We start from the raw sequence: 144179 nt of genomic DNA on the forward strand, positions 1-144179 counted from the left end.
AAATATGAAATGAAAAACAGCAAAACCTCTGAAGGTTAACCACTCAAAATAGTTTCCAACCCTATTTGTTAAAATGGGTGAAACTGAGCATGTATACACTGTCCAGTAGGTGAGAGTAGTCAAATGGGCCTTTTCCACTACCCTTTTTCAGCTCACTTCAGCCGAACACGGCTCGCGTTTCGACTACCTCAGAGCAGCACAACTGAGCTCACTTCAGCCTTACTCAGCACCCAAAACTCGCATGGTTTTGGAGTGGGGCTGAAGTGAGCCCAACCGAGCCGAGTGGGGCTAGGGCAGGGCTCGAAATTAACTTTTTTTCTTTGTGTCCCCCAGTGGTCCCGAATTCTGTGTTGTATTGTCCCGAATGGAAGCAATAGTGTCCCCATTTTTTTCCTCTCTGAAATAACCAGTGGTTAATATTATCATATGAAGTTACTATTATATTTGTAACTATGCAATTTTGAACCCTTTATATCATTTTTACAATAAGTCACAAGACACAAGCGACACATGTCCAATACATCATCTACTTCAAAATTACAGTTATTGCATTTTCAGTTTATTAAACTTTGGCGATCTCACTGTATGAATAGATACCCGTTTATTTAAAGGGGCCAACTAGCTCATTCAGAAAATGTTTCAACTCCCTACATCTGCAGTACACTTTAGTTGAAAATAAGACCCCTTTTATGTTCATTTCATCTACTTATACCTTGAATATCTGTTGGCACTTATAAGGCCAACTTATAATTTTCACCATTACCGTTATCCATTTTTATGAACTTTCCGTTATCCATTACCGTTATCCATTTTTATGAACTTTCCGTTACCCATTTTTATGAACTTTCCGTTATCCATTTTATGAACTTTCGCTGCCGGGTGCAAACGTTAGCAACATCAGCATAGTGCCAGGGTCCGTGTATCATCCGATCATTCAAGTATTCCATTCAATCTGGAAAACGATGATACACGGACCTGCCAGGTCCGAGCCTAGTTGTGCTGCTGACTGACTAAACTTTCTGAACTAGAAAGACACCAAGAAAACTCACTTATTCTGTTGAACGGTATCTTCCGTCAATATCATCCACATCATTCCTGTTGTATTCTATAACGTGTCTAACAGTGTTCATTAAGTTCATTCAGTTGCTAGCGTTGCCTGCAGACCAGGCGAGGACACTTTGGATCCTGAAGGTCCTGGAGACGTTATGTCTGGGCTTTCAGTTTCTTCCCCGCGGTCGGTCCGCTTCAACCACTTCAGCATTTTTGTTCTGGCAAGAGTCGGCGCAGCGTGTGCGGTAGCAATTCCATTCCATGCGGACTCCGGCCGAAGATTCTAGAACAGAATGCGCTGCTCTGTAGCCTACGGATGCAGGTGCATCGAAAGTGTAGCTACTATGTATTTTTCGCTGTTAACGTTTTAAAATTAAAATTGACAAATTAGGTGAATGTCTACGTATGTGTTACGGCTTTGTAAATAATATTAATGTAGAACTTTTTTTCTAGATCTATTTTTTTCCATTGTCCCGGGATTGTCCCAGATATGATAATTTTGTGTCCCGATGACATTTTTTATGGTCCCCGGGACATCGGGACACCGTTAGTTTCGAGCGCTGGGCTAGGGGCGTGAGGAGACACTCCCCTGTGCACTGATTGGTGAGGAGGAATGTCCTCACATGCCCACACACGCCCCGCGAGCACGCTGGGATCTGTAAACACCGTAAACCCGGAAGAAGAAGAATTACGAAGCCTTATGCGCCTCGCCTCATCTATACGCTCTTGCCAGTATCTGTTGGCGTTGTCGGTGACAACAAGCCACAGCACCAAGACCAGCAACACTAACGACTCCATGTCCTCCATGTTTATTGTTTACTATCCAGGTCGTGAGACTACCGCTTAAAAGGTCACTGATGTCACTGTTTGCGCCGCCTAACGACATCACGTGACGTCCACCCACTTTCACTAACTCCACCCAATGTGTCCACCCACTTCCAGCCAGCACGGTTCAGCGCGGTTGTAGTCGAAATGCAACCCCAACAGCCCCACTCAGCTCGACTCAGCCCAACTCAGCACGGCACGGCTCAGCCCAACTCAGCCGCGTTGGTAGTGGAAAAGCCCCAAAAGTGTGAAATATAGAAGAAAATTTTAAAATGATTGGAGAATGTTTTGCTTCCTCGGGTGCGCACAGTGCGCAGACCACATCTGCTGAAGTATACTTGAGCCTTTTAGTATAGTCATAGGAGTGCCATGCAAAGAATAAGAAAATTAATAAAAATAACATGAAAATAAATGAAAAAAAGAACCAGAAAATAAATAAAATGGAAAAAATGATAGTGTTAATGAACACTGAGGTAAAGACAATTTCCCATTCAAGCCAAAGGTTTACATTCAGATGGTTTTTATTTTGTTTCTATCTACTACAGAGGCTGAGAAATAAAGGTTTCAGAGAACATTGACAATTCTATCAAGTTTTTCAGAAAACCCTCAGGTTTTAGGAGGTTGTTTCAAACAATGCCTCACATCATAGAATTTTTTTTTTTTAGGAAGGTGCCTCAGATTGTCATCATCCATTTTCTTTTCTTCACTGATTGATCTCACACCGAATTTGGTACTCAGGAAGTGATCACATATCACATGCCATGTGCTTAGTACCAGTTTGTACACGATATCATGAAACTCATGTCGTCTACCTTCTTGCTACCCATTTTGCACTGGGGAAGTTCAGGTGCTACTCCCAGTGAATCAGTCTTGTGTTCTGTTTTAAGATCCTGTGTGACTGGTGCTTCATTTCCTTGGGATGATGGACAGCTTTGATTCCTCTTACTTTGATTCCTCTGGCAGTGATCTGAGGAATTGGAACTTGAACTTGCATCCATGACTGCAGAAGAAAAGATTTGAGCATTAGATTGTTTCATGGGGAGATCTGAATTTGAATGACCTGACATGCAATGTAGGATGGCAATATTCTAAGTTCAGAGGAAGTGTTAAAAAAAAAAAAAGGTTTGGGCCTCAGTTCTCCACAGAAGATTGTTCTCCAGAGATTTGAAATCTTTTCTGTAGATTGCACTACAATGTTCATTAATACGCACCCAAAGTTGTCTACAGGTGCTGCCCATATATTGTAATCTGCATGGACAGTATAATAAACAATGTTAACTGAGCTACAGTGCCTTGCAAAAGTATTCATCCCCCTTGGTGTTTGTCCTGTTTTGTTGCATTACAAGCTAGAATTAAAATGGATTTTTGGAGGGTTTGCACCATTCGATTTACACAACATGCCTACAATTTTAAAGGTGCACATTTTTTATTTTTTATTGTGACAAACAATTATTAAGGTAAAAAAACAGAAATCTGGAGTGTGCACAAGTATTCACCCCCTTTCGTATGAAACCTCTAAATAAGAGCTGGTCCAACCAATTCACTTAATAAGTCTCATAATTAGTTGATTAAGATCCACCTGTGTACAATCAAAATGTCACATGATGTCTGTATAAACCAACCTGTTCTGGAAGGATCCTGACTCTACAACACTACTAAGCAAGTAACATGAAAACCATGGAGCCTCCAAACAGGTCAGAGACAAAGTTTTGGATAAGTATAGATCAGGGTTGGGTCATAAAAAATATCCCAGGGAGTACCATTAAATCCATTATAGCAAAATGGAAAGAATATGGCACCACTACAAACCTGACAAAAGAAGGCCTTGCCCACCAAAACTCTCAGACCGGGCAAGGAGGGCATTAATCAGAGATGCAACAAAGACACCAACAATAATGCTAAGGGAGCTGCAAAGATCTTTATGGAAGATTCCATAAACCTGCAGGGCTTTATGGAAGAGTGGCCAGAAAAAAGCCATTGCTGAAGAAAACATGTTTGCAGCTTGCCCAACAGCGTGTGGCAGACTCCCCAAACACATGGAAGAAGAATCTCTGGTCAAATTAGACTAAAATTGAACTTTTTGGCCATCATGGGAAATGCCATGTGTGGCACAAACCCAACACCCTGAGAACACCATCCCTACAATGAAGCATGGTGTTGGCAGCATCATGCTATGGGGATGTTTCTCATCTGCAGGGACAGGAAAGCTGGTCAGGACTGAAAGAAAGATGGATGGCACTAAATACAGGGCAATTCTGGAGGAAAACCTGTTTGAGTCAGCCAGAGGTTTGAGACTGGGACGAAGGTTCATGTTCCAGCAGGACAATGACCCTAAACATACTGCTAAAGCTACACTGGAGTGGTTTAAAAGGGAAACATTTAAATGTCTTGGAATGGCCTAATCAAAGCCCAGACCTCAATCCAATTGAGAATCTGTGGCATAACTTGAAGATTGCTGTACACCAACGCAACCCATCTAACTTGGAGTTGGAGCAGTTTTGCCTTGAGGAATGGAAAAAATCCCAGTGGCTAGATGTGTTAAGCTAATAGAGACATACCCCAAGAGACTTGCAGCTGTAATTTCAGCAAAAGGTGGCTCTACAAAGTATTGACTTTTTTTTTTTTTTGGGGGGGGATACTTATGCACACTCCAGATTTGTTTTTTCATCTTACTGTGTCACAATAAAAACAAACAAACAAAAAAAACATGCACCTTTAAAGTGGTAGGGATGTTGTGTAAATCAAATGGTGCTAACACCCCCCCCCCAAAAAAAAATCCATCTCAATTCCAGCTTGTAATGCAACAAAACAGGACAAACACTAAGGGGGATGAATACTTTTGCAAGGCACTGTACATGGTATGAATTTCTTGATCTTATAATTTTTTCAGGTAATAAAACTAGCAAAATTGTCAGTCTTGTGGATGTCATTACAAGATGCACTATTACAACAAAAAATCTTGGAGCAACATTCCCTAGGGTATTTAGAATGATGAATGATCAAAAGTATCTGCGTATACCAAAATATTTTTCAAATTATGAGACCAAGCATACACAGATAAAGGTGGATTAAAAAAAAAGTTTTTTGTACATCTAGTGTCAATTTGAAGAACATGCCAACATTGTTTGATGATTCTTTTAATACAACGACTAAAATGAGTACAAGTACTGCAACAAACCAGAGGGGATCCATTATCAAGAGTGTTTCACATTATTAATCGTGGCTTATCTTACAGCCTCATCCAAGCAATTTTTAAAAATATCCCATCATATAATTTTTTGGATTCTAATAGAAAATCCTTGTCTCAATGACATATACGTCCTACACATAAGAATTGGCTATATGGTAACCCCTTTTTTGCTTGATTTTGAATGAAAACTAGATGCATGTTAAAAAAAATCAGTGCTTTTCCTATAAAGAGTAGTATAGAACATATTAGCATCACATACTACCCATGTGTCAAGAAAATATGAGACCTGTCATACTCAAGGCTAAATTTGTTAGAGTACACTTAATTATTCATGTACTGACAAGTTTTGTAGTTGTAATTCCGTCACGTTCCAAATCAAGAATAATCAATCAAATAAACATTTGAATAATATGTTACTCGAAAAAGGATTATTGGAATACATGTTTATCTTCAATAAATCCCATACAGAAATTTACATAAATCAGGTGTGAAATGTTGCACCCATGGCCAAACCATGAATCTGAAGGAAATAATGATTTATCAAAAGAAAATTTCTGGTTAACACTAGAGCTTGGCAATTTTTATTTAAAAATAAATAAATAAAATAAAAATAAATCAGTAGGTGGAAAATTATCATTGCAGGAGCCTTAAAAGAAATGTAAAGCTGTCAGCCTAACCTCGTTAAGTTATATTGGTGTAAAGACTAATGACATCCATTGTAACCAACAATATATTCTCATTGTCCAAATGAGAGTTGAGATATTTGGTCAATAAAAGTCACTGGTATCTCTCAGATAGGAAGGTAAACGTCCAATGAGAGGTGTAATATGCTCATTGACAAATTTAGATAAAAGGGTCAAAGAACCAATACAAGCCACAATAGGATCACCTGGAGTTTATTTATCAAAAGGCTTGTGTTTTTTAGGTAACATGTACCCGACAAGAATAGTCGAGGTTTCAGTAACAAAAAACCTCATCTCATCCCATTCTCATTATCTCTAGCTGCTTTATCCTGTTCGACAGGGTTGCAGGCAAGCTGGAGCCTATCCCAGCTGACTATGGGTGAAAGGCGGGGTACACCCTGGAAAAGTCGTCAGGTCATCACAGGGCTGACACATAGACACAGACAACCATTCACACTCACATTCACACCTACGGTCAATTTAGAGTCACCAGTTAACCTAACCTGCATGTCTTTGGACTGTGGGGGAAACTGGAGCACCCGGAGGAAACCCACACGGACATGGGAAGAACATGCAAACTCTGCACAGAAAGGCCCTTGCCGGCCACGGGGCTCGAACCCGGACCTTCTTGCTGTGAGGCGACAGCGCTAACCACTACACCACCGTGCCGCCCCCAAAAAACAACCTCTCAAAGATATTGCAATTCAAAACATATTCACAAAGGCATCAATTTCCCTTTGAAATGAGATAGTTGGTTTAATATTTAAATATTGGCTGCTGAAATTTGATTGGCCATTTAGTGGCCATTTTGGTGAGCCAGCCAACTGGCACTTTAGGAGATTTGGGTAAACATGGACAAGTCCAAGTACACCAAATTTCAGATTTTTAGCTTAAGTGGTTCTCAAGATAGGGACATGTCAGTTATTGTGCCCCCTATGGATCAAATTTCACAAATTTTGGTGTGCCTCCAAAAAAATGTATTGAGAGTGAGGATCATTACATCACAAGATATTGGCCGTACAGTCATTATGGGCCATACCTTCAAATTTGATTGAAAACTTTGAAACGGACACTTGGATGAAAATTCAACAAATTGACAAAACTTTGGCAGTATGGTCTGTAGATGATATATACCAAATTATGTGAGAATCTGATGAATGGCCTCTGAGGAGTTCATTTTACTTTAACTTTTTTTTTTAAATGATGGGAAAATTTGTGAGACGGAAACTGCTGCTATTATGGGTGCATTAGATTCTGGAGTGTCCAAGAAATCAGTGGAAAATTTCTTCTGTTTCTTTTTCTATGAGCAAAAAATAAAAAATAAAAAATACTTCTTATAGTGCCCCCCTACAGCCAGATAGAGGTAATTACACTTTTGTGAGATCTCTCCTAGCTCAGGAACATGTACACCAAGTTTGGTGTCTTTACAACTTATATTTATTCTGCCCACATGCTTTCATGAAAGAAAAATGGCAATATGATGGAAAAATAAAATCTTACAAAAGCAATAGGGTTCCAGCAGTTTCTCTGCTTGGACCAATAATCACAACAACAACAACAACAACAACAACGAGACCATCAATGATAGCATAGAGCACTCTGGCCCCGTCTAGTCCCAAGGGAACGATCTAAAGCGGGCCACCTTGCGCAATCAATGTTGCAAGCTATATACACCCTAGGAATACCTACCTATTTGGCAGAAAGAATCCAAAACAGTGAGGGATTGACTGGGAAGAAGCGATTTTTGTTAAACTACTCATTAAGGCTTAATTAGTCCATAACTTCATTAATAATTGTAATTAAGGAAATTTGGGTAGAAATTATATGCATCCTAGGTACACCTACCGTCATGTCAGAAAGAATTAAAAATCAGTGAAGAATTTAGGGAGAAGCAGCGATGTGTGTGGAAACTACTTGTTAGGGCTTAATTACTCCATATCTTCATTATTAATTGCAATTATGCAAATTTGGGTAGAAGTTAAATGCACCCCAGGCACCTTCCTGCCAAAAAGAAAAGGGGGGGAGAAAAAAAATCGGTGCAGAATTGACAGAGAAGAAGCAATTTTCATGAAAGGAGGACGCCGCCGGACGGACGACACATGATGGCATAAGCTTACTGCCTGTCAGCCAGATGAGCTAATAATCCTTACAAATGCTGTAGGGTTCCAGCTGCTTACTGCTTGGACCCCTAATGAGGCTCTGTACTTACAGTACATATCCATTTTTAATTTCTCAAAAGATACTAATCACAATGCAGTTGACAGTTTTAATTAAAGAAAAGCTCCAAACTTTGGTGGCTTGACTTTTTTACCCATAACTACACATGTAAACATACAAGAATTCCATATAAATGTACACGTAGCCTGTGTGCAAGGCTGTTAGGGTGCTAATGGTAGCTGAGGTGTGAAATATACCCCCCCACACACACACTTTTTTTTCACCGTCTCTAACTCACGGTGTTTCCAAGCAGAAAATGTGCCACTGCTGCAGTAACATACTTTGTGGTGTGGTGCTTATGCACAGGGTGTGTGCGTGTGCTGTAGTGTTGTAGCTGTGTGCTTGTCATTCAGCTTCCAGCTGCAGTCACCATCAGCTTCACGAGCGAAAAGAGGGGCCGAATGTGTAAGCCCTCTCCTGATTTTTTTTTTATGGCTGCCACACCAAGACTCTCACAGTCCCTCCTCGTGACGCACCACGGGTAACGCAGAACTGTGAGGGATCTCGGAGCAGGTCTGAACCCCAGAGGTACAGTGTGCAGGCCCACCGGCGTGTGTACACACCCTGGCACTGTCCAATCAGCCCCCTGCTGCCTTGTAGGGTATGCCATTAGAGGCAAAGGCTAGGAGAAGGAGACTCCTAAATCAAACCCACCTGCTGCCTTGTAGGTTGTGCGTCCTTATGCAAAGGCTAGAGGAGTAAACCCCGAATGACAAATCAGGATACGATGGACTCTTCAGCTCAGTCTAGCAACCATCCTAGGAGGAGGAAGCTCCAAAGCCAAGTCCCAGTAACTGCAAGCTACTGTGAGGGCAGTCCTCAGAAGGAGGATCCTGGCCAGCTGCTGCGCCACCACCCAGTGGATGCACGTTTCAGCTCCCGTACCTGTATCCACTACTGAGTGTCTGGAAGAGAGGGTGACGCTGGGATTGCACACCCCACCGCCACTTTAATTCATCACTGTGCCAGCAATTCTCCCTGCCATTTCATCTTCATCCTTCATTTTCAAGTCCTACAGCAAGGGACAAGTGGCGACAGAGGCAGGGAGAGGATGCTCCTGGGAGCCTCTAGTCACGAATCCACATGTATCGCGGTCATGGTGTGATGGTCATCCAGGGAACGACCCGGAACAACGTCCCTAATCGTATCCTGCCAGGACGACAAGGTAGCCCTATTCAGGGATAGCACTGCCTTCTCCCACCAGAGAGGGGGGTATAAAAGAGCCCCCAAACAAAGCTTGTTCCACCTCGACTTGGCCGTTGACCGTGACGGTCTGGTCATCCATTCCTGCGGTAGAAACAGAAGCATGACAAAATCAATCAATCAATCAATCAATCAATCAATCAATCTGGCAGCATGGAATGTCCGCACGCTGCAAGACAATGCAAACAACCTGGGACGAAGAACAACCATCGTGGCACAAGAACTTCTGCGCTACAATATAGCCATTGCTGCTTTGAGTGAAACTCATCTACCAGGAAGCTCACAACTCACTGAACACGGAGCTGGATACACCTTCTTTTGCTCTGGAAGATCTGAAAATGAACCAAGGCAAGCTGGTGTTGGCTTCGCCATCAAGAATTGCTATCTCAAGCTCTTGGACTCAGTACCACATGGAAGAGTGAACGAGTGGCTGATGATGCTTCGCCTAAACCTTGATAGTGGTTATGTTACCATAATCAGCGTCTATGCACTCACCATGGCTCACACCGATGAGACGAAAGAGCAGTTCTACAAGGACCTAGACAATCTCATCCAAGCCACCCCTCACTCTGACAAAGCTTGTCCTACTTGGAGATTTCAACACCCATGTTGACAGAGACCACATAGCCTGAGACAAAGTCATCGGTCACCATGGCACCGGTAAAGAAAACTCCAACGGCACACTCCTCCTAACCATTTACTCACAATGCCAATTGACTATCACCAACACACTTCCAAAAGTGCACTGCGAAAAAGACTACCTGGATGCACCCTCGCTCAGGGCATTGGCACCAAATAGACTTCGCCATAGTCCGCCAGAGGGATGTCAGAAGTTCACCTCACCACAGCCATGATGGGCTTGACCTACCTCTCTGACCATCGCCTCCTCCACACCCGTGTAGCCTTCTCCTTCAAGCCACCATGACGCAGGGTCTGCTCAGCACCAACCGAGAAGCTGGACGTTCGCAAACTCTCCTCCCATTCAGTGCCCCTCCAACTTCATGAGAAGACAAACACATTCAACATCAGCACTGAAGGACCATCAGTGGAGGAACATTGGAGGACACCAAGAGACACTATTCATCAGTCTGCAGAGGAAGTACTGGGTTTTGCGAAACGCTCACACCATGACTGGTTTGATGAAAATGACACCACCATCCGCAACCTCCTGGATCGTCTTCACCAAGCTCACATCAGCTACATCACAGAGAAGACATCACAAAGAAAGAAAGACACGTACCTCAGACTGAAAAGAGAAGCACAAACTGTACTGAGAAAGATCGTTGGTGGCAAAACCAAACTGCTGATCTAGAAGCAGCCTCTGACAAGAAAGACACCAAGGCCTTTTACGACAGACTGAAAGCAGTGTATGGACCTACCTCCTGAGGTAGCACACCACTATACACAGCTGATGGACAAACCCTCATCAAAGACCAAGCTCGCATACTTTCTCGATGGGCTGAACACTTCAACGGAGTCTTGAATTGTGTCAGCCATCTCAGACGATGCTGTCTCACAACTTCCCCAGAGACCCATGCATCAAGAACTCAACAACCCTCCCACAGTAGCTGAAACATCAAACATCAAGGCCATCAAACAGCTCTCTAAAGGAAAAGCGGCCAGCGCTGATGGGATACCAGTAGAAATCTACAAGAGTGGAGGAGACCGCTTAGCAACTAAGCTGTGTGACCTGTTCAGTTCAATCTGGGAGGAAGAGTCTGTCCCACAAGACTTCAAGGATGCACTTATTGTGCACCTCTACAAGAATAAGGGAAACAGACACAGCTGTGATAACCACAGAGGCATATCACTCCTCTCCATAGCTGGTAAGATACTTCCGAAAATCATCATCAAATCGCCTCACCAACCCCATTGCCAGTGAAGTCATCCCAGAGAGCCAATGTGAGTTTCGTGCCTCGTGAAGCACAACAGACATGCTCTTCTCAGCCAGCCGAGTGCAATAAAAGTGTGTAGAACAAAACAGAGAACTGTTCATGGTTTTTGTAGACCTGACAAAAGCCTTCAACTCCATCAGCCGAGAAGGCCTCTGGAAAGTTCTCACCAAATCTGGATGTCCAGCACGAGTCACCAATATCATTCAATCCTTCCACGAAGGCATGGTTGGTCATGTAATCGATGACGGCTTGGTCTCAGCTCCCTTTGAAGTCAGCAATGGCACCAAACAAGGATGCGTCATGGCTCCTTTGCTATTCAGCATTGTCTTCTCTGCCATGCTGCACGTTGCTTTCAGCGAGTGTGACACAGGAGTGATGATTTGCTTCAGGAGCGATGGAAGCATCTTCAACTTAAGGAGACTCAAGGCAAAAACTAGAACCTCTTCCATGTTACTCCGTGAATTACTGTATGCAAACGATTGTGCTCTGATTGCCAATTCCTTCGAAGATGCTCAGTACATCATTGACACCTTCTCAAGAGCATGCACCCAATTTGGACTCACAGTCAGCATCAACAAGACCAAAGTGCTGCACCAACTAGGACCTGGATCACCTCCTTCTACTCAAACCATCACTGTGAATGGAGAACCACTGAAGTCCGTGGAGAAATTTTGCTACCTTGGAGGAATCCTAGCACAGAATGCAAAGACAGATGACGAGATCACCGCACGCATCAGCAAAGCTAGCTCTTCTTATGGTCATCTCCAGCACCGCCTTTGGTCAGATAGCAGCATTATGACTGAGCACAAAAATTCAAGTGTACAGGACAGTGGTTCTATGCACATTACTATACGGCTGTGAAACGTGGACACAATACCGATGCCACATAAAGAGGCTGGAGCAATTTCACCAGTGCTACCTTCGCAAGATCTGCAACTTGACATGGAAGGACAAGGTCCCGAACACCACCGTTTTAGAGCATTGTAACATCACAAGTGTGGAGGCCTTCATCACCTGAGCCCAACTGCGATGGTCAGGACACGTCACGCGCATGGGAGAGGAGCGAATTCCAAAGGCCCTTATGTTTGGGGAACTGGCATTAGGCAGCCGATCCCAAGGAGGACAACGCAAGCACTATAAAGATGTCCTGAAAGCCACCCTGAAGGCCTACAACATCGATCCTTCATCTTGGGAGAGGAAGGCCCAAGACCGTGCCCAGAGGTACAAGATCTGCCAAGATGGCTGCAAAACCTTTGAAGAAAAGAAGACTACCAGGCTGATACAGAAACGCCTGCGAAAGCATCATGCTGCTGCTGCCCCCGCCCTTCAACCCATCACCCCCACACCATCATTTCATCTGCGATGACTGCCAACGCGTGTCCGCTTCGCGCATTGGACTCCTCAGCCATCGCAGGCATAGTCACTAAATGACTGGGAGAATGAGATTCGTCGTCTGCAACAACTCGGTCCACCAATGTACTTTGAACAGATGTTGAGCTAATGCATCAAACCTACCTACCCAATTCATACATTCGGTAGCGTCGGCTTTCAACACATCCCTGCCCCTTCTTGGGGGAAAATAATTGCCATAGTGTAAAACAGCTATACAAATCCAATAAAAACCACAAGTATTTTTCAAATCTACTTCCATTAGTTTGGAAAGCTGAAAACCCATATTCTGTTTGTGATGGGTTTTCCATGCCGGTCTTGAGAATAATTATAGCAGTTGACAATACAGCAAGTATTCACCACTCTGTTGTGTTTTTAAGTGGAATAATATATGTACCAGCACAACGCTACCACCACTACGATTACTACTTGGACTCTACTATAGCTTCAGTGTTCAAAAATCCCACAATGCCTTGTTTTACTCACTTTGGCTGACATCACAGTCCCATTCTCTACCCTACACAGTGGCCAGAGGTGTTCTATCTGGACATCTATTTGTACTTTAGTGAGCAAATTACCACTGAAGTATTTTCAGTCCTGTTGTAGAAATAGTATAGTAGCTAACAACAGCATTGTGCTCTGATAACTGATCTAGCTACATTATAGCCTATACGGGTGATAAGTGGCTGAAAAGCACAATTTGACACTTCAGTCTCTAGGCAGCAGGGCATTTATAAGTCCCACTGCTATCTAACTGCTTCCTTCAGGCCAAGCCAACGTCACCTCCCAGTGGTGCAACCTGGGGTTCTCAGCCTTATGGCTAGGTAGCTAGCAAAGCTCTGGCTAAGGGTGAGGTTCCTGACAGAAACCTCCAGGCATATGGGGCTCATCTGGCCTGCCCTGCATCAAGTCTGCTTCGGTCACTTTGGGCGTCGCCGACAGGGTGCTATGAAGTACCTCCCTAAAGGGTGTTCCCTCAGACGCAGTAGCAGGGTCCAGCCATCCACTGCAACCAAGTCTGTTTGTTTGATTGTCTCAACTTGTCTTGCCATTGGATTAAAATTTTGCTTGGCCAAGTATGTGAAGCAGTCACTGTGCACCGGTTGCCTCCCCCTGATCTTCTCATGCAGTTTTTTTTTTCCCTACCCAGCATCACACTACGCCCACCATTACAGCAATGCATCACACTCCACATCATCCTCAAAGTCCTGTGACAATAGGAAAGTGGTGAAACAGCAGGTGAAGATGACACTGAGAGCTGACAGTCATGAGTCCACACACAGGTGACCTAAGCATGATGGTTACCTTGTGGTGAATTGGGACAACACCACAGTCTGGCAGCTACTCTGACAATTGACCAGCCCAATTTATGCACCCCAATTCGGGAAGAAGACTAGAAAAGGTCTCAAACAATTCCTGTCCTAAACATTCCACCCAGCCTGCCACAACTGGTGGATTGTCTCCCCATGTGGCTGAAACAGATACAAATCACAACAACATAAACTCCAAAGTAACACTTAAAGTGGCAATGTGGAACATCCGAACATTGCTTGATAACCCCAGTAGCTCAGGCCCTGAATGATGCACTGCCCTGTTTGCTAACGAATTAAGCAAGTATGATATTGATACAGCTGAACGGAGTGAAATATGCTTTTCTGATGAAGAACAACCCACAGAAGTGGGGAAGGGCTCCACCTTCTTCTGGAAGGGTAAACCAGCTGAGACAGACTACATGGAGTTAGTTGTGCTATCAAGACTCAAATCACCATCAGGTCAAGTCAAGTTTATTTGTATAGTGCTTTTAACAATAAACATTGTCGCAAAGCAGCTTTACAGAATTTGAACGACTTAAAATATGAGCTAATTTTATCCCTAATCTATCCCCAATGAGCACGCCTGTAGCAACGGTGGCAAGGAAAAACTCCCTCAGATGACATGAGGAAGAAACCTCGAGAGGAACCAGACTCAAAAGGGAACCCATCCCCATCCAGGCAACAACAGACAACATGACTATAACATTAACAGTCCTAACAAAATCAGCTTCGTTGATGCTATAAACCCCCCACCGATGGAAACCCAAGCGCAAAACCGTTCACGACAACCGTAGTCCCAAAGTCAGCAAGCCAATTGCAGTCCTAAATTCAGCAAGTCATCTGCAGTCCCCAGCCACAAAAGCATCACTGCAAGAGTCCAGAGCGTCCTCCAGGTGCGACACCCAACTGTCCACATGGGGCTGCCCTCCACAGGAGCGATGCGATGAGACTCCAACCAGACACAGGGCACCAGGATGGATCAGGCAGGTCCAAGGAGCAGAAGAGGTCAGCATCTCAATCCCAGGACCAACATGTAACTCAGAGGGACAGATTGGGGTGAGGGAGGGAGAAAAAACAGGTTGTTAGGTATGCCCAATGTCACCTGAATAAGTAGGAACAGTATACATATTGCACTGAGTACAAGCAGGGACTCCGGCAACTAACTATGACAGCATAACTAAAAGGGGAGAGCCAGAAGGTAACACAGGCATGAGGGAGCCCCGGGACAGAAAGCAGCCAGCCACTACACCATCAACAAACTTGAGTGAGCAAGCGAGTGGGGACTGACAGCATCCATACATCCCAGTTTACCAAAACACTCTATGTCTGAGGACCCTCCAGATCTACACCTTTACCTCATAAACAACATTAACAAAAGGCTTGACTAAACAGATATGTTTTCAGCCTAGGCTTACAGTAAATGCTGAGATGGTGTCTTATTTCCGAACACTACTTGGAAGGCTGTTCCATAACTGTGGGGCTTTGTAAGAAAAGGCTCTGCCCCCTGATGTAGCCTTCACTATACGAGGTACCAGCAGATAGCCTGCACCTTTTGATTCAAGTAGGCGTGGCGGGTCATAGAGGAGCAAAAGTTCACTCAGGTACTGTGATGCGAGACCATTCAGTGCTTTAAAGGTCAATAGTAGTATTTTATAATCGATGCTGTAGTATGCTCTGGCCCCATCCCAATGCGGCGTGGCGATGTAGCTTACAGCAGGTTATGGTCGCTGAACTGCTGGCTGTCCAGGTGGTGCTCTGAAAACAGTGTGGGCTTTATAGATAATTGGGCTAATTTTGAGGGCACTGCTGGCCTGTTAGGGCGGGACGGTATCCATCCCACTCGGGAAGGTGCTGCTCTCATTTCCTGCAGCATAGGTCATAGTCTCAGAACAGGCCTAGTTAATTTCTGACAATCCAGAGCCAAGGCCAGGGAGCAGACGAACAGGCTAAACCGACTGTCTGCTAGCTGCACAGAGTCGTCACTCAGGGCCCACTACATCGAGACTGTGTCTGTTCCCCGAGCTCAACAAAAAGGTAGAAATTTTCAGAGAGTTTGTTCCAGTAACCTAATCAATATAAAATTAGATCAGACTGACTGTACAGCTGCTGCCAGCACCTTTGATCTAAAGGTGGGGCTATTAAATATTAGATCTCTTACATCTAAAGCGCTAATGGTTAATGAACTCATTACTGATCAGGAGTTTAATGTACTGTGTTTAACAGAAACATGGATTAAGCCAAATGAATATATAGCATTAAATGAAGCGAGTCCTCCTGGATACAGTTATATACACCAGCCTCGTCTAACTGGCAGAGGAGGAGGCGTCGCGGTTATTTATAACGATTATCTAGGTGTAACACACAAACCTGGTTATAAATTTAATACATTTGAAGTTCTTCATACTCATATAATGTATGTAGCCTCAAAAAATAAGTCTACCCAGTTAATTCCATTGCTTATTATTTACAGGCCCCCGGGGCCATATTCTGAGTTTCTTTCTGAATTTGCAGATTTTATCTCAGATTTGGTTATTTCCTTAGACAAAGCTTTAGTTGTCGGAGATTTTAATATTCACTTTGATAACCCAGAAGACCCTTTAAAAACAGCGTTTGTGTCCATCTTAGATTCAGTCGGGATTAAGCAGAATGTCATAGGACCGACCCATAATGGTGGTCACACCCTTGATCTAATACTAACATTCAGATTAAACGTAGACAATATAGTCATACTTCCACAGTCTGAAGTTATCTCAGATCATTATCTCATCTCATTCAAAATATGTCTGAGTAATAATATATGCACCTCACCACGCTACTGTATTAAACGTACTTTCACGTCAACTACTGCACAGAGCTTTATAAATGATCTCCCAGAGCTGTCAACTTTGACTGGGTCACTGTCAGCCCCTGCAGAACTCGATCAGGCAACTGAATGCTTAGAGTCAACATTCCGCCATACTTTAGATAATGTAGCTCCTCTAAAAAGGAAAATGGTCAGAGACAAAAAATTAGCACCCTGGTATAATGATGACACTCGCACATTAAAACAGACCACTCGAAAATTGGAACGTAAATGGCGTCAAACAAAATTGGTAGTGTTCAAATTGGCGTGGAAGGAGAGCTTCCTGAAGTATAAAAAAGCTCTTAGTGCTGCGAGATCAACATATCTCTCCTCCCTAATAGAAGATAACAAAAATAATCCTAGATTCCTATTTAATACTGTAGCAAAATTAACCAGGAATAAGTCCACTATCAACACATGCACACCTGCAGTATGTAGTAGCAACGACTTCATGAATTTTTTTAATGACAAAATTGAGAATATCCGACAAAAAATTCAAACTACTAATTTAAGGTTAGACAATGAAAGTGACCTTGTAGTTAACAATATAACTGTACCAGATCATCAGTTAGAATGTTTTACTCCCCTAAAAGAAACTGAATTACTCTCATTAATCTCTACATCAAAAGCCTCAACTTGCGTACTAGATCCCTTACCGACACATCTATTCAAACAGATAATGCCTGGAGTAATTGAACCGCTTCTAAAAATAATAAATTATTCTCTTATGATTGGCTATGTACCCAAATCCTTTAAACTAGCAGTTATCAAACCCCTGATTAAAAAACCTGACCTTGATCCCTGTCAGCTGTCCAATTATCGGCCAATATCAAACCTCCCCTTTATCTCCAAGATCCTTGAAAAAGCTGTGGCACAGCAGTTATGCTCATATTTACATAGGAATAACATCCATGAAATGTATCAGTCAGGATTTAGACCTCATCATAGCACAGAGACAGCACTGGTTAAAGTAGTAAACGACCTACTGTTGGCGTCTGATCAGGGCTGTGTCTCGCTACTTGTGTTGCTTGACCTTAGTGCAGCATTTGATACCATTGATCATTCCATTCTTCTGGATAGACTAGAAAATGTTGTGGGAGTTAAGGGAATGGCCCTCTCCTGGCTCAGGTCTTATCTAACTGATCGTTATCAGTATGTCGATATAAATGGTGATATTTCTAGACGTACCGAGGTAAAGTTTGGTGTTCCACAAGGTTCTGTCTTGGGTCCACTGCTTTTTTCTCTATATATGTTACCTCTGGGCGATATTATTCGTAAACATTGTATTAGTTTCCACTGTTATGCTGATGACACACAGTTGTATGTCTCTGCAAAACCTGATGAGAGACACCAGCTTAATAAAATTGAGGAATGTGTTAAGGACATTAGACACTGGATGCTTATAAATTTCCTTCTGCTTAACTCTGACAAGACTGAAGTACTTGTGCTAGGACCACATACAGCTAGAAGTAAGTTTTCTGATTACACAGTAACTCTGGATGGCCTTTCTGTTTCTTCACGTGCAGCAGTAAAAGACCTCGGAGTGATTATTGACCCCAGTCTTTCATTCGAAACTCACATTGATAACATCACCCGGAGAGCTTTCTTTCATCTCAGAAATATTGCAAAGATAAGAAATTTAATGTCATTGCATGATGCAGAAAAACTAGTCCATGCTTTCGTTACCTCCAGGTTGGATTATTGTAATGCCTTACTGTCTGGATGTTCCAATAAGTGCATAAACAAGCTCCAGTTAGTTCAAAATGCCGCAGCAAGAGTCCTTACTAGAACTAAAAAATATGACCACATCACGCCTGTCTTATCCACACTGCATTGGCTCCCAATCAAATTTCGTATTGATTATAAAATACTACTATTGACCTTTAAAGCACTAAATGGTCTCGCACCACAGTACCTGAGTGAACTTCTGCTCCTCTATGACCCGCCACGCCTACTTAGATCAAAAGGTGCAGGCTATCTGCTGGTACCTCGTATAGTGAAGGCTACATCAGGGGGCAGAGCCTTTTCTTACAAAGCCCCACAGTTATGGAACAGCCTTCCAAGTAATGTTCGGGAATCAGACACAGTCTCAGCATTTAAGTCTAGGCTGAAAACATATCTGTTTAGTCAAGCCTTTTGTTAATGGTGTTTATGAGGTAAAGGAGTAGATCTGGAGGGTCCTCAGACATAGAGTGTTTTGGTAAACTGGGATGTATGGATGCTGTCAGTCCCCACTCGCTTGCTCACTCGAGTTTGTTAACGGTGCAGTGGCTGGCTGCTTTATGTCCCGGGGCTCCCTCATGCCTGTGTTACCTTCTGGCTCTCTCCTTTTAGTTATGCTGTCATAGTTAGTTGCCGGAGTCCCTGCTTGTACTCGGTGCAATATGTATACTGTTCCTACTTATTCAGGTGACATTGGGCATACCTAACCACCTGTGTTTTCTTTCTCCCCCCCCCCAAATCTGTCCCTCTGAGTTACATGGAGTCAACAGGAAATCTTTTGGTGGAGACGGTGGGGACCTCGACTGGCTATCGTAGCCTGCAGGGAATCGGCCGTCAGACATTCTGTCGCATGTCCCAGACCCGGTGAAATGTAACTGAATTGTCTTGGCCAGGCCTAAGGGTCCCATCTGCATCTCATCATTGCTGAGGAGTGTGCTCCCATCACCCAATCAAGCATCCAGCCAGAGCAGGTCATGATATATTTTTTACCATATTAACATGCCATTGTGTGTTATGCCTGATGTAAAGACTCTCGTCTCTGCGAGCCTACCACACAGATTTAATACTTGTCATTTTTAGGGCATACCTAACAACATGTTTTCTCCCCCCCCCCCCCCCCCCATCTGTCCCTCTGAGTTACATGTTGATCCTGGGATTGAGATGCTGGCCTCTTCTGCCCCTCGGACCTGCTTGATCCATCCTGGTGCCCTGTGTCTGGTCTGAGTTTTATCGCCCCACTCCTGTGAAGGACGGCCCCATGAGGACAGTTGAGGGTTATACCTGTTAAAACTGTTAATATTATAGTCAGGCTGTCTGTTGTTGCCCAAATGAGGATGGGTTCCCTTTTGAGTCTGGTTCCTCTCGAGGTTTCTTCCTCATGTCGTCTGAGGGAGTTTTTCCTTGCCACCGTCGCCACAGGCTTGCTCATTGGGGATAGGTTAGGGATAAAATTAGCTCATGTTTTAAGTCGTTCAAATTCTGTAAAGCTGCTTTGCGACAATGTTTATTGTTAAAAGCGCTGTACAAATAAACTTGATTTGATTTGATTATCAATACGAAATTTGATTGGGAGCCAATGCAGTGTGGATAAGACAGGGGTGATGTGGTCATATTTTCTAGTTCTAGTAAGGACTCTTGCTGCTGCATTTTGAACTAACTAGAGCTTGTTTATGCACTTATTGGAACATCCAGACAGTAAGACATTACAATAATCCAACCTGGAGGTAACGAAAGCATGAACTAGTTTTTCCACATCATGTAGTAACATTAAATTTCTTATCTTAGCAATATTTCTGAGATGAAAGAAAGCTATCCGGGTAATGTTATCAATGTGAGTTTCGAATGAAAGACTGGGGTCAATAATCACTCCGAGGTCTTTTACTGCTGCACGTGAAGAAACAGAAAGGCCATCCAGAGTTACTGTGTAATCAGAAAACTTACTTCTAGCTGCATGTGGTCCTAATACAAGTACTTCAGTCTTGTCAGAGTTAAGCAGAAGGAAATTAATAAGCATCCAGTGTCTAATGTCCTTTACACATTCCTCAATTCTATTAAGCTGGTGTCTCTCATCAGGTTTTGCAGAAACATACAACTGTGTCTCATCAGCATAACAGTGGAAACTAATACAATGTTTACGAATAATATCACCCAGAGGTAACATATATAAAGAAAAAAAGCAGTGGACCCAAGACAAAACCTTGTGTAACACCAAACTTTACCTCAGTACGTCTAGAAATATCACCATTTATATCAACATACTGATAGCGATCAGTTAAATCAGACCTGAGCCAGGAGAGGGCCGTTCCCTTAACTCCCACAACATTTTCTAGTCTATCCAGAAGAATGGAATGATCAGTGGTATCAAATGCTGCACTAAGGTCAAGCAACACAAGCAGCGAGACAAAGCCCTGATCAGACGCCAACAGTAGGTCATTTACTACTTTAACCAAAGCTGTCTCTGTGCTATGATAAGGTCTAAATCCTGACTGATACATTTCATGGATGTTATTCCTATATAAATATGAGCGCAACTGCTGTGCCACAGCTTTTTCAAGGATCTTGGAGATAAAGGGGAGGTTTGATATTGGCCGATAATTGGACAGCTGACAGGGATCAAGGTCAGGTTTTTTAATCAGGGGTTTGATAACTGCTAGTTTAAAGGATTTGGGTACATAGCCAATCGTAAGAGAAGAATTTATTATTTTTAGAAGCGGTTCAATTACTTCAGGTATTATCTGTTTGAATAGACGTGTAGGTAAGGGATCTAGTACACAAGTTGAGGCTTTTGATGCCGAGATTAATGAAAATAATTCAGTTTCTTTTAGGGGAGTAAAACATTCTAATTGATGATCTGATACAGTTATATTGTTAACTACAGGGTCACTTACATTGTCTGACCTTAAATTAGTAGTTTGAATTTGTCGTCGGATATTCTCAATTTTGTCATTAAAAAAATTCATGAAACTGTTGCTACTACATACTGCAGGTGTGCATGTGTCTATAGAGATCTTGCAGTCACGTGACCGGAAAGTACACAACCGCCATCTTGTCAGTCAAAAACACCGCTGAATACTGCTGCACTCGTGTGCAGAATGGATCAATTTCAACCGACGGACTACACGGCTCAGTTTTCTAATGAACAGATAACTAGATATATGTCTAAAATAAACGATCTACAGATTTGTGACCCTTATGGCTTACCGGACGGAGTTTTCATGACCGGATTTTGAACTGCCAGCGGAATACCCGGACGTGTATAATTACCTCATTAACTTTCCCTCGCTGCTCAGTGGTGAAGCACTGCGTGCTTATAAATCTCTGGACAGTTATCTTTACAGAAATTCAGGATTTGTCAGCGACTCAAGATGTGGCATCTTGTAAACAAGAATCCTCATTGGACGGGTAAGTCACTTAAGTATAGCACTGACCAGCCGATTATAGAATAGAATAAGGTAATTCCAGCTGTAATTCCAAATCGTCCATCTTGTTTACATGGATCTGGCGTTGGAGAGGTAGAGGCTTGGCAGTGGAGATTTGAGTAGCTGTTTTCTGAGCTTAGTCAACAGGCCGGCTCTGCAGCCTCGCTTTTGCTTCCGCTCCCGGCGCCACCGCCTTCGCTTTGCTTCCGATAACAATCCACGGAGACCCCGCTGGTCTCGCTACCTCGTCCGGAATGTTTTTTTTTTTTTCTCGTCCGGAATGTTGTGCATGCGATGGAAATCGCTACAAACTGTCATTTTCTGCTGGAAACCAATGTCCAGTAAGTCCATACGGTTGTAGTGGATATTGAAGTCCGGTACAGACGAACAACACGCAAAAATACACACAAAAAACATAAAAAACGTGCACAGGTAGGGAGAGCTTGTAGCCGCAGCCGTTGTAGTAGAATTGTATATAGTAGGGTTTTCCAGAAGAAAAGGTAGAAGTAAAAGCAGAAGTAGAACCAGAAGTAGAAGGCGGAATATGGCGTTTGACCGACAAGATGGCGTCTGTCACAATCTGGATCGGCTGTGACGTCACATGCAAGTGCTCCATAGTGGACTTATTCCTGGTTAATTTTGCTACAGTATTAAATAGGAATCTAGAATTATTTTTATCTTCTATTAGGGAGGAGAGATATGTTGATCTAGCAGCACTAAGAGCTTTTCTATACTTCAGGAAGCTCTCCTTCCACGCTAATTTGAACACTACCAATTTTGTTTGACGCCATTTACATTCCAATTTTCGAGTGGTCTGTTTTAATGTTCGAATGTCATCATTATACCAGGGTGCTAATTTTTTGTCTCTGACCATTTTCCTTTTAAGAGGAGCTACATTATCTAAAGTATGGCGGAATGTTGACTAAGCATTCAGTTGCCTGATCAAGTTCTGCAGGGGCTGACAGTGACCCAATCAAAGTTGATAACTCTGGGAGATCATTTATAAAGCTCTGTGCAGTAGTTGACGTGAATGTACGTTTAATACAGTAGCGTGATGAGGTGCATATATTGTTACTCAGACATAGTTTGAATGAGATGAGACAATGATCTGAGATAACGTCAGACTGTGGAAGTATGACTACATTTTCTACGTTTAACCCGAATGTTAGTATTAGATCGAGGGTGTGACCACCATTATGGGTCGGTCCTATGACATTCTGATTAATCCCTACTGAATCTAAAATAGACACAAATGCTGTTTTCAAAGGGTCTTCTGGGTTATCGAAGTGAATATTAAAATCTCCGACAACTAAAGCTTTGTCTAAGGAAATAACCAGATCTGAGATAAAATCTGCAAATTCAGAAAGAAACTCAGAATATGGCCCCGGGGGCCTGTAAATAATAAGTAACGGAATTAAATGGGTAGACTTATTTTTTGAGGCTACATACATTATACGAGTATGAAGAACTTCAAATGTATTAAATTTATAACCAGGTTTTTGTGTTACACCTACATAATCATTATAAATAACCGTGACGCCTCCTCCTCTGCCAGTTAGACAGAGTCCCCTATAACCAGAGCTCTTTCAGGTTTCTAATTGGGTGCATCACTAAGGAGAGCAAACCTGTTCAACATGTGACGCAGAGAGGAGTGGTGCTCCCGTGGGCGAGCCTCAGCAGTAGCTTTGGCTCTACGCTTATGCCGCCGAGTCGTCACCCATTCGCCCTGCTGTAAGGGCTCTAATGCCGGAGTTGGGGGATTACTAACTCCACCTAGGGCATCCAGACTTTTCCCTACAGGAACTACACTGTTCTCATTCTCACCGGCCTTCTCTAAAGCCTGGACATGCACTTCTAGCACTGTAATCATCTCCATCAGAGAGCTAACTAATCTGCACTTATCACAAATAAAGTTATTGCTAGCGACGGAGGAAGAATGACTAAACATCCTGCACTCAGCACACTGAACAGGCTGAAGGTGTGCCATGATGAAAAGATTCACGTACCTTAATCGAAGATCTCAAATCAAATCAAGTTTATTTGTACAGTGCTTTTAACAATAAACATTGTCGCAAAGCAGCTTTACAGAATTTGAACGACTTAAAACATGAGCTAATTTTATCCCTAATCTATCCCCAATGAGCAAGCCTGTGGCGACGGTGGCAAGGAAAAACTCCCCCAGACGACATGAGGAAGAAACCTTGAGAGGAACCAGACTCAAAACGGAACCCATCCTCATTTGGGCAACAACAGACAGCCTGACTATAATATTAACAGTTTTAACAGGTATAACCCTCAACTGTCTTCATGGGGCCGTCCTTCACAGGAGTGGGGCGATAAAACTCCGACCAGACACAGGGCACCAGGATGGATCAAGCAGGTCCGAGGGGCAGAAGAGGCCAGCATCTCAATCCCAGGATCAACATGTAACTCAGAGGGACAGGTATTGGGGGGGGGGGGGGGGGGGGAAAGAAAGAAAACACGTTGTTAGGTATGCCCTAAAAATGACAAGTATTTAAATCTGTGTGGTAGGCTCGCAGAGACGAGAGTCTTTACATCAGGCATAACACACAATGGCATGTTAATATGGTAAAAAATATATCATGATAGATCTGTTGATATTAAAGAAGATCCGATGTGGATGGCCTCCGCTTGTGGTCTTTACACAGGAGGAGAAAAAAAGAAAAAGAAAGCTTCCGGTCTCGGCGTTCTTCCGAAAAAAGAAAGAGAAAAAGAAAAAAATGGAGAAAGGAAAGTGAAAGTGGAAAGTACAGAAAGGAAAGCAACAGTACAATAAAATGAAGAGGATACTGGAAAATTATTTGTTAAAAAAAGATTAGTAATTCATGCCAACACTCACGGAAAAAAAAAAAAAGACTTGTCACAAACAACTCAGGAACCAGGAAGTGCGTAGCACAGAATGCGCATGCGCAGCCCAATTGCCCAAAAAAAAGAAGAGGGTGCATTTCCCATACCAGCTGGGTCCCAAGCATGTGCACAACACGCTCCGAAGGAGGCCGGAATGTAAATGCACTTTTTAAGTCTTGGTGAAGGTTAGGCTCTGCCGAGCCACTGTGTTGCTCATGTTCACTTCATTGTATAAGAATGAGCACCTTGCTGCAGTTGTGATTTGTTTTTTGAATTCTTACCTTTGTGGAAATGAAATGCCATCGCGTTTTGGACACCAAGTCCAAGTCCGTTCGACACCAAGTCCTGCTGAATGTTTTTTCCCCCCATTTTCCCTTCTACATTTTGAAATCTCTCCATTTTTCTCTCCCCAATGATGAATTACTTTTGGTAAATAAAAAAAAATTCTGATGCCTTTGTTTCGTTCAAAACAATTTGCACATCCAAAAATGCAGCAGAACCTTCTCATATCAATCAATAACAACTACCTCATCTGAATGAAGCACTACAAGTGTGCCGCTGTCATGGTGGCATAGTTACTGTTGCTGGGGGGGGGGGTTCCACATGATGGTGCAAAGCCTCTATTGCTCAGGGGTCCAAAGTCCTCTTTTCAGAAGAAAGTAAATTTTACATTTCATTTGGAAATCAAGGTCCAAGAGTCTGGAGGAAAAGTGGAGAGGCACAGAATCCAAGGTGTTTGAAGTCCAGTGTGAAGTTTCCACAGTCGGTGATGATTTGGGTGTCAACACAGCCATCTCCCAAGATCTCAATATCTGTTCTGATTATGGGGTAGAGTTTGACATTAAATATAATGCTAAGAAGAGTGTGGTAATGTTTTGTAGGACCAAAGATGATTTCAAAATCAAGTTCCCTCCTTTTTATCTATCTGGAGAAGAGCTGGGAGTAGCTAATGTAACAAAATATCTGGGGCATATCCTAACTGATACGCTGGAGGATGATGCCGACATTAGCAGACAGAGGAGAGTGTTATATGTCCAAGCTAACATGCTGGCTAGAAAATTCCATCACTGCACTACAGATGTTAAAGTCAACTTGTTTCGAACGTACTGCTCCCCTCTTTACACAGCTCCACTCTGGGTTAGATACAAGAAGGAGAGCTTGCTCAAGCTGAAAGTAGCTTACAATGACTGTCTCAGGATTCTTTTGAAGAAACCAAGTAGTACTAGAGCAAGTGGGTTGTTCTGCAAACTAGGTCTAACTACATTCATGGCACTGGTGAGAAATCTCACCTTTAAGTTTATGAGCAGGCTGGACCGCTCTACAAATCAACTTATTGCACAATTAGTAGATCCAAGTCATAGCTCTGTTAGGTACATGTCTGTGATTTGGGAACACTGGTACGAGTGCCTTTATTAGCTTTTTTATGTATATGAATGTGTGGTGTATTGTTTTATTGATGTATGTATTGTAATGTATTCTTTGTGGGCCTCGAGCCTGTAATAAAGTTTAATAATTTAATAATTTTAGAGCACTTCATGCTTTCATCTGCTGACAAGCTTTATTGAGATAACGATTTCCTTTTCCACCAGGACCTGGCACCTGCCCACAGTGCCAAAAACACTACCAAATTATTTGCTGACCTTGACAGTACTGTGCTTGATTGGCCAGCCAACTCGCCTGACCTGAACCCCATAGAGAATCTATGGGATATTGTTAAGAGGAAAATGAGAAACACCCAACCCAAAAATACAGATAAGCTGAAGGCCGCAATCAAGCCAATCCGGACTTCAATAAAACCTCAGCAGTGCCACAGGCTGATCACCTCCATGTCACGCTGCATTGATGCAGTAATTTGTGGTAATGGAGCCCAAACCAAGTAGAGTGTATAAATGAACAGACTTTTCAGAAGTTGACATTTTTGTATTGTAATCCTTTTTTGACTGAACTTTGGAAATATTCTAATAACCTGAGATACTGGATTTCTGATTTTCATGAGCGATAAGCCATAATGTTCTCCCAGTGTCTGCGTGGGTTTCCTCTGGGTGCTTTGGTTCCCGCCACAGTTCAAAGACATGCGGTGAGGTCAACATGGGGTGCCCTTGGGCTGAAGTGCCCTTGGGCAAGGCAACTAACCCCCAACTGCTCCCCGGGCGCTGTAGTATAGCTGCCCACTGCTCTGTGTGCATGCGTGCATTTACTGCTTCAGATGGGTTAAATGCAGAGGACGAATTTCACTGTGCTTGAGTGTGCATGTGACAAATAATGTCTTCTTTTAATCTCATCTCATCTCATTATCTGTAGCCGCTTTATCCTGTTCTACAGGGTCGCAGGCAAGCTGGAGCCTATCCCAGCTGACTACGGGCAAAAGGCGGGGTACACCCTGGACAAGTCGCCAGGTCATCACAGGGCTGACACATAGACACAGACAACCATTCACACTCACATTCACACCTACGGTCAATTTAGAGTCACCAGTTAACCTAACCTGCATGTCTTTGGACTGTGGGGGAAACCGGAGCACCCGGAGGAAACCCACACGGACACGGGGAGAACATGCAAACTCCACACAGAAAGGCCCTCGCCGGCCATGGGGCTCGAACCCAGAACCTTCTTGCTGTGAGGCAACAGCGCTAACCACTACACCACTGTGCCGCCCTTCTTTTAATCATCAAAATTAAAACAAAAAAGGCTTGAAATATTTCCCTTTACATGAATATAAACTATATGAAAGTTTACCTTTTGAATGAAATTACAAAAAAAAAAAACTTTTCATGATATTTTAAATTGTTTGAGATGCACTAGTATCTGTCATAGTGGTGACTTTACACAGCACCAGTGTTCTGAAATTTTTTCCAGCCCAAAACATTTTCCTACATCTAGCGTAAAGTTATAACCATCTCTGTTATGTTGTTCTACCTTGAGAGGATATCCTATCAACACAAGATGACTTGCAACCACAGGATCAAAATGTGCTATGTCATAAGCGTCTGCCATGATGGTGGATAATACAAAGCAATTAGGATGGCAGCCACTGAAAGCGTGTCTGTAAACAATGCTGAATTTTCTCAGTATTACCACGATTTGAACAGTCGAGCGAAGATCCGATACAAAGAGAAGATAAATGTGTGGATTTGACCCATATTATTTTAAAAAGTCAGACTTTTTTGAAGATAAGACGCTTTTACCGACCATCGAGTACCCAAATATCGCATTCTATCTGGTTTGGCTGCTAAAGAATCAAGTCTGACCTTGCATGAAACATAGCCAATTTTCTGAGTGGGTGGCCAGTCTGGATTGTTTCTATCGTAAAATTTTGCTGGCGCTCCTCGAAGCAAAATGGTAATACAAGTGTTAAAATTAGAACAACAACCAAGTGAACCATGACAAGAGACCGCTCATTTTATAGCAAAATTCTAGCAACACGAAATAAAATTCTTCCATGATATTATTGGGAAAGCTTTTGAATCTCACCTGAGATCAAATGATGACTGCAAACACAAATTGTTTTGATTTTAGCCTCTGTTAGATCAGCCCTGCCGATGTTGTTCAGCCATGCTCATCTACTCTATGTACTAAGCCTCAGTTTCCTCTCCCTCTTTCCGAATCACGGACAGAATCCTAAAAAATCGGAACATGCCACGGTCACAAGCACTGCTGTGACCACAACCATATACAGCACAAAGATATGGTATAGCTAAAAGAAAGCTTAAACAGTGGAGAAGCAAAGAGAGTTGCACACGCATGACTATGTTTTGTATGGAATGTCGTTCGACCCCGCATTTGTGTATATCCACCAATCTGGCCAACATCCGGGTTTCTATTTTGCTTTGACATCACTTGCAAGTTCACATCTGCGATGTACAGGCCAACATCTTACATATAGGCAATTTTAAAAAGTATAAATAAATTAGAATTAATAATTGCACAAATATTCCAAAATACCAGAAAACTAAACTTGTCTCTTCATCTAAAGCATACCTGCCAACCTTGAAAAAATTTTATGAGTACAATTTTACAATTTCATGAGTACCTACCCCCCCCGCATCAACCTCACCCCAACCCAGCGTGCATTCGCCCCCACAGACCACAACCAGCAGACCAAAAACACACTTATAATCCAGTTTTATTGATTGACCTTGGGAACATAGTCCAGTTTTGTAAAACATTCCTATTGATAGACTTTGGGAAACTGTTATTGATGGCTCTTGGGAACTTCCTTCTGTTTTGAAAAGCACAACAAACATTTACCTGTGCAAATGAAATGAAATTAAACCAGAGCCACTCTTTCAAAATAAATAACAACACATTAAATTAATACAGTATGTAAAAAAGGCACTTTCAACACAAATGGTATGCACAAATTTCCCATGCAATAGGTTTAGACTTTTGCATTTTTTAACATGTTGGAAGTATATTGCATTATACAGTAAAAATATTGCATTATACAGTACACTGCAGTATTTTGTAGTATGCCTTTTTCATGTGCAAACTATTCCATTTGCATTCGAAATATTGCATTTACTGCAGTAATACTGTAGAAAAAAGCATTTGATACTGCAGTACCACGCAGGTTTTTTTCATAAGAGGGATGACCAATTTTCGACTTCACATCATCTGCAAACATTCTAGGCTACCATTGACAGAAGTTACCAACTGCCCTTAAGATATACAACACGCTACGGTTTGTTGAGCACATCAATAAAGTGGTACTTATCATAGTGATTCAATGAGAGCGCGAGAGGAATTGTAATCAGGTTTCGTTGGTTACCGCATCGAATATACAACCTCGAGTGACGGCTTCGAAGTTAAATGAAGAACTAGCCTGTACTGTTGGTGTTGTAAATGCACAAAATAACGGCTAGGAAGCGCTTGAGTGCACGTGAAACACAACCGTTTCTGTTACAAATATAGGAAGGCCGTGCATAACAGTAAAAGTGTTACGCACTGCCTTCCAGTTAGCTAAAACTTCTTATTGCAGTACTTTAACGGGCGTGTGTGGGACGGTGTTAGCATACCTGTTGCTCCTTGGTGACTGATGTCTATATCAATCTTGCACACCGTGCAGAATGCATGGCTGGGTAACTGCAACCGTGTGAGACAAGGCCACCTCTCCCGATAGCTTTCCAGAAATCTTTGGGGTTTCCGAACACGTTTGGCGCTCGGTTTGGGCTCCATATGTTCAGTTTTTGTCTGAAACATGCATGTGGGAAAGCCTGAAGTATTGCAGCATATTGAGTTGGTGAACGAGTATAACGTTCACGAGGGGTTAACAATGTCGGTTTATTGGGCTGACCTAATGTTTTTATTTTACCTTTCCAGTGATCTTTGCAGAATGGATTGTTGACCATCATTGATGAAATCTCTCTTCTCTAACCGACGTTTCAATCCCCGACTCGCTCTAGCCACCTGGCTGCACCGATGCACTCAAGTCAGAGACGCGAAGGAGGAAGGGGAGGGGGTGAAGAGGGCAGAGCCACACGCTCTGGAAGAGGGGCGGGGGGATTGGGCAAAGCGTTCCATTTTGGCTTTGAGTTTTCTCACAGATCAGTGGTATCAACTTCAGCGAGAACTTGACTGAAATGCGAGTTCGGACAATATGCGTACTTTTTAATGTGAAAACGTACAGTCGTACAATGAGGTAAAAATTCGTAGCGGCTACGCAAGACGCGTACAGGTTGGCAGGTATGCTAAATGCAGCATATCAACTGCCATTCAAAGACAGCATATATTTATGGGCATGTATGAAATAGCGAACGATCATCTGTCTTCTTCTGTCAGGTTTTATGGCAGTTTACAAGCAAAGTGTATTACCGCCATCTACTGGACTGAGGTGCAATCAAATGGATGTCATTTCAAAGAAAAAAAACAAAACAAAACTAAATCCTACCGTATTTGCTAATTTTGTTTCTTTGATAAATGTCATCATAGCACAAGTGATATTTTCTGATCTAGGCTCACCTAATAAGGTGTCTAAAGAAAAGGCTTTCTTAACTGCGTTCACTTTCCTCTTCAGTTTTTCTCTTTGTCTGTAGAATTTTAAGCACCTTAAAAGAACATGATCTACATCCTCTCGCTTCACATTTTCCAGATGGATGTTTGTTTATAACATATAAGCTGTTATTTAATCCAGTATGGCCTATTCTCAGTCTTGTAAACCAATCCTCCTCCTGTCCGTTTGGGTAACTAGGTTTGCTACTTGAAATATCTTTTTGTATAAGTGTCTACCTTTCTTCTCCTTATCCCATTCAGCTTGCCATACTATGTTAACTTTATGTTTAATGAGTACCTTAACTTGGGGCGGCACGGTGGTGTAGTGGTTAGCACTGTCGCCTCACAGCAAGAAGGTCCGGGTTCGAGCCCCATAGCCAGCGAGGGCCTTTCTGTGCGGAGTTTGCATGTTCTCCCCGTGTCCGCGTGGGTTTCCCCCACAGTCCAAAGACATGCAGGTTAGGTTAACTGGTGACTCTAAATTGACCGTAGGTGTGAATGGTTGTCTGTGTCTATGTGTCAGCCCTGTGATGACCTGGCGACTTGTCCAGGGTGTACCCCGCCTTTCGCCCGTTGTCAGCTGGGACAGGCTCCAGCTTGCCTGCGACCCTGTAGAACAGGATAAAGATAATGAGATGAGTACCTTAACTTCTGATCTACTGAGTGGAATATTTAACTGAACCCCCTTTTCTTTGGTTGCCTCTTTTGCCAGCCTGTCTGCTTCCTCATTACCACCAACTCCTTTATGTATGGGAACCCATACAAACTGTAGCGAATGATCTGTTGCGCGCTTGCGCAGTTAAGTCAGGTTAGACATTTTCGTGGGTAAGAAGAAATTTTAAATCAGCGGCGTTGGGAAAAAAAATCTAACCAGTATGCATCACACAAAGTCAGCGCTGTGTAGTGACTGATTAAGCTGAACGCACCTACAATCTAAAATATAATAATGGCGTCATAACTGGTTGAGAAATCAGCGTAGCTAAAAGAACTGGGTGCTATCAAAGTCCTTATGCAATACACTTTTTATATCCCCAGTTAATAATATTAAATATGAAAAGTCATTTAATATAGCATTAGTAAACAATAAAATATAATAACATTTGTAAACATTTCTTCAAAATCATGATTGACTAGAAAGAACCTACCTTGGTTATCACAACAAAACAGAACTATATCCCATCATCCACAACGATCTGCGTAAGCAGGGTTGCCAGGCATGAACACATCCATCCAGCTTGACCAAAGCACACTATTGGCAGTTAAAAGTGGTCCAAAGGAAAAGCTATATTAAAAGCAAATTTCAACAAACAGTTCTTTAACTAAGTTAGTATAGTTATATTACGACTATTGTCACAACATACAGAATACCTATGTATGGAAATATGTTACCAATGGCTAAAGTGTATACAAGTGATATTACTGATATATGAATCTGGATTTTAGCTGTTCATCACGGGAAAGGATTTCCCGTGATGAACAGCTAAAATCCAGATTCATATATCAGTAATATCACTTGTAAAATATCTGAACACTTATACCGTCATTCTGTGCACACTGTATACTTTATATTTATTTAACTATTCCATACTTGACTTACCTGGATTACTTTGCACTATGCACCTATTTTTGTTGTTGTTTGTTTGTTTTGTGTATACGCTTTTTTTTTATCTGTTTTGTACTATGAGAGCTAAGTGAACCGGAGTCAAATTCCTCGTGTGTGTCCACATACCTGGCAATGAAAGTGTTTCTGATTCTGTTGTGGATTGCAATGACAATTTCCTGAAAATTGGCGGACTTGGCAACATTACGGAGAAAACACGTTCGTGGTTACGGAAAGACGTTTTTGAGGAAGTGAACACGTGGGTCACGAGAGTCTGCGCTTTTCAGGTACGTTCTGGACTTTCTGTATTATGTTATATATGATTTTTTCCCCTTCTTATCTTCACGTCTCAGTGAGGTGGAAGTATGTGGGTATAAATCATAGCATCACAAGCGGTTGTAATAAAAGAGTCGGAACTAATACTCAAGTCAAAAGTTCTGTGATTGATAGCTTGATGGCTAACTAGCTCAACGTGTAATAGGCCCGACTTAACTTCATGGCTCTTGTCTTCTACGGAGAAGTGATTTCGAATTGGTGTGAGGTTTCCCCTCCTCCAAATACAATAATTGGCAAAATCAAAATCAGTTACTGTGACTGTTTGCTCAGAAACTAATCTGTAAAGCGCCTGGTGTAGAAGCGTTCAACCCTAAACCTGCCTGGGCTATTCAAGCAGCACAGCGCTGTAAATTTAGCACAATTTCTCTGCTTTTATTTCTTAATGCTCGAAGCTATAGGTGAAATCAGACTAAGGTTTTAACCTGCATATGGAAATAGATAGTATCGTTAATAGAATATTGCTAGCAATGCAAGTATTTGCGTTTACGGGGTAGGCAACTGTTATTTGTTTTCTGTTGGCTGCTTTTTTCTGTATTTTTACAGGCCTGTTTTGCAGTTCATGTTGGTTCCATAGCGTGTCTCAAACGTTTTGCAGCCATGGACCCCTTTTAAAATTCCGGAGTCCTCAGTACAGACTTAAAGGAACAGTCCACCGTACTTCCATAATGAAATATGCTCTTATCTGAATTGAGACGAGCTGCTCCGTACCTGTCCGAGCTTTGCGCGACCTCCCAGTCAGTCAGACGCGCTGTCACTCCTGTTAGCAATGTAGCTAGGCTCAGCATGGCCAACGGTATTTTTTGGGGCTGTAGTTAGATGCGACCAAACTCTTCCGCGTTTTTCCTGTTTACATAGGTTTATATGACCAGTGATATGAAACAAGTTCGGTTACACAAATTGAAACGTAGCGATTTTCTATGCTATGGAAAGTCCGCACTATGTAAACTGAGAAAAAACTGAGTTTGGTCGCATCTAACTACAGCCCCAAAAAATACCGTTGGCCATGCTGAGCCTAGCTACATTGCTAACAGGAGTGACAGCGCGTCTGACTGACTGGGACGTCGCGCAAAGCTCGGACAGGTACGGAGCAGCTCGTCTCAATTCAGATAAGAGCATATTTCATTATGGAAGTATGGTGGACTGTTCCTTTAATGTATTAGTACAACGTAACTTCAAAAATATAAAACACGAATGTGTACAATATTAACCTGGTTTATCAGGGCCCTAGCACCGAGGTAGGTGCAAAGCCCTATTGTTTTCGTCCTGTTTTATTATTGCTGCTGTTGTTGTTGTTGTTATTATTATTGTTATTATTGTTATTATTATAATAGCCCGAGCACCAAGGTGCAAAGCCCTATTGTTTTCGTCCTGTTTTTTATTATTATTATTCATCTCATTATCTCTAGCCGCTTTATCCTGTTCTGCAGGATCGGAGGCAAGCTGGAGCCTATCCCAGCTGACTACGGGCGAAAGCCGGGGTATGCCCTGGACAAGTCGCCAGGCCATCACAGGGCTATTATTATTATTATTAATATTATTATTATTATTTTATTTATTTTTTTATTATTATAGCCTGAGCACCAAGGTGCAAAGCCCTATTGTTTTCGTCCTGTTTTTCTGCCTATTATTATTATTATTATTATTATTATTATCTCTGCACGAAAACTCATTTTTGAGGCACTTGTGATTGCTTGAAAACTCACGAATTTTGGCACACTGATCAAATGTGCGTAAAATCACAATTGTACATTGAGCAAGGGACTGGGTGTGGTCCCAGAGCTCTATAGCGCCTCCGAGAACAAGCTATGGTTGAGATGAAGTTCCTCAGATCGGTATGAGATTTGGTTTGATCAATACTGTCCTGAAACGAGAGAGGACAAAAATCACTTGTTTGTATTTGACTCCGCCCAACAGGAAGTCAGCTATTAAAGATTCAAAGATTTTTTGTCAATTCACTATATATCCAGGACATATAGGAGAATCGAAATGCTGTTTCTCTCTCACCTTACTTGTAAAAAATAGATAAAGATTACACACACAATTATATTAAGAAAAACAATATATATAAATATAGATAAAAATACACTTAAATTAAGCAACGTACAAAATAGCAGTAGTGCAAATACAGTACAATATCTAACGATGCTTAGAAGAGCAGCTTATGAGGTGAATATGAACAGTAGTGCAAATGAGCAGTAGCAGCAGATACAGCAGTAATGCAGATGTTTGTGGTGTGATGTGCAAATGGATGGGAGAGTTTCTTGTGTGAATGAATGTGTTACAGACCAGGGGTAGGTAGTGGATAGAGTTCAGCATCCTGACAGCCTGGTGGATGAAGCTGTTCAGCAGTCTTGTGGAGCAGGTCCGGAGGCTCCGGTCCCTTTTCCCTGAGGACAGGAGGTTGAAGAGCAAGTGTGAAGGGTGGGAGGTGTCCCCAGCGATGCTGATGGCTCTGTGGGTGAGACGGGAGTGATAGATGTCCGTAAGGGAGGGCTGAGGGGTGTGTTCATTTGCTGACCGTGTTCACTATGCATTGCAGAGTCTTCTGGCAGGAGGCACTGCAGCCTCCATACCACGCAGTGATGTAGCCAGTGAGGACACTCAATGGTGCCCCTGTAGAATGAGCACATGATGGGGGGGTGGGACTCGTACTCCTCAATTTGCGGAGGAAGTAGAGGCGAGTTTGAGCCTTCTTGGCCAGCAATGCGATGTTGTTGGACCAGGAGAGGTCCTCAGCGATGCGCATCCCTGGGAAGTTGGTGCTGCTCACCCTCTCCACTGCAGCACCATCGATGGTCAGAGGGGGATGCTGTGAGTGACCTCTCCTGAAGTCGACTACAATCTCTTTGGTCTTCTCCACATTCAGGAAGAGATTGTCTTTACTCCACTGGACCAGTTGGCTCACCTCATTCCTGTAGTTGGTTTCATCCTTGTTAGTGATGAGGCCCACCACAGTTATGTCATCTGCAAACTTGATGTGGTTGGTGTTGTAGATTGGTACACAGTCATGGGTCAGCAGGGTGAAGAGCAGTGGGCTGAGCACACACCCTTGTGGGGCCCCTGTGCTCAGCATGATTGTCCTGGAGATGTTACTTCCGACCTGAATTTTCTGTGGCCTCCCTGTAAGAAAGTCCAGCACCCAGTTATAAAGAGAGATGTTGAGTCCCAAATGTCCGAGTTTTTGTTTTAGCTGCTGGGAATGATTGTGTTGAATGCTGAACTGTAATCCAAGAATAGCATTTGCACATGGGTGTTCTTTGAGTCCAGGTGAGTGAGGGCTGGGTGGAGAGCAGCGGAGATAGCATCCTCTATGGACCTATTTGACCTATATGCAAACTGGAACAGGTCATGAGAGGGATGGAGAATGGACTTCATGTTCTGCATGACCAGTCGCTCAAGGCACTTCATGATGATGGAAGTCAGTGCTGCGGGCCAATAGTCGTTATAGCTGGATGGGAGGGGCTTCTTTGGCACTGTTATTATGGTTGTAGCTTTGAAACACATGGGGACAACAGCTTGGTTCAGGGAGATGTTAAAGATGTCAGCGAGGATATCCTTGAGCTCCATGGCACAGTTCTTCAAAACACGACCAGGTATGTTGTCTGGTCCAGCTGCCTTACGTGGGTTGATCCTGGAGAGGGTCCTCTCTACGCTAGCTGGAGCCAGACATGTGGCCTGTTCATCCGAGGGAGGAGTGGTCTTCAGTGCTGATGTGGTGTTTTGTGTTTCAAAGCATCCAAAGAAGTCATTTAGGCAGTTTAGCAATGTGATGTCACTCTCACAGGTCCGTGGTGGGGGTTTGTAGTTTGTGAGGGTTTGAATGCCACTCCAGAGAGACTGTGCATCTCTGGTGTTGCTGAAGCGTCCAGATATTTTATTGCTGTACTGACGTTTTGCCTCCCTGATGCCACGGGACAGGTTGGCTCTGGCTGTTGTTAGACCTGCGGTTTCACCGGTCCTAAAGGCTGTGTCCCGAGCCCACAGGAGCCTGTGAACCTCTCCTGTCGGCCAAGGCTTCTGGTTGGCACGAACAGTGATTGTTTTGCAGTGAGTGACATCATCAGTACATTTAGCGATGTATGCTGTGATGGCATACCTGAGGTGGTGGTGGCAAGGAAAAATTCCTTGAGATGACATGAGGAAGAAACCTTGAGAGGGACCATACTCAAAAGTGAACCCATTCTCATATGGGTGTTAACAGATGACATGATTATCAATAATTTGCTTCTATAACTGTTCATATGAAATTCATTATAGTTTTGAATCAAGCCTGTTGTATTCATGGTTTTCCCCAAAGCGTTTTAGCATATCGGGCCCGGTACGCTTGCTCTGCCTGCCGATATGCTTAGTCACTTTAGCTAAAATCCGATACGCTTAGATTTATACCGATATGTTAAATTTCCTACCCACAAGTAACTAGATACATAGGAGAGCAAATACCAGATCCATTTACGTATTTATTGATATTTGTGTTAAACAAGCGGTCTTTTTTTTTTTTTTTTTTTTCCCCATGTTTGTGTTGATTCTGTCAAAGTAATATGTCCTCATGGTATGATGTAAACAAACTGTAATCTGTTGGCTATGTCAAGATCACGTGTTCAAACCATCCAATAAAAATATCAAAAGGAAACGTCAGACATCCCGGAATTTTCCGATTCATTACAAGCGATCTCATTGGCTGCCGATGTTGTCCCCCACCAGACGGACAACGCCGACCTGATTTTAATCACAAAAGTTTGACCTAGTCTATTATCATTATGGCTTCAATCAAAGATTGATTGACTAAACGTCAACAAACCCACGTGAGTAATGGCACACAAAACCAGACAACTGTCACGACAACGAAAATGTTGTCAATTTTGATCACAGCGACTGACTCGAAAAGCACTTGCTGGACAATTTGATTCACATCAGCATGGATGACAGCGAGATGGACTATGAGAGGGTTACCCAACATTGGGCCAAGCAAAGTCTAAAGTCCTTCCCGTGCCATATGGCGCATCGGGCGGCGCCGATCTCCGTTTCTGCAGCCCTCGGCCTCTCACATAGCTATATTTAGGTTTTGCATTGATCTTGTGCAATGCGGAAATGTTACTGGATAGCTTGAATTTCCCTCTGGGATTAATAAAGTATCTATCTATCTATCTATCTATCTATCTATCTATCTATCTATCTATCTATCTATCTAATCATCCTTGTAAAAATAATTTCAATAAACGGTTTATGTTCAGTTCCCTCTTCATTTCTCTATTCAAAAGGCACAACTAAAGGCCTCTGCATGCTCTTGCGACAAGGCTTTCGCAGATAGCTTTTCGCAGACAGTTGTAATTTATTGTTGAGCGGGGAGAAATAGGCATGCGCGATGTTATTCACCGGCACAACGCAAGGGGGCGCAAAGTCACTAGGAGTAGTTGGTGGGTGTGGTTAGTGGAGTGTTTATCCTCCGGTTACTTATAATGACTAGAACTTTTTTTTTTTTATAATGACTAGAACTGGAGTCATATAGATGTACATACTTCCTCAATCAACCGCTCTTCGTGCTGCTCCAGCTTCGCTCGTGTTTTTAAAAATGCCAGTCGTGAAAACAAAACAAACCGGGAAAGTAGGGAAGCGGAAGTGCGTGTACAGCGGATGTAGAGTGGACCAATCAGAGCCCTCTTGTCTGCTGCGCTGTCTGCGAGGCTTCTGCGGTGGTCACAATTTTTGGGAGGTGCGCGCAGAGCGTCTGCGAAGGTGGGGGGGCTACGCAGACACCGTCTGCGAGGACTGGGTTGTCAGCATAAATTGGCCTCGAGTCACACAAGTTGATCAGTGTGTAACAGACAATTTTATCCAAAATAGTTTTTCCTGCCTTAGTCAACTTATTTCCATTTCATATGTGTGCAGCTGTTGTAAAGTTCAGTGTGTTTTTGTGTAGAACTCTCTCAGACTGTATTACTACTCTGACTCCATGGTGATATTTTGCACAGGACTGGATTCCTCTGATAACAGAAACAAAGCTCCAGCTCTCTGCTCTTAATCTGTTCTGTTCTTTCAGGATTTATCGTGCATGTTACTCCTTATTGAGTTTATTTTAATGCCCGAGTTGTTTGAAACCAATCTGGGTCAATTCTGTGTCAAATAAGGGAGCTGCTTCACCTGTAAGAAAATCAGACACTTTCACGAAGGAGCTGACTCGGATGTGAGCAGAAAAAATAAAACGAGATTCTTAAGCAAACTCGTCTCATCTCATTATCTCTAGCCGCTTTATCCTGTTCTACAGGGTCGCAGGCAAGCTGGAGCCTATCCCAGCTGACTACGGGCGAAAGGCGGGGTACACCCTGGACAAGTCGCCAGATCATCACAGGGCTGACACATAGACACAGACAACCATTCACACTCACATTCACACCTACGGTCAATTTAGAGTCACCAGTTAACCTAACCTGCATGTCTTTGGACTGTGGGGGAAACCGGAGCACCCGGAGGAAACCCACGCGGACACGGGGAGAACATGCAAACTCCACACAGAAAGGCCCTCGCCGGCCACGGGGCTCGAACCCGGACCTTCTTGCTGTGAGGCGACAGCGCTAACCGCTACACCACCGTGCCGCCCCTTAAGCAAACTCATAAAATGCAATATAAGAGTGGCCAGTGTACATTAAAGTGCAAGAGACTATATGTAAAAACATAATTTCTTTCTTCTATTTATTATGAGCAGATTGGTTGATGGTGCGTTGTAGTGCATACACAGGAAAAATGACTGAGCAGTTTTTTCCAGAGGTAAAAGTATTTTCCTCAGAATAGTTTAATTTTGCTCTATTTTGAGTTTAGAGAGTAAAATTTGGAGTAGGAGCAAAATTAGAGTAATTAAAACCAAGTTGGTTGTGGCTCTGAACTGAGTAGGATAGTACAAGAGTTAATTTCAAGACACGCCGAATAGAGTCAAATACCAGATAAATGAAGCTGTTGTAAAAATCAGTTTTAGAACTGTGTTGGAATGTGTGTGTGTGGGGGGGAAATGACCTTACCCATTGTGACTTGACCTGATGGGATTAAGAGTTGGCAGTGGGAGGGTTTTTCACTCTTCTCATTGAATGTGAATGGAAATCTTTTGCCCTTCTCATTGAATACCCCTCCCACTGCCAACCCTTTATCCCAAAACAATAGAATATAAATTTTTTGATGGCCAGTTGATTGTTCAAATTAATGGAGCAGATTTAAGTTTTTGTGCTTGATGCATTCCAAAGACTGAACAGAATCACCTCAAGTGACCAAAACGGTTCGTCACAATGGGTAAGGTAATGTTTTTTTTTTCTTCCCCCATACGTTCCAACACTGTTCTAAAAGTGCATTCTAGAACATCATCTTCATTTCTGTTATTTTTTTTTAAATACAATCCTGACATGCATAGATGTAGCTGAACTTGTGCCAAATACAAAAGTCATGACTTTGAAAATACTGCTTAGATTTGTTGAAATTGATGATAAAATCAGAGCATACCAAATTCATTAGAGTGCCAGAAAATACCCTCAGACCCCAGAGGGTTAAAGCCAACTGACCTTGCAGGTTAATGGACCAAAGATGTTCAGTATACATAAGATGCCAGTGTTCTTCACTTATATTTTTAGCATCATGCAATTTTGTTATAGTTATGATTACGATTACTGGTACCTATGATTACAATTAAAGCATGTTTCCTAAGTCAAAGTATGATTACATAAAAAAAAATTTAATCAATTACGATTACCCCATGTCTAAACTGGAGCACCTGGAGGAAACCCATGCAGACATGGGGAGAACATGCAAACTCCTAAGAATTATTCTTAGATACAAGATATCTTTAAATACTGCAGTTGAAGAGCCACAATTGCATATTTACCACTTTATGTACTGTTGAAAACTGTTCCAAAGCACAAAAGTTTCTTTTTAGCATTTTTGGCCCTCTGTTTCTCCCCATTTAAACATGTCGGCGCTTTCAAATTCTGGTATTTATTTCTTATTTTAGTAGTTTTGGTAACTAAGCATTTGTCTAAAAGAATGTCTGTGAAGGTTCTCAGTCATCCAGGTCATCGTAAACCATAGGTGCTAAAGAAAGCAACTGGACTTGGTTGAAATCCTTGAAGATGTTTCACCTCTCATCCAAAAGGCTTCTTCAGTTCTATCTGACTAGTGGGGAGTTCCAGGTATTTATCCTTTAGGTGGGGTTTACATTAGACCATATCAGCGGATCATCAGATTAACGTTTTTAAAACGATTAGCGTGCACACAGCAACGCCAATACACGATTCGCGTGCACACAGCAACGACAATACACGGATACGCTCGGCTCCGCAGGCATCCTGCGCTCCAAATCACTCCGCCCTGAACAGCGAGTGCCCTCTGGAGGGTGCGCACTCCGGCCCTGCGCAGCTCACAGAGCGCGCGAGTGAAGTGCACGAGCAGTGATTCGGGACTGAGCCACTGTGTGTGTGATCCAGTGTATATCGGGCATGCGCGTCACTTACCACTTGGAAGTGGAAGGATGGCAAGCCTAAAGACAATCATAACTACACAATGGGCAGTATTTGCATCAGTATTTGCAGTATTTTCATACTTTTTATACTCTTTAATGAAAGGTGATACAAGGCGGAAGTCCGCGCCGTTTTTCAGCAGTCGCGTCACATGACCAACGCCAGCGAATCAGGAAGGTGGATGTCACAGTGACGTTGTCCAATGACGACGCCAGCTAGAGCTCAGCACAGCGTATCCGCGTATCTCAATGTTTACACAGCACCGGAGCTGACACGATCTGGATTGAATACGTGGACGCTGGCGGATTCCCGTTTCCAGGCGGTTTAATGTAAACGGACAGTGCATCCGCGAAGAAAACGAGACAGATACGGTCTAATGTAAACTTGGCCTTAGTGGACCAAAAGCAACCCGAAGGAGAGTCGTTGAGGTCACAGTTGTTGTCAACCTACAGGATGACTGAGAGGGTCAACGACCCATGTGACCTTAGCAACTCTCCTTAGGGTTGCTTTTGGTCCACTAGAGGAAAAATACCTGGAACTCCCCACTAGTCAGACAGAACTGAAGAAAACTTTTGGATGAGAGGTGAAATGTCTTCAAGGATTTCATGTAAGTCCAGTTGTCGCCTTTTAGCACTTACGGTTGTCTAAAAGAATTCAAACTTTGAGTTATAAGCCATTTAAAAAAATAATTTTGCACTCCTATTTCAAACACGTATTGCTCCAACATTTTCTAGTTCATCAAGGAGAATATTATGATCATTGGTGTCAAAATCTGCGCTAAGCTCAAGCAGCACAAGTAAGGAGAGACAACCCTGCTCAGAGGCAAGTAGTAGGTCATTTACTACTTTAATCTGTGCTGTCTCTGTGCTATGATGGATCTTCGCGATAAAGGGGAGGATTGATATTGGCCTATAGTTGGACTGCTGACAGAGGTTGAGGTCAGGTTTTGTAATCAGAGGTTTGATAACTTCTAGTTTAAAGGATTTAGGTGCAGAGCCTGTGCTAAGGGAATAATTGATTATTTTTAGAAAAGGTTTGATTGCTTCTGGTAGTATCTGTTTGAAGAATCATGTTGGTAAGGGTGGCATGGTGGTGTATTGGTTAGCACTGTCGCCTCACAGCAAGAAGATACTGGGTTCAAGCCCAGTGACCGGTGGGGGCCTTTCTGTGTGGAGTTTGCATGTTCTCCCCGTGTCTGCATGGGTTTCCTCCAGGTGCTCTGGTTTCCCCCACAGTTCAAAGACATGCAGTTAGGTTAACATGGGGTGGCCTTGGGCTGAGGTGCCCTTGAGCAAGGTACCTAAACCCTGACTGCTCCCCGGGCGCTGTAGTGTGGCTGCCCACTGCTCTGGGTGTGTGCATGTGTTCACTGCTTCAGATGGGTTAAAGGGGAACTGAAGGCAATTTTTTTAAAAATCAAAATTCTATTTCTCTCATTTTATAAAATTATAGGAATGCATTTCTGACAGCTATTTTGTCACTGCTATAGCAAGTTATGAGTGTTTGAAACATGCTATGTAATATCAGTCCATATGTCAAAGCAGTGGCCGTAAATGAGAGTTGATGAGACCTGTGCGAGACTTCATAGGATGGAAGTAAAATGTACAGCGGAAGTCAAAGTGACCAACGTCTGCCAACATTGTCAAAAGATGCGCATGCCCTCCTTCGAATGCTGACGTATAATCAAGCTGGAAGTTTTCCCTGTGTCTGAAATCGCTCCCTACTCACTATATAGGGCACTATATAGTGGGGACGCCATTTTGTAGTGCTGTCCGAAACCTAAGTGAGGATTATGTGGGAAATGCGCTCAGTATAATATATGTATTTATCACAAAAATACATGCAAGTATTTATTTTGAAAACCCACCAGCTGCCTGATCTGGCACGTTTTAATTGTGCGACAGTAATGACGTAAATACCAGCGCGATGGACTAGTCCTTATCCTGTTGTCTTTCCAACTTTACACCAGGTTGGTTTGAAGTCGTGTGGAACAATCTCCATGTCGCGTACGTGAGGGAGGTGGATGTATGTGCAGAAGTATACGGTTTATTAAAGTGCAGAATATATATACAGTGAGACAATATATACACAGGCAAACAATCCAAAATGACAGGCTAGATCAAAAACGAGAATACAGGGAAAAGGATCAGCCGAGGTGCAAACAGTACATCAAAGGCTAAGCGAGACCAAGAACGAGAAACGGGCACAAGGATCGTGAACCAGGAAATCAAGACAACGGGTAGAAAGGCTCGGTAATGCATACATGTGTATCGTAATACTTCGTGATGCAAATGCATCAGCACAGTCCTTAAATAGGCAAACACACAGTTCCTTAATTGAGCTCTGGTATGCCTTGTTCACAGCGCACGTGCTGGAGTCCACTTAGTGCGCGTGCAGGCATGACTTCAGTTGTGCGTGCGCGCCACAATGTGCAGGACTGACACTCCATCACTGATGAAGCTGGCAAATCTCGAAATTAATCTAAATTGGAATTATATGGCGATCTGGCTGCTGTGTAAATAGTTTTCAAAATGGCAGCGCTGACACTTCACGTTTGAAGTCCCGCCCAAGTCTCATGAAGGTCGCGCGGATAAGCGACGCCTGCCGTGGACCATACGAACTACGTTCAACATGGCTAAAAATCGAAAAGGCTGATAAGTGTAATATAATGTCAATACGAGTCACAATATAAGGTTAATAAAACCGAAAACGTAATTGAATAACACAATTAAGAAATAAAGCAAGTTTGAAAATGACTTCAGTTCCCCTTTAAATGCAGAGGATGAATCTCACTGTGCTTGAAGTGTGCATGTGACAAAGGTTTCTTCTTCTAGTACACAAGTTGAGGATTTTGATGAGGAAATTAGTTCAGTCTCTCGAGAGGGAGCAAAATATTCTAATTGTTGATTTGATATATACATTGTTATCTACAGGGTTACTTAATTACCTGGCTTTAAATTAACAGCTTGAATTTTTTGCCTGACATTTTCAATTTTACCATTAAAGGAATTCATGGAAGTCCTTGCTACTACATATTGAAGGTGTGCATGTTTCTGTGGTGGTCTTTTTTCCTAGTTAATTTTGCTACAGTGTGTAATAAGAATCTAGGAATTTTTTAATCTTCTAATAGGGTGGAGATGCTGCACTAAGATTTTCTATCGTTCAAGAGGCTTTCCTATGCTTATTGGAGTACTACCAATTTTGTTTGATGCCACTTGCGTTCTAATTTTCAGGGTTCCCGCTGGCGCTCATCAAACTCATCAGTGACAGAGAAAATTACTAGCAGTCTTCACAGTGACGAATATATTTGTCTTCATTATCATATTTAATCTTTTTTAGAAATCCCTCCACAAATCCCTCCGTTTGCTGAAATTCAACCCCAGTGAAGAGACTGTGGGAAGCCAGAGTGTAAACGATGAGTACGTACTTGTGACCAATAAAAATAAACTACACATAATGAGCGCCAAGCTTTTGACCAGTTGCAGCGCGTCTAAATCAGCCTGGTGTGGTGATATAATTATCTCTGCGTGAACCAAACAATGGCACAGTCTAAGCTGATGAAGTTTTTTTGGGCAAGCTTCTTCAAGCACTGAAGATGATTTAAGGGCTGAAATAGCCATGGGGGAGGCACACTCAGATCCCCTACTGTCCCTGAGCATATCGGACAGTGTCAGTAATACGGAATCTGTTTAAAAAAAAAAGCCAAAGTGAAAGTGCTGTCAGCTGGCAAGCGACTGTAGGGCTTGATGTTCCGGGCAGCGTGGCGTGTTGGGTTCCCGTGGCTAACGCTGTGGCGTCATTCGGCCTCATCATTCAGCCTCATCACTCGGGGCTATGGCCCCCGGTATATTTTCACCCTCAAAAAAGTAAGAGGTTAAAGTGCTAGTCTAACGAAAATTACATCATAAAATCCTGGGTTTTCTGTTTGTGATATGCTCAAATAGGTTGTAAAGTTCACTGATAAATAAATTGGTTTGAAAAATAATTTTGTTGCGTCTGAATTCTGTTGCAAAAATCACTGAAAGCTTGTCCGCCATTATTAGATCGCATGTGACGTCATTTGTGCCACTGCCTTCTTTTGTATCCACGCAGACTATAGTATTCACTGTAATAGCATGTGTTCTTGATACTGGTTCTTTTGGAAAAGACACGAAAGCTCTTCAGATTCATCCTCAATCTTTGGTTGATTGTCTGAGAATGATTTGGAACCTATAGCCACAGCGAAAGAGGTGGATGAATACGCAAGTCAAGTCACTTATGAAGAACAGCAAGAACTGCTCCAGCAGCTTTCTGGAACCCAGGAAGTTAATACATGGTCCAAATCATAGTTTGATGTATATAAAAACAAATTATTATTATTACCTGATTTGGTGTTCAACTTTCATAGTTATGATAAAGCAGTGTCTCTGTCATCTTTGTAACCTCACTTGGTAGGCATAAGGCTAAATGATGGCAGTAATTAGGCACGCACTTTCACTTTTTTTGCCATATGCAGCGAGCGCGCAGAAGCCAGGAATTTATGATTCACCTCTGAACTAAGTTGCTCATAAAACTACAACCTTTTCTGCTTTTAACAGTACCAGTTAGGACCATATACACCCTTTCTACTTTGTGCTACAACATTAAGTAGAGGTATGTACGTGTGTGTGTGTGTGCTGGGGGGGGGGGGGGGGGTTCAGCGTGCAATTACCATTATTATTTTTTACTAAAATCACAGTATCTTTGCAACCATAAAAGATTTTTTTTTCAAAATCCCAAAACCTATAATGATCTTATGGTGTCCCTTTACAGAGAGCTGATTTTAAGGTGAATTGAACCTGTGGGTAATTCCGCCCCAAATCACCAGATTTAGAAAAATGTTCGCCACTGACCATCTCAGATTTGCTTCATACTTTCTGGAAATATTGTCCGTGTGCCCAATAAATAGTGTACACAATTTTAGGCTTGTACCTTCATTAGTTTCTGAGATATAGGGGCTTTAAAAAGGGGGCGTGGCCCCAATTTCACTGTTGAAACACGTGCTACAGAAAACGGACCTAACTTCCATAAGTCATTTACTTTTAAACTATTCATGCAAGATACATGAAATTTTCAAGGATTGTTCTTCAATGCCAGACGCCTTTAAATACTAAAACAGAACGTTCACAGTTCAATATTTGTCAAGTTATGGCTTGCTGAAAATCATAGTGTGCTTTGGAGCAACTTTGACGCCCCATATCTCCACATTAAAGGACATGGGACATGAAACATAAATGCACGCTATATCAGTTTCTTTCCATTAAAAATATGAAATAATTGCATCAACAAATACAAAATTATCTATTAAATTCAGCAAAATCGTTATATTCGTGATGATTATATGGCATTTCTGCTCGAGCTCCGATATGCATATTTTACAACCGGAAGAGCCACTGTCACGTGATCATACGTCACAAAAACTTTCGGGTACAGCACAAGCGGGTGGATGAATATGGAGAAGTGTGAATCGTGATGATGACGAATGCGACAAAATAGTTTTTGTGTCTTGGATGACAAGAAAATTGTTTCGTTTTTAGAGTGTTTAACGTACATTGAACATCATGGTGTATTGCGACCTCCCAGTCAGTCAGACGAGCTGTCACTCCTGTTAGCAATGTAGCTAGGCTCAGCATGGCCAATGGTATTTTTTGGGGCTGTAGTTAGATGCGACCAAACTCTTCCATGTTTTTCCTGTTTACATAGGTTTATATGACCAGTGACATGAAACAAAGTTCAGTTACACAAATTGAAACGTGGCGATTTTCTATGCCATGGAAAGTCTGCACTATAATGACAGGCGTACTAACACCTTCTGCGCGCTTCGACAGCGCATTGATACCTTCACTCGGAGTTGTACCATTATTTTTTAGACAGGTCGGACGGACCAGGGCATTCGCCCGCCTGGCCGTGCCCGATGAGGAGCGCTGTCGGCCGGCTTGGGAGTGTGGTTTTACCATGGGCCTCATGCGGTAAGGATTAGTATTATAATTTTGGGTGTATCAATTATTGATTATCATAATTCTGACTCGTTTCGCCATTTTGAATGTTTTCATCTCGGACTCTGGAAGCATTGTATCTCAATCAATCTCGAAAAATATCAGCAAAAAAAAACTAGCTTGCAACGGACTTTAGCTAGATCTATGATGAACTTTCAATGTATGATACAAAAATAATACTTCTTTCAACAGATCATTAGCCTTTGAGCAGAATTGTTTTTAACTTACCAGGATGTTATCGAGCCGACCGCTTTCAGTTTCATGGGGATTGAATGAACTCTCACTCCCAGAATCATCTGACCCGTCAGAGTAAAGACAAGATCCATGTTCATGTGAATTTCCAGCTATCGGTTCGAATTGATAGGGTCTAACTTCACATCTCTGTGAAACATCGGGAATGTCACTGTCGATGGTGTCCATTTCGGTAACCTGTTTACATTAGATTCCCAAGCGCTGGCTCCTTGGAAAGTTTTTGTGACATCACGGGTCACGTGACCACCTAGCTAATTAACGAATCATTGTTTTACGCTGATGTATAAAAAAAGTTGAATAATGTGATGCTTTTCACATTTTTGACGCCCTGCAGTGATTTAGATGGCATTTCTTATGTCCTTTATACATAATTATACTCAGAAAAAAATCCATGTCCCATGTCCTTTAAAGCACACCAGATCTTTCAAATTTTCTTGTTTATTACTCATGTTATAGTACTCTTTAGGCAACTAGGTATGTGTTCAAAAGAAATCAAACTTTCTGTTTGAAATTTTAAGGTAAAGTCCCTACATAAATCACGAAATTGGCGTGAAGGAAAAGGCCACTGCAAGATTAATTTATAATTAATCACTCTGTGATAAACTTCCCTGTGTATTTCTGAATCTTGTCACTTCCTTTTTGTCCACTGAAACACGTGCGACATTTATATTGCATCTAAAAACATGATTTCACTATCAAATGAACAGATGCACTGTCCTGTTATCTTGCTCAACTAACTTTTTTCTTTTTCTGTATTTATAGGCTCTGAAAGAGATTTTCTTGCAACATGAGCAAAATATACGCTGTTCAGTTAATACTGTATCTTCAGGTACTATTAACACATCCCTCTCGTCAAAAACTGCCTGGAAACAAAATAAACTGTCTAAACAACCACTCTCTTCTCTTTTCGGTATTTCATCTGAGTGTGCTATAGCCAAAACAGCCGAAGCATCAGTGATTACTGTAGTAAAAATAGCAGCTCCTCCTTCAAATACTACATCAGGCAACAAACAAAAAGCCTTTCCACCCTCTCCTTCCCTCTACAGCAGTGATACTCACTATTTTTTTTTTCACAAGAGCCACATTGGCAGAGCAAAATCAAGGGAAGAGCCACTTTTACGACAACATACCAAGTCCCCTTTTGCAAATGTGCATTTCTACATATAAATTGGACATCCCACAAAAAAAGAAACAACACAGCCAATACATTTTCAATTAAGACCATATTTACCTTAATACTGGGATGAGCGGAAGCTGGCATGCGTGTCCTTGACTTTCTTCATGTTGTATTTGTAGTTTGTTGTTGCAATCACAGTGAGGCATTCAAGATGAGCATGGGTCAGTCGGTTCCTCTGTTTCCTCTTGATAGTGTTCATGGTTGAAAATGTTGACTCACAGGTGTATGTGCTCATGAAGAAAGACATCACTTTCTGTGCAAGTGGTTTCAAACTGGGAAAGTCTGCTTCAGAGACCAAACTCCAGAAGTGACCAACACCTGCTCTGAGTTCAACTTGGAGAATGGTATTTGTTTGCAGCTCTATTATTTCACTCTCCAGAGCGGCACGATTACCAGGGCAGAGCTGTGTGATGGTTGGAGTGAGAGAGGATGCATCCACATGGAAGGGGTTTTCAATAAAATTGAAAATCTCCTTATGTTCAGTCACATCACTGAATCTGGACTCAAACTCACCCTTCAGTTCCTCCAAAACTTCAACAAATCCTCTGTAGCTGAAGTGCTGCTGCAGAGATGGGTCACTTGTGGTTGTTGCTCTGAGTTTTGGGAAGTGGATGAGTTCTCTGTCAGGTATCCACAGAGCAGTTATTTTGTTTTGGAATGCTCTGACTGCCCTCAGCATGTCACTTGGAAGCTTGCCTCTCCCTTGGAGCTGCAAGTTGAGAGCGTTCAGGTGACGGGTAATGTCAGTAAGGAGGGCCAGCTGTATGATCCAGTGTGGGTCTTTCAACTCTGGCTGGTGTTTCCCCTTGCTGTCCAAGAAAGTGTTGATTTCAGGAAGGAGGCTCAGGAACCGCTCCAGCACCTTTCCACGGGACAACCATCTCATTTCACTGTGTAACACTAAATCGCTGTACTCTGTGTCATAGTCTTGAATGGTTTAGTGCTCTTGAAACTGTAATTGACCACATGCGCAACCCTTTGCATCACATTTTTGAATTCACTGTTTCTGAGCTTTGATACCAGTGCCTCCTGATGGATGATGCAGTGGAAGCTGATGAAATTGGGAATTTCATCTCTTTTTTTTTTCATGAGGCCAACAAGACCCTTCTCTTTGCCTCGCATGCTTGGGGCACCATCAGTACACACACTTGCAAGTTTAGACCAGCTGAGATGATTTTCCTCAAAAAATACCAAAAGTGCATTCAGAATATCCTTACCTCTTGTTTGGCCATAGAGTGGTAGTAAGCACAACATTTCCTCTCGAAAATAGTTTTCTTTTGGGAACCTCACCCAAATGCACAGCTGAGCAACATCGGTGACGTCTGTGCTTTCGTCCACTGCGATGCTGAAACAAGGTGCGGCGCACAGATCAGCCAACAACTGGTCATGCACGTCCTTTCCGATATCTTCCATCCACCTCATTATTGTTGAATCAGACAACTGTAATCCTTTTATTTTTTTAAGGATTACGTCCTTGTTATCAAAGTCTGTGAACAGTATTTCTGCTGAAGCCAAAAAGCAGTCTTACTATTTCTGAGTCCAAGAACGTTTTTTTGGCCCGTGCCAAAATCCAAGCTATCTCAAAAGATGCCTCTGTTAAACGCTCTGCAGTGGAGGTTGTCCTGTGGATAAGATTGTGCTGCTCACAAAGTGAAGCAGTGAGCTGTGCTATTTTCCTCTTTCTTATTTCACTGCCAGGCAGATAACTTTCATTGAAATTTATGTGCAGTTTTGAAATGGCGCTCCAAGTTGCTTTGTTGCTTTGTTTGAAACAGGCGCGGGTTTGTTTGCATATTAAGCACAGAGGGTTCATGCCATGAAGAATAAATAAGAATTTGTCTGTCCACTTTCCTTGAAATTTCCTGTGCTCGTCTTGTATGCTTCGTACCTTTTGTTTTTTTACTGGGTACACCCGACGTTTGCCTGCTCGTCCCCTCTCTGGCGTCTTCATGCTGATTTTCGTTTGGTTTTTGTGCTGGTTTTTGCCCTTTTTTAATTAAAAAAACGATCCATTGTGCCTGCATCTCACGCTGGCTAGCGGAGCTAGCGTGCACTGCGGTCAGGTTTAACAGTGCCCCCTTTAAGAAACACCATTAAGCCTTAATTAATACTTAATAAAAATACTTAATACTACAAAAACACAAACGACTGCATTAAGTATAATGCAGATGTTTGTGTTTTTGTATTAAGTATAATGCAGATGTTTGTGTTTTTGTAGTGCAGTGTTCACTGTATGTAGCACATTTGAAAAAATGTATTGGCTGTGTTACCATATTGGTATAAGCTACTATGCGAGTGCGAGCCACCAATTAAAGCTTGACGAGCCGCATGTAGATCGCGAGCCGCGCAGTGAGTATCTCTGCTCTACAGTATCTGAATATCATGCACCTCTACTTAATGTTGTAGCACAAAATAGAAAGGGTCTACATCACGTGTCAAACTCAAGGCCCGCGGGCCATTTAAGGCCCGCCAAACAATTATATCCGGCCCGCGAGACCATTTTACATTATCGTTATTAATGGCCCGGTGATATGATGCGCTGATAACACACAAACTGCATGTCCCATAATGCAGCGCATCAACATTCCCGCGTTATTCAAGTCAAGCGTCTGTTACTGTCTCTATATGGTTACTGTCTGTAAAGCTAGCCTTTGACAATGGCGAAAAGAAAAGTTGATTCAGAAAATGGAGCGTTTCAAAACAGATGGGAGGCTGAGTATATGTTTACTGACATTGCTGGCAAACCCGTGTGTCTTATTTGTGGAGCCAATGTGGCTGTACTGAAGGAATTTAATCTAAGAAGGCACTTCGAGACGAGACATCAGGACAAGCTGAAAAACCTAAATGCTGACCAGAAGCTACAGAAAGTAGAGGAGCTAAAAAAGAATCTGTCATCTCAGCAGATGTTTTTCACCAGAGCTAAAACACAAAATGAAGCTGCTGTGAAAGCAAGCTATATCGTGGCAGAAGAGATAGCCAAAGCTGGCCGGCCATTTACTGAGGGAGAGTTCCTGAAGAACTGTATGCTGAAGGTGTGTGACGTTTTGTGTCCAGACAAAAAGCAGGTGTTGGCAAATGTAAGCCTGAGTAGAAATACAGTTGCTGATCGGATTTGTGAGATGGCCACGGATTTAAGAACACAGTTGACTGAAAGGAGCAAAGACTTCGTTGCATATTCTCTTGCTGTTGATGAGGGTACTGACATTACTGACACAGCCCAGCTAGCCATTTTCATCCGTGGCGTGGACTCCGACTTGACTGTTACAGAGGAATTATTGGACATTAAATCAATGCACGGGACAACGACAGGAAAAGACATTTTTGAAAATGTATGTGAAAATGTAACCGACATGAAACTTCCCTGGGACAAACTTGTTGGACTTGCAACCGATGGAGCACCGGCAATGTGCGGTGAAAAAAGTGGGCTCGTGGGAAGGATGCGAGTAAAGATGCAGGAGAACTGCACCGGTGAGTTGACAGCATATCACTGCCTCATACACCAAGAAACGCTGTGTTGTAAAGTGTTAAAAATGGAAGAAGTGATGAGCACTGTAACACAAACCGTGAACTTCATTCGAGCTAAAGGTTTGAACCACCGGCAGTTTCAGTCTTTCCTGCGAGAAATTGATTCAGCGTTTACTGACATTCCTTATCATACAGAGGTGCGCTGGCTGAGTCGAGGAAAGATTCTCCAAAGTGTTTTCGATCTACACAAGGACATTTGTCAGTTCATGGACAGTAAGGGGAAAGACTGCACAGTGTTGCGGGACGAGAAATGGAAATGCGAGTTGGCGTTTCTAGCTGACATAACGGGCCATCTCAACGACTTGAACCTAATGCTCCAGGGACGTGATCGCATTATCATTGACATGTATGATGCTGTGAAGGCATTTCAAGTGAAGCTGCTCTTATGGGAGACACAGATGCAGCAGTGCAACTTGCCTCATTTTCCCTGTTGCCAAGTGCTGTTGTCGAACCAAGTTGGTGCATCGATATTCCCTAATGCGCACTTTGCTGATAAGCTGAGCGCACTGAGTTCTCGCGGCGCTTTCGAGACTTCGAAGCACAAAAAAGCAACTTCGAGCTACTTCGCAACCCATTTGCCATCGATGTGGCAACTGCACCTGCACAGATTCAGATGGAGCTGATAGAGCTGCAGTGTAATGGGACACTAAAGGCTAAATACGAGACTGCAGGGCCTGTACAGTTTATTCGCTCCATTCCTGAAACAATGCCTCAGCTCCGTTTACATGTGGCTCGAACCCTGTGCATGTTTGGCAGCACATATCTCTGTGAGAAGTTGTTCTCAGTGATGAAAATTAACAAATTGGCACACTGAAGTCGTCCCACTGATGAACACCTACAGTCCCTGTTGAGAATCTCCACAATACAGAGCCTTACACCAAACCTGAGCAAAACTGTTAGCAAGAAGAGATGCCAAGTATCCGGCTCTGACAAAACAGCATAAGAAAGACAACTGAATGTTAAAACTGAAAAGTGAATGTAAAGCACACATTTTATTTATTTTTCAGGGCTTTTGGACCATGCTCATGTTTTGATTTTGTATTGTTTAACATTTTTATGGAGAGCAGAAATATTTAAAGATATTTGAAGTTTATTTTTCTAAAATGGTGATTTTGAGGGAAATGGAAATTCTGATTTAATTTTTTAATAGTGTAAATGCACGATTTTGATTTCATTTTTCCATGTTTTTGCAGCATTTTCATAGTTGTAACTTTTATAATTTTGACAAGAGATATATTTCGAGAGCAAAGTATTTAAGTTGAATAAAGTTTAAGTTTATTGTGAAATAATATTCCTGTCTGCTCAGAACATACTTATTTTTAGTGCGTTCAATAAATGTTTATCCTGTTCGGCCCGCGACCTAAAGTGTGCTTTGAATTTTGGCCCCTGGTGCAATTGAGTTTGACACCCCTGGTCTACATGGTCCTAACTGGTACTGTTAGAACCAGAAACGGTTGGTAATTTTATGAGCAACTTAGTTTTGGAGGTGAATCCTAACAAGTTCCTGGCTGTTGCACACTCGCTGGGCACAATGCATATGGCACAAAACGCCTCCTGCTGGCTCCAGCACTAAAAGTGAACATAAGTGCCTAATTACTGCCATTATTTAGCCTTGTATAAAACTTCAGAACTTTTGTCAGTGAAAAGGATAAAAGCCTAAGGACAACTAATAAATTCAAGCAACAGGCTAAACACAAGCTTGACACTTACTGTGCAGTGAGTTCTTTGGGATGGCGCTTCTGACTTTTGTTTCCAGATCGTAGGAACTGCTCCACGTACCAGATGTTGCTCAAATCCTTTTATATGAATCTGCCTCGCAAATGTATCTTTTTCAGAATGTTTGGAGCAGACACCAAACTGTCCTGTCAGCTTGAAGTTACCTCTCTTAAGCCCTATTCGCACGGGATAAGTATTACCTGTGGACCTCTGGTAATTCGGAATAATTACAGAGAATGTCCGAGTTCTTAGTCCCGTGCGAATGCGCCATGTCCGTAATTTGCCAAGTAATAATTCCGCCGCGAATTACCTACTGTGTTTCGGCAAAACACAGACGTCCAGTGGTAATACAAGTCCCGTGTGAATGCGCATGTCTGTGTTTGTAATTATTAAACGCGCGTCTCTTGTACTTTTCTGGAGTGAATAATAGAGGATACGGGCGAAATTTTGATAAACAGCATTTCAGGGGCAAGTGGTAGTAGGCCTATCCCGTATTTGAACCAGATAAGCAGAAACAGCTCCAAGAAGAACTCCAAGAAGAAAGCACGAAGAATCTTCAACTGGATGGCTTGTGTGGCAGCATATGGTAAGGAGCCACGCTAACCCCCATGACACAGCAATACGAAGATATTTTGGTTAACGGAGGGAAGAAAAATGTTCGTTTAGCAAAATACCCGGCTATGTGTAAACAGCGCCATAAACTGCCTGTTCACTTACATTGTCATCTCGAGACTGTTTTCATTTGCAGTGACCCCGCCTTCTCATTTTGAGAGCGTGGAGCAAACATACTGCATCCCTATCATATGCGTTTCCCCTCTCTTAATTTGGATACAGTGCTATTCTTATGCCTACTGTGTTTTCATCCTACCTTATTAATGCACCATTAATGTACTACAGTAATATGTTGGCACTTCCAACATGCTACAACTGTATTGATTGTCACAATCCGGTCACAATGTCTGTAAATTCAGTGAATTACAGACTTCTGCTTATCCCGTCCGAATGCGCCACACAATAACACAGAGGTGCGGGGGTAATTGCGAATTACCAGAGGTCCATAGATAATACTTATCCCGTGCGAATTGTACATTAGTCTGTACAAATCAAACCCATTCATCCCGTAAGTGTCCTGCCGACTTTGGGCTACAATGGATCAAAATTCTGCCTTTTTTTTTTTTTTAAATTGGCTACACTTGAACAGCCTTGAACGGCACAACTCTTAGTTTGGTTATAGGTTTATTGTGGAATTAAAAAAAAAATTTAATGTGCTACACTTTGCAAAGCAGGCAAAGCCAGAAATGTCACAAACTTTCAAGCGTTTCGCATATGACCTCACTTCCTTTGAATTAACAGTAACTTACCAGGAACACATTCATGTAATGGCAGACCCAAAGAGCTAAACTTTACCAGCTAAATAGAACCTGTTCCCAGTCTTGTATTAAAATACAATTTAGACAGTAAACTATCATGTCCAGTTTTATAAGGTATAATTTCCAGGGGTGATATAATTTTCGTAAGACTAGCACTTTAATGGAAAACAACTGACTTGGATGTCATCTGGGATTTTGAGGGTTGTAATATTTGGCTTAGAATTGTTGTCTTTGTGGTCCTAAAGGAGAGATATGTGAGTGAGAAATTATATATTTATGAAATTGATTATTAATTTTACAAGTGATATTTAGCCTTAGTTTCCTGAGACATTATAGGTGTTGCTAATGATGAGACAGAAACTGAAGTGAACTATATAAACTTTAAAAGAGCAGTGCAAAAATCAGTAATAAAGATGCCATAACCTTTGAATGCGTGTGGAAGATATTATCTTGTAAAGTTAAATATAACCTCCCCAACCTATCGATGCCAATCTCCCTTAAAAAATACAAGCCCCAGGAAAAGCTGACTTAGCCCCTGGTCTTTTCAATAGCGAGAATAGAAACGCCTCGTGGCTAACGTATGAAGAAGAAGGTGGTGTCATTCTGTGTTTGGTTTGTAAATTGACAGGAAATTCGGATTCCTTCACTGTTGGGTTTTCCCAGGTTCTTCTCGACTCTGTTCAATTGTAAGTTGAGTTTTGTATTGAAGCAAAGGCTAAAAGGAGTCCTAAAACCGCTTTTGATAATTCCATGCTAAAATAACCTTAAGGCCACACCAATTTAATTAGTTGGTTCTCGGATTTTTTCAGGAAAAATATGAAGCGACCGGGCAAAATAAAAATAAAAAAATGCATTGATGGTAAAATTAGCGGTGGAAATAGACCAAACAATACAGGCAAACCAGTAAACAGATGGGCTAAATAAACGATTGAATTAGTCAATTGAACATATACAATGCACAGAAAAAAAGATTTGACCAGGAGTAGGCTACTTCACAAGTCTTTAACGAAAGTGAAAGGGGCGATTTGATTGTTTTTCGACGTCACATGATCTCACGTCACGTGACCTTTTCTGTTGGCGGGAGTTTGATTTTTTTTTTTTCATTTTGCATTTTCTTCAAGCGGCGATTCCGAGAACCAACTAATCGAATTGGTGTGGCCTAAGCTCAAAATAAAGAGGTTTATTTTAGCTTGATAGCACACAAGGTGCCCAAAATTAAGTCTTTCTTATTAGAGGCTGGACTGGAGCCTGAATTTTATATGTAATGGAGAGGCCTAGCTGTATCTGTACACATGTATGAATTGTGCCAGTTTGGTTGGAATAAATCTGTATTAGGTCCACTTTGATAAGTCAGTAACTAAGAAAATGTGAAGACTACTTATTTGACTTTATTTTTGAAGTAAAAGAGTGAATATTTTTCAGAACCCAGAGGGAACCCTGAATTTTCGAGTGGTTTGTTTGAAAATGCATGTGTGATTTTGTTATACTAGTATACTAGCTTTTTCTCTCTTTTTCTTTAAATATAGATGAAAGTCTTCCAGATTTACCCAGAAATCCGGATATTTGACAAAACTCTTGAAAATCTCCGGTTTTCTGAATGGAGAAATTTATTTTTTGGATTTTTCGCGTTCCTAGACGCGGCGTAATACTTTGCATCATCCTTGCATGGGCGCAGTCCTTTAAATAGCCCAAACATAGTTCATTGATTAAAGACAGGTGTTCTTTGTTAACGGCGCGCATGCCGGAGCTCATTAGGCGCGCGCGCCCAAGGCGCGCCTTCAGGTGCACGAGCAAAGGCGCACAGGACTGACACCGTTCTGTGCAAGCGCAACACAATCGCACTAGAAAGCATGTTCAAGCTGCCAGTGTAGCTGCAGTCTTTTTAGTTGCAAATTGCAAGTATTTCCTCATGTTAATAATTCGCCATGTCAAAACAAGCAAAACTTTCCTCCTTCTTTCGACGTGAAGGGAGGTAAGCAATTTATTATATATTTTTTTCCATCAAAGTTGCATTTTGTGGCTTCGAAGCTAAGTTTTAGTGCCGTTTCTAGAACAACATCAAGAAAACGTGGAAGAAACAGCAATAATGGAAGAGCCGGTTTCTAAGCTACCTAAAATTAGCACTTGTAATTACATAATGCACTCAGGCTGCCAGTCAGTGTGTGACCCCCCCCCCCCCCCCCCCCCCAAGCTACGCCCCTGATTTACATGAGAAATTTGGTATTCATTGGTGTGTTTAAATTTACAGACAATACGAATTAACGTAAACAATTGGCTTCAACTCGCATAAATATGAATTGGAAATTTTTAGTTCATTTTAGGTTATGCAAACACACAACTCTACTAAAAGATTGATAAACGAGGCTCAATGTCCCCAACATTGCAACCGGAAAGCTTTAGAAACTCTAACAGACCTTTACTTTTTAACAGTACTGTTTGGGGATTTTGCTGAGTTTACCTTCAACTGTGTGATTTTTTTTTCAAAGTAATTAACTGTGTAGCCAGGAAAAGTACCGCCTTTTCTAAATGCACTCCTAAAAATTACTTATTAACTAGGGGAATTAAATTTGATATTTTTGACGTTAATCATTAATGTACATGAAAGAAAAAGGCTTAAAAGTTTTATAACTTGTTTTAGTGAAAAATAAGTACTAAAATGCACTAGAATGCAGGGTTTTGCGTGTTCTTAAAATTTTTTCAGGGGACGTTGCATGATCCAGTTCTGTGGGGTCTGATAGTGACCCAGTCAAGGATAACTCTGAGACTATTGATAAAATTTTGTGCAATAGTTGACGTGAATGTACGTTTGAGGAGAAAACCTGGCAAGATGCATGTTATTGCTAAGAAGTATTTCAAATGAGATGAGAGTGATCTGCGGTAGCTTCAGATTATGGAAGTCTTAGTATTTTTGACAACCCCAAATCAGAAAAAGTTGGGATGGTATGGAAAATGTACATTTTAAAAAAAGGTAGTGATTTCAAAATTAAAAATTGACTTGTATTTCATTGCAGACAGTAGGAACCAAAGATATTTCATGTTTTTTCTGGTCAACTACATTTAATTTTTTAATATACATCCCAGGGATTGCGTTAATGCAGAAATTGTAAATTTTTTGCGCACAAAAATGCCAAGAAATGCATGTTCAGAATTTTAATGCGTCCTGGGATGCAGGGCTCCTACTTGAAGAATTCTTCCCGATTACCTTGGCAAATCTGTTAGATTAAGTTGTTTAACAAACAAAGCAAAGGTGAACAGAATGAAAAGGTCACAACATTGTAGTTGCTTTCATGTGACGTAATCGCAACTGCGGATTTGTTTGTGCAGCCATGTTGCCTGGTGAGCTTTGTGTTTGACAACGACTGGCATAAGTGTATGTGAGGGATTTGTAAGCCAAATTCAGTAAACATCTACAGAAGCTTGTCAGAGTTACACCTGAAAGAGCAATGCCAGAGATCTGTCATGCTTTTGGATGTAATAACAGACATGGAGATAAACCTGGTTTAACTTCACACCGCTTCCCGGCAAACCCAGAAAGATGAGAAAAAGGGAGAGCTGCAGTTAAATGGGATGCCAACGAAACATTCCCGTGTGTGGAGAACATTTTATATCAGGTTACATTGTTCTCCACGGGCCCTTTTAAAGTGGCGCACCGCCACGTTATAATTCTGGCCCGCCACTCTTCCCGTGGCCAAAAAAAAAAGTAACTTCATCAGTGTACACCAAATAAATCATAAAGTATTTGCTTTATTATAATTTTGTAACTATTTAACATGCAGAAGACCATTAAACAAATGCATACGGGGCTACCTGAAGTGGCTATGCGATTGCAATAGAAAAACATCTGGCCGGCTGCATACAGATTGTGACGCAGAGCTCTGCAGATTGAGATCTATCCCTGCGTTACACTACACCGCACCACATTACACTATAGAGATCTTGCATGTGACGTCACAGCCGATCCAGATTGTGACAGACGCCATCGTGTCGGTCAAACGCCATATTCCGCCTTCTACTTCTGGTTCTACTTCTGCTTTTACTTCTACCTTTTCTTCTGGAAAACCCTACTATATACAATTCTACTACAACGGCTGCGGCTACAAGCTCTCCCTACCTATGCACGGTTTTTATGTTTTTTGTGTGTATTTTTGCGTGTTGTTCGTCTGTACCGGACTTCAATATCCACTACAACCGTATGGACTTACTGGACATTGGTTTCCAGCAGAAAATGACGGTTTGTAGCGATTTCCATCGCATGCACAACATTCCGGACGAGAAAAAAAAAACCACATTCCGGACAAGACCAGATTGCGAGACCAGCGGGGTCTCCGTGGATTGTTATCGGAAGCAAAGGGAAGGAGGCGGCGCCGGGAGCCGAAGCAAAAGCGAGGCTACAGGCAGAGCCGGCCTGTTGACTAAGCTCAGAAAACAGCTACTCAAACCTCCACTGCCAAGCCTCTACCTCTCCAACGCCAGATCCATGTAAACAACACGGACGATTTGGAATTACCTTATTCTATAATCGGCTGGTCAGTGCTATACTCAATACTTAAGTAACTTACCCATCCAGTGAGGATCATTTTCTTGTTTACAAGATGCCACATCTGAGTTGCTGACAAATCCTGAATTTCTGTAAAGATAACTGTCCAGAGATTTATAAGCACGCAGTGCTTCACCACTGAACAGCGAGAGAAAGTTGATGAGGTAATCATACACGTCCGGGTATTCCGCTGGCAGTTCAAAATCCGGTCATGAAAACTCCGTCCGGAAAGCCATAAGAGTCACAAATCTGTAGATCATTTATTTTAGACATATCTAGTTATCTGTTCATTAGAAAAATGAGCCGTGTAGTCCGTCGGTTGAAATTGATCCATTCTGTACACGAGTGCAGCAGTATTCAGCGGTGTTTTTGACCGACACGATGGCGGTTGTGTACTTTCCGGTCACATGACTGCAAGATCTCTATACTGACACATGGTAATTTTGGAAGCTACAAGCTGCAGCTAGCCAGCAGCTAAATAAATTTGCACACGCAGGTTGTTTGTAGTGTTACTGTGCAACGGTTATACTTGTCATCTTTTCTGACCATACACAGTTACAGTAATCATATAACAGCGCACACACATTAAGTTCAGGTCTTTTATTTTACGTATCTGTGATTGTGTAGGCGAGAGCTGCATTTTCCCGTTGCTTCACTGTGTTTGTTTACTGCAGGACTTCCAGGTTCCTGGGTCAAAGGACCCGAACTAGGGAGACCGGGGTGGCTTTGTAGTGGCAGTCTTGGGCACGCACACCAGCTCGTGCATGGATTGTAGTGGTTTCACACAACATTAATTATGTGTACTGTAAAAAAAAAAGTATGCATTTATTGTAATTGGGTATTTTGTTTATGAATTATAGAGATTATTGGTATGCACTTAGACCTGAAATTATGTAAATGTATGGTTTATGTGATGTTGGTAATATAAAGTAATTGGTATCTTCCAGTGGGTGGGGACAGGACACTATATCTAGCCCTCTGAAGGGAGGTGGATTAGTTGGGTCATGGGCACTGTCTGTTATGTAGTAGTCCCGTAATGTGCATGTAATCAGGCGGTGCAAACAGTGCAATACAGTATTCTGTTTTGTAGACAAAGCATTTTTTTTGTGTAATAATTACTTGAACTTTTATTATTTTAATTTATTTTGTGTTAAATTTCTGCTGCTACTTTGGGAAACCGGACCCAATAAAACATCTGGTATTAAAAGTTCTATCTTTGTCCATTGTCCATCAGATATGTACAGTAAGTGTGTTAATTTTTTGTAAAATTATTTTAGCAATGATTTAGCATTTCCTATCCATTTATTGGCCAGTTTCACTGTCAAAAAAGCCCATAGTCCATCAGCTTCAGGAGGGCCTGGCCCCCCAAACCCCCGCCACTACCTTTTATTTTTGAAAAGTGGAGAACCCTAGGTTAGTGTTGAAGCTCTGTGCAACGTTAAAATGTATATCAGGATGTGGGCTTTGGACGCAATCTATTTTCTTAGACCTAATGCTTGGCGAGACGAACAGCATGTTTGTTATGTACTGATTAATGTAGATGAGGCTAAACACCATAAAATGTGCTGGATCTAGGCCCTGGCTTGTTTATTACTATTAGAAGTCTGCATTTGAGCGTACCTTTCTTATAATAAGGCATTTTTCTTTATCCTGAATTTCCCATAACATTCCAGCATGTATGAAACCTGTCTCGAAATATTGGTAGGTATCTGTACTTTTTATAAGCCTTTAGCATCTCTGGTGTATTTTTAGAAATCCCAAATTACTAAATAGTTCAGGCTGTCGTAGTGTCTGAAATCCGGTAGCTGGTTTGCTGTACACTTCAAGTGGAATAAATACTTTTGTGGGAAAATTGAGGAGAAGCCTTTATTTTTTTGTCACATGTTCACAAAATCACAACAAAATTCCTCCTCTGCATTTAATTCATCTGAAGCAGTGTGTGTGCACACTCACACGTGTGCAGAATAAATAATAGACATTTGTGGGTACATTACAGTTGTGGTCAGAAGTTTACATACAGTGACATGAATGTCATCTTGGATATGAATGTCATGGCAATATTTGGGCTTTCAGTGATTTCTTTGAACTGTTCTTTTTCTGTGGCAGAATGATTGTACAGCATACATCTTTAAAAAAAACTAGAATTCAGTGCCCAATTTTCTTTGGGTTTTCTGAAATCAACACGGGGTCAAAAGTGTACATACAGGGTCAAAAGTGTACATACACTCACCTAGATTATTAATTCAGAGGTGCTGAGACGTCCAAAATTTCTTTTCTTGCCAAGGCCTCTTAACTTCCTGTTAGTGATTATTGATTGACTTAAGCTGGTAGCTTCTTTGTGCCTTCATAAAAAGGGTTTGTTTACAGCACTCATTGGATTGACCAACACACAATACAATGTGAAAGTCTAAGGAGGTCAGTGCAGATCTGAGAAAGAGAATTGCAGATGTACATAACTCAGGAATGTCTCTTAGAACTATTTCTAAACAACTGCATATTCCAAGATCAGTTCAAACAATTGTATGTAAGTTATTGTGAGGTGTAGTGACTTTGCCAAGCCACTTTGCTTCGAGAAAATCCAAACTGTCACCCTCAGCTGAAAGGAAATAGGTTCGGATGATCAGGAACCACCATGGCACAGCCCTGCCATGATCTGGAAGCTGATGGATCACTGTCTACAGTTCAGTGAGTTTTACATCACCATGGACTAAGAGGCTGCTATCCAAGAAATGACCCCCTGATCCAAAATGGACACCTTCAAGCTTAACTAAAGTTTGAAGCTCACCACACGAACAAAGAAAAAGTCTTCTGAAAGAAAGCTGTATGGTCACATGAGACAAAGATTGAGTTGTTTGGCCACAATGACCACCATGTACAGAGGAACACTGTACCAGCTGGTGGTGGTGGTGGTAGCAGCATCATGCTCTGGGGCTGTTTTACAGCCAGTGGAACTGGTTCATTGCACAAAGTGGGATGGAATAATGAAGAGGGAGGACTACCTCAGAATTCTTCAGCAAAAACCATCAGAAACTTGGGTGCGTCGTGGCTCAGGTGGATAAGGCGCCATACCATAAATCCGGGGACCCGGGTTCGATTCTGACCCGAGGTCATTTCCCGGTCTCTCTCTCCCACTCATTTCCTGTCTCTACACTGTCCTATCCAATAAAGGTGAAAAAAGCCTAAAAATTATCTTTAAAAAAAACATCAGAAACTTGAACATGACTTGGGAGTTATAACAGGACTATGAACCCAAACGTGCATCAGAGCCAGTTGTGGATGAAAAAGCAGGCTAACATTAAGCTTGAAACAAACCCTGACTTCAGCCCTATTGAAAATATATGGACCGTGCTTAAGTAGAGTCCATGGCAAGAAAAAAAAAAACTTAATTGAACTCTACCAGTTCTACCATGAAGAGTCGTGAAATATCCAACCAGAATTCTGTCAGAATAGACTGGTACCAAAATTCAAAAAAGTGCTTATTTAAAGAGTTAAAGGCATTTTTGAGACAAAGTCGGCAAACAGTCTTATTTTGTCAATTTGGGTGTGCCGAATTCAAATCTGCAATATGCCGAGCTCTATCTGACCTCTGTTGACCTCTAGAGGTCATTGAACTTTGGGCCTGTAAACGTCTCAGCTGAACCCAGTTTCTCAGCTTTCTAAGGAATGAAATGTACTAAAATGATTAATGAAGTTAGCAAATGGCCTTGTTTGTTAAATGTTTGGGTGCTGAATTCATTTTTCATTTGTAAAACGACATATGACCTCTGATAACCTCAAGGTCATTAAACTTGGCCTATAGGCCTATGCATTTAACGCCATTTTTAAACTGACTTTACTCCCCCAAAAAGAATATGAACAGACAAAAAACAAATAGAAAGGAACAAATACAACATTAAATGCCAGTCCATGTACATGTGACGTACTTTTCACAATGAGAATGCCTAGGCGATCACCTTACATAACATTGCATTACATTTAGCGGTTATTGTTTATACAAAGCTACTGAAAAAAGGACAGATTCAGCAGTAGGGATCGACCGATATGTTTTTTTTTCAGGGCCGATACCGATACCGATTTATTATGGAATTGGGATGCCAATAACCGATATGTGCAACCGATAAATGTAAACATTATAATTCACATGAAATTAAACATAGCACACACTGACACAGACCTTCATATCCATGAAATGTATGTTTAATTGTAAAATTGAACATGAAATTTTGTACAGGGAGATGCCAGCAGCATTTGTACAATAAAATCAAACATTAGTTAGAATAAAATGAGAAATAAAATAAATATTCACCAATAAAAAAAATCACTCTCTACTATATTACAGCTCACCATTTTCAGTGGAAAATAAATGAAAATACACTCTGGATTCTTTTACACTAAGAACCAAGTAAGACTTACCAACTTCAAGTAGTTTTTAAATAAATCAAGTGTAGGGAGCTGCCTGCAGCATTTTTTAAAAAGTAAAATCAAACATAAAGTCGGCTATCACTCCCTATTATGTAACAACTTAACAAGTAACCATCTACATTCTAATGCTTTTAATGCCCAAGCCTAATATTCCCAATTTAGGAGGATTATATTGTAGTGAAGGAAGCACAGTTGCTCTGCATGTTAAAAGGAGCGGCTGCTCCTTTAAGAGTCTGTTCAGAGAACGGAAGTCGGAGTGAGGGGGCGGCTTGAAACAGTTCACTGCGGTTAGCTACGCGTGTTGATTGGCTATATCGCTTGTGCCAAACAAATCAGATGTTGTGGTGGGCGGGACTGTGTTCTTGAACTCAGAGAGGCGAGTGCAGGAAAGGACGTCCAGTGACAGTCGCGTTAGGAACGAAATGGCTGCAAAAAGGCATGTTATCGGCATATCGGTGGAAATTATGGCCGATACCGATAACCCTAAAAATACAGAATATTGGCCCGATATATCGGCCAGGCCGATTATCGGTCGACCCCTATTCAGCAGCATACAAAATGTGGGGGTATACAGGTTAATCAGGGTTAGTATATATGAGTTTTTTTTTTCTTTGTTGTTTTTTTTTGTTTTGTTTTAAACGGGGTAAAGCCTTTACAAAAAACAAACAACAAAGAAAAAAACTCTCATATATACGAACCCTGATTAACCTGTATACCCTGTATGCCCCCACATTTTGTATGCTGCTGAATCTGTCCTTTTTTCAGTAGCTTTGTATAAACAATAACCGCTAAATGTAATGCAATGTTATGTAAGGTGATCGCCTAGGCATTCTCATTGTGAAAAGTAAGTCACATGTACATGGACTGGCATTTAATGTTGTATTTGTTCCTTTCTATTTGGTTTTTTGTCTGTTCATATTCTTTTTGGGGGAGTAAAGTCAGTTTAAAAATGGCGTTAAATGCATAGGCCTATAGGCCAAGTTTAATGACCTTGAGGTTATCAGAGGTCATATGTCGTTTTACAAATTGAAAAATGAATTCAGCACCCAAACATTTAACAAACAAGGCCATTTGCTAACTTCATTAATCATTTTAGTACGTTTCATTCCTTAGAAAGCTGAGAAACTGGGTTCAGCTGAGACGTTTACAGGCCCAAAGTTCAATGACCTCTAGAGGTCAACAGAGGTCAGATAGAGCTCGGCATATTGCAGATTTGAATTCGGCACACCCAAATTGACAAAATAAGACTGTTTGCCGACTTTGTCTCAAAAATGCCTTTGGGTGTCACAATTCTGGATTTTGGTACCAGTCTAGAAGCTTATTCATGGTAAACAAAAAATCTTTGGTCAAGGTGAATCTTGTGAAGAGACATTCTACCCAAATGTTAGGTGTGCTGTATGTATGTTTTTGACCCTGAGTTGATTTTCAGAAAACCCAAAGAAAATTGTGCACTGAATTCCCATATTTTTATTTATTTATTTATTTATTTTAAGATGTATGCTGTACAATCATTCTGCCCAAATATTGCCATGACATTCATGTCAGTATATGTAAACTTCTGACCACAACTGTACATGGACCTGTGATGCCTACATGTTTCAGCTTTTGGATGTAATGCGATCTGCTGGTATAATCTACATTTTTATTCATCTCAGAGATTGTATTGACTGCAGTCCTTGATTTTCATTATTAACTGTCATGGCTGTTACTTTGTTTGCCTGGTGGATGTTGCACGATAAACAAAAATCTGTGATGTCAATGAAGGTCCCTTATATTCTATTCCAGGTTAACCACTCGCAAAGAATGGACCCCCCCCCCAATAAATAAATAAACACGTATGTGTGTGTGTGTGTGTGTGTATTTATTTATTTACTTACTTTTTTTTGGGGGGGGTCCATTCTTTGCGAGTGGTTAACCTGGAATAGAATATAAAGGACCTTCATTGACCTCACAGATTTTTGTTTATCATGCAACATCCACCAGGCAAACAAAGTAACAGCCACGACACTTAATAATGAAAATCGAGGACTGCAGTCAGTACTATACAATATAAAGAATAAACATAAATACTCACTTTATATGAGTGATTCCACGCTTATGGGTACTGAAATGGGGACATGAACTTATTTTTAAAAATTCACCTAAAACCATTTATTTTTTTACCATCAGGTCACAAAACATGTAATCTTTAATGAATGATATGTTAAAAGATAACTTTAATTTTCTGAGATGTAATAAAAGCATATTTATATGCCAAAGTCAAGCCTATGAGTTCCAAAATGATGTCTGTTACATTACTTCTCTTACGATTGTCCATCTCGCGTCTGTTACAAATTAATTACAATCTAGCTATATACCATGTTAATCTTATTGAAAGAATGTGTATGTTTATTCTACTATACATGTTTATTAATTATATTTGCTAAAACATCACCTTCCTATGTTTCAAAAAGTAATTCTACATTGTTAAAATTGAGAATATATATGTCCACAACACTTCTGTTACGTTCTGACTTTGGCATATAAATGTTTTTATTACATCTCAGAAAATTAAAGTTATCTTTTAACATATCATTCATTAAAGATTGCATGTTTTGTGACCTGATGGTAAAAAAAAAGAAATGGTTTTAGGTGAATTTTTAAAAATAAGTTCATGTCCCCATTTCAGTACCCATAAGCGTGGAATCACTCATATATATATATTAGGGCTGTAACGATATGCGTATCGAAATCGCGATACGCAGAGCCACGATCCGTATCGCGATACAAGAAGGCAGAATCGCGGTACACCCTTTCAAACTTCTCCTCAGCCCAAAAACAGAGGCGCTTCCAAACTTCAATTTATGAATACTTTACTTTTTATTTAAATTACATTTTAAACTTACTTAAATTACTTTTATTTTTTATATCTATTAGTAAGTCGTTTTTTCGCCGACCTGCGACAATCTTCTGCGAGTCACGCAATGTCCACACTCGCCACTGGCAGAGCATTCATTTCTTTTAAGCGGTCGCCATTCTGGTTGCGACGCAGGGAGCGAATCTGTAAACAAGCAGCTCATTGGCTGGCTAGGTGTGCCACAAGCCAATCACAATCACTTGACCGGAAAGGCATGCAGTGTTGCCAGATTGGGCAGGTTTAGTTGCTTTTTGGCTGGTTTTGAACATATTTTGGGGTGGAAAACGTTAGCAATATCTGGCAACACTGAAGGCATGTCTGCTTGGGCGGAAGCCTTCTGCGGCAGTTACATTTTGACACGCGAGCAATGTTTCACCATAAAAATTCCGTAATTTCCATCTGTTTTCCGCGATCACAGAAAATCATTGGCCCTATGAGAGTGAGACAGTGAGAGAGCCACCCCCCAAAAAAAAAAATCTTAACGGATTTACACGATTTGGAAAAATGACTTTTTCAGAACCAAAAAAAACAGAGCTTCCGGCTCAACAGTATTATTTTGAGAAATAAAACAATCTTTGGATATACATTTGTTCATTTTTGCATACATATTACTCATTCTCTGCAGTGGTCTGAATTATTTGTTATTAAATAGTTAATGTAAGTAAGTAAATATTAATAAGTCAAATTTACTACTTTAAAAAACATTTTTAAAAAAATCGTGGGCGTATCGAATCGTGAGTTGGGTGTATCATTACAGCCCTTTTTATTTATATATATATATATATATATATATATATATATATATATATACACACACACACACACACACACACACACACAAAGTGCATCTCAAAAAATTAGAATATTGTGAAAGTTCAATATTTTCCATCAGTTATTTAAGAAAGTGAAAGTTATATATTATAGACTCATTACACATAAACTAAAATGTTTCAAGCATTTTTCTATTTTAATTGTAATCAGTATGGCATACAGTACAAAAACAAAAAAAAAAATCTCAAAATATTAGAATATTTCATTTCGAGTTTGAGTAAAACAGTATGAACACAGTGTATCTCTCGGTCTAGTTCAGTACACACAACCACAATCATGGGGAAGACTGCTGACTTGACTGTTGTCCAGAAGATGATCACTGATGCCCTCCACAAGGAGGGTAAGCCACAAAAGGTCATTGCTGAAAAGGGTGGCTGGAAAAGGTGCACAAGCAACAGGGATGGCCGCAGTCTTGAGAGGATTATTAAGAAAAGTTGATTCAAGAACTTGGGAGAGCTTCACAAGGAGTGGACTGAGGCTGGTGTCAGTGTATCAAGACCCATCACGAACAGACATCTTCAAGAAAGGGGATACTACTTTCGCATTCCTAAAATCAAGCTACTCCTGAGCCAGAGACAATGTCAGAAGTGTCTTATCTGGGCTAAGGAGAGCAAGAAATGGACTGTTGCTCAGTGGTCCAAAGTCCTCTTTTCAGATGAAAGTACATTTTGCATTTAATTTGGAAATCACGGTTCTAGAGTCTGGAGGAAGAGTGGAGAGGCACAGAATCCAAGGTGTTTGAACCCCAGTGTGAAGTTTCCACAGTCTGTGATGATTTGGGGTGCCATGTCATCTGCTGGTGTTGGTCCACTGTATTTTATCAAGTCCAAAGTCAACACAGCCATCTACCAGGAGATTTTAGAGCACTTCATGCTTCCATCTGCTGACGAGCTTTTTGGAGATGCTGATTTCCTTTTCCAGCAGGACTTGGCACCTACCCACAGTGCCAAAACTACCACCAAATGGTTTGCTGACCATGATATTACTGTGTTTGATTGGCCAGCCAACTTGTCTGACCTGAACCCCATAGAGAATCTATGGGGTATTGTCAAGAAGAAGATGAGAAACACCCGACCCAAAAATACAGATACACTGAAGGCCACTATCAAAGCAACCTGGGCTTCAATAACACCTCAGCAGTGCCACAGACTGATCACCTCCACGCCACACCGCATTGATACAGTAATTCATGGTAAAGGAGCCCCAACCAAGTATTGAGTGTATAAATGAATATACTTTTGAGAAGTTGGACATTTCTGTATTGTAAATCCTTTTTTTGATTGATCTTGGGGAATATCCTAATAATTCGAGATACTGGATTTCTGATTTTCATGAGCTATTAGCCATAATCATCAAAATTTAAAACAAAAAAGGCTTTAAATATTTCACTTTACATGTAATGAATATAGAATATATGAAAGTTTACCTTTTTGAATTAAATTATGAAAAAAAGGAACTTTTTTCATGGTATTCTAATTTTTTGAGATACACTAGTATAAATACTTACAAAACTGTTGCTGGACTGGACTGGTCTGGCGGAGCAAGTTGAATTACTCCCAGCTTTCCCGGAAGTTCTGGGAGTCTCTCACGTAGCAGCTCCTTGATGACTGCAAATTGGATACAATATCCTGGAAGCTGGAGAGAGCACAGGTGCATCCTGATTGCTCTGTGTTGTTAAGTATTCCAATTAGTGTTCTGTGTGGGCAGGCTTTGTCTTCTCTCCCAGACCAAGAGTCCATCAGTTCAGTGTATCCAGGAGTGTCATGGCAGAGTGTAACAAAAAAAAAAAACCCACCACACCTCAGACAACCCAGTAGTGTACCCTTGCCTACTAGGGGTAAAAAATAACGAGGGGCTTATTTTTTAATCCCCAAATGCTTGACACTCGGGCATCCTTAGGGTTGTTTACAACAATTTAGAAACAACGTGTCCATGAGCTCCAGTAGTCTCACGAAGTCATGTTTGGAGGCAATGATGTCACGATTTATTTGAACCTCTCCCCGAGGTTACTTCTGCTGCTGCAGCCATGTAATTTATTTGTTTAAAATGTTATTTTGGTAGCCTTTGGAAGAAATCACCTTTTATTCTTCTGCAGAAAACTCACCATACCTGGAGGCTTGGGATTTGAGATTGAGTTTAGAGCAATTCCAGCGTTATGGACGCGACACTTGAACTCAAAATGGCAACAAATGACCCAGTGCATGTTTTATTGTCTCCCAGTATTTAAACAGGTGTTGCATATTTTAAGGCTGTACCATACTGGAGAAGTGATCGAACAAGAACAATTCCCATAGTACATCTAGGGCATGCCAGAAAATGCCAATAAAAGATGCGTTATGGATGTGACAGAAAAAGTATCACTTTTCTTGGGTGACTGTACATTTTTATCAAACTCTGTGAAATTGTAAACCTAATGTCGAAATGGAGATATCCATTTGATAGAGGGGTCCAAAGTGAATATTAAAAAATCTTTGTTGAAAATATTTTGTATTTCATGCAGAGTTTCGGAAGGAAAAGTCAGCGTTATGGATGTGACGAAATTCCGTTATGGATGTGACGCGTCTGAAATAGACATGGCATATGTTTAGAAAATCAGCAATTTAACCACCATAACCCTTTGAAAAACTCTCTAAATATCAGCTAAAACTATCAAAGTTCTTAAATAATATTTAGGATGGCTATTGTTTTGCGGATTTTAGCATACATTTCTGTGGCTTGTGGCAATAATATAGAATTGTACATGATCAAAGTTGATTTTAGCTTGGGGTTTACATTATAAGAAAGAAAGACTGACAGTGACATATTAGGTTGGTTACAAATTGGTTCAACTTATTCACATCTGTAAAATACAGGCCTAGGTGATATCTCTGGGAGTGGTTTTGATGCATTACATGTTGCTTTATTTTTGCATGGTGAGGTTGACATTTACATGGAATTGCCCTTTAGGCTTTTTCAGGCCCTCTTCCTGTGAAGTTGGCTAGCTGCTGTCTGAAATGTTTGAATATTTTTCCCATCAAGCTAGTGTCATAGTAATATAGTATTAGTACTCGTATGAAGGATTGTGCTAGTTCTCTATATCATTGTGGTTGAGTCTCACCCTTACTATGCAGCTCTCAGATTATTTGTTTTAAATGGAATTATAAATTTGTACCTCACTTACCAACCACGCTTTCCCACAGTTTCTGGTCAAAGTGATCCTGTCCTTGGCAGTTCTCTATCAAAATGGCAGTCAGAGCGTCCTTTGAGAAGAACAATGAAATCGGCTGCTTTGCAAAGCTCACAAACGCATATTGCTTAGTGGCAATAGGAGGCTCAGAAAACTTCTACAGGTAAGTTCTGTGGTCATCCTGTCATTGTAATTCTAGTCAGATAAATCTACAACCTTGTTTCTAAAAAAGTTGGGATGCTGTGTAAACTGTGTAGTTAAAAAAAAACAGAGTGTGGTGATATGCAAATCATGGAAACGTTTAAAATAGTAAAAAGACGTCAAATGTTGAAACTGAGAAATGTTATTGCTTTTTGAAAAACATTTGTTCACTTTGAATCTAATGAGATTAACATGTTGGGACAGGGGCAACAAAAGACTGCACAAGTTGTGTAATGCATTAAAAAAAATTGCACACACACTGGGTTAATTGGTAACGGGTCAATAACATGATTAAGTATAAAAAGAGCATCCCAGAGAGGCTGAGTCTCTCAGAAGTAAAGATGGGGAGGGGTTCACCACTCGACTGCATGGGAAAATTGTGCAGCAGTTTAAGGATAATGTTCCTCAATGTAAATTTGCAAATAATTTGGGGATCACATCATCCATGGTACATAATATCATTGAAGGATTCAGAGAATCCAGAGAAATTTCAGTGTGCAAGGGACAAGGCTGAAGACCAACACTGAATGCCTGTGATCTTCAAGCCCTCAGGTAGCACTGCCTTAAATCAGACATGATTCTGTAGTGGAAATCACTGCATGGGCTCAGGAACACTTCCAAAAACCGTTGTCTGTGAATGCAGTTCGTCGCTGCATCCACATATGCAAGCTAAAACCTTATATAATATCCAGAAACACTGCCATGTTCTCTGGACACAAACTAATTTACAACGGGCTGAGTCGAAATGGAGAAGTGTCCTGAGGTCTGATTAATAGTAATTTGAAATTCTTTTTGGAAATCAGCACACAGTTCAGTTGCCAGCATCTGTGATGGATTGGGGGCATGGGTAGTTTGCACATCTGGGAAGACACCATTTAATACTGAAATATAGGCTTTGGAGCAACATGCTATCTAGATGAAGACTTTTTCAATTGAAGGCCTTGTTTATTCAGCAAGACAAAACAAAACCGCATTCTGCATATACTACAGCTGCATGGCAATGTAGAAAGAGTTTGGATGCTAAACTGGCCTGCCTGCAGTCCAGACTTGTCACCCATTTGAAAACATTTGGCGTATTATGAACCACAAAAGATGACAGAGACATTTGAACTGTTGAGCAGCTGAAATCCGATATCGGGCAAGAATGGGACAACGTTTCATTTTGAAAACTACAGCAATTGGTTATCTCCGCTCCCAAGCATGTATAGAGGAAATTCAACACAGTGGTAAGCATACCCCTGTTCCATCTCTTTTGAAATGTTTTGCTGGCATTCAAAATGTGCACACATTTTTCAAACGATAAAATTTCAGGTTCAATGTTTGATATGTTGTCTTTGTACCGTTTTCAGTGAAATGAAGGGTTTCCATGATTTTCAAATCCTTTGCATTCTGTTTTTAAGTATATTTTACACAACATCCCAACTTTATTGGAAATGGTGTCCAAATCAGATTTTAGGTGCTGCACCTGAGTCTGTGTAAAATATGGAAGTAATTTTTTTTTTTCAGTGTCTTTGAAGGTGAACTATCAGAAACAATCCCAGTGGTGCATGCATCTATAGCAGGATGCCGGATCATTGGGAGGATGTGTGTAGGTAAGTTTAAAACTCTTCACTGGATTGTCATCTGACACTAGATATTGTCTATTTTTATTTTTTGCCATATGATATGTATTTTAATATTGAACACAGATTTATCTTAGGGAAAATATTGTCACTGATTTGGCTTTTGTTTAGAGAATGGCTGTTTTTAAAGCTGTATTGCCTTTCAGATTTTTCAAGTTTAGGTCATAAGATTTTTCCCTGACACCCAATTATTTTTGTTTAGTGGAACGAAAGCTACTGAATTCAAATCACAGACTTCCAATTTTATTAGTTTTTTTTTTTTTTTTAAATGGAACAATTAATGAATTTAGGTCCATGTAGCCCTAAATTCTCCGCACCATGACGCAAAACAAGAGACTGTTGGCCCTTTTCCACTACCCTTTTTCAGCTCACTTCAGCCCGACACAGCTCACGTTTCGACTGCCTCAGAGCAGCACGACTCGGCTCGCTTCAGCCCTACTCAGCACCCAAAACTCGCACGGTTTTGGAGTAGGGCTGAAGCAAGCCAAACCGAGCCGAGTGGGGCTAGGGGCGTGAGGAGACACTCCCCTGTGCACTGATTGGTGAGGAGGAGTGTCCTCACATGCCCACACGCCCCGCGAGCACGCTGGGATCTGTAAACACCGTAAACCCAGAAGAAGAAGAATTACGAATTACGAGAATTTCTGAAGCCTTATGCGCCTCGCCTCATCTATACGCTCTTGCCAGTATCTGTTGGCGTCGTCGGTGACAACAAGCCACAGCACCAAGACCAGCAACACTAACGACTCCATGTCCTCCATGTTTATTGTTTACTATCCGGGTCGTGAGACTACCGCTTAAAAGGTCACTGATGTCACTGTTTGCGCCGCCTAACGACATCACGTGACGTCCACCCACTTTCGCTAACTCCACCCAATGTGTCCACCCACTCCCAGCCAGCACGGTTCAGCGCGGTTGTAGTAGAAATGCAACCCCAACAGCCCCACTCAGCTCGACTCAGCCCAACTCAGCACGGCACAGCTCAGCCCAACTCAGCCGCGTTGGTAGTGGAAAAGCGGCATATGTCATGCATCACATGGTGGGCTTTCCCCGTTCGCCCAAGGAATTGTGGGATCCAAATTTGAAACAGGAGAGGGAAATGGAGGGCAAATGTATGAAAGACTGATTATAGTAACGGAAAGCAAGAAGAAAAGCCATTGTTGTGAAGGAAAGAAAACGCAGAACCAAACTAATAAATATCGGCGGTCGGTGAGCACCTTGGTGTGATCAGCTGTTCATTTAGCGACAGAATGATGTAACTGTCAGTGCACGCTCAAGGTAAACCTGCGCATGTGCACATGGACTTCCTCTATCTGACTGTGCGAAGTGAGTGATTTCATGCACATTATTTGCTAGGGAATCCACTCAAATTAATTCACTTCCCAGCCACAAAATGGCCTGGGTATTTTTGGATATTACAGAAATAAACATACTACATCACGATGACCAAATTTCAGAGGGAGCTAAATTTCACCGATTTTTATGAAATCGAAAGGCTGTCTACTTTTAACCTGGTTGTATAATGAAATACACCAATACAGGAAAAAGAGTGAAAAAAGTAAAGAGGGTATAAACTCACCATGCACCTACACACTGGATAATTGCATGAATCATATGGCAGCAGCGAGGTGCATAAAATCATGTAGGTACATACGAGAGCTAATATTCATGTCAAACATGAGAGTGAGGAATAAATATCATCTCTGTGACTTTAATCATGGTATGGTTCTTGGTGCCAGATGGGCTGGTTTGATTATTTCTGAAACCTGCTGACTTCCTGGGAATTTCACACGCAACAGTCTCAAGACTTTAGACAGAATGATATGAAAAACAAAACATCCTGTGAGCAGGAGGGATGTGTCTCTCAGCACCCAGTCTCAACACACATCTCAAGTTCATACACAGTTGCTTGAGTCTGTCACGTGACCTACAGAAATAGTTTTGTTACCTCAGTGATGCATCAAGCAGGTCTCAAAAACGAGGCGCATTAATTGCCTGGTCCCATAGTAGTTATCTGGTTACCCTTTGGTGACTGACCCCTTGAAAATGGTTCCTCCAGGAACCATGACGTTTCAGTTGTCAAGACAACGGAAAAACTAAAATACAAATACAAGAGCATTTTGTTTTGTGCACAAGAGCATTGTGACGTATCTTTCTGTTTTTGTATTTTAGTTTTTCCGTTGTCTTGACAACTGAAACATCATCGTTCCTGGAGGAACCATTTTCAAGGGGTCAGTCAATTCAATATATAGCTCATATCTATATGTAATATAGCAATGGCAGTCTTGACAGTCCCACAAAAATGGTATGCATTATATATAACAAGTTAGTGGACCAATACATCCTCAATGGTTTGGCAATGTTGTGTATTATTCATGTTATGAATAAAAACAACGATGGTCCTGTTGTCTGTATGTAAATTATGACAATTTACAGATGCAACCACTATTTCCTTAAAGAATAAAGTCCTTCCTCCACCGCACATGTTGTAGACAGTCAGAATAAGTCATGCTGCCTGTTGATTATTAAAAATGGAAAATGCATGCAAGAGACTCCAGTCTCCACACTCCATTGGAGTGTGTACATGCTTCTGCTATACACGTAGAACCGTATCAGTTCGAACCATCAGAAAGTGAATCCGTTAGTAACACGGAGGCCCCCACCTTACGAAATGAAGCCAGAGAACAAAGCCTTCTAGAGAATTGGATGGAATTGAACTGACAGTCTCATGTGACTCTCATTAAAACAGGATAGGCGTTATAACTTATGCAACATACATGTACATGTATGCATTTTCACTGATAAAACGTAAAAGGCTAATTAAATAATCAGATGAACTGAGACAATCACATTCTGGAGCAAATTAAATAATCTTATACTAGTAACTTAAACACACAATACAAGTTACATGTATTAATCTAAATGCAGGTAAACGATTGTGATGTAACCAAATGAGAGTCGCATCTTATCCGTTTGTGTTCTCGCTTCTTGAAGGCCGATCTTGTGGCCAATTGTTTTGAAACAATCTGACTTTCAGGTCTTTGTTCAGTTCTTCGTTCATTCGCTTCTTCCACGTAAGGGCGAGATATTGCTGCTGAGGCAAGCATATCCAGCGGAGAAATCTGACGACTGGTCCACTCATGCTCCATTTTCTCCATACTGAGTACTCTGCCATTACTGCTCGGCTCACACTCCAGGAGAACTGGTGCAACTGAACTTACTTTCCTTTTCTTGTAGTTTTCTTTTCCTTTAGTTGTTGATACTGCACCCTCTTTCAATACAGGTTTATAGCCAACACTCCTCAACAGATTAGAGGTTTCGTATGAGTCATTGGTAAAATGAGCAGAGGAGAGACCGCTTCGTAGGCGCTCAATGGGCCCGTGAATTTCTCGCAAAACATGTCCAAATCTTTTGCAGTTTGAACATTCTTGGGCCATGTATGCAATGTAAATCCACCTTCTGTCGTGTTGCTGCACCCTCCAGCAACACCTCTATGTGGCATGGCGATAAATGAGCTCAAAGTGGAAGATCGAAGTTGCAGTTAGCTGTGTGTTTTAGTATAGCAAAAATGGCAAGAAGACTGATAGCCTTACCGTGGTGGCGTCACAGATGTCAAGGTCATTCACTCAGACCGCTACCTATATGAATGATTTTAATCGTACAGTAAAAATTACTATATTAGATTTATTGTTAACACTTAAAACTATTCCTATGTCATTCTTGAGGTCTCAAGGCATTTATAAACAAAAAGTGTGGCCATGGTTCTGCATATCTCATCTCATTATCTGTAGCCGCTTTATCCTTCTACAGGGTTGCAGGCAAGCTGGAGCCTATCCCAGCTGACTACGGGCGAAAGGCGGGGTACACCCTGGACAAGTCGCCAGGTCATCACAGGGCTGACACATAGACACAGACAACCATTCACACTCACATTCACACCTACGGTCAATTTAGAGTCACCAGTTAACCTAACCTGCATGTCTTTGGACTGTGGGGGAAACCGGAGCACCCGGAGGAAACCCACGCGGACACGGGGAGAACATGCAAACTCCACACAGAAAGGCCCTCGCCAGCCCCGGGGCTCGAACCCAGGACCTTCTTGCTGTGAGGCGACAGCGCTAACCACTACACCACCGTGCCGCCCTGGTTCTGCATATCTCCTTTAAATTTGCATGGATATTATGGAATTGTTGCTGACATTCTAGTGCATCTCTATGGCTGGTTCATGTTCTAAAATCCTCATATATGGCAAATAAATGTCACTAGTCGCGACTGTCAATGGTCGATAATAGAATTTATTTGTAAACGTTGCATGTTAAGCATGCTACTTTTGCCAAGTTGAAAAAATATGAATTTCTCTCTGCATGAATGATTTACATCCAACAAAAATTAAATATATTTCTTCCTACAACAGCTGCTTTCATAAACCATAGTAAAATAATTAAATATTATTATCCCAAAATACTATTTATTGGCTCAGCCTTTGGCTGAAGCCTACAGAGGCACCTGTCTGTACGTGTATGTTTAACTGAGTTCGAGTGTGTTTAAAGGATATATGCAGAACCTTTATTTTTAAATAAATTTTTGAGTGGATAGTATCTCCATCCTTGACTCTTGTATGCTGCATAAATGGGAATGAAAAAATATATACAACCCCAATTCCAAAAAAGTTGGGACAAAGTGCAAATTGTAAATAAAAACGGAATGCAATGAAGTGGAAGTTTCAAAATTCCATATTTTATTCAGAATAGAACATGGATGACATATCAAATGTTTAAACTGAGAAAATGTATCATTTAAAGAGAAAAATTAGGTGATTTTAAATTTCATGACAACAGCACATCTCAAAAAAGTTGGGACAAGGCCATGTTTACCACTGTGAGACATCCCCTTTTCTCTTTACAACAGTCTGTAAACGTCTGGGGACTGAGGAGACAAGTTGCTCAAGTTTAGTGATAGGAATGTTAACCTATTCTTGTCTAATGTAGGATCCTAGTTGCTCAACTGTCTTAGGTCTTTTTTTGTCATATCTTCCGTTTTATGATGCGCCAAATGTTTTCTATGGGTGAAAGATCTGGACTGCAGGCTGGCCAGTTCAGTACCCGGACCATTCTTCTACGCAGCCATGATACTGTAATTGATGCAGTATGTGGTTTGGCATTGTCATGTTGGAAAATGCAAGGTCTTCCCTGAAAGAGACGTCGTCTGGATGGGAGCATATGTTGCTCTAGAACCTGGATATACCTTTCAGCACTGATGGTGTCTTTCCAGATGTGTAAGCTGCCCATGCCACATGCACTAATGCAACCCCATACCATCAGAGATGCAGGCTTCTGAACTGAGCGCTGATGATAACTTGGGTCGTCCTTCTCCTCTTTAGTCCGAATGACACGGCGTCCCTGATTTCCATAAAGAACTTCAAATTTTGATTCGTCTGACCACAGAACAGTTTTCCACTTTGCCACAGTCCATTTTAAATGAGCCTTGGCCCAGAGAAGACGTCTGCGCTTCTGGATCATGTTTAGATACAGCTTCTTCTTTAAACTATAGAATTTTAGCTGGCAACGGCGGATGGCACGGTGAATTGTGTTCACAGATAATATTCTCTGGAAATATTCCTGAGCCCATTTTGTGATTTCCAATACAGAAGCATGCCTGTATGTGATGCAGTGCCGTCTAAGGGCCCGAAGATCACGGGCACCCAGTATGGTTTTCTGGCCTTGACCCTTAGGCACAGAGATTCTTCCAGATTCTCTGAATCTTTTGATGATATTATGCACTGTAGATGATGATGATATGTTTAAACTCTTTGCAATTTTACACTGTCGAACTCCTTTCTGATATTGCTCCACTATTTGTCGGCACAGAATTAGGGGGATTGGTGATCCTTTTCCCATCTTTATTTCTGAGAGCCACTGCCACTCCAAGATGCTCTTTTTATACCCAGTCATGTTAATGACCTATTGCTAGTTGACCTAATGAGTTGCAATTTGGTCCTCCAGCTGTTCCTTTTTTGTACCTTTAACTTTTCCAGCCTCTTATTGCCCCTGTCCCAACTTTTTTGAGATGTGTTGCTGTCATGAAATTTCAAATGAGCCAATATTTGGCATGAAATTTCAAAATGTCTCACTTTCAACATTTGATATGTTGTCTATGTTTTATTGTGAATACAATATCAGTTTTTGAGATTTGTAAATTATTGCATTCCGTTTTTATTTACAATTTGTACTTTGTCCCAACTTTTTTGAAATCGGGGTTGTATTTTTGAGAGTTAAAATTGACAAAGTTGGCATTCGAGCTGCCAGCCAGCCCTGAGTGAGTGATGTCATAATGGTAATCGGTTTTAAGGCCGAGGCCTTTGATAGCTATAGACCAAAGTCATATAAATAAAAATTAATGGTGAAAGTAAGAAATACCGTTACCGACTTGCTCAACTAAGACTTATTTGACTTCACTGATTGTGGGTTGACTCTCATTAAAACAGGATAGGTGTTATAATTTATGCAACATACATGTGCATGCATGAATTTTCACTGATAAAACGTAAAAGGCTAATTAAATAATCAGATGAACTGAGACTATCACATTCTAAAGCAAATTAAATAATCTTATACTAGTAACTTAAACACACAAGTTACATGTATTAATCTAAATGCAGGTAAACAACTTTGTTGTTTTTGTTTTTTGTTTTTTTATCCAAATGAGAGTCTGAGCTTACCTGTCTGTGTTTTCGCTTCATGAAGGCCAATCTTGTGGCCGATTGTTTTGAAACAATCTGACTTTCAGTTGTTCGTTCAGTTCTCCGTTCATTCACTTCTTCCACGTAAGGGCGAAATGGCAGCAATATCCAGTGGAGAAAGTCAGACAGCTGCTATACTTATTACCTCCGTACTGAGTACTCCGCCATTACTGCTCGGCTCAGGCAATTACTAAACGCCAGGACAGAATGGGATTTGTTTTGTTTTATTAGGATCCCCATTAGCTGCAGCAGAACTGTAGCTATTCTTCCTGGGGTCCGACACATAGTATACAATACATTACAACAGACATCACAACAAAAAATTAAAAACAGACCAATAAAGGTACCATAATAGAAAAAGAAATGAAACTAACAAAATTGTACCACAAAATATACTTTTACTGATAATACATTCAATATAATGCATATCCAAACATTCTACAACTAGCATCAAATTATTCTCTATTTATTACTTACTAGTTATTGTTCCTTGCTGTATGATTTTATTCTATATTTTTAACGTTCTATATTTAATAATTCAGTTAATAATTCAAATAGTTTATGTATCCATTTAAGAGATGTTTCTTCACTAACAATTTGAAATCTTTTTTCCTAATAATTTGCCCAAAGTGTTTGTGGAGTAAGTTCTATGCATACATGGCTCTGTACATCACCGTTCTTTTATTTATTTATTTATTTATTTTTTATAATTTTATTTATTAGATTTTTCCAACTTTTACAACAACACAAATCATATATACATATATTTAGCAACATAGAGGGAAAAATACATTTTAAAATTTAAACAGAAACAAAACAACATTAAAAAAAGAGAGAAAAAGAAAAGAAAAAATAAAATAGGGAGAGAGAGAAAAAGAAAAAAAAGAGAGAAAACCCTCTTACAATACAATCAGAAAGTTGAAAAATACAGCCTATGCATCTTGTTCATCTTGCTGTCTTTTTAAGAAGTCTGTGAATTGTCCCCATACCTTGTAGAAACTCTGTAACTTCCCCTTTTTAGCATAAGTCAGCTTTTCCATGGCTAGAGTGTTGGAGAGGCTCTTAAACCAGACATCAACAGAAGGTGCCACCATGGCTTTCCATGAGATGGCTATACAGTGTTTAGCTTGTAATAGACCATCTTTTTATCTGCACTAGACAATCTTAAGTCTGGTGGGACAAGTCCAAGAATGAACAGCTTAGGACAGACAGGCAATCTGGTAGAGCTAATGTCAGAGACTCGTTCTATAACCTTTTCCCAAAATTCCCTAATTTTAGGGCAGTTCCATAGGCAGTGATAGTGTGCCTTCCTTTAGACCACACTTAGGCCCAATCCCAATTCTAATTTCTACCCCTTCCCCTCCGCCTTCCCCTTGGCCCTTCCCCTTGAAACTGAGCTACAAGGGATAGGGCTTGAAATTCAACCCTTACGTATTGGGATAGCCCTTCAACGATCGCATACGTCATCGCGTACCTCCGTCAGCGTTTACGTTAGCAAAACGCGACCAAATGCGTCATTGGCTGCGACCAGGCGCTACAGTCAGAGCCAGAGGCAGAACCAGAAATCTCTGCTGGCAGGGTGTGATTTGTTAACTAACACCACTGAATGGGATATCTTTGGCGCTTCGTGCACCACATCCGACAGAATGAGGTGTCAGAACACTCATGTAAACAATAAAAGCGAGAATAACAGAACAAAACGTACGCAGTAAAGCAACCGAAAACAATACTCACTCCCAAAGCTTTTTAGCAGCAGCTTGGATTTCAGAAATCGCTGCTCATTCTCAGCTCGAAAGCGAATCAAGCGGCGTGTTTCCTCTGGATAACAACTTAAAACACGTAAATAATGGAGAAAATACATTTATGACAATCTTTCGCCGCGGGAACCGCCATCTTTCTGAAATCCGCATGAAATCTCGCTGAAATCCACATGGCATTGTGGGAAATCACTCAAACCCCTTCGTTCGGAGTCAGCTCCAGGAAAATCTCTGTTTGGAGGGGTACAGAAGCCCTACCCCTTCCCCTACCCCTCCGCGTTAACTGGGATTGGGATACCCCTACCCCTTCACGTGAACGCGCAAAATGGAGGGGAAGGGCCAAGGGGTTGGTCCAAGGGGTGAAATGGGATTCGGCCTTAATGCAAAGGTCAGGGTTATTGTTGTTGAAGCGGTGCCAAAGGGAGGGAGTTATATATGTACGCATAATCCATTTATATTGTATAAGTCTAAATCTGGTATTGATAGTTTGAGTCTGTGCTGTATGACACACCATTTTCCATTCATCTTCAGAAATTTCTGTGTCCATGTCACTGGACCACTTCATTCTCTTGTCAGTTGAAGATTCATTGGAGTTTTCCACAATTAATCTATAAGTGATAGAAACCTGACCACGACTGTGTATGTGCTTTAGTATGACCTCTTCAAGGCTGGACAGTGGTGGTTTGTGTAACTGCTGTTTGTATTTTTTCAAAATGTAACTCCTAATTTGCAAATATTTGAAGAAGTGGTTCCTGGGTATATTGTAAGCACCATGTAATTCATCAAAACTATACAGTACCTTATTGGCATTGTACATGTCCATAATTTTACTAATACCTTTCATTGCCCATGATTTGAACCCTGGGTCATTTCTGCCTGCAGGAAATCGGTGATTCCCCCAAATTGGGGTGAACCCTGATAGATCGGAGTCAATACCGTTCTTTTTAGTTTTTTATTTTTGGCAGTGAAAAGTTTCCTCTTGCCGCATGTCTCGTAGCGTAGTTATGATTGTCTGAACTATAATATAGTTTCCTGTGTAGAACTTGCGGGATTTTGGATGTGGATACATTTCTTACAAATATTAATAACGAATAAAATAGTCTGTCTCTCACCATTAACCAGCTGAGATTTTTATGCATTTTAAATACATTTGTTCTGAAATCACAACCAAGGACAATGCGTGCTGCTCTGTTTTGCACTTTTTGAAGTTTATTAACCATGTCTGCTGTGGGGTTTGACCAGACCACTGGGCAGTAGTCAAGATTTGACAAAATTAAAGCTTCTATTACCCGTTTAGTTGATTTTGGAGACAGACATGCCTTGCATCTTCTAATAACAGAAATGCCACTTCCCATTTTATTAACAATTTTATTTATGTGTTTTCCAAGAAAGTTTGTCATCTATGATTACTCCCAGCAGCTTGGTCTCCTGCACTTGGTTGATACACACCTCTTTAATTTTCAGATTTAACTGAGGGTTTCTACTAATTTTGTGGTGTCAACCAATTACCATACAGCTGGTTTTGGATACATTCAAAACAAGTTTGTTGTTGCTTACCCAGTTCACAACTGCTTTTAACTCTTCTTTCAAAACTGTGTTTAGTTCACCTGTAGTGAGTGCAGAGGTATATACTGTATGGTTGCGTCATCAGCATACATTCCTATGTTTGCGTTTTTCAGAAATGAAAATGTCACCGCAAAAGTGACATACTACTTGGCAAAAGTAGCATGAAGATGTCACCAGTTTTAGCAACAACTACAGGGAGGTCACTGCCCGAGCGATATGTCCTGTCCCGTTCCGTCCCGGGTTTTAGCAACAACCCTCGGCTCACGCTCCGGGAGAACTGGTGCAACTGAACTCACTTTAAAAAAAAAAAAAAAAAAATACTTTCCTTTTCTTGTTTTCTTTTTCTTTAATTGTTGGTACTGCACCCTCTTTCAATACAGGCTTATAGCTGTTAACCTTTTGTTACAAAATGTGCACATGTAAATATCTATGTTTGTCTATATACCTTTTTAGTTAATCCATGCATGTGTACTGGTTGCTTACAATGTATGAAGAGAGGAGACTTTTATTATGATTCTGGGCGGATGTTGTGGCAGTTCAGCTGAAATGAACATGGTGGTGGCCATTAAAGTTATCGGGAACGAAGTTTAACGGTGTGTTCATTTATTAGTTATCATTGGTAGCAGAGGATGGTTAGTCATAAGGTTCCACCAACCTTTGGCGAGGACAAGCCATACGAAAGCTGGAAGATGAAGTTGCAGTCTGGACAAGGGTTACAGAACTTGACAAAAAGAAACAAGCACTTGCAGTGGCTTTGGCACTATCAGGGAGAGCGAGGGAAATGGTGATGGAAGTGCCGGTAGATGATTTGAACAAGGAGGACGGCATGACAACTCTACTTAAAGCGCTTGATGGCATATTTCTCAAAGAGGAAAAGGATCGAACGTATGAAGCCTACTCGAACTTTGATCGAATTGCGAGAGATAGTAATGTCTCCATGACGGACTATGTAAATGAGTTTGAACAGAGATACTCATGGATGCGTAAGTACAAGATGGAACTTCCCGACGCTGTGTTAGCCTTCAAATTTCTAGATACTGCATGCTTGGAAGTGAAAGATCGTCAGTTAGCTCTAACAGCATGTACTGAATTAATTTTTCCCTCAATGAAATCGGCACTAAAGAGGATTTTTTCGGAGGGGAGCAGTCTGCTACAACCATGGGAATTAGTCAAAAGACTGCGTATGTGACGGAGCACAGGTGACAAAGAAACAAACAGTGGTCCAAAAATGATCATCAAAAGACCCCACTGCCAGGTACCAACCCTCTGGACAGGTATGGGCGTAGGTCAAAATGTGCAGTTTGCCAAAGCACTTTCCACTGGGCTAAAGACTGCCCGCACAAGGATGATCATATGAAACTGACAGAGGATTGTAAAACGGATGACACTGAAGAGTGCAACATTACTCTCTTAACTAAAGAGTCACCTACTGAGGCAGAAATCTTTGACTGAATGCTTTGGATCTGCAATAATAGATACAGCATGCACGCACACTGTATGTGGGGAGGAATGGCTAGATAGCTACATAACAAAACTTGGCCAAAGTGAGCTTACCAGTTTGAAGAAGACAGAACAATGCAGTCATAGGCCATTTACGTTTGGTGATGGAAAAGTGATCCACTCCATGAAAAAGTTAAAAATTCCTGCAAAAATTGGGCAAACCAAGTGCAACATTGAGACTGAAGTAGTCCCAGCAAAGATCCCGAAGCTTTTGAGTAAAACATCTATGAAAAGAGCAGGAACTGTGCTAGATATGGAAAATGATAGAGCTGTGATGTTCAACCAGCCAGTAAAACTGAACTTTACAAGTTCTGGTCATTATTGTGTGAACATTATGGACAGAAAAGACAAAAGCATGAAAAATGATGACCGTGTCCTTGTAGCTGTTGAGGATGCTTTGAATGAACACAGCTATGAGGATAAGGAATATCAGTGTGATGAGGAAATGCTGACAATCTCAGAAAAAATTAACAAAGCAGAGAAACAAAAAATGCTTGTGAAGCTCCATAGACAGTTTGGTCATGCTTCATCTGACAGGCTAGTGAGACTTCTGGCTAGCTCAGGCAATAAAGACCCTAAATGTGCTGCCATTCTGCAGAGAATTATAAGTGAATGTGAAACGCATCAGAGATACAGCAGGACTACACCAAAGCCAGCTGTGGGTCTACCTCTGGCATCTCAGCACAATGAAACTGTCACAGTAGACCTACATGAACTTGAACCCAGTGTGTGGTATCTTCACATTACTGACCAGCTCACAAGGTTTAGTGCAGGAAGCATTCTGACCACAAAGAGGGGATCTGAAATAGTGAAGCATTTAATACATGACTGGATAAGCATGCATGGCCCACCTCAGAAACTGTTTAGCAACAATGGAGGAGAGTTCAACAATGATGAGGTGAGAGATATGGCAGAGAATTTCAACATAAAAGTAAAGACAACAGCTGTATACAGTCCATGGAGCAGTGGACTGCTAGAAAGACACAATCAGACACTGACTGAAATCATCATGAAGGTGAGAGCAAGTAATGGCTGTGACTGGGAAACTGCATTGGACTGGGCACTTATGGCAAAGAACACCTTGCAAAATGTTCATGGTTACAGTCCTCATCAGTTGGTGTTTGGACAGAATCCAAACCTGCCCTCTGTGCTGATCGACAAGCCACCAGCTTTAGAGGGCACCACAAAAGGTGAATGGGTAGCCAAGCACATCTCTGCTTTACATGCAGCAAGGAAAGCATTTACAGAGGCAGAATGTTCAGAAAGAATAAGGAGAGCATTGCTCAAACAATTGCGCAACACACATGAGAAATATGAAATGGGCGATCAAGTGTACTATAAGAGAGTGGACTGTCCAGAGTGGAAAGGACCAGGAGTTGTGATTGGTCAAGATGGAGCAGTTGTCTTTGTCAGACACGGAGGAACCTGTGTAAGGGTACACTACCTCAGACTCGGAAAGGTTAGCACTGACGATCAACACCTCAGAAATGACAATTCTGAAAATGACGACACTGAACAAGGAAAAGAGTTAACACAAGCAACTGACCATAACATGGATATTGATTACACTAAAAATTACACAAACGCAGAGCAAAGACAGGAGATAACAGGAACTACTGATAATGACATGAATGACACAGAAACTGAATGCACAGGGACAAGCGCTAGGATGCAGAGTACATCACAGCATGCTGTTGATGCTGTAGAGACTCGTAACAGGGAACAGATGATCAATGTCCATCTGAAAACAGGGCAAGTTTTAAAATACAGAGACAGTGACACGGGGGCTATGCACAGAGCAGAAGTTCTCGGGAGAGCTGGAAAAGTTACAGGTAAATTCAAGAACTGGTACAATCTGCGCCTTGTTGAACCAAACAATATTGCTGGTCAAACAAATTCAGTTGATGTATCAAAATTGGATAACCTTCAGATAGAACCTGCCATTACTGACGTGAGAACTATTAGCACGGATGAAAGTGAGGATGTATGGGTGACAAAAGATGTGTCATTCGATCAGGCCAAACAAGTTGAGATGAAAAGTTGGAGAGACAACAATGTGTTCAAGGAAGTTCAGGATGAAGGACAAGAGAACATCTCCACTAGATGGGTGTGCACCCTTAAGGAGACACTCACTGGATTGATACCGAAAGCAAGATTAGTGGCTAGAGGTTTTGAGGAGATAGAAGTGTCAGAGTTACAGAAGGATTCACCTCCATGTTCTACAGAGTCTCTTCGCTTATTTGTGTCAGTTATCAGTCAAAGGCAATGGACGCTGCATTCTATGGACATAAAGTCTGCATTCCTACAGGGAACTGAATTGTCGCATGACATTTACATGAGACCTCCACCTGAGGCCAACTGTAAAGGAACATTGTGGAAGCTCAAAAAGTGTGTATACGGTCTGGCAGGTGCCTCATTGTACTGGTACAACAGAGTGAGAGAAATAGTGCTACAAGCAGGAGGAAAAATGTCCAAAGTAGATCCAGCTGTTTTCTATTGGACAGATCAAGACTGCGAGGTCAGTGGGGTACTTACCTGTTATGTAGATGACTTCATATGGGGAGGTACACACAATTTCTCCAAAACTGTAATACCACACCTCCGGTCTGTTTTTCAAGTTGGACGTGAGGAAGACCATAATTTCTGTTACGTGGGGATAGACTTTGTTACTGCGGGCCAAAATGTTCAAATGCACCAAGAGAACTACATTCAACACATGCAGCCAATACATGTGGATCCTTCAAGAGCTGTTGAACAAGACTCCTCTCTCACTAAGGAGAAGAATCAGCTTAGGTCAAAGATTGGTCAGATTCTCTGGGTAGCGAGACAAAGCCGGCCAGATGTCATGTTTGATGTTAGTAACTTGGCATCCAAACTAAAAAATGCAGCAGTGCAGGCAATCCATGAGGCAAACAGAATAGTGTGCAAACTTAAGTCCAAGAAAGTAGTGCTAAGCTTTCAACACTTGGGCAGAAACAATGCTCTCAAGATTGTTGTGTTCAGTGATGCCTCATTTGGAAATCTTTCAGATGGAGGCACTCAAGGAGGACACTTGATTGTTCTGATGGGTGAGAATGAAAACTTCTCACCACTTTCTTGGCGGTCAAAGAGGGTAAATAGAGTGGTGCAAAGCACCCTTGCTGGAGAGACATTGGCAATGTCTGATGGAATTGATAACGCCATGTTTCTTGCTACATTGTTTTCTGAACTGTCCAAAGGAGACGCCGAACACACGCCACCTATAATCTATGTCACAGACAATCATTCTCTTGCTGATGCACTGATCTCCACAAAGTCTGTCTCAGAGAAAAGACTACATCTGGAGATAAGCAGCATTAAAGAATTTGTCCAAGCACAGAAGGTTGAGCGTGTGCTGTGGTACAGCACAAAAGAACAACTTGCAGACTGTCTAACCAAAAAGGGAGCATCAGCTCACCAGTTACTAAAGGCACTGAGTGAAGGACGATGGAAACTTGAATAAACAAATTACTTGTCAAAGTTTTAAGTAAAGAAAAAACTTAAAGATGTTACTGTTTACACTGTTTTCAGGTGATGTTCATTTCACTGTGTAAAAGAATTATATTCTGGTTTTTTTTTTTTAGAACAGTGAGTTTGTTAACCTTTTGTTACAAAATGTGCACATGTAAATATCTGTTTGTCTGTATACCTTTTTAGTTAATCCATGCATTTGTATTGGTTGCTTACAATGTATGAAGAGAGGAGACTTTTATTATGACTCTGGGCGGATGTTGACAGTTCAGCTGAAGTGAACATGGCGGTGGCCATTAAAGTTATCTTATCGGGAACGAAGTTTAACGGTGTGTTCATTTATTAGTCATCAATAGCCAATGCCCCTCAACAAATCAGAGGTCTCGTACGAGTCTTCAGTAAAATGTGCAGAGGAGAGACCACTTCGTAGGCGCCCAATGTGCCCGTGACCTTCTCGCAAAACACATCCAAATCTTTGCAGTTTGAACATTCTTGGGCCTGAATGCAATGTAAATCCACTGTCTGTTGTGTTGCTGCACCCGCCAAAAACAGATCTACGTGGCATGGCGATAAATTTGCTCAAAATGGAAGTTCAAAGTTGCAGTCAGCTCTGTGTTTTTTAGTATCACAGAAATGGCGATGAGACCGATAGACTTCCTGCTGTGATGTTACGGACATTGTCATTCATTCAGAATGCTACCTATATGAATCACTTTAATCGTAAAAATTACAATATTAGATTTATTGTTAACGCTTAAAACTATTCCTGTGCCATTCTTGAGGTCTCAAGGCATTTATAAATGAAAGTGAGGCCATGGCTCTGTGTATACGCTTTGAGTGTAAGATGGTCATCTGCCTGCCAACCTCAGGTAGCGATTCCACAGCTGTGGTGTGGTGCCACTGTGTACTGACTTAGGTAAGCACCATGTTACATAACCTCAGTTCACGATGTAATCCTCCGTGGCCGAGTGGTCTTGAGCACTGTCTAGGAAAGGAACAGATTTTGCAACATCGGTTTGAATCCTGGCATGTATCAATGTATTTCTGAGCGGGCTAATTTTTTTTCCTATTTATGTACCTTTTGCACAAGTTCCTGAGATCCATACTGCTGCGTTTCTATAACCTTTTAGAGCCTCTAACATAACAATTATATACCCAGGCCCATGATGTATTGTAGCTTCTATCTCCCAATCAAAGAGTAAACTCAGACCTGCACAGGTCTCTAGTTTATAAATTTAAAATTACGTAGGCCTAGGGACATTGAATGACACATTCTAAGGATTTTGGTTGTCAAAATATTTTTTTCCTATATTTGTACAGGTGGTGAAACTATTGAAAAGAGAGCAAGTTTTCCTCAATTCAGACAAAGGTTGTCCCGCAAGCACTTCTTGTTTGCCACAGCTGTGTTCCTATCATTATTTTCTCTAGTTCAGTGATGTGCGAATTTCCAACACCAAGACCTGGGATGCACTTGAAACTTGGTTGCACAAAGCTTTCCCAGTATATGTGGGCAAAAATGTCAAAGTCCTGGTGGAAAAGGGTTTACAAGGAGCAGGCATATGCAAGCCAGGGTTTTATGATCCATCTATCCATCCATTTTCTTCCGCTTATCTGAAGTCGGGTTGCGGTGGCAGCAGGCTTAGCAGGATATTTCAGGTATCCCTCTCCCTACCAACGCTTTCCAGTTCCTCCTGGGGGGTCCCAAGGCGCTCCCAGGCCATATGAGACGTATCTTTCCAGCATGTTCTGGGTCTACCCCAAGGTCTCCTCCCAATTGGACGTGCCCGGAAAACCTCCAAAGGAAGGCGCCCAGGAGCCATCCTAATCAGATGCCCGAACCACCTCAGCTGACTCCTTTCAACATGAAGGAGCAGCGGCTCTATTCCGAGATCCCTCTGGATGTCTGAGTTCCTCACCCTATCTCTAAGGGTGAGCGCAGCCACCCTCCAGAGAAAGCTCATTTCAGCCGCCTGTATCCGTGATCTCATCCTTTTGGTCACTACCCAAAGCTCATGACCATAGGTGAGGGCTGGAACGTAGATTGACTGGCAAATTGAAAACTTTGCCTTCCAACTCTGTTCCCTCTTCACCACAACAGACCAGTACAATGCCTGCATTACTGCTGACGCCACACCAATCCACCTGTCCATCTCGCGCTCCATTTTACCATCACTCGTGAACAAACCCCCGAGATACTTGAACTCCTTTACTTGGGGCAGCAACTCACTCCCACTCTTTTTTTTGGCAGAGAACCATGGCCTCAGACTTGGAGGTGCTGACTCTCAATCTAGCCGCTTCATTCTCTGCTGCAAACCGTCCCAGTGCTTGCTGAAGGTCGCACACTGAAGAAGCCAATAAAACCACATCATCTGCAAAGAACAGAGATGCAATTCTGGGGTTTCCAAACCGGGCACCCTCCTCACCCCGGCTGTGCCTTGAGATCCCATACATGAATATTGCAAACAGGATCGGCAACAAGGGGCAGCCTTGGCGGAGTCCAACACCCACCAGGAATGTGTTTGACTTTGTGCTGAGAATTCGGACACAGCTCACACTTTGGTTGTACAAGGATCGGATGGCTCATAGCAACAACCCCGATACCCCATACTCCCGCACTGCCCCCCCCCCACACACACAAACACACAAGAGCTCCCAGGGGACACAGTCATAAGCCTTTTCCAAATCTACAAAACATATGTAGACTTGCTGGTCATACTCCCATGAACACCCCCCCCCCCCCCCCCCCAAAAAAAAAAAAAAAACAATCCTGCCAGGGTAAAGAGCTGGTCTCACCATGGCCATCTGCATTGCTCCTCCTGAATCTGAGGTTTGACAGTCAGTTGGAATAAACTTTCCTGGGGAGGCTGAACAGTGTGATACTCCTATAAATGGAACACACTCTCCGGTCCCCCTTTTTTGAAAAGAGGAACCACCACCCCTTGGTCTGCCGTTCCACAGGTACTATACCCAAACTCCACGCAACACTGAAGAGGCATGTCAGTCAAGACAGCCCAACGATGTCCAGAACCTTCAGCATCTGAAGGCGAATCTCATTCACCCCTGGTGCCTTGCCATCGAGGAGCTTCTTGACTGCCTTAGCAACTTCTGTCAGAAATATGGGTGAAGCTTCCCTCAAGTCCTCAGACTCCTCCTCCTCCTCCATGGAGGACGTGTAGGACAGGTTCAAGAGTTCCTCAAAGTGCTCCTTCTACTGCCTGACAATATCCCCAGTTTGGGTCTGCAGTTCTCCTCCCCAGCTGTGCATAGCCTGAGGCCAGCCCTGCTTCTCTTTCCTGAGTCGCCAAACGGTTTGCCAGAACTTCCTTGAGGCCAACTGAAAGTCTTTCTCCATGGCCTTCCTGAACTCCTCCCACATCCAGGTTTTTGCTTCAGCAACTGCCGAAGTTGCAGCCCTTCTGGCCTCCCGGTACCTGCCTGCTGCCTCAAAGGACCCCTGGGCCAACCAAGCCCAAAAGCCCTCTTTCTTCAGCTTGACTGCTTCCTTCACTGCTGATGTCCACCAGCAGGTTCTTAGGTTACCACCACGACAGACACCAACGACCTTTCAGCCACAGCTCTTAACAGCTGCCTCTACAATGGAGGCTTTGAATATAGTCCATTTGGATTCCATGTTCCTAACCTCCCCCAGGATGCATGAAAAGCTCTTCTGGAGGTGGGAATTGAAGACCTCCCGAACAGAGGACTCTGCCAGACATTCCCAGTTCACCCTCACTACACGCTTGGGTTTGCCAGGTCTGTCCGGCAGCTTCCCTATGAGAGACAAAACTATGAGAGACAAAATGAGAAGAAAAATCCAGAAAATCACATTGTCTGATTTTTTTTTTTTTTAAGAATTTATTTGCAAATTATGGTGGAAAATAAGTATTTGGTCAATAACAAAAGTTCATCTCAATACTTTGTTATATAACCTTTGTTGGCAATGACAGAGGTCAAACGTTTTCTGTGTCTTCACAAGGTTTTCACACACTGTTGCTGGTATTTTGGCCCATTCCTCCATGCAGATCTCCTCTAGAGCAGTGATGTTTTGGGGCTGTCACTGGGCAACATGGACTTTGAACTCCCTCCAAAGATTTTCTATGGGGTTGAGATCTGGAGACTGGCTAGGCCACTCCAGGACCTTGAAACGCTTCTTACGAAGCCACTCCTTCGTTGCCCGGGCGGTGTGTTTGGGATCATTGTCATGCTGAAAGACCCAGCCACGTTTCATCTTCAATGCCCTTGCTGATGGAAGGAGGTTTTCACTCAAAATATCACAATACATGGCCCCATTCATTCTTTCCTTTACACGGATCAGTCGTCCTGGTCCCTTTGCAGAAAAACAGCCCCAAAGCATGATGTTTCGACCCCCATGCTTCACAGTAGGTATGGTGTTCTTTGGATGCAACTCGGCATTCTTTCTCCTCCAAACACAAGTTGAGTTTTTACCAAAAAGTTCTATTTTGGTTTCATCTGACAATATGACATTCCCCCAGTCCTTTTCTGGATCATCCAAATGCTCTCTAGCAAACTTCAGACGGGCCTGGACATGTACTGGCTTAAGCAGGGGGACACGTCTGGCACTGCAGGATTTGAGTCCCTGGTGGCGTAGTGTGTTACTGATGATAGCCTTTGTTACTTTGGTCCCAGCTCTCTGCAGGTCATTCACTAGGTCCCCCCGTGTGGTTCTGGGATTTTTGCTCACCGTTCTTGTGATCATTTTGACCCCATGGGGTGAGATCTTGCGTGGAGCCCCAGATTGAGGTAGATTATCAGTGGTCTTGTATGTCTTCTATTTTCTAATAATTGCTCCCACAGTTGATTTCTTCACACCAAGCTGCTTACCTATTGCAGATTCAGTCTTCCCAGCCTGGTGCAGGTCTATAATTTTGTTTCTGGTGTCCTTTGACAGCTCTTTGGTCTCGGCCATAGTGGAATTTGGAGTGTGACTGTTTGAGGTTGTGTACAGGTGTCTTTTATACTGATAATGAGTTCAAACCGGTGCCATTAATACAGGTAACGAGTGGAGGACAGAGGAGCCTCTGAAAGAAGTTGTTACAGGTCTGTGAGAGCCAGAAATCTTGCTTGTTTGTAGATGACCAAATACTTATTTTACTGAGGAATTTACCAATTAATTCATTAAAAATCCTACAAAGTTATTTCCTGGATTCTTCCCCCCCCCATTCTGTCTCTCATAGTTGAAGTGTACCTATGATGAAAAGTACAGGCCTCTCTCATCTTTTTAAGTGGGAGAACTTGCACAATTGGTGGCTGACTAAATACTTTTTTGCCTCACTGTATGCTTGAACAGAACACTTGTGTTTGTGTTTCTTATGGCCAATCCATTATGAGCACAGAACTCCAACAACAAAACACCACTCGAGTTTAGATCAAGCAGGCTGTTCCTCCCAATCACCCTGCTCCAAGTTTCTCAATCATTGCCCACGTGAGCAATAGAGTCCCCAGTCGGCACCCTGTTCAGGACCCCACCCAGTGACTCCAAGAAGGCAGAATACTCTGTGCTGCTGTTTGGTGCATAAGCACAGTCAGTCATAGTTTTCCTCTCAGCAACTTGCAGTTGCATACAGGCAACCCTCTCATTCTCTGGGGAGAACTCCAACACAGTAGAGCTCAACCAGGGGCTCATGAGTATCCCCACACCTGCCCGGTGCTTCTCACCTTGGGCAACACTGGAAAATGAGAGCTTCCACCCCCTCTCCAGGAGTTTGGTTCCAGAACTAGTGCTATGCATGTGAGCTCAACTATATCTAGTTGGTACCACTCCGCCTCCCGCACCAGTTCCAGTTCCTTCCCCACCAGAGCAGTGATGTTCCACATCCCAGTCACTAGCCTGCGTTGCTGAGGATCAGCACGCTCAGGCTCCTGCCCTTGCCCGGCTCATGTTACACCCGATCCTGGTGCCTGTCCTTGTGGGTGGTGGACCCACATGGCAGCAGCTCCATGTAATTTCTTCGGGCTGTGCCCGCCCACTAGACGCACGTGGGCGCGCTCCCTTCCCAGGTCTGGCTCCAGGAGGATGCCCCGGTTTCCCATTCCCAGGCGAGGTGCTGTAGCTCCTTTTTTGCCTTTCATTGGGGTGTTGAATCACTCTTTGTCTTGCCCCTCCCCTGGAACCAGTTTGCTTTGGGAGACCCTACCAGGGGCTGATTCCCCCTGATAACACAACTCCCAGGATCACCGGGACACCCAAACTCCTCCACCATGTTACGGTAGTGATTCTTTATCAGGGAGGGTTTTATGATAAGATAATAAATCTGGACTCCATGCGGGAACATTACAGGTTCCTGGAATATTACGTGAACGTTGTTGGATCCACTTCAGACCATAATTTTTCTGAGGGGTAAAGTCACCAATGTTTTACTGGTAAATGTTCAAAACTTTTGTATGGGAATTGACCACATCTGGATGGTTTTTAGGCTGTTTCCTGGTGTTTTCAAGGATAAAGCCTGTCCAAAAAAAAAAAAAAAAGCTGTACAAACAATAAAAACAAAATATCAGAAACTAAATACAGTGGAGCACCATTGTTATACAGTAGGTGGGATCCAAAGAGTCAGACTGTTGAGAATGAATCTGTGTTACAACAGTATGGAAAATCTTGCATGGCTTGAGTAGAAAACATTCTACGAGCTTTATTTTTTCTTTTGATAAACCAGTCCCCTGAAGATATCTGACGAAGAAACTGCAAGAACTATAATCATTTTTACCTTGCTGATACCTTTTTTTTTTAAATTGTTGACTGTCAGTGTCACAAATGTAATTTAAAAAAAAAAATGCCGCCAGACACATCTGCACGCTTTGAACTCTCACTCGCGCGCTTCCACTCTCTGAGCAGCGCACACCTCAAAGACTGATTGCATGCATTTGTCCCGGATTAGTGATATGTATGTTATTTAAATAAATTGTATTTACATGTATATGCATTTTATAAAATAAATTTATTCTTTACAAAAGTATTTTTTCCCCTTTAGAGACATCCTATGTTTGCATTGCAGGGTATTAAAAATACAAGTTTTGGCCTGCTCTGAACAATTGTAAGCATAGTTGTATGCAGCACAGTAACACCGCTGAGTTAATTACAATAGCAATGAGAAGAGTATGGACAATCATGTTATAATTGACTGCATGTAACAAGTAAATGAGATGTGTTCAAAGAATAGGACAATGATGATCATCCAACAAGCACAGTTCAGGCATAGTGCACAACACAGCACATTTTAGTCCTTGGTTTTACTGAAAGTCTGAAACTTTTGTTCGTTGAAATCTCATGTGGGCCTGTAGTCAGAAGAAATTAAGCATGTTTTGAAGATGTGTGATGTTCGCTGCAGAAGTATCGTTGGATTCAAACCATCTTGACACATTTTCAGGTAACTCTTCTTCCATGTCTGAGACTTCTGAGTTCTTGAATGCAGCTGCATAAAGTTAATTTTAAATTTTGGGAGCCATAAGCTGACCATGTTACAGCAGTATTTGTGTAATGGCGATCCATGCTATAATGATGCGCCACTGTAGGTGGAAACGAAAAAATTGTGATGCAGGAGATAAGTACTTGTGGGAAAAGCCATCCATCTTCCCATCAACTCAGAAAAAAGAGAGCTGTCAGCGACCATACAGAAACTGAAAGTAATTTTGGGGGAGCTGCTAAAAGTTCAATAGCAAAAAAAACGGTTGATGTACAGTACCAAAAAAACCCATCTGTACAAGAAATGCAACTGTCTACCCTCTCTGAAATGATAAAGGAAAAAGATAATTGCATGCAGTGTCTTCAAACTAACATCACAAAGACTAATACTCAGATGAAAAAGATAGAAGGGAAAATTAAGCAGTTGGAAGAAAAATCCACAAAGCAAAGTACAATACTTCTTGCATGCCAGAATGAACTGAAATCTGTCAAAAAAAAAAAAAAAAGAACTTGATTTGGACCATTACAAGTTTAAGCAACTGAGACAAAAATTCAGGAATCTGTTGAAGTGATGCAGCAATCAGAAGCATGTCACAAAAGAATGAGTATGAAAAGGAACTAGCCAAGTACAAAGAAACTGCTCCAGAGCTGCAAGCTGAACTGTCATACAGTACATTGAGTCATGCTAGTATTCCAACATCATCTGAATCAAACCAGTGCACAATGAATATAGAAAAGCGTGCAATGGAGCTGTTGACTGCTGCAAGGTGTTCATTCTTGTACAGTGAAAATGAGCAACACTGCGGCTTGGCAGAGTCTAACCTTCACCAAGACTTAAAGTGCATTTAATTCGGGGATCCTTCGGAGCGTATTATGCATGCCCTTGGGACCCAGTTGTTGTGGGAACCACCGGATACTGATTTAAGCACAATCAGCACGTGCAAATAAGGACATGGAGGCTTTGTGAAGTATCATCATGATCTCTGTCATATTTGTTTCTAGCCATGTTTGACTCTGCTTTTGGTTTCTTTTGTTTTTGTAAATATCATGCCTGCTAATAAACACACTTCCTGCACTTAGACCCATGTACCACTGCATACCTGACAGAAGACTTGTAAAGGCTCTGTGAAAACAGCGTGCTGATTGTGCTCAAATCAGTATCAGGTGTTTCCTATAATGACTGGGTTCAAAGCGTGCACGACGTACTCCAAAGGATCCCTGAATGTAAATGCACTTTAAGTCTTGAAGTTTAGACTCTGCCAAGCCGCTGTGTTGTTGCTCATGTTCACTGTATAAGAATGAGCACCGCGCTGCAGTTGTGAAATTTTTTAATTCCTTCTTATCTTTGTGAAAATGAAGTGAGAATGCCATAGGGTTTTTGACTTCTCCATTCAACACAAAGTCCAGCCATTCAAAACGATTTGCACGTCCAAAAACGCACAAAAACCTTCCCATACCGATCAGTAACGACTAACTCGTCTGAATGAAGCACTACAAGCATGCCCCCTGTCATGGCAGTGTAGTTACCATTGCTATGGGGTTATGTGACTGTGCAAAACCTCTATTGCCAGACCGTGAAGAAGAAACACATGCTTTTCTGCAATGCGTGCTTTCTGTTATGAATGTCATCAAAATGCAAAAAAAAGACTGAAACAAACATCAGCATGACCTGGAGGAAAATATAGGCAAACGATTAGGAAGAAACAATAGCCAAAAATTTGCTCACTTTGGTGGTGATGGAAAATCAAATACAGGTCACTTCATTCGTGCTGCTAACAACTGCTTGGGTCCTAAAAGTGATGAAAAAAGTGGTTGCAGAAGTGATTGGCTAGCCTTTTGTACGTGCATCTGTAAGGTCAAATCCAGAGTAAGCAGTTTCAGAATAAACTGTTTCAAATCCTCTTCTCTCAAGAACATATCAGGGAATTTCTTACCAGTTACAGAACTGACTTGACTCTCAAATTAGAAATTGTGAAACTGGACTGAGAGTGTTTGCAGCTGCAAGACTTTGTGAGAGCAGTGGGCATTTTATACTATAAAGTAAAAGGACCACATTAGTCCGTGCTTAAAGGAGATCTGGAATATGTGGACTTTGTACAAATATGTTCAGAAAATGCAGTCATTTCCTTTTGTGGGAGCAAGATGTTGGTGGGGTTTTGGATGAAAATTCAGACAGGATCTTTCCTGAATTTCAGCTTGGTAAAGATGGTACCAGAAAATCAAATTATGATGGATGCCCTGAGGAATCTGATTCGGGGCCTCATGGGTCACTGAACGTCAGCTTGCAGATTTTCTATCAGGTGGACAATTTGGAAAAGAGCCTAATGCTGAATGCAGGGCCAAGCTAAAACACTGCAAATTGACAAACTTACTGGGAGAAAATGCTTTTGGACACTTGGTCTTCAGTCAGTTTAAGCGAAGAAATGCTTCAGTGCATTTACCACTGTGGCATCCATGTGGTAAAATGCAACAAAACCCTGTCTGTGTGGCTGGCCAAGAAGTCTGCTGTTCATCAGAAAGAACTTATGAAGTTAGCACATGAAAAAGCCAAAGCTTGAGAAGAAAAAAGCAACGATTGAAGCTTCCAGGAAACAATTGCTCTTGGATGAAAAGAGCAATGGAGGACCATGTCAGTCACTAGCAGACATGGACACAATCACCAGTTCAATGAAGAAAACAGCACAAACGAGTTCTCAGAACTGAGATGCAGTATCAGAAGGTAATCTTGGGTTAAAAAAAAAAGCTAACTTTTTTTTTTTAATAGTTACCAATAAATCTCTTCATGAACTGAAAAATAATTTAAAGAACTTTGAGTCAAAATGAGGACACCTACTAATCAACAGCTTGATTCCAAATATGACCCTGATAAATCTGAGAGGAGTAATATTTCAGAGAACAGCAATTGAGAATCGGCGTCTGATGATTTACAGTTGGTTGACAATTTTGGTATTTACCAATTTAGTTCTCAAGGAGAGCATGCTGCCATTGCATCTGAAGAGCACTACCACATAGGGATGTTCCATTTCCTACAGAGGAACACGCTACTGTTCAGTTCCTTGTGAAGGGGCTACATGGACCGATACCAGTGGCCATCAAGTGACATTATGGGAGCTGTTGAAGCAGAATTTGTTGTGTAAATACGTGTACACCAAATAACGGAAGAACATGGACTGCAGACAACTTGCCTGTAGTTAAACAACTACACAAGATATACTGTGATGGATAGTTTAAGAAAAGGAATCCAGGCCTGTTGATGTACATACAGTTTAAGTACATTGTACATACATATATGCAGATATTGATACTGCTTCTTTATTGACTTTATTAATCACAATTGTTTTTGATACAAATTACTAATGAAGTGTTAATGCCACATGACAGTATAAATACATGTACATATTAATTTGAAAGACAAAGGACTTACCCAGTGAATTTGTGAGCAGTAACTAATGAATGGTGATGTAAAAGAAGTAGATATTGTTTAATTCTAAAAGAAATTGATGTTATTTCATTTTCACAAAGCTGCTATCCAGTAAAATTGTAAATTCTAAAAAGGGAATGTTTTAAGCTATATAACAGTTCAAAGCTGATGTTAAAAGCACCAATATTAAGAAAATTATGGCAGATTTACTTTTGAAAATCAACACCCCTGTTGACTTGGCTGTAGAAAATTATCTATTATTGTAGGAGAAAATTATCATTGATTGGGGAAAAATTAGACCTAAAATATGCACAGAAGTGTGTTTAGAAAATGTATAGCAGCAGGTATTTTAACATATTTTTGATTTTACTGATCTTGGAAAATAGCATTTTTGGCATTTTGACTGTTTGTGTAAAAACCAAGTCTGAAACAGTGTAATCTAAAATAATTGTAAATGCTGTAATTTCAAAGCCAATAATGTTATCTTAACGATTGAGGTATCGTTTTTTCATGGGCTTTCTGATGGACTATTGTATGAGAAAGTACCATAAAAATGCTTTGGGATACCTACTAATACTGATAATCATGATAATTTTCATCACTATAATCATGATCTATCGCGATTTGGCCTAGTGGTTCACGTATCCACCTCTCAATTGGGAGATCGTGAGTTCTACTCGTGTTTGGGTCATACCAAAGACCACCATAAAAATGGTACCTACTGCCATCTGGCAAGGCATGCCGCAATACAGATGTGAGTAAGTACTCAAACTCTCGCGGTTACCAGAGGACCAGCTCCCCACTGTAATCTTAACTATTTAATAGGTGTGAGGCTGAGGGCTACTGAAACGGAGATTGGTGCGGCCCGATGTGCCTTGTGGCATGGAAAGGACTTTGAATAATAATTATATTAAATTTTCATACTGTTTCACCTCTCCTACTTACATTCTAGATGGCAGAACTCCCAAAATGCTAGCATAAAAAGGTTAAACTGGCATAACAAGCTCAGCATCTTATTCCACTGTCATTGACTGTCAGGCCTTTTAATTTTCAATCATTGAAGGTAACTGTAAAGCTGAAAAATGACTATGAAAGCTACAGTTAGCCTCCCGGCATGTGGTGCATTCAGTGCAGTGGCCCAAGGTGCACATTTTCTGTCTCAGAGTGGGGGGAAATCTCTTCAATATTCACAAGGAAAGTATCGAGTTAGAACGCTGTAACCAGCAACTGTAAAACAGCTATAGGGGAGAGCGGGGTAAGATGAGCCACTTTTTACATTTTTCATCATAACTACATGTTAAAGCCATTTTTGCTTCCAGTCTACACACCATACCAAATTTCAAAGTGTACTGTTACTATCTGAGCAAAAAATAATTGATAAGCTCTTATGGTTAGAGTGATATTACCTCTTGAAAAAAAAATGTCAAGTGGCTCAACTTACCCCATGCACGGGGTAAGATGAGCCACTGTGTGGGGTAAATTGAGCCAACACAAAACATGTTAGGTTAACAAAGTAAACAACTTTTATTATTAGAAATGCAATCAGTGAATCAAGTCAAGTCAACCAAGTGGGGGATAGGGCCGTTGCATAGAGAAGGGGAGATGAAGAGAGAGGTGATAGAACGAGATGGGATAGGGAGGGATAGATAGATGGATAGAGAGATATGCATAGATAGATAGAAAGAGGGATGGTTAGAGAGGGAATGAGAGATATACTATATTATAGAAATTACTAAAACAGTAGAACAGTGCCAAAAAATCTTATTTCTTTCAGTAGGTTAAAACATTGCTAAAACATGCAGCAATCATTCCATCAATCATTTCATCATTATTCAATGTTCCAAGCATTCAAATTGCAAGGGAACACCATTTGCCTCTCCCTCCGTGCTGTCCCCCCAACAGTAAAGGGGTGGGGCAATTTTTTCACAATATCCTGTCTTGACAGGACAGCCTTATCTTTCTCTTTGAAGACAAAGGTCGGCTTTCTTGCAGAGCCATGGCATGACCGGCTTCTTTTGACAAATCTTGCCTCTATTTCGAAGACATCCAATTTGATTATCTGGCCAATGAAGAAATGCACTTTCTTCTTCCCCGTGAATTTTGCCACAACATAATCCCCCACATCTAACAACTGGTCTTCCTCATCTGATGTCATATATATATATATATATATATATATATATATATATATATATATATATATATATAATGTTGTCATATATGACCAGTAAATGTGAAAACTTAAGTGTCATCCATATTGGGTAAGCTCAGCCACCAATGGGGTAAGTTGAGCCAGTGGCTCAACTTGCCCCACATCTAATGGCTCGTCTTACCCCGTGGCCACCATTTTGTAGAAAAATGCTAATAAAGGGGATTAGGCTAATCAAAATTATTTTTATTAGCATTCATATCATAGCTTAGAAAGCCACTAACTTAACCCTAATGTGTCTAAATATTATTCTACTTTTGTCTTCTCTAAATTATCTTCACTGTGGACAAACATGGAATTGACTTAGAAAGCACAAAAACACATTTTTATAAATATCTCCCTCACCTAGTTTGACATGTGGTGCTCCTCTCCACAAGTGTAAGTAAATGGTCCCGCCCCCCCTTTGAATGTGGTCACATGGTCACATTTGTTTACTGTTTCTTAGAAACAGGGGGTGGCTCATCTTACCCTCTGGCTCATCTTACCCCGCTCTCCCCTACATGTAATTCTATGGGTCAGTCATTCACACAAACTGCTTGATTTCACCACTGACAGCTTCGTGAAAGTGTCTGAGAACATGGAAAGAATCCCTAAGAGCTGCATTTTACTGAGTGAGTGTTTTATAACTGCTAAAACAAGTGGTGACAGGAACCAACTTGTTTCATAGATGTTCCATAACATTAAATGTAACTATAGTTTATGAAGTAATTGTTTATTAATTGTGCTCATTAATTTAACAAAAAAAAAACTCAAAGTAATTTGAAGTAAAATAAAATGTTTAAGGATACATCATGAATATAATAATCTTTTGACCTTATACCACTTTGGCATGAATTAGTGTCCTGTAACAGCATGCTCCATTATGCTTTACTCCTTATTACAATCATCCTAACTTCAAACCCCAGTTTAAGTCTCAGGTTAAAGAATTTTTATTCAGTAGTTATTGGTCTCAGAAGTCTTCAGCCTTCACTCGGTATTAATCATTTAAACACCCCCCCTCCCCCATGTATTTATTTACTATATAATTTTTTAACCCCACTTGCTATTGTATACTCTAACTTTTTGTTCCCTTGTTGATCATGTAACTCCTCTTGGACCACAATGGAAATAAGTGCTTGCACTTTATTTTTTTATTAGGTTATTGTATCATTCTTATATGGTGTCATTTTAATAATGAATAAATCAAATCAAGTCAACTTCCAAATATTGATGCAGTTCAAATTGATGCTACATTACAGGCATTTAGCAGACACTCTTATCTAGAGCAGTGTGCAAGTGCAAAAGTCAGGTACAAGACGTGCTGAACTTCTAGACAAGAAAGTTCTTGTGCCAAATGTAAAAGTGACAGAAAAGTGTCACTTGAGATTACATTTGTGATGTTAATAGTTTGATTCTGGAAAACTCCACTGTTAATGTCTGGAATTTTATTGAGAGGCACATGTTCTGATTTGGTTAGAATTAACCATTTAGTGTGCAAACTTGCAAATCCACATGACTGCATTCACCTTTATCAGTCTAAGGAAGTATTCCTGATTTTCTGCCAAAAATCCTTCCTTTCTTTAATAGGAAACCGTCACGGACTTCTCGTGCCCAACAACACGACAGATCAAGAGCTGCAGCACATAAGGAACTGTTTGCCTGATGCTGTGCGCATTCAGAGAGTGGAGGAACGACTGTCTGCACTCGGAAATGTCATCGCTTGCAATGACTATGTGGCTCTAGTTCACCCCGACCTTGACAGGGTCAGAATCATTTCTGTGTTCAAAGACTAAAAATGAATCAGTACTTGGTGTCCAGGGTTTGTTTTTCAAACACAATGTAAAAAATTTTTCTGTACTGTGTAAATGTGTGAACTAGTGTCACAAGTAAATTAATGTGTCAAAGTTGCAGATGTGTAGCAGAATTTTAAATTGGATCTAAATCATTGTCAGCAGTTGTAGGTATTTTATCAAATATGGTAAAATATGGTGTGCTGTGACAGTTTCCAGTGTGATAAATGGCTATTGTGTTGCACAGGAAACGGAAGAGATTCTGGCTGACGCTCTTAAAGTGGAGGTGTTCAGGCAGACGGTGGCTGAGCAGGTGCTTGTGGGTAGTTACTGTGCCTTCAGTAACCAGGGAGGCCTTGTGCACCCCAAAACATCTATTGAAGACCAAGATGAGCTCTCATCACTCCTGCAAGTGCCTCTAGTCGTGAGTGAATGTCCTTTTCCTCCTCCTCGAACTTGCATATGAATCTTATTAATATATTGTGGATTTCTGTTGCATTGTTCTCAATGAATAGTTGCATAATTATGATGGACCAATTAATTATGCAGTTATACTGAGAATATTGGCTATAAAACACAAGCATTTAAATAGAAATATTTTTATCTTTCTCAGTTTAGCTGTTTATTTCTTATTTATAATGTACTTATTTTACTTAATGCTACTCATCTTGGGTCACTGTATGTAACTGGGCTCTTGTTTTAGGCCGGTACTGTAAACCGTGGCAGTGAGGTAATTGCTGCTGGCATGGTGGTGAATGACTGGTGTGCCTTTTGTGGTTTGGATACAACGAGCACAGAGCTATCTGTCATTGAGAGTGTATTCAGATTGAGTGAGACTCAACCAAGCACCATAGCCACCAACATGAGGGACTCGCTTATTGACAGGTACAGTAGTTTAGTGATTTGCATAACCTTACGTTTGTATTTCTTTATCAAAAAATATCACTACTTTGTCACTGATTGAAAGTAGGGATGGGTGGTATGGCTTAAAATTTGTATTGTATAATTTGAAGCATGGATGATGATATAATGGTGTATATATCACAGTATATTTGTTTTTCTTAAAATTTCAATATAAATGCTTGGGAAGGGGTAAAGCACTGGTATGGCAACTGCATGGCATCTGTTACTGTACTCTTAACTAGTGCATATTTCACATAGTACAGAGGTATTTTAAAAACATTTATTGTGCAAAACTGCAATAATAAATAGAAAAAACCCAATGTTTTCTCATGTAACTTCCATCTCTAAAAGACTTTCATGAAATACAATAAAATCAAGCTGCAAAAAATGAAAAACTGACTTCAAGTACAGCAGGATAAGAGGTGTATCAGCTGTTTGGGGGGAAGCCATGTCTTTACATAATTGTGCATTTGTGTCTGTTCGCTGCTGGGATTTTTTTTTTTTTTGGTAAAGGCAGCCTTTGGAAAATGCCTGATAAAGAGAGGTTTGATTTGCAGAGCCAGCTTTTTTTTTTTCTTCCCACTGCTGCTCGATGGGTCACTTGACACTTCCGGAGGATGCATTCTTTTTGCTTTCCTCATATTTCAGAATGTGTTTTGATTTGAGGTGCTATTAAGGATACTTTGTATTACCACTCCATGCAGGGCTCTCAAGTTTTCCAGATGATTGGCTAGAGCAGGCTGATGACAGAGCCTGTGACTAATCTTCTTTCTGGCAGACTAGGCACGGGTTGGTGCTAGGGCTGTGCGATATATCGAATATACTCAATATATCGCGAAAACTCTGTGTGCGGTACATAAAATTATTATATCGTAACTATCGAGTATTTTATGGTCATCTTCCGACTTGTTTGTTTAAAACCTTTTCCGGTGGTTTTCTGTCTGTCCCTCAGGCAGTAACGTGAGAGGCTGCCTAAGGGTAAAGAAAACAATAACGTTACGCACTCGCCAACCAATCCCGGGCGACATCTCGGTGCTGAAAGGAACTTCCGGGAAGATTTTCTAGTTTCGGTTGTGTTGCCAGATTGGGCGGTTTTAAGTGCATTTTGGCGGGTTTTGAACATATTTTGAGCTGGAAAACGTTAGCAGTATCTGGCAACACTGCCGGCGGGAAGATTTCCTGGTTCCAGTTTACAGCGCTGACTCAGTTCGTGCAGTCGCTGGTGTTGCATAGGCTACCGTGTAAGCTCTGTCAATTTCAACGACAAATTACTTCCTAAAAGAACTAGTAAGGGGTCAGTCAACTGGCATCTTTTGGATATCGCGAGGAGGACGTGGAACAGCAAATGCCAGTTTGTAAAGTGTGAAAAAAAAAAAAAACTGTCATCACGAAAGGCAGCAGCACGACAAATATGTTCCATCACCTGAAACTCACCCGGTACAGTATGAAGAGTCTCTTAAACTCTGAGCTACTTGCCCACGAGCTAAAACTCCCCCACAAGCTAAACAAATGACCATAGCGGCCTTGTTCTCCAAAGCCCCCCCATATGAGAAAACGAGTCAGAGATGGAGGGCTATAACGGATGCAATCACTAACATCATTGCCGAAGACATGATCCCAGTTAGTACAGTGGAAAAAACAGGCTTCCAAAAATTACTAAACACACTCGATCCCAAACATGAGTTGCCTGGTCGCAGACATTTTACAGAGAAGGCAATAGCGGAATTATACACATCTGAGAGGCAGAGCCAGAAAACATTCAGTTCAAAAGTGTGCAAAGAGAAAAATGATGTTTTGCAGATCTCTCTCTTCTCTCCCTCAATCTCTCTCTCTATTGTGAATGTTCCAGTAGTTCTCAGTAGTCAGGTTAATAGCTTGGAGATCTATTTTTTAAAATAATTTAATGAATGAGCACTTTTCTTATTTAGGCTAAATGTCTTTCTCAGTGTTGAGCTTGCACTTTATTGGTTTGAGCTCTGAGCAGCTCTGTATTGTATTGCCCCTTTGTTGCAATTTTCAAGATTGTTTTTGCCACATCTTTGTTGAATAAAAATAGTCTTATTTCAACTCAATTGTGATTAATCACCAACATGAAAATGTAAAATGTGTTGTTGAAAACCACCTGTAAAGTTAACCAAGAATGTTATTTAATCTGCAGGGATTGTAGTGAAAACAGTAAAGAGTAAAAGTTAGATTTCATGGGGTCCTTTAGAGGAGATTTAAATATATCGAGATATATATCGTATATCGTGAAATGGAGAAAATGTATCGGGATATTCATTTTTTCCCATATCGCACAGCCCTAGTTGGTGCATTGCTGCCTTCCACTGGTATTATGTCATTAGCTGGGTTTACATTGCAGTGTTGCACGAAATAGAAGCTGTGTCTATGTACAGTGTTTTGCAAAAGTATTCATCTCCCTTGGTGTTTGTCCTGTTTTGTCGTATTACAAGTTGGAATTAAAATGGATTTTTGGGGGGTTAGCACAATTTGATTTATAGAACATGCCTACCACTTTAAAGGTGCAAATTGTTTGATTGTGACACAAACAATAATTAAGATAAAAAAAAATAAAAAATCTGGAGTGTGCAGAGGTATTCACCCCCTTTCATATGAAACCCCTAAATAAGAGCTGGTCCAACCGATTAACTTCATAAGTCACATAATTAGTTACGGTCCACCTGTATGCAGTAGAAATGTCACATGATCTGTCGCATGATGTCTGTATAAATCAACCTGTTCTGGAAGGACCCTGACTCTGCTACACTATTAAGCAAGCAACATGAAAACTAAGGAGCCTCCAAACATGTCAGAGACAAAGTTGTGAAGAAGTATGGATCAGAAGTTGGGTGATTTAAAAAAAAAAAAAAATCCCAAACTTTGAATATCCCAGGGAGCACCATTAAATCCATTATAGCAAAATGGAAAGAATATGTCACCACTACAAACCTGATCAGAGAAGGCCATCCACCAAAACTCTCAGACCAGTAAAGGAGGGCATTAATCAGAGATGCAACAAAGACACCAAAGATAACACTGAAGGAGCTGCAGAGATCCACAGCGGAGATGGAAGTATCTGTCCATAAGACTACTTTAAGCTGTACACTCCACAGAGTGGGGCTTTATGGAAGAGTGGCCAAAAAAAGTAGTTGCTTAAGAAAACATGTCTGGAGTTTGCCCAACAGCATGTGGCAGACTCCCCAAACACATGGAAGAAGATTCTCTGGTCAAATGAGACTAAAATCGATCTTTTTGGCCATCATGGGAAATGCCATGTGTGGCGCAAACCCAACACCCTCAGAACACCATTCTTAAAGTGAAGCATGGTGGTGGCAGCATCATGCAGTGGGGATATTTTTCATCTGCAGGGACAAGAAAGCTGATCAAAACTTGTTTGAGTCAGCTGGAGGTTTGAGACTGGGATGAAGGTTCACGTTCCAGCAGGACAATGATACAAACATACTGCTAAAGCTACACTGGAGTGGTTTAAAGGGAAACATTTAAATGTCTTGGAATGGCTTAATCAAAGTTCAGACCTCAATCCCATTGAGAATCTGTGGCATAACTTGAAGATTGCTGTACACCTAAGCAACCCATCTAACTTGAAGGAGTTGGAGCAGTTTTGCCTTGAGAAATGGGCAAACATCCCAGTAGCTAAATGTGCTAAGCTAATAGAGACATACCCCAAGAGACTTGCAGCTGTAATTGCAGCAGAAGGTGGCTCTACAAAGTATTGACTTTGGGGGGGTGAATACCTATGCACACTCCAGAATTTATTATTATTATTTTTTTAATCTTAATTATTGTTTGTGTCACAAAAACCAACAGTTTTCACTGTTAAAGTGGTAGGCATGTGTAAATCAAATAGAGCTAACCCCCCAAAAAGTCATTTCAATCCCAGCTTATAATGCGAAAAAACTGATGAATACTTTTGCGTATGTGTGTGTATGTATGTATGTATGTATGTATGTATGTATGTATGTATATATATATATATATATATATATATATATATAAAAATATATATATATATATATATATATATATATATATATAAAAATATATATATAAAATAATGAGAACATGGTTTGACTAAATGAGTCAATGAATATATAACAATGTAGGTCAGTAAATAAATAGGTTTTTAATTTCAAAATGACATTTTTCAAATGACTTTCATAATTCCACATTTCTTCATTGTGGGGAACTTTTTATTTTTGAATGCCACGTTTAGTTCCCAGGCGCTCCCCCCAATCTGTTATATTCAAATGAACGGGGTATGATTTATCTCTCAGATTCTGACCTAAACAATAGCACAAGAACAGTATGGAATCAATATACAGCAGCACTGAGAAGACCATGAAAATTTCTGGCAGATGGAAAGACAGTAAGCTGCATGTTCATTGTTCATCTGTGTGCAGTGTCTGACTTTCTAAGAAAAGCTTCTCAGGATTATTGAGAGACACTGCCAACTACATTGATGGACTGCAGTTAAGCCAGCTGCTGTTTTTGAAACCATGGTTAATCCAACCACACACAAAAAATTTAGGGGTGCGACTTTGAGATGCTTAGTTAATAATGACAGAGCCAGTGACATTGAAAAGCAGTTGTTTAAAATACGACAGTAAAATTAATTTCTATTTTGAGCACAAAGTAGGTCACTGTGAACTAATTTGAGTTCGAAATGTCTATTTTATTTCAGCAGTAAATTGAAGTAGATATTAATATTTGGTGTTAGACTTCCTCTGAAATGAACCTTCCATACAACCCCATTTCCAAAAAAGTTGGTATGCTGGGTAAAATATAAAAAGAAACAGAATGCAGTGGTTTGGAAATCATGGAAACCCTGTGCTTGCTTGAAAATGGTACGAAGACATATCACATATTGAAACTGAGATGTTGTGTTTTTGAAAAAAATCAAGGATTTGAAAAAGATCAAGGCTGAAGGGGAGAGGGACCATCCGGCTTATCAGTGCAAATTTTAAAACTTCATATCTGTGATGGTATGGAGGTGTATTAGTGCACATGGCATGGGTAGATAATTGCACATCTGGAAAGGCACCATTCTAGTGTGGACAATGTAATCAAAGATTGCATTAAATGTAGGAATTGTGCATTTTTATGCACAAAAATGCCAAAAAAAAAAGCATGTTCAGAATTTTAATGCATTCTGGGACACAGAGCTCCGACTTGAAGAATTTTTCCCGATTTACCTTGGCACATCTACGAGATTATGTTGTTTAACAAACAAAGCAAAAGTTAACAGAATGAAAAGGTCACCACGTTGTGGTCGCTTTCACATGTCATCGCAACTATGGATTTGTTTATGCAGCCACATTGCCTGGTGAGATTTGTGTTTGACAATGAGTACGCAAGTGATTTGTAAGCGAAATTCAGTTAAACATCTACAAATAAATTTGTCGAAGTTGCATCTAAAAGAACAATGCCAGAGACCTGTAGTGCTTTTACAACCCCGATTCCAAAAAAGTTGGGACAAAGTACAAATTGTAAATAAAAATGGAATGCAATAATTTACAAATCTCAAAAACTGATATTGTATTCACAATAGAACATAGACAACATATCAGATGTCAAAAGTGAGACATTTTGAAATTTCATGCCAAATATTGGCTCATTTGAAATTTCATGACAGTAACACATCTCAAAAAAGTTGGGACGGGGCAATAATGCCGCTTTTCCACTACAAACGCGGCTGAGTTGGGCTGAGCCGTGCCGTGCTGAGTTGGGCTGAGTCGAGCTGAGTGGGGCTGTTGGAGTTGCATTTCGACTATAACCGCGCTGAACCGTGCTGGCTGGAAGTGGGTGGACACATTGGGTGGAGTTAGCGAAAGTGGGTGGACGTCAGGTGATGTCGTTAAGCAGCGCAAACAGTGACATCAGTGATCTTTTAAGCGGTAGTCTCACGACCCGGATAGTAAACAATAAATATGGAGGACATGGAGTCGTTAGTGTTGCTGGTCTTGGTGCTGTGGCTTGTTGTCACCAACAACGCGAACAGATACTGGCAAGAGCGTATAGATGAGGCGAGGCGCATAAGGCTTCAGAAATTCTCGTAATTCGTAATTCTTCTCCTTCCGGGTTTACGGTGTTTACAGATCCCAGCGTGCTCGCGGGGCGTGTGTGGGCATGTGAGGACACTCCTCCTCACCAATCAGTGCACAGGGGAGTGTCTGCTCACGCCCCCAGCCTCACTCGGCACGGTTTGGCTCGCTTCAGCCCCACTCCAAAACGGTGCGAGTTTTAGGGGCTAAGCAGGGCTGAAGCGAGCTGAGTCGTGCTGTTTTTTGGTAGTCGAAACGCGAGCCGTGTCGGGCTGAAGTGAGCTGAAGTGAGCTGAAAAAGGGTAGTGGAAAAGGGCCATATGAGGCTGGAAAAGTTAAAGGTACAAAAAAGGAACAGCTGGAGGACCAAACTGCAACTCATTAGGTCAATTGGCAATAGGTCATTAACATGACTGGGTATAAAAAGAGCATCTTGGAGTGGCAGTGGCTCTCAAGTAAAGATGGGAAGAGGATCACCAATCCCCATAATTCTGCGCCGACAAATAGTGGAGCAATATCAGAAAGGAGTTCGACAGTGTAAAATTGCAAAGAGTTTGAACATGTCATCATCTACAGTGCATAATATCATCAAAAGATTCAGAGAATCTGGAAGAATCTCTGTGCGTAAGGGTCAAGGCCGGAAAACCATACTGGGTGCCCGTGATCTTCGGGCCCTTAGACGGCACTGCATCACATACAGGCATGCTTCTGTATTGGAAATCACAAAATGGGCTCAGGAATATTTCCAGAGAACATTATCTGTGAACATAATTCACTGTGCCATCCGCCGTTGCCAGCTAAAACTCTATAGTTCAAAGAAGAAGCCGTATCTAAACATGATCCAGAAGCACAGATGTCTTCTCTGGGCCAAGGCTCATTTAAAATGGACTGTGGCAAAGTGGAAAACTGTTCTGTGGTCAGACGAATCAAAATTTGAAGTTCTTTATGGAAATCAGGGACGCCGTGTCATTCGGACTAAAGAGGAGAAGGACGACCCAAGTTGTTATCAGCGCTCAGTTCAGAAGCCTGTATCTCTGATGGTATGGGGTTGCATTAGTGCGTGTGGCATGGGCAGCTTACACATCTGGAAAGACACCATCAATGCTGAAAGGTATATCCAGGTTGTAGAGCAACATATGCTCCCATCCAGACGACGTCTCTTTCAGGGAAGACCTTGCATTTTCCAACATGACAATGCCAAACCACACACTGCATCAATTACAGCATCATGGCTGCATAGAAGAAGGGTCCGGGTACTGAACTGGCCAGCCTGCAGTCCAGATCTTTCACCCATAGAAAACATTTGGCGCATCATAAAATGGAAGATACGACAAAAAAGACCTAAGACAGTTGAGCAACTAGAATCCTACATTAGACAAGAATGGGTTAACATTCCTATCCCTAAACTTGAGCAACTTGTCTCCTCAGTCCCCAGACGTTTACAGACTGTTGTAAAGAGAAAAGGGGATGTCTCACAGTGGTAAACATGGCCTTGTCCCAACTTTTTTGATGTGTGTTGTTGTCATGAAATTTAAAATCACCTAATTTTTCTCTTTAAATGATACATTTTTTCAGTTTAAACTTTTGATATGTCATCTATCTTCTATTCTGAATAAAATATGGAATTTTGAAACTTCCACATCATTGCATTCCGTTTTTATTTACAATTTGTACTTTGTCCCAACTTTTTTGGAATCGGGGTTGTAGATGTGATAACAGATGTGGAGATAAACCTGGTTTAACTTTTCACTGCTTCCTGGCGAACCCAGAAAGACAAGAAAAATGGGGAACTGCAGTTAAATGGGATGTCAACAAAGTATTCCCGTGCGTGTGGAGAACGTTTTATATCAGGTTAGTGTGAAAGCTCTGTGCAACGTTAAAATGTATATCAAGATGTGGGCTTTGGACGCAATCTATTTTCTTAGACCTAATGCTTGGCTAGACTAGCAGCATGTTTGTTATGTACTGATGATGTAGATGAGGCTAAACACCATAAAATATGCTAGATCTAGGCCCTGGCTTGTTTATTACTATTAGTAGTCCATGTTTGAGCTTACCTTTGTCATCATAATAAAATATATATATATATATATATATATATATATATATATATATATATATATATTTTTTTTTTTTAAATTGGGAATTTCCCATAACGTTCCAGCATGCACAAAACCTGCCTCAAATATTGTTAGGCATCTGTACTTCTGTAAACATTTAGCATCTCTGGTGTATTTAGAAATCCTAATTACTAAATAGATCAGGATGTCAGTGTCCCAAAACCAGTAGCTGGTTTGCCGTACACTTTTCAAGTGGAATAAATACATTTGTGGTTAAATTAAGAAGAAAAAGCCTTTTTTAAATTTTTGTCACATGTAAACTTAAGCACAGCAAAATTCCTCCTCTGCATTTAAACCATCTGAAGCAGTGAACATGTGCATGCGCGCGCGCACAGAGTGAGGGCAAGCAATGTGCAGAATAAATAATAAATATATTTGTGAGTAAATTATATGGATCTGTGATGCCTGCATGTTTCAGCTTTTCAATGTAATGCGATCTGCTGGTATAATCTAAATTTTTAATCATTTCAGAGAAATTGTACTGACTGCAGTCGTCTAGATTTTCATTTTTGACTGTCCCAGCTGTTTCTTTGTTTGACCAGCAATATGGCGAATGCTGCGTGATAAACAAAAATCTGACGTCAGTGAAAGTCCTCTGTATTCTATTCCAGGTTAACCACTCACAAAGAATGACCAAAAAACCTTTCACTCCATGGATTGTTGATGGAAAAGAATGGCAAGACTTTTGTTGCCACATACTGCGACTGTATGGCTCATATACATATTTTTTTTTCTCTCTGACTGTTACAGAACACATACTTTTTAAAGTAAAAAATATTTGGGATCCACAAAAGATGTTAGGGACCCCAATTTGGCCAGTCATGCGGGTCCCTGGACCCAGAATGAAAAATCCTAGCGCCATCCCTGATAATGGTGCAACATATTTTGCCATCCAGATTATGCCTTTTTCAGGGAAGGCCTTGCTTATTTCAGAAAGACAATGCCAAACTGCATCTGGCAGATGTTACAGCTGCATGGCTCTGTAGTACAAGACTCCGGGTGCTAAACTGGCTTGCCTGCAGTCCAGATCAATCACCCACTGAAAACGTTTGGCGCGTTATGAAATGGAAATACAACAAAGGAGACCTCGGACTGTTGAGCATCTGAAATCTTGTATCAGGCAAGAACAGAACAACATTTCACTTTAAAAGCTACAGCAGTTGAGCTCCTCAGTTTCCAAACATTTACAGTGTTTGTTAAAAGTAGAGGTGATGCAACACAATGTTAAACATGGCCTTGTCCCAACTTTTTTGTGACATGTTGCTTTCATCAAATTCAAAAGAGGCATCTATTTTTCAAACAGTAATGAAATTGTATCAGTTTCAACATTTGATATGTTGTCATTATACTATTTTCAATGAAATATAGACTTTTCATGATTTGGAAACATGGTTGTACTTTTTAAAAATTTGTGGTTAGAATTAAATAATATCCATCCACACATTATCTGTACCATTTATCCATCAGCATTACAGGGGAACCTGGAGCTAATCCCAGCTGACTTCAGACAAGAAAATGCCCAGTGAAAAAATAATAATGATGATAATAATAATGGTAGTTTCTTAAAATATAACCAGATATTTTTGGTAGCAAGCTTCTGGCAGAATTATGGTTGTGTTTGACTGCTCTTCTTTGTCCATGTGGTCAGGTTCCAAATCAACACAGGATCAAACCTAGTGGTGCTGAAAGTTCCAAAATGACTTAACTTGCCAAGGCCTCTTAAATTCCTCTTAGTGATCATGATCGACTACAGCTAGTAGCTACTCTGTCCCAACATAAAAAGGGTTTGTTTGACAGCATTCCTTGGATTGACCAACGCATGGTACAGTGGGGAAAGTCCATGGAGCTCAATGCAGAACTGAGAAAGAGGATCAAAGATGTACACAAGTCAGGAATGTTTGAGCCATTTCTAAACAACTCTAGATTCCAAGATCATCAGTTCAAACAATAGCAAATAAGTGCAAATTATTGGAAAGTGTAGCCGCTTTGCCAAGCCACTAGAAGACAACCCAAACTGTCACCCTCAGCTGAGAAGCAATTGCTTTAGGAACAATGCAGGGACCACCAAGGCACAGGCTTGCCATAAACTGGAAGCTGCTGGAACACTGTCTACAGTCAAGTAATTTTACATTGCCATGGACTGAGCGGCTGCTGTCCAAGGTAGAAGCCCCTGCTCCAAAATTGACACCTATTAAGCTTGACTAAAGTTTGCAGCTGAACACAGAAAACGAAGAGTGGTTAAATATCCAACCACAATTCTACCAGAAGCTTGTTGATGGCTACCAAAAGTGTCTGTCAAAGTTGAAACTTGCTAAGGGACATTTAATCAAATACTAGGTGTACTGTGTTTTCAGAAAAAACAAAATAAATTAAAAACTTGTGCACCAAATTCTTTTGCTTTTTTTCTACAAATGATGTACAATCATTATGTCACAGGAAAAGAACAGTTCAAAGAAACAAGTGAAAGTTCAATATTGCCATGACATTCATGCCTATGATGAGTGTATGGTAAACTTCTGACCATGATTGTATTTCATGGGCATATTTGTTTGTTTATTTGGTATTGACTTAAATGGCATTCCATAATACTGTTGAACATGGTATAGGCAAAATCCCAAATTCATATAAGTGTACTTTCTATACCATTGATACCATCCATCCCGAATGAAAAGGTAAGAACACCTAACAGCATGAATTCAGGCATTTGGGACAGACCGTACAGCTGTCTATGGGAAAAGCAATGTTTTTGAAGATGCGTGTCCTGTCTTAATGGGAATGTTTTTGTTTTCCAGCCTCACATAAATTCTGCATGGTTGAATACCAGACCAGGATGTGGATATCACCTTCAAGTCCAACGTTAACGTCTCTTTCTGGACACATCTCCTGTATCTTTATCATTTTGTATTCTGTAAACTGATGTAAATCAAAGTTTAAGTTAGTAAAATTATCATGGCTAAATCCAGTTTTCAATATTTCAGTTTCATTGGTAAACCTGCAGAACAAAATGCAAGGAGAAAGGCTTACCATGTAAAATGTTCATTGAGTGAAGTTTTAAATCACTTTTCATTGTCAGTATAGTGTATTATCATTAATACTTTGGTCAACACTCATGCTGGCATTTGGAAAATTTCTGCTTAACCTCATGTCATTGCGAACCAATAAAATTTGGATAAATTAGTGTGTTTCACTGTTCAAAAGGTAATATAATGACCATTTAAAACCCTTTGGTGACTGACCCCTTGAAAATGGTTCCTCCAGGAACGATGACTTTTCAGTTGTCAAGACAACGGAAAAACTAAAATACAAAAACAGAAAGATACGTCACAATGCTCTTGTGCACAAAACAAAATGCTCTTGTATTTTAGTTTTTCCGTTGTCTTGACAACTGAAACGTCATCGTTCCTGGAGGAACCATTTTCAAGGGGTCAGTCACCAAAGGGTTAATTAATTGTCATGATCAGCTAAAGCTGGCTGATGCGACAATATAATATTGATGTAATTTTACACTAATATTGATATTTATTATTACATAAACCATCACTATCATTGTCAACATTTTATCGCTGACCAACTCAAATGTTGATTCACTCGGTGATCATGCTTTAATAAATAGAGAAAGATATTACACGGTTGCATGAAGATATGAACTTCCTCTTTAATGGTGAATATATTCATGAGTGAGTGAGGCGAATGAGTGAAAATATTTTCAACACAAGAAGATAAACTTTATTTTTATACCACCATGTAATGTTCTTTGTTATATGGACAAATCCACACATTAAAAAAGCAAGTTAATCAAAAGAATTCTAATTTTGAACTGGTTTGCCATTTTTACAAGCGTCTAGTCAGCGGGAAAACACTGGGAGTGATGTCGTTGAAGTGAAATATCGGAAAATGTCACTCAGATCCGCAATGTGTTTTGTGTGAAAAATGCGAGTTTTGCAACATGAGAAGATAAACTTCATATCTTCAGGCCAACGTGTGATGTTCTTTTTAGTATATACTAGTGCATCTTAAAAAATTATGATTGTGAAAAAGTTCAATATTTTCCATCAGTTATTTAAGAAAGTGAAAATGTTATATATTATAGACTCATTACACATAAACTAAAATGTTTCAAGCATTTTTCTATTTTAATTGTAATCAGTATGGCATACAGTACAAAAACATTAAAAAAAAATCTCAAAATATTAGAATATTTCATTTTGAGTTTGAGTAAAACAGTATGAACACAGTGTATCCCTTGGTCTAGTTCAGTACACACAACCACAATCATGGGGAAGACTGCTGACTTGACTGTTGTCCAGAAGATGATCACTGACGCCCTCCACAAGGAGGGTAAGCCACAAAAGGTAATTGCTGAAAAGGGTGGCTGGAAAAGGTGCACAAGCAACAGGGATGGACGCAGTCTTGAGAGGATTGTCAAGAAAAGTTGATTCAAGAACTTGTGAGAGCTTCACAAGGAGTGGACTGAGGCTGATGTCAGTGTATCAAGACCCATCATGAACAGACATCTTCAAGAAAGGGGATACAACTTTCACATTCCTTATATCAAGCTACTCCTGAGCCAGAGACAATGTCAAAAGTGTCTTATCTGGGCTAAGGAGAGCAAGAAATGGACTGTTGCTCAGTGGTCCAAAGTCCTCTTTTCAGATGAAAGTACATTTTGCATTTAATTTGGAAATCACGGTTCTAGAGTCTGGAGGAAGAGTGGAGAGGCACAGAATCCAAGGTGTTTGAACCCCAGTGTGAAGTTTCCACAGTCTGTGATGATTTGGGGTGCCATGTCATCTGCTGGTGTTGGTCCACTGTATTTTATCAAGTCCAAAGTCAACACAGCCATCTACCAGGAGATTTTAGAGCACTTCATGCTTCCATCTGCTGACGAGCTTTTTGGAGATGCTGATTTCCTTTTCCAGCAAGACTTGGCACCTACCCACAGTGCCAAAACTACCACCAAATGGTTTGCTGACCATGATATTACTGTGTTTGATTGGCCAGCCAACTTGTTTGACCTGAACCCCATAGAGAATCTATGGGGTATTGTCAAGAGGAAGATGAGAAACACCCAACCCAAAAATACAGATACGCTGAAGGCCACTATCAAAGCAACCTGGGCTTCAATAACACCTCAGCAGTGCCACAGACTGATCACCTCCGTGCCACACCGTGTTGATACAGTAATTCATGGTAAAGGAGCCCCAACCAAGTATTGAGTGTATAAATGAATATACTTTTCAGAAGTTGGACATTTCTGTATTGTAAATCCTTTTTTTGATTGATCTTAGGGAATATTCTAATAATTTGAGATACTGGATTTCTGATTTTCATGAGCTATAAGCCATAATCATCAAAATTAAAACAAAAAAGGCTTTAAATATTTTACTTTATATGTAATGAATATAGAATATATGAAGGTTTACCTTTTTGAATTAAATTATAAAAAAAGAAACTTTTTCATGGTATTCTAATTTTTTGAGATGCACTAGTAGACACATTCACAAACTAGAAGTACCCACATTTATCAAAACAATTCATTGATTTCCTCACAAGTGACATATAGAGATTTCTCACGGTTTTGAATCTCTATGTCCCAGATGTAGTTCCTATGAAAAATACGAATTGCATATTTCCCAGTAAAACGCTCATGTCTGTGTGTGTATATATATATATATATATATATATATATATATATATATATATATAATCTCAGCCAGCTTTGGGGGGAAAAATTGACACCACTTAAATTTTTTTTCTCTATGTATGGCAGCCATTTCATTCATTCATGTTAGAACTCCAACACAAGCACAGCTCCTTTTACTTAATGAGGTGCTGATTATGTGATCACCTGAATCAAATCTTATTTAATGAGGACAAATACAAAAAACACTGCTGTGGTCATCACTATCCTGTTGCAATAGGACCAGTTTTGATGGCAGAAACAATGCTAGTAGTACCTTCAATTTAATTGTAATACAAAAATATCTATTCATTATGCCAAAAGAGTTAAAAAGAAACGTGAGTGAGAAAAAGAAGGGTTCAGTTCTGGCTTTACTAGCAGAGGGATACAGTGAGCATCAGGTTGCTTCCATCCTCAAAATTTAAAAGATGGAAGTTCATGAAAACAAGGTTAAGCAGCAGCAGACATTGGGGACAACAAAGTTACAGACTGGCAGAGGGTGAAAACGACATTGCACCTACCGGGATGGTGGTCAACTCCTTTGAATGTCACTCAACAACCGTAGGATGACATCAAGTGACCTACAAATGGCAGCTGGGGTTAAGTACATGGCAAGAACAATTTGAAACTGGCTCCTCTGGGTGGGGTTGGTCATGCAAAGCTAGAAAAAAAGCCCTTCATCAGTGAGAAGCAAAGAAGAGCCAGGATGAGGTTTGCTAAAGACTATAAAGATTGGACTGTAGAGGACTGGAGTAAGGTCATCATCTCTGATTAGTCCAATTTTCAGCTTTTCCCCATCACCTAGTCGTTGAACGAATGGTTAGACAGAGACCTGAATAGACCTACAAGCCACAGTGTATCGCACCCATTGTGAAATTCGATGGAGGATCAGTGATCTAGGGGTGCTTCAGCAAGACTGGAACAGGGCAGATTTTTGTTTGTGAAGGACACATGAAACAAGCCATGTACGAGGTCATCCTGAAAGAAAACTTGCTTCCTTCTGCACTGAAAATGTTCTTTAATTCTGAGGATTGGATTTTCCAGCAGGACAAAAGCTCCATGCCACACAGCCAGGTCAATCAAGGTGTGGATAGAGGACCACAAGATCAAGACCCTGTCATAGCCAGCCCAATCTCCAGACCTGAGCCCGACTGAAAACCTCTGGAATATGATTCCACCAAATATTGATTTCTGAACTCATCCTAAGTTCAAACGTTAGTATCGTGGTGTTTAAAATTGAATGATCTTGATTTCTAAGTATTATTCAAGGTCTGAAAACACCCATTATCTTTATTTTGACCAGTTATCATTTTCTGCAATTAAATGCTCAAAGTGACAGTATTTTTATGTGGAATTTGGGAGATAAGGCTGTAGTGTACAGAATAAAAGAAAAAATGTTCATGTCCCTCAAACACATACCTGTAAATAGTAAAGCCAGAGAAACTAATAATTTTGCAGTGGTCTGTTAATTTTTTCCAGAGGGTGTGTGTACATAGATGAATAAAACGTGTGTCTGTCTAGAATTGTTTTTATGCTTTGGTCACTGGGTTCTATTTGTACTTAATTTTCTCCTTTAAGGTTGATTTATACTTCTGTGTAGAATCTGCAATGTCATGTACGCATTCACGTGAAACTTTCACACATGCAACCAAACTACTGAATGCACACACATGAAAGGCTCATATAGCAGTCCTCCCAGGATTTCGCGGGCCTTTTTTGTGATTGTTGCGGGCTAAAATGTCTGTTGCGGGGGTTTTTCCAAAAAAATTGAGATGAAAGTTGCAGGGTTTTTTAGGTTTTTGTTGCGATTACATTGCGGGAGGAAGTGAAAGTTGCGAGAAATTGTTGCGATTTTCTCTTTTTGTGACTAAAATTGAGTGATATGTTAAATATTAAGTTATTACTGAAAAACCATTGATTAAAAAAACAAAGACACTGAGAAATGGTCCTATAAACAACTTTACCAATATAAAAGATTAGCAGGACTACAAAAATGCAGAAAAATAGGCTTTGCTTATCCAAATGCACCTCATCTCATCTCATTATCTCTAGCCACTTTATCCTTCTACAGGGTCGCAGGCAAGCTGGAGCCTATCCCAGCTGACTACGGGCGAAAGGCGGGGTACACCCTGGACAAGTCGCCAGGTCATCACAGGGCTGACACATAGACACAGACAACCATTCACACCCACGGTCAATTTAGAGTCACCAGTTAACCTAACCTGCATGTCTTTGGACTGTGGGGGAAACCGGAGCACCCGGAGGAAACCCACGCGGACACGGGGAGAACATGCAAACTCCATACAGAAAGGCCCTCGCCGGCCCCGGGGCTCGAACCCAGGACCTTCTTGCTGTGAGGCGACAGCGCTAACCACTACATCACCGTGCTGCCTCCAAATGCACCTGTTGGTTCAAAAGTTAAAGTGCATAGAACCTCACAGCACAACATGAAGTTACCTTAAAATATAATATAAATACCTCAGCTTTCATGTAAGAAAAAAACTATTAATACTAGTACTGTGTGCAGGCAGTATCTCCTGAAGACTAAATTAAACAATAATTATAAACTAATAAAATAAATGGCTCAGGCTTCATAGAAGAACTGAACAGAATCTCACAGTATGATGCTGAAGCTGCCTAAACAATGGAAAATAAAATACCATTTTGGCAAAAATGTTGGCATCCATTAATTTCTTGTATTAAGTAAAAAAATAATGTAAAGTGCACACAGTCCTTCACTGTAAACATAACACACTTTCAGTAACAGAATTTAAGCCGATATAAACACTGACTCGCACATGCTGCTTCTCTTGAACGCATACACAGAAGTAAGCAGTGTTGCCAGATATTGCTGACGTTTTCCAGCCCAAAATATGTTCAAAATCCGCCAAAATGAACTTGAAACCGCCCAATCTAGCAACACTGGAAGTAAGGTGGAAGGTAGTTTGTCAATGTCACCTCAAGACGACGCCAACGATTGGTCAAATTTGCGGGAAAGTTGCGGTGATTGGATATAATTGCAATACCGCCCTGAATTCACGGGGATTGGTTGAATTTGCGTTGAAGTTGCAAATCGCAACATCGTGAAATCCTGGAGGGTCTGATATAGACACGTGTGAAAAACGCGTTCACACACACACTGCTCCTACAGATACAGGTGAAACGGGCTAACACGTAGTCTACGGTACAGTGGTGCTTGAAAGTTCGTGAACCCTTGAGAATTTTTTGTTTCTGCATAAATATGATCAGATTTTCACACAAGTCCTAAAAGTAGATAAAGAGAACCCAGTTAAACAAATGAGACAAAGATATTATACTTGGTCATTTATTTATTGAGGAAAATGATCCAATATTACATATCTGTGAGTGGCAAAAGTATGTGAACCTCTAGGATTAGCAGTGAATTTGAAGGTGAAATTAGAGTCAGGTATTTTCAATCAATGGGATGACAAGTGTGAGTGGGCACCCTGTTTTTTTTTAAATAACAGGAATCTATCAAAGTCTGATCTTCACAACACATGTTTGTAGAAGTGTATCATGGCACGAACAAAGGAGATTTCTGAGGACCTCAGAAAAAACATTGTTGATGCTCATCAGGCTGGAAAAGGTTACAAAACCATCTCTAAAGAGTTTGGACTCCACCAATCCACAGTCAGACAGATTGTGTACAATTGGAGGAAATTCAAGACCAACAAAAATCACTCCAAGAGCAAGGCATGTCAGCGAGGTCACAAAGGACCCCAGGGTAACTTCTTAGCAACTGAAGGCCTCTCTCACATTGGCTAATGTTGTTCATGAGTCCACCATCAGGAGAACACTGAACAACAATGGTGTGCATGGCAGGGTTGCAAGGAGAAAGCCACTGCTCTCCAAAAACATTGCTGCTTGTCTGCAGTTTGTAAAAGATCACATGGACAAGCCAGAAGGCTATTGGAAAAATGTGCTGTGGACAGATGAGACCAAAATATAACTTTTTGGTTTAAATGAGAAGTGCTATGTTTGGAGAAAGGAAAACACTGCATTCCTCATAATAAGAACCTTATCACATCTGTGAAACATGGTGGTGGTGGTAGTATTGTGGTTTGGGCCTGTTTTGCTGCACCTGGGCCAGGACGGCTTGCCATCAGTGATGGAACAATAAATTCTGAATTATACCAGTGAATTCTAAAGGAAAATGTCAGGACATCTGTCCATGAACTGAATCTCAAAAGAAGGTGGGTCATACAGCAAGACAACAACCCTAAGCACACAAGTCGTTCAACCAACGAATGGTTAAAGAAGAATAAAGTTAATGTTTTGGAATGGCCAAGTCAAAGTCCTGACCTTAATCCAATCGAAATGCTGTGGAAGGACCTGAAGCGAGCAGTTCATGTGAGTAAACCCACCAACATCCCAGAGTTGAAGCCGTTCTGTACGGAGGAATGGGCTAAAATTCCTCCAAGCCGGTGTGCAGGACTGATCAACAGTTACCGCAAATGTTTAGTTGCAGTTAGTGCTGCACAAGGGGGTCACACCAGATACTGAAAGCAAAGGTTCACATACTTTTGCCACTCACAGATATGTAATATTGGAGCATTTTCCTCAATAAATAAATGACTATGTATAATATTTTTTGTCTCATTTGTTTAACTAGGTTCTCTTTATCTACTTTTAGGACTTGTGTGAAAATCTGATGATGTTTTAGGTCATATTTATGCAGAAATATAGAAAATTCTAAAGGGTTCACAAACTTTCAAGCACCACTGTACCTAATAAATACACGCATACATATTGTGTGTGAAAATTCTTAGAGGATGAGTTTTCTCATACACGTGTGAGAACATTTCACTATATCCATAAGGCATTTCCATTTAAATTTGGTTCCCCACAAACTTTTTGTCACATCGATTTAAATCGGGATCGTGTGATGACTGAGGCTGTCGGTTTGTTAAACACAGTTTAGTCAGCCAACCTTTGGTTTTGTAGTGTGCGTACATACAGGAACTCATGGTAAATGATCGTGCAGCCCTCCAAAATGGAAAGAAGGCAGTTTTGACATATTTGAACATCCATCCATTATCTGTAACCGCTTATTCTGTGCAGGGTCATGGGCCAGCTGAATTATGGGCAAGAGGTGGGGTACACCCTGGACAAGTCGTCAAGTCATCACAAGGCTGACACATAGAGACAAACAACCATTCACATTCGCACCTACCAATTTAGACCCACCAATTAACCTGCATGTCTTTGGACTGTAGGGGAAACCGGAGCACCTGGAGGAAACCCACATAGAGATGGGGAGAACATGCAAACTCCACACAGAAAGGCCCCTGTCAGCCACTGGGCTCGAACCCAGAACCTTCTTACTGTGAGGCGACAGTGCTAACGACTACACCACTGTGCCACCCCATATTTGAACAGTTTACTGTTAATCAGTTGCTATATATGTTCACACAACTTGGTTTCATGCGGAAGCATGTGAGTGTGCAGTGTTAAAGACGCGTGTGAAAGACTTGTATGAGCATTTCATGTGCATGTGTGGATGTTTCATATGTCTGAATTTGCCCATTTTCATGTGTATCTGTACGAACATTTCATAAGAATGTGTGAATGTGTTTTTCACACGTCTGCAGGGGTGGGTCCAAGAAAATGGGAAGGGGGGTGTCAACCCAATAAGGCCGGGGGGCCGCCAGAGGCCCCCTGAAGCTCTGAAGTTTTTCATTGCACAGAGATACATTTTGAGCTGTCAGAGACGTTGTAAATTAGATCTCTTAAAGAAAATTACCATATCAAAAGTATGTTTTAAAAGTAGGAACTTTCAAAACCATTTTAGTAGTCACTAAAAATGATATTGTCAGAGTTGCAGGTATATGTGTAGAACATAATTACAACTGATATATGAGTCAAAATTTGCTAATGGGTAATAATGGTGAGACACGTATAAAAAATCATCTCCATCCACTATTTTAAACATAATATGGCGCCATGGGGGGGCGAAAGGGGGCGTCGCCCCCTCGTGGCTACAGCCCCGCCCCCTCAACGGAGACTCAGATCACTTAATTGTTTTCTTAATTGTTATTGTGGGTGTATGTGTGAAATGCTGACACAGCCGCGCGCACACAGACCTGTGATAAGGACAAGGGGAGGGGTCGTGCGGGCGGGGGTTTTACATGTACACTTACAAGTGCACTGTCTCTGCAATATCCTGCAATATGCAGTCAGTTTACAGGAGTAGTCTTTCCCCCTCCGAATTAAACGAATTCAATCACAATATTGTGAATCCATTTTCTTTCTTTGTAGGCTAAGTTTATCTCCGTTTATGTTGTTCATATATGGTCCACTTTGTGCGCAAATAGCGTAAGAATATGTGTCGTTGACGTCACCCCCCATGCAGCGGGGGTGAAAATTCATCACTTCAGAGTGTTTTGTCCCCTACACGCCTAAACTGGGATCGCGGATTAAGTGGTTAGCGTTGACTCGGTGCGAGTCAGGAAGGCTATTACTGGTGCAGCCGCGGGGTCTGTTGATTTTTTTAAATTATGATTTTGGCCGCCGAGCCAAGTACCTTAGACTTGCATTGACGTTTTGTTTTCATGCCGCGGAGCTATTTCTATGTATTTTAAATTTAAAGGACTTGCCTGTAGGTTTGTGTGTGTGTTTTATGTTTGGCATCTTTCCGGTTGTACCGCGTGTCTGTGAGAAAATTGGAGGGGAGGGTTAACAGGTGGGCACGGGTGCTGATAAAGCGCAACTGCCCTGGTAATATGTCACATGATTTTCCCGGACTAAAGCAACCTTCGGGGCCGTGGTTTTGTGGTTGGCGCAGTTAATTGTTTGAAACACGTTGTCAGACTGCCATCACTACTACATACTATATGAAAAATATTTGCCCCCTTGCGATTTCTAATTGCCCCCTTAGTAAACAGTTCCTGGCGCCGGGCCTGAATTGGATATTTTTTGGTTTAAATAAAATAATATTGCTCTAAGAAATAATGTTGACAACTTCAAATATCACAAGCTATATTTTCCCAATAAAATCATGAATTAATTTTTTGAAGTTGGTGAATTTTAGACACCCGACCGTAACAGTTCTGACTAACCATCTTCGACAAGGTTTGATTGCTATACAACTTATTGTCGGAATTAAATCAACTACACTCCATAAAACAGGTTTACTGAAGTGTTTAAAAAACCACATATGGGCCTGCACATTTTCTAAACACGAAAAAATCATTTAAAAAAAAGACCCTTATGCACGTTACTGTGTCCGTCAGAAGTCAACATCAACTTGTGAATAAGAATATTCCAACTAAAAACATTAATATAGAACAATATATGTCATCAATCACTTTAATATAAAAGCACCAATTGATTTATAATTAATTCTCGCCTTGGAATCTGCCTGTTTTCAAAATACATCGATGGTAAAATCAAAGGATCGCCGTCTGTCAGAAAATAACGTACACAAGACTGTATCGTATATCTCCGACCGGCATAGCACCGCATGATACACAAACCTCCAGGAAATCCACACTACCACAAGTTTTGATGACATCATCGCTTTCCGAGAAGATGGAGAAACTGGCCGCCTGAGCAGCGTGTGTTTGCAGTCTGTCAAGAAAGCTAACGTGCATAATACGTAACGCACGTAAGTATAGATTTGTTCTTCACTCACTAAAAATGAACCGTAGCGATCGGGGAACTGGCTGAAATACTTCATAATGGATGTAAACAAAAATTGACGCCAGTGCAACTGAAAGAATTTGCCGGGAGGGTGAATGATCGTGTGGAATGTGTTGGTCCCTGACGGAAGCAGGAAGTCGCACATTACAATCTGACGGACATTTCTTATGCACCGTTATATTTTGACGTCCCCCAATTGAAGATAAATAAAATTTGTTTTGGGTGTACTTGTCACCATGTCAGACAGGTCTCCTTCTGGAGTCAGAGCGCTTTAAGTGGACTTGTTGGAAAAAGGAAGAGATTGATGGCCCAGAAATATGTTTCCATGGCTGTAATCCAAATTTTAAGTCTCATTTATTACTTTATGGTGCATGCATATTACTATCAGACAGTTCCGGCTGTGTGCAATACTCATGTTGTAGTCTTCATTTATGAATTTTACAATATAATTTTAGTCTTAGATTTCTCCTGTTACTTAAATATTCATATTCCCCTTTCCCTAGTCAGATCTTATAGTGCAATTAGAGTACATTTCAATGAATTCATCTTTGGTAATTTATGTCCGTCAAAAGTAACATGCATAAGTATACTAACCCACATGTGTTTAATATTGTATTGTTCCACAGAGTCCTGTTTCCAGTCCTTAATGTTAATAGTAAGTTACTACTGTTATGAGGATTTCTTCACAATGAATTCTTGTGTTATGTCGGTTCATAAGTGATAACAGAAAAGTTATCACCTTGGCTCTTGGTCGTGAATCTTTTCACCTGTTTCTTGAATAATTATATTCTCATTTTCTGGAAAGATCTTTGATATTTTCCATTAAGTATTGTAAAAACCTGATTATTTCATTCTTATATGCATGGAGTTTTGTAAAATAAGGAGAAAAAAAACTAAAAATACTTCATTTTTTTCCGTCAAAAAATAACCTGCATAAGCGTAGATTTGATAACTTCGCAGATGATTTTTTTGAAAATCCAGTGTGATTATCTTTTCAATTGTTAATATGTTTAATAAAATAAAAGTTTAATATGATGTAGTTTAATTTTTCAATAAAAGAATATGAATTTTGACATGATTTGTTACATATTACCCATTAGCAGATTTTCATCCATATGGTAATATTTATGAAAGTTGCATTGTCATATAATGCATTACCACATGACACACTATAATGTAGTACACTGACCACAAAACACATCAATAAATTATTACTATTTTAGCCACTGTGGTCTGAGCTCCTGGTCAGGACATTGAATGTACATCTAAGACAATGAATATACCCAGGTAAACTGAGGTAATGTAAGTGGCCCCTTAAGACAGAGCTTAATACCGAGATAACTATAAACAAAGATTGCAAGAGTTGCATGTCTATAATACAAAGTCAGTAACTGCAATCTGAGCTCCTGAGTCTAATAGACTGAGATAACCATACAATGATTGTGAGAGTTGCATGTGAACAAGTCCTATAAGTCGTCTTAGTTCCCAAGACTCAGGGGATTTCAAGTAGCTTTTCTTCAGAGCTGTTGCAAAAATCAACATCTCTCACAGACCTATCCAGTCACTGTCATAAAAATCAAAGTGAGGCTCACCCCCAAAATGACACGTGTGCCATGTACATACACAGGGTATAGTAAGTACAGGGTATCTATTAAAGAATACGAACAGTAGCCGGACAGCCAACTGTGTGTGTACGCAGTAAGCCTGCTGCAGCATCTTATCATTTTGGCTTGTGAACATGCATATTAATGATACCATAAACATAAAAGGACGGCGCACACCCTTTACATATAGTCTACAGTGCAGTCTGGGAATGCAGTATGTAGATGCACGAAGTTCCTGCGCCCTGTTAAATCCAACAGGGGGCAACAGCTTGCCCCCAAGCGAAAAAAAAAAAAAATCAAAGCTAGGACCTACTATTAAATAGAAATTTGTACCATAAACTATTCAGCTTAATCCCACATAATGATTTATTTTGTTTATTTTTTAAACATTATTAATTAAATAAGAAACAGCAGGCATATCTCAGTATTTGCAAACTAAAACCTTTTTTTTTGACCCCCCCCTTAAATCCATGCCAAGTGTGTGTGTTCAGTCATATGGTTGCGTATGAATGTTTCACATGTGAATGCGAACAAGTTTCATATATTTCTGTAACAAAAGTCTGAAATATTTAGTAAATGGTCCCTCATAGAAAGTATTTATATTATATGGACATGTGTTTTACTGGGAAATACGCCACTCATATTTTTCATATGAACCACATCCGGGACATGGAGCACCAAAATTGTGCAATAAATCTCTATACATCACTCATGAGGAAATCGATGAATTGTTTTGATAAATCTGGGTACTTTGTGAATGTGTCTATATAATAAAAAAAAACACGTTGGCTTGAAGATATGAAGGTTATCTTCTTGTGTTGAAAACCTCACATTTTTCATATGAAATACATCACAGATCTAAGTGAAACATTGTACGATATTTCACTCCAATGACGTCACTCCCAATGTTTTCACACTGACTAGATTTTGCGTTGTCAAAATGGCGAACTGGTTCAAAATTAAAATTCATTTGATTAACTTGCGTGTTTTTTTTAAAAAACATTTTGTGGATGTGTCCATATAATATGAAGAACGTTACACTGCAGCACGAAGATATGAAGTTTATCTTCTCGTGTTGAAAATATTTTCACTCATTCGCTTTCACTGGTGAATATGTTCACCACTTGAAGATAAACTTCATATCTTCATGCAACCGTGTAATGTCCTCTGTATACTTGTACATAAGGTGTGCGTCTCATAAAACAAACCAGAATTTATTGATTTTACATATGGAAGAAGAGCAGAATGCGGGCTCCGTGTTTCACTGTAGGAATAATAAACAGAAGATAACGTGGATTAATTGTTTTGAAACAAATTTACTGGGTGATGGGTTTTGATCTGTCTATACTGAAGGAGGTTGAATTGACAAAGTGTGATCTAGGAACGTCGACCTCTGCCGTCTAGGGAATTCTGCCTTATGGATTGATCCAGGAGTGCTCACGCACTGACAGACACAGCTGCTCAGAGATGTTTCTCAGTTTATTGTAGATCAAACATGAGTATATATCCACATTCAAGAGTGTGTTGTAGCTAAATGACTGGATGATGATTTAAGAAGCTGAATTGTCTGTGGGTGACAAAGTAATGTCAATGGGTGAGGAGCATTACATCACTGGTCAGAATAACCTTTTGGAAACAGAGAGCAGATGTACGAGCGAAGATAAATCTCAAGGATTTAACTAGCCAAAACAGGTAGCAATCAGAACAGCCTGTACCAGTTTGAAGCATATCAAACACATATCTCTATCAGTGGGGGAAAGAGAAACCTTGCATGATTTATTATAAACCAAGTGTATTCTCACAAAGTATTTCTGAATAGTTTTAACTCCTCTGTATTCAGCAGTATGAGCAGCTCAAAGCCAAAGTCCCACTGCACACTCAGGAATGAGGCACAAAAATAATGCCATAATGTTTACATCCACTGGATTAGATGCAGGATTAAACTGGTCATTATAATGATCTACACTCTTTGTAGAGCCTCACACTTTATAGCAGAGCTCCATACTTAAGATAATATGGTAACGCATTGACCTGATTTTTGATGGCCTTTGCAATTGTATGATGTACATACGAACGAATGACGTACGTGTACCACCATGGGAACCTGATCGTAAGTGCAAGGCAACGTATCTCAAACACTTAACCACTGGACAACAAAATTTGTATCTTTATTTACATAACATAGATGAGTTTTTATCCAGCACTTATTTTTAGTTTGCTTTTTGAAAATAATGTGGTATTATTACACATTTTACAGAAAATATTGATGAAAAAATTTTTTTCATAGCATGCAACATATCTTTGCATTGTATTTTTTTTAACCTGAATGGTTTCCTACTGTGCACACTTGTGTAAACGTATAGTAAATATTGTATAGTTCAATAGCAATAATGAGCATCTTTCCTTAGTTTTTGGTAATCTAAAACTACCGCAGATCAATATCGATTAGTTCTTATGTCCGATAATATTCAATTGTAACTATATATAGTAATGATGTAAACTGAAAGCGCTGGTTCACTGCTGTCCACCAGGCACCCAGCAGAGTCACACCATAATAAATGTTGTGGTGGTGTTTCCGGTACATGGCATGTAGTGTTAAAGAAAAGAATAAATTTGTATTCATGACTGTGATGTGTATCTCATTACTGGTATCACTGTCACAAGACAATGCCGCAAATTATTAACAGGAACTACACTACACTACACAGTTAATTGGTTCACATGCTGTAATATTATTCTATTCCAGTTGATTTTGTGCCCTTGCAAATATTTTGCTAATACACTATATATATATATATATATATATATATATATATATATATATATATACACACACACACACACACACACTGTGCCCTCCACAATTATTGGCACCCCTGGTTAAGATGGGTTAAAAACTTTTAAATAAATTCAATTTTTATTGTAGAAGCATAATCTCACACTGAAAATTGTAGAAAAATGTAACCCTTAACTCAAGTGAATTAAAAAAAAAAATCCGACTAAGAAATAATTATTTTTCATAAAATCACCTGTTCCACAATTATTAGCACCCATAACAATTCCTAGAAAATAAATGTAATTGAAGCATTTCTGTCATGTCTACTGTAGTTTATAAAGTTGATCAGAGTATCTAGGAACCTTTAATTAGTAATTCATCACATCCTGCTTCCCTGGGGTATAAATATGATGTGACACAGAGGCTTATTTCTCTTATCCACTCTTCAACATGGGAAAGACAAGAGAACACACCATTCAAGTAAGGCAGATGTGTGTCGACCTTCATAAATCAGGCAGTGGCTACAAGAAAATAGCCACTCACCTACACCTGCCCATATCTACAGTCAGAGGAATCATCAAGAAGTTTAAAACAACTGGAACAGTGGGAAACAAGCCTAGACGATGATGCAAGTTTATCTTGCCACCATGCACAGTGAGGAGGATGGCAAAAGAAGTAAAAAGTTCTCCAAAGCTCACTGTTAGAGAATTGCATCAAAAAGTAGCATCTTGGGGTTACAAAGTCTCCATAACAACCATCAGGTGCTATCTACATGTCAACAAGCTGTTTGGGAGGCATGCATGGAAAAAGCCTTTTCTCACTTACAAGCATAAACGTAAACATCCGGAGTTCGGTTCGCTAAGTGGTACTGGGACTTCAACTGGGACCGTGTGCTTTGGTCAGATGAGACCAAGATAGAGCTTTTTGGCAACAAATACTCTTAATACATCACAAAAGATGAGTATGCGGAAAAGCACCTCATGCCCACTGTGAAGCATGGGGGAGGATCGATGATGCTGTGGGCCTGTTTCTCTTCCAAAGGCCCCGGGAACCTTGTTAGGGTGCATGGCATCATGAACTCTTTGACAGGACATTTTAAATCAAAATCTGGTGGCCTCTGCCTGAAAGCTGAAGATGGGTCATCACCGGGTCTTTCAGCAAGATAATGACCCTAAACATGTGCCCAAATCTACACAAAAATGGTTCCCCAGACACAAAATCAAGCTCCTCCTATGGCCATCTCAGTCCCCAGACCTCAACCCAATTGAAAACCTGTGGGGTGAGCTGAAGAGGAGAGTGTATAGGAGAGGACCCAGGACTCTGGATGATTTAGAGAGATTCTGCAAAGAGGAATGGTCAAATATCCCTCTCTCTGTATTCTCCCATCTTGTGAAATGTTATAGGAGAATATTAAGTGTTGTCTTGTTGGCAAAAGGGAGTTGTACAAAGTATTAATCGGGGTGCCAATAATTGTGGCACATATGATTTCATGTAAAATTATTTCTTAATGTGGGATTTTTTTCCCACTGAATAAATGCACTTGAATTAAAGGTTGGATTTTTCTCTTTTTTTGCATTGTTGTCCTATATTATTTTTAAAAAATGAATTTATTAGAAGCATATCTTAACATATCTTAACGAGGGGTGTCAATAATTGTGGAGGGCGCTGTGTGTATATAATGTGTGTGTGTAAAATTTCCAATTTTGGCAGAAAAGAATGAAGGCATTGCTACCAAGCGGACCAATCACAGCTGTGGTCTGCGTTGGTGAGACATGTGGTTAGCTTTCTGGAGCTGTGCACGTCAGGCTATGCCATCTTACCCTACACTGTAGATTCAGTGCAGAAGTACAATTTGGCCTTTACTTCTGTAGACACTGTATGAAAGTATCAGTAAAACCTGTTTTTTAATTTTTTTTTAATGCAGCACTGCAGTTATTTTGGGACCAGATGTTGTAATTACATCATGCTTAAAACAATCATTATGATGAAGGATTATTTTTTTAATCCTCAACAATTGTAATGTGGACTTTTGCAAACAACTGTACTGATTAACATCTTTATTGATATGTTTAAAAGAACACAATATATTTGTTCCCAATAATTATGAAGAATGCAGTTTGAAAACATATTTACTGCATTGACATCAATTTTCAAAAAATTTTTTTTAGATCATTTAAAAAAAACCCCAAAAACCTACGTTATATTAATAAATGAACCCTTTGTTTGAAGTTACTTTTAACAACTCTCAGTGACTGAACTTGTAAGTCTATGTATAATTTCTGCCTTTATTTCATTTGAGGATTCCAGTATTGCCTCCCAGAACTGCCATTTCAAGGCGTCCTGCTGCCCATCCTCATAGATTTTTAATTTAAAGATGCTCCACAGGTCCTCAATAGGATTGTCAGGGGCTGATGGTGGCCACATCATGGCCCACAAGGAGTCAATGGTGTTTTTTTTTTTTTTTCCCCCTCAGCATGGAATGTTGTGTTGTCCTGCCTAAAAATAATTTATTTCAGAAGGCACAATTCTACTTTTTATACTATGGCAGAAAATAGTTGGTTAGGGACCCCACATATAACACACTCAGGGAACCTAAAGGGATCTACCATCTCTCTTCTCAAGAGTCTTGTCCAAATCATCACTCCACCACCTCCTTGCTGTTGTTGCAGTCTTGTTGGAACATGGTGGCCATTTAACAACCATCCAGACCTCCATCCACCTGGACCATCCAGTGTAGCACAGCATTCATTGGTGAATATAATTGTTCGAAAATTAGTCTTTATGTATTTCTGAGCCTACTGCAAATGTGCTTTTCTTTGTGAGTTAGGGGTGGCCAAAATGCAGCTCTATGCCCAAACGCCAGCCTCTGGACAATTCTACTTTGAGAGGTTTTTGGGATTCCAGAGACACCAGCAGTTTCAAATACCTGTTTGATGCTCAGCAGTGGCCTTTTTTTTTAAATATAGCTGCCCTTTTAATGGCATTAATTTTGACAGAATCTTTCCTGAATAGGTCTTTATCTGACCGAATTCATCGGGGCTGTTATTCACTTATAAATCTTTTCACAGTTCAAAAATTTCTATTCAGTTTTCACAAAATGTTTTCATTCCTTTTGCAAGATATTGCACTATTTCACACTTTTCATCTTCAGAAAGAGCTTTCTTTGTTCCCATATCACATGATACCTGTGACTTGCTTAATAATATCAACCAACCTCTTTAAGTAGGTTTTCCCTTTATTATGATTACCTGGCAAGCTAACAACCAAATCTGTTTGAGATTGATAATTAGCTAAAACAATATGAGAAATAAGAAACACCACCTTTGAAAAATTAAAACCTAAATGTTTTACTGAAATCTTACTAATTTCACACATGCATAATAATTTGGAGCAAGGTGTATAAATTGTAATATTCTTTGCCCTACAACCTACCTATATGATCATTTTTCCTACAATGAATTAAAATGACAGTTCACAAAGGCACTATTTTTTTATAATGACTTCAAATATGTCATCGAGTCCATGTGGTGGATAAGGGAGTGCTTTATTGGCATTTTAATGTGGTAATATTCAGGCACGAGTATTTGGTAGCACAAAGTGAGTACTAAACAATGCATAGCTGTGAAAAATGCGGTATATTAGTAACTGTTGAAGTGCTTCATTCTTTGGTGTTTTGGTTTTTCATGTACATTTATGCAGCAGTTACATTCAAGCACATTTTGCATCATAGAACAAAAAAAAAGGGTAGATAAACAAAACACATATGTAGCTCCTAAAAATATCATAGTCACAAAAAAAATCTTATAACAGAGTTCTAACTTTTTCCTTAAAACCTCTTTACAAAACTACTGAGAGGAACATGTGCAGCTGACTATAGCATAGTCTATCCCTGTCTTTATAGTTTGACAGCATTTCAAAGAAAATGTATTTCTTGCAAGAACTTGACATTTGTTTCTGTGTATTACGGAATAGACAGTTTCAGTTAATTTTATTATATTTGTATTGCAATTTGGGTAAGTTTTCCTCTGTGTGAACTGTACATATTCAGTGATAACAATCCAAGTCATTGCTGCAGATGATAATAGCAGTGGGCATTCAGTGTTTGATGTACTTTGATATAATATATTGATGATATATATTGATGTCGTTTGAAATATTTGCAGTTTATATGTTAGCAGTTCTCATGTGGCCAAATAGTGGATAATTGTGTAAACTATTATTTCCAGGGATGATGATGATAATAATAATAACACCACCACAATACCTTTTTAAAGCTTGTTGACTTGGACATAGTCCTGTGAATTCCTACAATTCGGTTGGGTTAAGGCTTGCTTTTAGTAATAAAAGGCTTTGGGATTACCATGCTCCTTTCTTTAAAGAGTTCCCCCAAACTCATCCAGTAAGGAGCTACTCTTAGCCTAAATATTCTTTGTGAATATGCCTCAATCTATTGCTAAAAAGCAATTATGTTGGAAAAATACAAATGCTTTCCTAGTTTTTACCCACTCGTGTCTGAAATTGATCAATTTTGACATCAGTAACAGAATTATATACAATAAAAAATACAAAATACAAATTCAGGTAGGTCCTAATGAAATGTTAAAATGTCTATCTCCATATCTCCTTCATGTGATAAATTCACTATTTTAAAACATTCAACCCAAAGTATAAACTCAAATATAATATAAACTCAAAGTATATACTCAAAAATAAGTAAAATATTAAAAAGCAACAAGACATATGCACAGTTTGTAGCACATAAACGTAAGGCCATCCAAGGTTGAGTGCAAGCATAATCATACGTTCTAATGACAATAGGCCAAAACACACCATGTTCATTTTAATTTGATTTTTGCATTTTCATATTAACTGAATTCTCAAAAATGTTTCATCATCCAGTGTAAATCATTTCAATTTGGTACATGCTCCCCATGACCTTACCACTGCAGTATTTTGGGAAGCAACCTCAAAATTTGGAACGCAGCCTATACTTGTACAAATCTAATTACTATTAAGGCAATTATTGCACGTTAATTCAGTCAGATAACAGTCTTTGAACTCTGTATTGGAAGTGCTGCATATATTTTCAGATGCAGATGAAAGCCCTTTCTTCATTTCATTACTGGTTTTAGTTTTTCTCTCATCACTCAGTTTGGCTTTTCAACTATACTGCAGGAGTTGGCATATGCAGCACAAGGGGTATAGTGGACACATACAAACACCCCTGCCCTTGGCAATAAACAAACATATTTCCTTGGAAATTTGTACAATCAATTTACTTTAAACTATGTTTTAATATAAATTTGCAAACTAGCTAAATAGTGTTGTATCTTTCTTGTTACCTGCTTTCAGAATGAAATAGCACTGTCTGCCAGGTACTGGTGGAGTAGCTGATCACATAAAACAAAATTAGGACACTTGTAACAGTTCCATCAATAAACTTTATAATTTCAGAAGGAATATCATTTGGTTAGTAAAAGACTGAAGTGGGCAGGAGGAAGTCAAATAGAAGTTGTCAACAACTGTATAGAAACAATAAGTGTATTGGAATGGAGCTCTTGTATTGGTCAGACTTGCACTGTCAAAATTATAATGGAGACCACTGAATCCTTTTTTGGGCCATTTTATACTACTATGTTTGCAAATCTTCAACCATTTACATTTTCTGTGTGCAGAAATTTGCTTGGGTGTCTGTCAATAGTCATCATTTCAATTTACTAAAAAATAAGAAAGGTGTAAGCTGCATATTACAAATGGATTTCTATCCCTTTCATTTTCATTCCCCCTTTTCCATAGCCATCATGTTGGTGTGATTTAATTTGTCCATTATGCAACCAATAGCCAGCAGTGTTATCATATACTGATTTTTTTTTTTTTAAACACAGTACTGAGAGATCTCATTTTAAAACTTGAACTCTGGTCCTTGCTAATAACAATGACTGGTACAATCATTACAATGGCAAAAAAAACACAGGATGTGTTCTAAAAGTATGTGACCAAGAAACAACCAACAGACAAGTACAAAGGCAATTCCCAGGTATGGCAAAATTGCAAACTGATATTAACATCTCAAACATTAATCATTGCATAATCAAACACAGTCATTATATCAATTTGCATCCCTGACCAATTGCATATGTAGATATTGACAACTGTAAATTCAATGTAGATATATTACATTTCCTGGAAGCTCACTTATGTCTCACCTTTGTCTCAACTTTAACGAAATTATGTCCATTAGTAATACTGATTCCATCATTGATTTCAGTAAGTCTAGTGCCCTAAAGATATCAGCTGCAGTAAAAAAGAGGGGGGAAATGGAAAATACTATTACAGCAATGCATCTGTGTATATTGTTGAATTGAAGAGTGGGTATGGCAACTTTGAGGAAAGGTCTCAAAATTCAGAAAATCCAGCTAGTTGTGATCTTTCAAGTCAAACCTGACACAGAGAATGGAGAAATTTGTTAAGACAAGGAACAGTTCCCGAATTGCAATACAAGTTAGTAGTTTTAGCCTGTTCTACACACCAATTACTAAAACATGAACACCTTGTTATTACACATCCAAAATCACGATAGTAGCATGAACCACAAGATCCATTTACTATGAACTATGTAGTAATGCTAGCTTACAATCTATTAGTTGTAATTAGGTGGCTAACTAGATAGTGTAGCAACTAATCTTCATCCTAAATGCAAAAAAAAAAGTAATGAGTAAAAAGCTTGACAGAGGCTACGTTTACATTAGACCGTATCTGTCTCGTTTTCTTCGCGGATGCACTGTCCGTTTACATTAAACCACCTGGAAAAGCCGGGAAATGGGAATCCGCCAGCGTCCACGTATTCAATCTAGATCGTATCTGGTCCGGTGCTGTGTAAACATTGAGATACGCGAATACGCTGTGCTGAGCTCTAGCTGGTGTCCTCATTGGACAACGTCACTGTGACATCCACCTTCCTGATTCGCTGGCATTGGTCATGTGACGCGACTGCTGAAAAACGGCGCGGACTTCCGCCTTGTATCACCTTTCATTAAAGAGTATAAAAGTATGAAAATACTGCAAATACTGATGCAAATACTGCCCATTGTGTAGTTATGATTGTCTTTAGGCTTGCCATCCTTCCACTTGCAAGTAGTAAGTGATATGCGCTGGGATCACACACACAGCGGCTCAGTCCCGAATCGTGGCTTGTGCACTTCACTCGCGCGCTGTGTGAGCTGCGCAGGGCCGGAGTGCGCACCCTCCAGAGGGCACTCGCTGTTCAGGGCGGAGTGATTTGGAGCACAGGATGCCTGCGGAGCCGAGCGTATCCGTGTATTGGTGTTGCTGTGTGCACGGCTAACGGTTTTAGTGTAAACGCGAATCGTTTTAAGAACGTTAATCTGATGATCCGCTGATTCGACGTAATGTAAACGTAGCCAGAGTAAACGTCATGAAGGTTGGACAGTTGTTACACACAGGTGGAGTCACTGGTCACATAAAACCCAGAAACCAGGAAATCACACTGTATTTTTGAGATAGTCAGTGTTCCTTTGCCAACACTTGTGGGCAAATTACAGGAAGTTCGCTTTTGGTCTTGGCCCTCAAGGAGGTAATGCCCACAACAAAAATATAATGGGAATAGTGATCATACAGGCATCACTGCAAGCTAAGTGAGATATAGCAAAAGGGCACAGAAAATCTTTGGGTCACCTGCCACTTGTACCTGGGCAGGTCTTTGGCACACAGGTTGAGGAGGCACTGGATAATCAACTTTGCTTGCTTGAAGCCCAAACTAAACATATTGGACAACAGTGCTATCAGTGGGAACCTTTAGCATGGTGACATTATTTCTGAAGGAGACATGGAGAATACTAGCCTGGGAAATCCCATGCTGCTTTGCACAATCGTTCCGATCTGAAAAGACAGCATGGAAACTATGGTCTAAAGGCTCGCCTGAGTTAGGGAGCCAATCAGAGAGTGGGGAGGGGTGGAAAGACGGTGACGCATACTACTCGACAAACGGAAGCTTGTAGTTTATTTGGGACTGTTTACGGATCACATTTAACATGACGGCGAGCGATACGAACCAAACTTTCGATCAAGCTTTGTCTTGCACAAACGGCAGTAATCGTTCGGTGCCATTGTTTTCCTATTTTTGTTTTGCCTTCTCTTTCCTTCTCCTCTTCGTCGCTCTAACTACGTCACTGGGTACAACTGCCATGATTGGCCATGGGCTACGTATAAGCCAAATGATAGACATTCGCAACGTCCAATAAACGGCCGTTGACAATCGTAAACCACACCTCCCCTACGAGAAATTCAATAGGCGGATTCCAGACCATATTTCACTTGTGATATGGTCTGGTGTTAACCAGACTAGGAGAATACAGTACATGCCACATTAATACTGTGGCAGTGGACCAGAGTGCAAAGGTGGGTTCAGTCAGGACAAAGACTAACCAAACCAAAAAGGATGATTCACTACAAGTGCCTTTTTTGGGGGGGGAGGCTGGTTTGAAAATATACAGTTGATGAGCTTTTTTTTTTAAACTAAAAAAGTCCTACAAAAAAGCAAATGACACTGTACAAATGTAGTATAAACTTACATGTAGCATAAACTTAAACAACAGCATACACAGTTAAAGAAATCCTATACTCAAATACACCATTTCTATACCATGTCTAAGTGTTTACTTGCAAATGAGAGAGAGAAAAAGAGAGAAAGAGTGCATGTCCATGCATCACAGAACTTACCATTCTGTAACACCAGATAGAAAGTCAATCTGTGCCAGATCAATTTCTGCCTATAGCCATAAAAAGGTATTTATTGCATCAATATACTTCTTGAACAGCTTAATGGCAGCCTGTTTCCAAAGTTCACTATTTGCTGACTCACCTGACCAATGATGTCTTTGTCTCGACTCATGAAGGACGAGCTGTGCTTTACACACACACTGAGCACTCGTTGCCGAGCATCCTCCACACTCATGTCAAACTCAAACCTGAGTAACAGTTTAGTCAATGCACAACATGCACACCATGACAGGTCACAACATCCTAAACTGTTCTAACTACTCTTAATTTTTAACCATTAACAGTGATTGTTTTAACTGGGAATTGAATAAAAATAATGAATCAACATCTATGAATCTACATTTGTGAAATATAAGTTCATAAATATAGCCAAAAGAAAGAACTGTGCTTATAATGCTCTATCTAATATTTATGCACACATACACACAGGCTCCTGCACACCTTTCATTAAACTCAGGATTCCGATCTTTCTTCTTCACAGCAGTCTTTCTCTTCGTGGCTTTGCTTTTATCAGGCAGAAGAATCAGAGAGACATAAGTGTCTAACCCTTCTTTTGATGATGTCATCAGGCCTCTAAAATACAACACACAATCAGGATTTCAGTTTAAATTTAAGATACTCAAAAGTATGAGTGTCTTAATACTGACTACTAATAATCTATTTATGTTGATTATTAAGATGAAAGTGTGGAACCCCTGTTACGGATACTAGTGTCTCCAGTAACTTTTACTCAAGCCAAGACATTCCTGAACAACAAATCATTAATGCCTTCCACCTTTGAAAGTCTAATTTCCAAAACCCTAAAATTTTGTGTCATTTTGCCCTTTTGCTTTGGGAGTGATATTCTATTTGTGTCTTCAAGTCTCCAAATGACCATATTGAATGACCCTTTATAGAGCTATATGGGATGTGTATTATCCAAATTGCTCGATGTGAGCATTCATTAACAGATGTGGAATAGATAGTTTTCACTGACGTCACGGCATTCCGGGAACGCCCTCCAGCCGCCATCTTGTGGGGCAAACAAAACGGACCATCACCATTACCGGCTACGTTATCTCGGACGACTTTATGAAGTTATATAGTCAGTTTTCTAAAATAAAGATCAATGTTGGCAAAATCAAGCAAACAGAAGTATATAGATACATTAGACGACATCTCACGACAACGGTATGCAGCCAAACTGGCCTTGATTGGGGGAATTGACCCCTACGAAGTGGACAAAGATGCATTTTCAAGTGACTATGCAGGGCTGCCAAAGCCTGAAACTGCCAAAGCCTGCTCCAAAGCCTGAAACTGACTTCATCAAACTTGAAAGTGGATGAGCTGTGCTTTACACACACACTGAGCACTCGTTGCCGAGCATCCTCCACACTCATGTCAAACTCAAACCTGAGTAACAGGCTGTCTGATATATACAACTTTATACAACCCCGATTCCGAAAAAGTTGGGACAAAGTACAAATTGTAAATAAAAACAGAATGCAATGATGTGGAAGTTTCAAAATTCCATATTTTATTCAGAATAGAACATAGATGACATATCAAATGTTTAAACTGAGAAAATGTATCATTTAAAGAGAAAAATTAGGTGATTTTAAATTTCATGACAACACCACATCTCAAAAAAGTTGGGACAAGGCCATGTTTACCACTGTGAGACATCCCCTTTTCTCTTTACAACAGTCTGTAAACGTCTGGGGACTGAGGAGACAAGTTGCTCAAGTTTAGGGATAGGAATGTTAACCCATTCTTGTCTAATGTAGGATTCTAGTTGCTCAACTGTCTTAGGTCTTTTTTGTCGTATCTTCCGTTTTATGACGCGCCAAATGTTTTCTATGGGTGAAAGATCTGGGCTGCAGGTTGGCCAGTTCAGTACCCGGACCCTTCTTCTACGCAGCCATGATGCTGTAATTGATGCAGTATGTGGTTTGGCATTGTCATGTTGGAAAATGCAAGGTCTTCCCTGAAAGAGACGTCGTCTGGATGGGAGCATATGTTGCTCTAGAATCTGGATATACCTTTCAGCATTGATGGGGTCTTTCCAGATGTGTAAGCTGCCCATGCCACACACACTAATGCAACCCCATACCATCAGAGATGCAGGCTTCTGAACTGAGCGCTGATAACAACTTGGGTCGTCCTTCTCCTCTGTAGTCTGAATGACACGGCGTCCCTGATTTCCATAAAGAACTTCAAATTTTGATTCATCTGGCCACAGAACAGTTTTCCATTTTGCCACAGTCCATTTTAAATGAGCCTTGGCCCAGAGAAGACGTCTGCGCTTCTGGATCATGTTTAGATACGGCTTCTTCTTTGAACTATAGAGTTTTAGCTGGCAACGGCAGATGGTACGGTGAATTGTGTTCACAGATAATGTTCTCTGGAAATATTCCTGAGCCCATTTTGTGATTTCCAATACAGAAGCATGCCTGTATGTGATGCAGTGCCGTCTAAGGGCCCGAAGATCACGGGCACCCAGTATGGTTTTCCGGCCTTGACCCTTACGCACAGAGATTCTTCCAGATTCTCTGAATCTTTTGATGATATTATGCACTGTAGATGATGATATGTTCAAACTCTTTGCAATTTTACACTGTCAAACTCCTTTCTGATATTGCTCCACTATTTGTCGGTGCAGAATTAGGGGGATTGGTGATCCTCTTCCCATCTTTACTTATGAGAGCTGCTGCCACTCCAAGATGCTCTTTTTATACCCAGTCATGTTAATGACCTATTGCCAATTGACCTAATGAGTTGCAATTCGGTCCTCCAGCTGTTCCTTTTTTGTACCTTTAACTTTTCCAGCCTCTTATTGTCCCTGTCCCAACTTTTTTGAGATGTGTTGCTGTCATGAAATTTCAAATGAGCCAATATTTGGCATGAGATTTCAAAATGTCTCACTTTCGACATTTGATATGTTGTCTATGTTCTATTGTGAATACAATATCAGTTTTTGAGATTTGTAAATTATTGCATTCCGTTTTTATTTACAATTTGTACTTTGTCCCAACTTTTTTGGAATCGGGGTTGTATATTCACAGTGCGCCTTTTGTTGGACGCCGCCTTTTTCACGGCTGAATCGCGCAGATCCGATTTTTTTTTTAGGGGGGGGGGGGGGGGCGTTGGAGTGTCTGATTATAATTTCAAAGTAAATTCTGTATTAAAATTACTAAATAAGCAAATCCGTTACAGTCCATGAAACAGGAAGTATAAGGATGAGAAAAAAACAGTTTAAATCGCACACCGCTCGGGCTGCGCAAATGTGCGCAGCTTTCCGATTTAAACTGTTTTTTTCTCATCCTTATACTTCCTGTTTCATGGACTGTAACGGATTTGCTTATTTAGTAATTTTAATACAGAATTTACTTTGAAATTATAATCAGACACTCCAACGTCCCCCTAAAAAAAAAAATCGGATCTGCGCGATTCAGGCGGCATCCGCCAAAAGGCGCGCTGAATACAGAATAGACCTAAAATGTTTTTCAAAAATGACCCTTGCGTGAGTGAAGTGACAAGTTTCAAATAGAAACGTGACAAACGAGCGATATTAAGTGTACATTACAATGTAAACGTACACTCAGCGGTTCCAGTTAGGCATTCTCCAGAGATTGTTTACATGATGTTTTGGTTTCCAAAAACAAACTTAAACACAATTGATTGTTTATTTAAACAACTTACCACTTATAAAATGATCGGAGCAGACTTTGCTGTGTTTGGAAGGCTGATAATCCTTGCGGTTGATTCTCGCAAGCCATAGATTTCTCCTTTGTATACTGAGTTTCTTTGTTTGCTCACCTTCGTGCTCCCGTACAGTGGGAATTCCATAAAAGCTCCGCTTGACTTCATCATCTGACCCATTACGACAGCCGTGAATACAACAGGTGTGCACCATTGCTAGCTTTAAATAGCCTGCTTGGGTTCTTTTGAAGACTTTGTACTCGTGCGTTACAATGTGTGCTCAGTCACCCGTACGGTAAGCTTGACCCGCAAGATGGCCGCCACTAGGGAATTCCCGACCCTGTGACGTCATGTGAAAACTATCTATAAATGGAATTCATTCACACAAGGGTATGTTCCAGTGATTGCATAATTAAGGAAAAGTTGGAGAGAGTCACAGGTGGATCCTTGAAGAAGAAAAAAAAACCCTAAACCCACAACTGTATGCTTGAGCTGAATTCAACCTCACTTATAAATAGATTAGATACAATTAATTTTGCAAAATGGAAAAAAATTGAAAGGAAAAATAATAGACCTGCAGGAATGAATGATCACTGTAAGTTTCCTCTGATAGGATAGAGAAATTCTGATCTGTCCAGTGGTGGGCATCTGCTTATTGCTTAATACAGGACCAGCACCAAGTGCTATGAGTGCTGCCATCTTAGAATTCAGGATCTGCACAAATACACATAACATGAATAATGATTAATGTACTAGTACTAACCCTGTTTATTTACTCATCCCCCCCCCCCCCCCCCCCCCCCCCCGAATATGTAGGACCCTTTGATTAGCTATAAATGCTTAATTTTTTATGCTACGTCAGTGATATCACTGAAAAATTGAAACTGCAAGCGAAATAAAGTGCTAAATTTATAAGACTGACTGCAGGGCATACCTGAAGGCAAATGTCAACCCAGTAAATAAAGCTTAATTACATAGCAATTATTAATAACATTGTTGTTGTCAAGTAACTAAAACAGCATTCATAGAATGGAAATGTAATTGGTTTAATGTTGCTTATAAAAATCAGAGAAATAGCAAAAAAATCCAAGGATGCTGGGGAATCACAGGTTTAATTCTTTGTTGCAGCACAAATTCTCACATTCTAGCTACAGTGCCTTGAAAAAGTATTCATACCCCTTGAACTTTTTCATATTTTTCCACCTTACAACCATGAACTTAAAAGTTTTTTATTGAGATTTTATGTGATAGACCAACACAGAGTAGCACATAATTGTGAAGTGAAACGAAAATGATAAATGGTCTTCAAAATGTTAAACAAATAAAAATCCGAAAAATGTGGTGTGCATTAGTATTCAGCCCCCTGTACTCTGATACCTCTAAATACAATCTAGTGCAATCAATTGCCTTCAGAAGTTAAGAGTTAATAGAGTCCTACTGTGTGTAATTTACTCTCAGCATAAATACCCTTGTTCTGTGAAGGCCTCAGTGGTTTGTTAGAGAACACTGAAGAACAAACAGCATCAAAGAATTCACCAGACAGGTCAGGGATAAAGTCCTGGAGAAGTTTAAAGCAGGGTTAGGTTATAAAAAATATCCCAAGCTCTGAACATCTCAAGAAGCACTGTTCAATCCATCATTCAAAAATGGAAAAAGTATGGCACAACTGCAAACCTACCAAGACATGGCCGTCCACCTAAACTGACAGAGTGAGTAAGGAGAGCACTGGTCAGAGAAGCAGCCAAGAGGCCCATGATCACTCTGGAGGAGCTGCAGAAATCCACAACTCAGGTGGGAGAATCTGTGCACAGGACAACTATAAGTCGTACACTCCACAAATCTGGCCTTTTTGGAAGAGTGGCAAGAAGAAAGCCATTGTTGAAAGACAGGCATAAGAAGTCCCGTTTGCAGTTTGCCAGAAGCCATGTAGGGGACACAGCAAACATGTGGAAGAAGGTGCTTTGGTCAGATGAGACCAAAGTTGAACTTTTGGCCTAAATGCAAAGCACCATGTGTGGTGGAAAACTAACACTGCTCATCACCCTGCACACACCATCCCCACTGTGAAACATGGTGGTGGCAGCATCATGCTATGGGGATGCTTTTCTTCAGCAGGGACAGGGAAGCTGGTCAGAGTTGATGGGAAGATGGATGGAGCTAAATACAGGGCAATCCTGGAAGAAAACCTGTTGGAGGCTGCAAAAGACTTGAGACTGGGAAGGAGATTCACCTTCCAGCAAGACAATGACCCTAAACATACAGCC

The 144179-nt window shown here is 40.7% G+C and overlaps 2 protein-coding genes, 1 long non-coding RNA gene and 1 pseudogene across 5 annotated transcripts in view; 2 read left to right on the plus strand and 2 right to left on the minus strand.

Moving 5' to 3' along the window:
• Positions 1 to 2378: 2378 nt before the first annotated feature.
• Positions 2379 to 33300, minus strand: LOC132884977 (uncharacterized). Of its 2 annotated transcripts, XR_009654521.1 has the most exons (4): positions 33249 to 33300; positions 31750 to 31853; positions 30903 to 31213; positions 2379 to 2875 (listed from the first exon to the last, which is right to left on the minus strand). It is a non-coding gene; the product is annotated as an uncharacterized LOC132884977 (long non-coding RNA). The 2 variants fall into 2 exon arrangements; XR_009654520.1 differs by lacking the exon at positions 30903 to 31213.
• Positions 32399 to 114890, plus strand: eif6 (eukaryotic translation initiation factor 6). 2 transcript variants are annotated; one of them, XM_060919132.1, is made up of 8 exons: positions 32399 to 32491; positions 70952 to 71101; positions 72646 to 72731; positions 102426 to 102601; positions 102876 to 103052; positions 103332 to 103513; positions 111301 to 111444; positions 114506 to 114890. In XM_060919132.1, exons 2-8 carry the CDS (start codon positions 70995 to 70997, stop codon positions 114513 to 114515), a joined length of 882 nt encoding a protein of 293 aa, XP_060775115.1. In that variant the 5' UTR covers positions 32399 to 32491; positions 70952 to 70994; the 3' UTR covers positions 114516 to 114890. The 2 variants fall into 2 exon arrangements, with proteins under 2 accessions (XP_060775115.1, XP_060775116.1); XM_060919133.1 differs by lacking the exon at positions 111301 to 111444 and having other exon boundaries at positions 32400 to 32491.
• On the plus strand, positions 51133 to 52979 carry LOC132884350 (general transcription factor II-I repeat domain-containing protein 2-like; annotated as a pseudogene).
• Positions 114891 to 132960: 18070 nt separating the features above from the next.
• esyt1b (extended synaptotagmin-like protein 1b) overlaps positions 132961 to 144179 on the minus strand; it is a 227765-nt gene continuing 216546 nt past the window's right edge. The window contains exons 48-52 of the mRNA XM_060919134.1: positions 142490 to 142629; positions 138676 to 138807; positions 138317 to 138422; positions 138175 to 138224; positions 132961 to 135876 (exon numbers count right to left, since the gene is read on the minus strand). Coding sequence (XP_060775117.1) covers positions 135852 to 135876; positions 138175 to 138224; positions 138317 to 138422; positions 138676 to 138807; positions 142490 to 142629 — 453 coding nt within the window. The 3' untranslated portion in view covers positions 132961 to 135851. The remainder of the gene's footprint in view (positions 135877 to 138174; positions 138225 to 138316; positions 138423 to 138675; positions 138808 to 142489; positions 142630 to 144179) is intronic.

This window comes from Neoarius graeffei, chromosome 4 (assembly GCF_027579695.1).
Source record: "Neoarius graeffei isolate fNeoGra1 chromosome 4, fNeoGra1.pri, whole genome shotgun sequence".
In the NCBI taxonomy this organism is placed as follows: Eukaryota; Metazoa; Chordata; class Actinopteri; order Siluriformes; family Ariidae; genus Neoarius; species Neoarius graeffei.

What these genes read in the sequence shown, in the direction of transcription:
- eif6 (XM_060919132.1), top strand. Translation starts at nt 70,995, where the DNA reads ATGGCAGTCAGAGCGTCCTTTGAGAAGAACAATGAAATCGGCTGCTTT. An exon ending in GGCTCAGAAAACTTCTACAG is followed by an intron (nt 71,102 to 72,645) that starts GTAAGTTCTGTG and finishes TTTTTTTTTCAG; the next exon opens with TGTCTTTGAAGGTGAACTAT. An exon ending in AGGGACTCGCTTATTGACAG is followed by an intron (nt 103,514 to 111,300) that starts GTACAGTAGTTT and finishes TCGGGGTTGTAG; the next exon opens with ATGTGATAACAGATGTGGAG.